General features: G+C 43.1%; 2 protein-coding genes and 2 non-coding genes across 5 annotated transcripts; all 4 read left to right on the forward strand.

The window, feature by feature from the left end:
• Positions 1-35,964: 35,964 nt before the first annotated feature.
• On the forward strand, positions 35,965-87,135 carry PXN (paxillin). Of its 2 annotated transcripts, XM_063454594.1 has the most exons (16): positions 35,965-36,078; positions 67,252-67,469; positions 71,929-72,005; positions 72,115-72,254; positions 72,799-73,000; positions 73,447-73,582; positions 77,354-78,139; positions 78,480-78,743; positions 80,070-80,483; positions 80,887-80,968; positions 81,290-81,408; positions 81,661-81,828; positions 81,905-82,078; positions 82,182-82,263; positions 82,746-82,894; positions 84,136-87,135. In XM_063454594.1, exons 1-16 carry the CDS (start codon positions 36,066-36,068, stop codon positions 84,400-84,402), a joined length of 3,291 nt encoding a protein of 1,096 aa, XP_063310664.1. In that variant the 5' UTR covers positions 35,965-36,065; the 3' UTR covers positions 84,403-87,135. The 2 variants fall into 2 exon arrangements, with proteins under 2 accessions (XP_063310664.1, XP_063310665.1); XM_063454595.1 differs by lacking the exons at positions 77,354-78,139; positions 78,480-78,743; positions 80,070-80,483; positions 80,887-80,968; positions 81,290-81,408 and having other exon boundaries at positions 35,970-36,078.
• Positions 87,136-98,639: 11,504 nt separating this feature from the next.
• RPLP0 (ribosomal protein lateral stalk subunit P0) lies at positions 98,640-103,505 on the forward strand. The gene is made up of 8 exons (XM_063454596.1): positions 98,640-98,732; positions 100,974-101,081; positions 101,484-101,659; positions 101,735-101,822; positions 101,903-102,049; positions 102,371-102,556; positions 102,666-102,806; positions 103,306-103,505. The coding sequence occupies exons 2-8, from the start codon at positions 101,028-101,030 to the stop codon at positions 103,456-103,458; spliced, it is 945 nt and encodes a 314-aa protein (XP_063310666.1). The 5' UTR covers positions 98,640-98,732; positions 100,974-101,027; the 3' UTR covers positions 103,459-103,505.
• A 375-nt stretch (positions 103,506-103,880) lies between these two features.
• On the forward strand, positions 103,881-104,009 carry LOC134613189 (small nucleolar RNA SNORA13). The gene has a single exon (XR_010091212.1). It is a non-coding gene; the product is annotated as a small nucleolar RNA SNORA13 (small nucleolar RNA).
• Positions 104,010-105,252: 1,243 nt separating this feature from the next.
• LOC134613188 (small nucleolar RNA SNORA13) lies at positions 105,253-105,389 on the forward strand. Its single transcript, XR_010091211.1, has one exon. It is a non-coding gene; the product is annotated as a small nucleolar RNA SNORA13 (small nucleolar RNA).
• Positions 105,390-128,076: the final 22,687 nt, after the last annotated feature.

Genomic DNA, 128,076 nt, shown 5'->3' on the forward strand with positions numbered 1-128,076 from the left:
TGCAACTAATTAACCCACAAGTGTTTAACTGTTGGATATCCTTTAACTGAGACCTGGAATTGAGTTGTTCTTTTAAATGAGCAGTGCTCAAAATGTAGATCCTCAGATGTTTTTGAACTACAACTACTATGAAGTTTTGCCAGTCTTTAGAACGAAAAAGCATCAGCACTAGAGTCGTAGTTCTAAAACATTTGGCTATTTACCTTTTGCGCACCCCTGCGTTTTATTCACAAATTGTTAGAAAAGTGTAATGTTTCCTTAGCTACTAATAAAGACAGAACTGACTTTATTATAATTACTAAGACACGTCTTCACACCTTTTACTCAAAGAGTGCACAGTGCAAAAAAAAAACACACACACCACAGAAAAACAAAACCCCCAAAACCCCACCCAACCCTGAAACAAAACAAGAAACAGAAAAAAAAAAAAAAGAATAATAAAAAAAAAAGGGAAATAACGGTGTACGAGGTTTGAGCATGATGTAATACATAACTCTTCCACACATCTTTTTCCGATTTAAAGAACAACGTTGATAAAGTGAAGCAGCAGTATATATATATTTATTTATTTTTTGTTTAGTTATCGTGATTTTTCCCAGTCTTGATTCCATCTGTTCAAATTACTTTTCGCCCACATGGTCTGCTTGATCTTATCAGAATGATAGCATATCTAAGAAGGATGTGGAAACAGGAACAAAGATGTATTTGGTGGCTGCCTTCATCACAAAGAACAATTTGCCAGCGTTCAAACTCAGAGTTACTGGATGACTGCAGGATCAAAGATTCAGACATATAAAAAAAAAAATGAAAATAAATGTTTTGTGATCAATATAGTAGTTTAGTAATACCATATGCAAACAATGAATTAGGAATGCTGTAGGAGAGACTATATGTTACTTAATATAACATCTCACTGAGGAATCTTTTCACGGACAGACCCAGCGCATCATTTTGGTAGCTTTGCAGTAGCAAGGCACAATGTTTCAGAATGCTTCTTTAGACAGAGAAACAGAATGTCTGATACATGTGGAGATAATTTTGTGATAGCTTGACTGATGCGCAATGCATACTATACATTGCACTGACAAAATAGGTGAGAAAGCACTCAGTACAATGTAGAAAAAATATAATAAGAATACAGAATCATAAAATCACAAAATGTAAACCAGAAAGCCATGTGGGAAGGAAAAACATGAGTCCTGGGGGGGGGCAGAGCCTAACCGCAGAACCGAGCGGTCGCCATTTTTGCTTGCTCCGGAGGCCACTAATCAAATCTGGCCAAAATCCTGAGCCCTGCAGAACATCTATAGGTGTGCGTACCACAAACTACCTACTGACACCTCAAAGACCCGATCCATAGCAATATTTCTCGGACCCGCAACGGAAGGGCTGAAATATAGGCTTGTGGCTGATGCCTTTCCTGTTCGGCCAAATAAGCTCGACGCATACCCGGGGCCAGCTCTACTCTACAGAACCTGGTCACCTCGCCACTGTGCTCTGGTCTGTTTCTTGAGAACCTGTCAATATATCAGATGGACACAGCACCAGGCTAGCAGTACCCACAAAATGGGCCGGGGAACACAGAAAACATCTGCAGGTATGAGCTGAGATACACAAGACATCGACACCATGCTAGTACGCCCTGCGGCACACAAGATCTCTGACATACCTGACTCTAAAGCGGGCTCCACATGCTCTGACATTCAGCAGGGAGAGTGCATGGACTCCCAAACACAAACAGCCACCTCAGTGGAGTCAGTAATCAGAGATGCTCAAGCACCTGCAACGAAGCAGGACTTTCAAGACATTTTACTTAACATGCAGCAAATGTTTACCCCAGCGCCCACACCCGCTCTCCATGCTTGGGACCCTGAGAGAATAGCACCCTTTGTTCCTAGGAGTAGAGAGCATAATCTGAACCCCTCAATACTGCCACGCATGCCATCTTATTGCATTTTGTTGTTAAAAATTTTGTGTAACGTTTTGTGTTATCTTTTTCTATCATTCAACACCAGGTTTTCCTCTAACCACGAGAGGGCTTAGTGCTCCCCTGAATAACCCCACCCCCCCTCCTTGACCCCCATAGGTTAGGGGTCAACATATTTAGCTAGCTCACACACCCCTAGTACCATACATACCGTGAGACACTCTAGTCTAGGCACTTCTCCAATCAACTTTAAAGTCACAGCACAGAGACTAACGTACAGGTACAGTTATCACAATTGCACATGTGACACCCACACCACACGGTCCCGACAACACGGACACATATTAGTACAGGGATTTAGCTTGATGTTAGAGTATTTTTTAACCTTATCTAGCTACACATGACATGTGCACAGACGTTATTCGGCATGTGCAAAATTATAAATAAAACACAGACACCGCTTATTCTGTTGGAGTACAACGTCCACAGCTTTATTAATTATAAAATATTTAAATTAACAATTTAGGGTCATTGTCAACAGTAATAACTCCGTTCCTCTCGATCCCAAATACCCCTGACAATGACCCTACCAAAACAATACAAACATAACAATTGATACATAACGAATAATACCTGGCCTACCAAAGAGGCCCCAACATTTGTTTACCTGCAGGGGTGTACCCAGACACTCCTACACCCCTAGGTTCGTCGCCACCTACGGGCTAGAACCTACCAAACACTTTAACTTCCGTCCTACTCCAGCCTAGAACTTGGCATAACACATTCATAACCCCCAAATAGCCAGTTTACCCAAGCCCTATTTCCCGCCGCTGTGACCAAACGGGAACTACCACAAAAACCTAACATAAAGGGAGGGTGGGAGGGACAATTCACAGGTAAGGGCAGCTCAGATTAAGATGGCCTCAACCTAAAATGGCCGCTATTTAAACTACCCCTCTCCTCCCCACACTAGCTAGGCCCACCCCCTGACCTCCAATTCACCTGCCAACTTTCTGGCCCTGTCAAGGCCCACTCCCCCCCTGCGTTGCTCCGTGGGCTACATGACATGTGCACAGACGTTATTCGGCATGTGCAAAATTATAAATAAAACACAGACACCGCTTATTCTGTTGGAGTACAACGTCCACAGCTTTATTAATTATAAAATATTTAAATTAACAATTTAGGATCATTGTCAACAGTAATAACTCCGTTCCTCTCGATCCCAAATACAATGACAATGACCCTACCAAAACAATACAAACATAACAATTGATACATAACGAATAATACCTGGCCTACCAAAGAGGCCCCAACATTTGTTTACCTGCAGGGGTGTACCCAGACACCCCTACACCCCTAGGTTCGTCGCCACCTACGGGCTAGAACCTACCAAACACTTTAACTTCCGTCCTACTCCAGCCTAGAACTTGGCATAACACATTCATAACCCCCAAATAGCCAGTTTACCCAAGCCCTATTTCCGCCACAGCACATGGCTTGACCCCTTAAGCTCCTGTGCGACCCCCACCACTCATAAATAGGGCCTGCGCAATCCCCTCTTGCAAGCCTAAGTTGAATAAGTCGCAACCTACATCAGAAAGGTGAACACCGTCCGACCTAAAGTAACCAGGTAACATCTCCTCCAGTTCCCTGTGTCGTACCACTACGCCCCCCACTCTCCGAACAAAACTAGCCATGATCTTATTGATCTTACCCCTGGATCGTGCGACCGCAGCCGTGTCCCTGGCGTGTCTCCACCTGCACCGAGGCACCATCTCCGACCACACCACTGTCACGCCAGGGACCAGGTCCCGCAGCCGATCCAAATCCCGCTTCATCTGCCTTACCAAGCCGCGCAGCGGCACCAAACCCAGGTCATTACCCCCGCCGTGGATCACCACCACGTCTGCCAATGCCCGTCCCGTCACCTTGCGAAAAAGTTCCCCACTGATGCTCCGCCAGTCAAAGCCCCGATAACCAAACCAGTATATCTCCACTTGCTCCAAAGGAAAGCCCAGCTGTATCCCATTCTTTCGAACTGCAGCTCTCTTCTGAGCCCAATAGACGTAAGAATGACCAATTATCCATGCCGTCCAACCTAGGAGAGACAAAAAACAAAGGTAAGCATCACCCCTGCAGCCCGGCTGCACCCCCACATTGTTATGTTCACACCAACCTGTCTGGGCGTACATACGAGCGAAACCGCATTGATTCCCAACGACCGATACGCTTGATCCGCTCGTTCCCCAAACCCAGCCGTGCGGCTTCCGTGGCCGCCCCAATGCGGAAGGAGTGCGTTCCGAATTGCAAGAGATCTAGCCCCATCCCCTTTAACCCCAACCGAAAAATCTTAGTAAATTGGAAGCGCGACAGCGCTGAACCATCCGCATGCACTAAGAAGCAACCCTTGACTTCCGGCCTTAACTCCAGGAACCTGGCCCCGCAGGCCACTGGGCACACACCCGATCCCGGCAACGCACCCAGCGTAACCGCACAACCTTTCCCAAAGACATCCGTCTTGGAACGGGCCAACCGTATCTGCACCCTGTCCGAACACACCGCTACGTCCTCCAATCTCAGTCCCCCATTACCTGCCTTGCTTGCGCTGACCAATTCCCCAATCCTAAAAGCCCCGAAAAAGGCCCACACAAACGCTGTTAAAAACAGAGCCACCTCGTGCCCAGAAGAACATATGTCTGGTAACCGCTCCACCAAACCCTGTAGAACCTGAAAGGAAACCGGCCTCCTCTCATCCCGAACCTTCTTACCTTTTCGAAAGCCCCGCACCGCCTGTCTTACCAGGAAATGTTTCGTCACATCCACCCAACCATTGAATTTAAAGAGAAACGCCAGGGCCGCGAGGTGCCTATCCACCATGGAGGGGGAGGAATGCTCAGCAAACAAACGGCACAGAATCCATAACAATACCTCCAACCGGCTAGATGCAGCGACATCCGAGCCTAACAGAAGCACAGTCTCATCCCAAACCCGCCAAACCTTAGCGTAAGAAGACCATGTGCCCGGGGCCAGCGAATGTTTTATGTACTCCCCAAGCAGGATGTCGCGAGCTGCCACATCTCCTCCGGGCAAGCGTGTCCCGTGTCCTGCGCCTCCGGTGCCGCCTCCCGAAAACGTTCCCACTGAAAACGAGACAACGCGTCAGCCACAACGTTTTCCAAACCCGGAATATGCTTAGCCCTGAACACAATGTTAAATGACATGCATAACAACACCAACTGTCTCAGCAATCGAACAACCGGCAACGAGGACGCAGACAAGCCATTAATGGCCTGCACCACTGCCATATTATCCGAGTAAAATACTACCTTCTTGTTAGAAAGGTCCCCACCCCACAATGTCACCGCAACTACCACCGGAAAGAACTCCAGGAATGCCAGGTTCCTAATCAGCGGGCTCGACCTCCAAGCCACCGGCCACTCCTCCGCGCACCACCGACCCGCGAAAAAGGCCCCAAACCCTACGCTACCCGAAGCGTCCGTGAACAGTCTCAAATCCTCCGAGGACCCCACCGGCACCCGGAAAAATACCCGACCATTAAAATCCCGCAGAAAGCGCGCCCACACCCTTAAGTCAGCCCTCATCTCTGCTGAAACTCTCACGTAGTGCGACGGCCGCTTCACCCCGCTCGTTGCGTGAGCCAGCAGCCGGCAAAAAACTCTCCCCATGGGAATCACCCGACAAGCGAAGTTAAGGCTCCCTATCAACGACTGCAAACCCCTCAACGTCACCTTCCTCGCCTTCGCCACCGCATCCACCGATTCCCGCATGGCGTGCAGTTTGTCAAGCGGCAACCTGCACTCCCCTCGCACTGAGTCAATTTCCAGCCCTAGGAAACTGAGGCACGTTACCGGCCCCACCGTTTTATCTGCCGCCAACGGCACCCCAAACTTATGTGCTACCCACTGGAACACTTTCAGTATCTGCCCACAACGCCCCGTCCCCGCCGGGCCGACACACAAGAAGTCGTCCAGGTAGTGTACCACCGCACCCCCGGCCGACTCCTTCCGGACCACCCACTCCAGGAACGTGCTGAACTTTTCAAAATATGCGCAAGATATAGCGCAACCCATAGGCAAACAGAGATCCACAAAGAACTCCCCGTCAAAGTAGCAACCAAGTAAATGATGACAATCCGGGTGAATGGGAAGCAATCTAAACGCCGCCTCCACATCCACCTTAGCCATCAATGCCCCGCGCCCCGCCCTCCGCACCAACTCGACAGCATTGTCAAATGATGTATAGGAGACTGAGCACAAGGTCGCGTCGATATCATCATTCACCGACGCCCCAGCCGGGTACGATAAGTGATGTATCAAACGGAACTTACCCACTTCCTTCTTAGGGACCACCCCTAGCGGTGACACCCGCAAACCCGGCATGGGCGAAGCCGCAAACGGGCCTGCCATCCTCCCCAAACTCACCCCCTTCTGCAATTTCTCCCTAACCACCCCCGGATGAGCCAGCACCGATTTGAGATTCCCGCAAAGCACACCCGGACCCCTGTCCTGGAACGGAATCATGAAACCGTTCGTGAACCCGTCCCTCAAAAAACTGGCTACTTACCGGTTAGCGTATTGCCTTAGCCACGGCAACATCGCGTCTACCTTCACTGGAGATGCCCCCCGCCGCAGAAACGGGGGCTGCCGCGCCAGTGCCCCCCCCTCCAGTGCCAGCTTTCCCTTTCTTGAAGCATCTGGAGAGGCCATGATTGCCGCCACAGCCGGAGCACTCATGTTTGAATTTACAGGACGCTCCCCACTTGCACTGCCCCTCATTGAAGAGCCAGCACAAACCCTTCTTCTGTCCCGCCGACGCGCCACCACTTGGGCCCGCACCGCCTGTCCCGAGAAAGGGAGCACTCTTTTGGGCCATCATCAACCTCATCCACAAAGGCAGGTCCATCTGGTCCCACCGCATGGCCGGATTCGCCGCTAGGCGCTGCCTAAACTGCTCATCATACCTCCACCAAGCGAGTCCCCCGTAGGTCCTGTATGCATCCCCAATGCCGTCCAGATAGCAAAAAAGCTGTGAGCATCGTTCCGGGTTCTTTTCCCCGATCACGCTCGCCAGTATGCAGAAGGCACGCAGCCAGTTACCGAATGTCTTAGGTATCTTACGATACTTACGCCTTTTCTCCTCTTCCTCCTTTTTTGCGTCCTTCTTGTCTTCCTCTTTCAAATCTAAAAACTCCTCTAAGGGAAGAAGAGAAAATATTTCGACAAATTCCCCCTTACCTATCCTCTCCTTAACTTCAGCCTTTAAGTGACAGCCCAATGGTCCTGCGAAGGACACGTGTACGTTCTGTCTAGCCGCCTCCGAAATATCACCGCGGTCCTCCAAAGCACCCGCACAGTCGACCTTCCCAGTATCCGCATCCGCGGCGCCCCCTCTCGCGCCCCCCGCCGGTGTCGCCACGGGACCCCCTCCTACACCTAAGTCGCTATCCGCTGCCCACACCTTCCCGAAGTGCCCAGGGGACCCAGCCTCCCCCGACCATGACCCCAAAAGTGATTGCAAGCATCCTAACAAGCTCCCAGAATGAGGTGTAGATGTCAACTCACCACCCACTCCCCGGACCTCGGATGGCCGCGGGGGTACCGTCCTTTCGACCGCCTCGACTGGCTCCGAAGCGTCCAGGGGACGTCGTTTCCTGCCCGCCCTGCTGCGATCCATTCTTGTAGGCGACACACTTCGTGACCTGTAATGAGAAGGTGACCTGGGTAGTCTGTTCATATTGAGCCTCACCCGTCCGTCACATTTGTCTCCTGTCCCGTCAAGACCAGACCCCGTCCCCCGCTTGGCCTGAGACCCACGGTCGCTCCTAGTCCCGCTCCGCCTTGAAACAACACTGTCTTTCGACCCTGACTCGCTGCGCCGGTACCTCCTCCATCCGTCCCTAGTGGTGGACCTCCTCCTCCTATCCCTACTCCTCGAAGGACTCCTGTCCTTGGACCTGCCTCGCTCCGAAGATCGTCCTGAGCTGCCATATCCATCCCTCCCACTGTCTGGCGTGGCTCTATCTGCCCACCTCGTGGGCCTGCCCTGCGCCGTTGAACCTGGGAGCGACCTGAGAAGGCCTCCCGCGCATCACACCCCCGGGGTTCCCCGTCTGCATGGCCCCTCCTCTGGCTCCGACTATCCCGCCTCGCGCTGTCCTTCCCGGTCACCAGCTCCCTTACTCTCCTTCCAACACTCCGCTCCTGGCTGTAGTCCCTCTGCACCTCTGACCTGCCGCTGGGCTGGGGCACACTCCCACTCCTCTGGCTCCCTTCATCCCCGGAATCCACTGCTGAGGACCTAACCCCTGACAGGGCTGACTTGCTTGTCGAGCTGCCCGCCTGGACCCCACCACCTCCATGTGAGCCCGCTGTCATGGTGCTCCCTGATCCCCTGACACCCCCCTGCCCCTCAGTGTTGCCCCCAGGGGGCGACTCACCGGGACGCTGGGACACCAGCACTGCTCCTCCTCCAATCCTCTGCTCAGCCTCCTTGCCCTGGGCTCCAGCAACAGCCAGGGGTGTCCTTTCTTCCGTCCGTCGGCAGAGGGCGCTCTGGGCTAGAGGCCCCTTCCCGGCCTTCCGTTGCACCTGACCGGCACCGTGACGACCCGGCAGCACCAGCCGCCGTTCCGAGCCTCCCCGGCTTCCAGACCCACCAGCCACCTCGTTCTCCATGACTGCAGGGCTCTTCTTCCTCCGCGCCGCCGGCACCGCACCCGGACTGAGCCGCTGGGGCGGTCTCGCCCGCCTGACAGGCCTCTTCTCCGCCGCACCGACGGGGGGAGCAGACGTGCTCGGAACCCCCAGCTGCTCCTGTAACCATCCGAAGCCTCTCTCCTGCACCAACGATCGGACTCCAGCCAGGATTTCTTCGGCGGACGCCATGACCTGCAGCAAAAGAAAGAAGAAGAGCTACTCTGACCTGTAACAATTCACAGGTAAGGGCAGCTCAGATTAAGATGGCCTCAACCTAAAATGGCCGCTATTTAAACTACCCCTCTCCTCCCCACACTAGCTAGGCCCACCCCCTGACCTCCAATTCACCTGCCAACTTTCTGGCCCTGTCAAGGCCCACTCCCCCCCTGCGTTGCTCCGTGGGCTACATACTAGACAAGGAGTGAACCACTTATTACTAAGCTACTCCACGACACATAGGTTCGAAAAGAGAAGCAAATCCTCGCGGCTATCTAGCTTATGTATACCTTTTTTTGCTCCATGATTTATACCAGCCTTATCCTTGTTTATCCCTTTACTCATTCTCTTGAATTGTTCCTGCTTACAAAAAAATGTTTTTTAAAAATAAGGCATGCCTTTTCTACTATGTCATGACGTACACAACTGTTGATTGTTGGTGCCTTTATATTATTGTATCGCTGCTACCAACATGCCTCGATAAAAAGAGAATTTAAAAACAAAAACATGAGTCCCACAAAGCTCAGTGCTCTACATCCAAATGGGATTAATTCAGGAGTTAAACTGCAGAGTTCGGGAAGGTGAACATAAAAGAATGTTAGAAATGTCAGAGTTACTTCCGACTGCTGTCATTTTAACAGTGTTGATTGGGTAAGGGGTCACATTTGGAGTTATAGGTTTGAGTGTACATGCTCTGGTATTCTCTGTTCGTGGAACAATGCATAATCTGATAAGATGACCAACTGTGTATGTATTCCCACCGTTAAGCACTCACCCCATTAGTACCCCATTTATGAAGCAACCTTTGCAACTTACTATTGTGACAAGCTCTGAGGGGAAAAAAAAGTTGTTCATACAACAGTAAATCAAAAGGTCTAGCGCAGGGGTAGGCAACCTACGGCACTAGTGCCATGCACGGCACTCGAGGTGCCTTTGCACGGCACTCAAGGCTGCTAGAGCCAAACAGACTCTGGCCTATCAGGAGTTCCAATAAAACTTCAGATTTCTGCTAATCCGAAAAGGTGGTGAAGGACAATCCTCAATTTATGCATTGCAGCACATAGAGGAAGTGATCTCAGATCACTTCCTCCCAGCACTTGTGAATGACAAAAGTAGAGCAGCACGCAGTTTCTGTTGCAGCTCTTGTCCTTGACATGTACCTGGCCGGCCTGGTCCCCACTGGAACCCAGGGAAGCCACCCACACTGCTAGATATACACAGAAATGCATAGTAACCGTTCCCTCATACAAATAATACGGACAGCCCACACACAAACGCAACACCACTAACAATCCACATGCATGCACACTACTCCACATGCAGCCTCTCACATACAATACCCCAAACAGCCCCACACACTACCAAACACACAATGTGACATATCCATCCACACACACAATTCCACAAGCAGCCCCCATACACAGCTTACATTCATAAGTATCATACACAATACCATAAACTACTCATGAACATATACAATATAATAGCTCATATACGCAGGGCTGTCTTTAACGCGGGGCAAACGGGGCAGATGCACCGTGAGCCCCGCTGGCCTCAACTATTTCTCATCCCCCGGCCAGTAATCCACACACTAAGGAGGCCCACTGGCTGGTGGTCTTCTGTCAGCAGGGGTCTGGTTGCGCGCTGAGGCGCTTTAACAGCGCGAGCGGGCCCCTTGCTTTTCTGCAGCAGGCTGGGAGGAAGGGACAACCGCGCATCACTTCCACCCACAAAGAGAGGAGCGCGCAGGAAAGAAGAGTAGGCAGAGTGGAGGGGGGGCTGGCCGAGAGAGCCAGACCCCAACTCCCAACACCTTCAGCCACCAGCAGGAAAGGTAGGAAACTGGAGGGTGGGCTTTAACCCCTTAAGGACCAAACTTCTGGAATAAAATGGAATCATGACATGTCACACATGCCATGTGTCCTTAAGGGGTTAAAGTGTAAATGTTGTGTGTGTTAGTATGTTTGTGTGTGTGTGTGTGTGTGTGTGTCATTATATCTGTGTGTGTCATTATATCTGTGTGTGTCAGTATATCTGTGTGTCAGTATGTCTGTGTGTGTGTGTGTGTGTCAGCATGTCTGCATATGTCAGTATGTCTGTGTCAGTATGTCTGTCTGTGTATGTGTGTCAGTATATGTGTGTCAGCATGTCTGTGTGTGTGTGTTAGTATGTATGTGTGTGTCAGCATGTCTGTGTGTGTCAGCGTTGGGGTGGAGGACGTGATTGCACGCCTGGGGAGGGGGGACAGGGTCCAGGGGGCCCCAAGCAAATGCTTTGCCCAGGGTCCAGTCAATATTAAAGACGGCCCTGCATATACGCACATATACAACGATACAAAGCAATTACAGTAAAAAAAATAGGACTGCACGCTACGGGACATCACAATCCTATATCGGCACAGTGCTGCTAAAAGGTTGCCTACCCCTGGTCTAGCGCATAACATAAAACAAAGCATGGAAAATTTGCAGGTCCATTTTCAAACAGTTCAATCCCAAAGGTTGCCTCAAGCGCTGGATCTCCCATTCCCCCAGTGTCATTAAACTTCTGAAATTGGCTTTGCATGGAATGTTGTCTGGCAGGGGCACTCCCAATTGGCTAGAGCAGACCACTATCGAGCCAAACAGTAGGTATCAATTCATAAAAAAAAAATAAAAAGTGTAGGGAGCTACTGATTGGCTTAAAGCATCAGCTGACCTCTCCAGCCAATCAGCAGCACCCCTGTTCGATGGCACTCTGAGGTTCCTGAAAGTAAATTTTAGAAGCCAAATGCAAATAGGGGAATTGGAAATCTGGTGCTTGAGGCAACCTTTGGGGTTGAACCGTTTCGAGAACAGTTTAACCACTTCAGATAAGAAAGAAAGTTTTTTGGTGTGCGATGTGTTACTCTAAGAAACAGCCATCATATTTTTTTTTCAAAGTTTTTCAAAATATCTTAATATTTATGTATTATATACATAAATCTCATTTTTATTTAATTCCTGTATATTGAATTTTTTCAAGAAATCACTTGATCATCTTTAAGCACCTTCAGTGGCATCTTTCGTTATGTGACCCAATACTCACTATTTCTTAACTGTAGTTATGATTATTATTATATTTATATAGCGCCAACAAATTCCGTAGCGCTTTACAATGGGTTGCTTTTCACTATCGCGTGATGTAATTTGCTGCAGGCAGAATTAACATAGGATTCTAAAAAGCAATAGAAAGTTGAACAATCGTGAAAATTGGGTGAGATAACTGGCAATCTGACCAAGAGTGCATAAAGATGACTGATAAAATTCCTTTATTTGAGGTTCATTTCACAAAAACAATGAGGCACCAGTGGGCAAGTGACACTACAAGCACCAGTGATGCTACGTTTTGTAGACAGGTAAAACTGCATGTTCAACCTCATTACTTCGCATGAAGCCACCACACTACCGTCAGCTATTATTTGCTGTGAATTGTGGGGAATTGACCATGGAATTAGAAAATTGTATGCAAAAAATCTCAGAATCTGCCATTTTCTGAACTGGATATATGTTGTCCTATAACTGGGAATGCCTTGATTAGTTATCAGTTTGATAACTTGGTTTATTATTTATTCCAGATAAAATATAGGTAGGCTGGTATACTAAAATCCTGGAGTCTGGAACACTGCCAATTAACTATATATCTATCTACTAAGAGTGACACAAAAACTACAATACATGCAAATTCCCGAGCTTAAACATTCTCATAGCAATGGAAATAGAGAAAGATTTAAATTGCAATCAACACCTTAAGTAGTCGGTGGGGATTGAATTGTTACTTTGAATATTAAACATATAAGCACAATTTAGAACAAGCATAGTGGGGAATATTTACCATAGAGATTTGTTCATAAATTTGCTAAAATGTTAAAGGGAGTTTACAATAAAATATGAATGCTGGCCCCACTGGTTTCTATTTGCTTTAGTAGTTTAGATTGTGAATTTATAGTACATAAGACTGCAAAAGCAGCTTAGACACTTAACAGTGACTGCTCTGCTGGCAGTGTGGTGGCCTCGGGGTACAGGAGAAGGTGTGTTTTACTTGTCTGAACTTACCCCTTGTGGCCGCCGCCATTTTCTTTCCGCCAGCCTTCTTTAGCTCCTAAAGCTTCAGCTGCCAGGAGCCGATGTCAGCATTGTACTCTTACGCATGAGCAAGATACAACACTGAGGTCTATGGAGGACCCAGTGAGACCATAATATCCTCCATAGACAGCCTTTTCCCCCTCAACCATCACTAGTGATGGCTTAAAAAAGGCTTGACAAAAGTTAGGTCCGCCTTTTGTCACCTTGTTGTAAGGGTCTTACCTGGAGGTGGGAGTCCGAAGTGATGAGTAAGGCACACCCTTGCAGTTTAACATGAACCGAGGAGACTCTAGGAAGAAATCTCCAAGGTTATGAAACAATAGAGTAGTCCAGTATGGATCCAATGGTCAGGGCAGGCGGAAATCAGGCAAATACGGTAAATTGTTCTAAAGGTCAAAGAAGGCATCAGATGAACTAAACAGTTTCCAAGACAGGTAACAAAATTATCTGACAAGGAGGACGTGGCAAGGCATGGCTTATGAAGGTAGCTAATAAGCTACTTAGTCAGGAACCACGTGCAGGTGAGATAGTAGTCCAGCCTTAGTGATGCAGATACCATAGCATGAGCAAATGAACAATAATAAACATGAGAAGGTTCAATCCCAGCCAGGCCCTGAGAAGTGATGTCCACGCCTGGCAGTCTGCTTGTCACCATGACACTTGTCAAGCATAGAAAAATACTAAGACAAAGTAGTTTCAGTGAAATTTCAACACTTTATCTTTATGAAATACTAATTCTGGTTAGGGGTGAGTGTGTGACAGTGCTGTTTTAATAAATCTTAGAATGCAACTTCAGACGAATTTCGGCATTTGAATGCTTCCGAAGTGCCGAATTTTGGAAGTGCAGAAGTGCTTCAGATTTCTGAAAAGTGGCAAACTTGGAGTAGGGTTAGTGGTAGGGGTAGGGGATGGGTTAGTAGTATGGGTAGGGTAACCCTAACCCTACACCTACACTTACCTGAAGTCCCGATCCGAACCTGAATTTCAGAATGCCGAACCAAAAATTCTTCCCATGCACATCCCTAATAAATCATATATCAAATATGTTCATTTGCCACATTTATTAACTTGACCTTTAGAATGTATTTAAAAATTTACTATACTGATTTAGAGAGTATTAAAATAAATTTTACGTAGTCTATATGAGCACAGAAGTGGCAAGCACAGACCGACAAAGTTAGTAAAAATTTTGTGTAGGTTTCTCTTTCAGTTTTCTGCACAAATTGTCTCTCTTTTAATGGAATCTTTAATTATTACCACAACTACACTCAATTTGCCATGACTTCGTCTGCATCTGTGGCCAGACAGTTAAAAGAAAGTGAGTTGTGGTGAGTTAACTATGATGTTGCAAGATTTTGTTCAAAATACTCAACTTTGGGAAAAAAATCCCACTCAGCTATTTTGGACTAAAAACTTTTCCAACTTGAGTGTTGTAACGGACCGTTTCAGCATAAAAGGGGAAAAATCCGTTTAGGCGATAATCCCCTTTTCTAGAGACAGGCACAGCTACTGCAGAACACCAAACTCCCGATCTGGATACGAAATAACACTCCGAACTGGAACAGCTGAACAAGAAAAGCATACAATCCGCTTACACTCTTGGCAGTCAGCTTACAATCCAATTCCCCCCAAGAACGAGACAACACTTCATTTTGAGGGTTAAACAGGAACTCTGGACTGGGACACCCAGTCTGGCTTTTATTTCCAACTCACACATACAGGCCACACCCAGGGGGAGGCATAAAAGAACCAATGACATAGATGTTACCTCCCACACATCCCCTCCCCTTAGTGTGACACATAATCCCATTATGCATACAGAGTAAAATATACTTTTACACAACTTTCATAACTTTAAAACCATACATCACATTCACATAAAAATACATATCCACAATCAATCCATTCAGGGGAACAACATATTAAAAAATGGCATGAATCCGACCAGGGGTTTAAAAGTTACTAAAAGTATCTTTTGGGCCCCGGCTTGCAGCATGGCACAATCTGGCCCAAACAGAAGTAAAACATCCCCCACAATGCATCCCGGCTTCCTCCCTTCTGCCCTGGAGTTAATTGGAGAAGTAATCCAATTATCTAGGACTAGAGTCAGACTCCATTAACCACATGGTTACAAAAAGACAGTAAAAGACATAAAATTACATACTGATACATTTAACACATAAAACAGTTTAACTGAACACATAAATACCTACATAATATTTAAGACAGTATTACTGTGATATGTTACAAAGTCTTAAAGGGACATTAGTCCCAAAAGTCCCAATATGTCCATCGCTGATTTTAAAGGGCCAGTAGCAGCAATATAAATTATTACATGCCCAAATATAGTGTTTATAGAGCAATATGTCCATGGGCCGTAGTCGCAGGGCAGGAGGCTAGCAGCCAGGCCTCTCCAGTTCACAGTGGCGAAGCTGGTTTCGCCACATTTCTCCCCTTTGCCAATTAGACTAACAGGGTACCTGACTTTCTGCCGGTCAGTGCCCTGGTTAGTCCAGCAACCCACCCACGAAACAGAAATAACAGAGCAGCCCACCCACACTAACCGGTTACTACATCTGGGTGAGGAAGGATTTTGTCCAAGTTCTGGTGTTTCACCACTGCTGGGTGGGAGACGGGTAGGCTGCCTTGGTGGGTTGCTGAGGGGGCAGAGACCAGCGGTACTCTGTCCTGTTGCCAGCACTACCACGGGAGTAGTCTGGTGGGCGCCTGGTTGCTGGAGACTGGCTGTCTCCCCTTTAGGTGCACAGCTCGACTGCCGGAGGGGGAGACCGACTGTCTCCCCTTTGGATCCATCACACTGAGGCTGGGGAACAGGACCGACCGTCCCTATCCCTTGTGCTGTAAGTGCAGAGACTACGGTCCCATCTGCACAGTTGTGGGGCTTAACATCTCCCCTTGGTGGGTTAGGTTGCCGTGGGAGAGAGGGTGTAACAAGTTCCTCTCTCTGGATGGCAAACTGCCGCTGGGGAGAAAGGATGGCACCTTCTGCTCCCTGGGGTACACACTGCCGCTGGGGAGGAAGGATTGCACCTTCTGCTCCCTGAGGTACACACTGCCGCTGGGGAGGGAGGACGCTGCTCTCCTCTCCCTTCACCTCACCCTGCCTTCCTGGCACATCACTTTGTTGCTGGGGGGCAGGAACAACAACCTCTGCCCCCTGTAACTCAGCCTGCCGCTGGGGAGGATGGACGACACCATCAGCTCCCGGAGACACACACTGCCGCTGGGGAGGAAGGACTGCACCTTCTGCTCCCTGGGGCACACACTGCCGCTGGGGAGGGAGGACGCTGCTCTCCTCTCCCTTCCCTTCACACTGCCTTCTTGGCATATCACTTTGCTGCTGGGGGGCAGGAACAACAACCTCTGCCCCCTGTAACTCAGCCTGCCGCTGGGGAGGATGGACGACACCATCAGCTCCCGGAGACACACACTGCCGCTGGGGAGGGAGGACGCTGCTCTCCTCTCCCTTTACTTCACACTGCCTTCCTGGCATATCACTTTTCTGCTGGGGGGCAGGAACAACAACCTCTGCCCCCTGTAACTCAGCCTGCCGCTGGGGAGGAAGGACAACACCTTCATCCCCCTGGGACACACACTGCCGCTGGGGAGGAAGGACGGCACCTTCAGCTCCCTGAGATACAATCTGCCGCTGGGGAGGAAGGACGACACCTTTAGCTCCCTGGGACTTACTCTGCCGCTGGGGAGGATGGACGACACCATCAGCTCCCTGGGTTACACACTGCCGCTGGGGATCTGGGCCGACTGCCCAGCATCCCTGTAGGGCCGGTAGAGAGACCTCGGTCCCATCTCTACCTGCCTGTTGTGGTTCCTCACAGGACCAATCTATGAGGACCCCTACTTCGGGTTCTTCCTGCCGCCTCGGGGGGGGGCGGCTAACCTCCTCGGATGCAGCCTCTACTCTGCTGCTGTACCACTCTTCCTGCTCATCATACTCTTCGTCCATCTTTGAGTTTTGCTCAGCCATGACCTGGTTCCAGATCCCCTGGAATGTGTCCATGGATATATAACCCCCATACTGGGCCACTTGCTGCCTCACCTTGGCCATAAAATCATCTTCCGCGTCAGAGCCTTCCATACTTGTCTGCTCCAAGTCGCTGGATACCTCTGCTGCCAGGGGCGCTGCACGAATGCTAACGTTGCCCTCAATTTGTAACTCCAAGGAATTGGTGTTCTGTAGCTGTCCTTCTGGCTGTGGGAACAATCCCGCAGCTTGTTGGTTCCTCTGCGTCGTTCGCAGCATGAGGTACGCCTGTACATCGTTGTAGACCCGGTCTGCCATCCGCTCCGCTCGGGCTGGTGAGAATAGAGCCATCCTGCTCCTATATTCCCTGGCAAACTCGGATTCCTCCTCCTCCCTCGGAGGTGCTGCAGCAGCTGCGACTCTGTCTCCTTCCATTTTCCTGATTTCCTTTGTAGATAGGGTCGCTGTACGGATACTAGCGTTGCCCTCAATTTGTAATCCAGAAATGGTGTTGTCTGTAGCTGTCCCTCTGGTTGTAGGAACGATCCCGCCGCTTGCCACCAATTGTAACGGACCGTTTCAGCATAAAAGGGGAAAAATCCGTTTAGGCGATAATCCCCTTTTCTAGAGACAGGCACAGCTACTGCAGAACACCAAACTCCCGATCTGGATACGAAATAACACTCCGAACTGGAACAGCTGAACAAGAAAAGCATACAATCCGCTTACACTCTTGGCAGTCAGCTTACAATCCAATTCCCCCCAAGAACGAGACAACACTTCATTTTGAGGGTTAAACAGGAACTCTGGACTGGGACACCCAGTCTGGCTTTTATTTCCAACTCACACATACAGGCCACACCCAGGGGGAGGCATAAAAGAACCAATGACATAGATGTTACCTCCCACACATCCCCTCCCCTTAGTGTGACACATAATCCCATTATGCATACAGAGTAAAATATACTTTTACACAACTTTCATAACTTTAAAACCATACATCACATTCACATAAAAATACATATCCACAATCAATCCATTCAGGGGAACAACATATTAAAAAATGGCATGAATCCGACCAGGGGTTTAAAAGTTACTAAAAGTATCTTTTGGGCCCCGGCTTGCAGCATGGCACAATCTGGCCCAAACAGAAGTAAAACATCCCCCACAATGCATCCCGGCTTCCTCCCTTCTGCCCTGGAGTTAATTGGAGAAGTAATCCAATTATCTAGGACTAGAGTCAGACTCCATTAACCACATGGTTACAAAAAGACAGTAAAAGACATAAAATTACATACTGATACATTTAACACATAAAACAGTTTAACTGAACACATAAATACCTACATAATATTTAAGACAGTATTACTGTGATATGTTACAAAGTCTTAAAGGGACATTAGTCCCAAAAGTCCCAATATGTCCATCGCTGATTTTAAAGGGCCAGTAGCAGCAATATAAATTATTACATGCCCAAATATAGTGTTTATAGAGCAATATGTCCATGGGCCGTAGTCGCAGGGCAGGAGGCTAGCAGCCAGGCCTCTCCAGTTCACAGTGGCGAAGCTGGTTTCGCCACAAGTGTTGACTCACCACATTCCACTGTGAATAAACCCTGTTTTCTGTCATTTTTCTGGAAATGCCTGTACTGAGAAAACCATTTAAAAACACATAACTTAAGGTAACATTTTACATGAGGCTCTGTTTTCTTTTTAGTTACATTAAAGATTTACCAATTCATCACATCAATTTTTGTCCAGGCACAGCCAGGGTACACAAAGAACTAAAATATGGTTTCTATTTTTCTGTAGCACTTATTATGGTATAGGAAGAATGCCACTGATATGCTAGAGCAGTCTGCTGCTACAGTAAGCCAGGGATCAGCAACCTATGGCACTTGTTCCATGGATGGCACTCGAGGTGCCTTTATACAGAAGTCAAGGCTGCCAGAGCAAAACATGCTCTAGCTTATCCAGAGTCCCAGTGAGGCTTCAGACATTTGCCACTGCAACCCAAGCAGTGAATGCAGGTGGTGAGGGACAATCCTCCATCTAGGCATTGCGAGACTTGTTAACAGGAATCCGCACTTAAGTAGAGCAGCCAGGAGCAGCTTTGTAACTTCTGTCCTTAAACTGTACCTGTTCAGCCAAGTCCCCACTGGAACCCAGGGAAGCCACCGATACTGCTAGATAAACACAAAGTTGTAGAAGAAGCCTCTTCCTCATACAAATAATACAAACAGCCCACACACAAAGTCCCCACAAACACAACACCGCTCACAATCCACATACAGTACACACATGCAACCCCCTCAAGCAGTCTCACACATGCAATACCACACCATACACACACCCAAACACACAATGTGACATATCATCCAGACACACAATTCCACATGAAGCCCATATACACAGCCCACTTTTATAGGTAAAACACACAATACCACAAACTCCTTATGAACATATACCATATAACAACCCACATACAAATCCAATGTTTATATAGCAACTGCAACATCCATAAATAACACAAGTACAATACGGCTACATGAACACCTCAATTTAAGGAAAAAAATAGGATTAGTACAGCAAGAGACTTCTTTTGGCACAGTACTAGTAAAAGGTTGCCTACCCCTGCTCTAAACCAATCACGCTTTTCAGTCTTTAAAAAAATCAAAAAAATTCCTGCAACACCCTTTTCTTATACATCACACAAACAAATTTTATGGCAGGACAGGAGGCTTCATATTTGCTTTACCTTCTTTACTGAAACCTCCAGCAGCAAAGAAACAGTTAACAGAACTTTTCAAAACAACCAATCAGAACAAAGCAACAGTAGTATAAAACACCTAAGCAGGCTCTTCCACTTCCTCTTTCTTTGCTGCTGCCTCCAGGTGAGCACTCACCAACTCAGAGTTGTCTCTGCTCTGGGTTGTTTTTTATCCTACATGCTGCTTGTTTATTTAAACAGTCTATTTAATCAGTCTATTTACTAGGTTTGCTTAGGCAGCTTAATTGCTGGATTTATTTAGGCAGGTTCTTGCTGGATTTGTTTTAACAGTTTGTCTGCTGTGTTTATCTAGGCAGTCTATTGCTGGGTTTATCTAAGCAGTCTATTGCTGGGTTTAGCTAGGCCATGGGTCGTCAACCTGGTCCCTACCGCCCACTAGTGGGCGTTTTAGGATTTCAGGTGGGCGGTAGGGATTTCCAGGTTTTGACGACCTGACGACCGGGCGGACGGGCGGGCGGGTGCGAGCCGGCGGTACCCCTGCGACTGGGTACCGCCGTGACAAATTGCGGCTCCGGCCCGCGCGGCAAACCGCCGGGGCTGCATATGGAGGGGTCCATCGGGTGGCCCATGCTGTCAGGGCCACCCGATGGATGTGGATTGTGAGGGGGCCCGGTCAGCGCTGGGCGCTTTAACAGCGCGACCGGGCCCCCTGTGATGACATCGCAGAGCTGGGAGGAAGTGACTGCACATCACTCCTCCCAGCTAACCCTGAGAGCCGCGCGGGAGGAAGACCAGGGAGTCAGAGTGGGAACTCTGACTCCCATCCACCTGAGCCACCACTGGACCCCAGGGAAAGTCACCCTCCTGAATCTAAAAGGTAGGAAACAGGAGGGTGACTTAAATATAATGTGTGTGTGTGTGTGTGTGTCTTTGTATGTATGTCTTGTGTGTGTGTGTGTGTGTGTATGTATGTGTGACTGTCTGTTGGTATGTGTGTCTTGTGTGTGTCTGTATGTATGTGTCTTGTGTGTATGTGTGTCTGTCTGTGTTCCTGTAAGTGTCGTGTGTGTCTTGTGTATGTGTATGTATGTGTGTCTGTGTGTCTGTGTGTGTGTATGTGTCGTGTGTGTCTGTATGTGTCGTGTGTGTGTGTATCTGTGTCTGTATTTGTGTCTGTATGTGTGTTGTGTGTGTGTGTGTATGTGTGTGTGTGTGTATGTATGTGTCGTGTGTGTGTATGTATGTATGTGTGTGTGTATGTATGTGTGTCGTGTGTGTGTGTCGTGTGTGTCTGTATGTGTTGTGTGTGTCTGTATGTGTCATGTGTGTCTGTATGTGTCGTGTATGTATGTGTCGTGTGTGTGTGTGTATGTATGTGTCGTGTGTGTGTGTGTATGTATGTGTCGTGTGTGTGTGTATCTATGTGTCTGTATTTGTGTATCTATGTGTCTGTATTTGTGTATCTATGTGTCTGTATTTGTGTATGTGTGTCTGTATGTGTGTCTGTATGTGTGTCTGTATGTGTGTTGTGTGTGTGTGTATGTATGTGTTGTGTGTGTGTGTGTATGTATGTCGTGTGTGTGTATGTATGTCGTGTGTGTGTATGTATGTCGTGTGTGTGTATGTATGTGTCGTGTGTGTGTATGTATGTGTCGTGTGTGTGTATGTATGTGTATGTGTGTGTATGTGTATGTGTGTGTGTATGTGTCGTGTGTGTGTGTGTATGTGTCGTGTGTGTGTGTGTGTGTATGTGTGTGTGTATTTGTCGTGTGTGTGTATGTGTCGTGTGTGTATGTATGTGTCGTGTGTGTGTATGTATGTGTGTCGTGTGTGTGTCTGTATGTGTGTCATGTGTGTGTCTGTATGTGTGTCTTGTACGTGTGTCTTGTACGTGTGTCTGTCTGTTATAGTAGACTATATAGTAAGTGGGCTACCTAGCTCAGCCTTCCTACTGGGCATTGCTACAAGGAAGGTTAAAAAATAGAAAAAAGGGGAAAAAAAAGGTGGGGAGGGGAATTGAGGAGGGAGAGGAGATGAGCTGACGCACAAGAAAAATCATAGAGAGATAATATGAGAAATCATATTATGCGCAAACAGAGAAGTCGTCTGAATATCACTGAAAGAGACCTTCGTTTGTTCCTTACGAAAATCGAACCAGATATCAAATATTTAGTCTCGCAGCATCAACCTCAAGGATCTCATTAATCACTAGTAAAGGTAATTTCAATTTACTTTATTGTTTTCTCATTACACTTTATAAAGTTAAAAACCTTATAAACCTGCATTAAGTAGAAATAAAAAGATAAATGTACGTACATTTATTTTTTGTAAAACACCCTCCTTTCTAAAAAATATTCTGCATTTGCGCGAAAACTGGTGGGCGGTAAGGAAATTTTTTCAACCAAAAAGTTGCATTAGTGGGCGGTAGGTAAAAAAAGGTTGACTACCACTGAGCTAGGCAGTCTATTGCTATGTTTATCTAGGCAGTCTATTGCTGGGTTTAGCTAGGCAGTTTATTCTGTGTTATTTCCTATACCACTTCATGCTATGTAGCTGCTGTATCTCTTGTTAACATCTGTTGCTGTATTTAGGCTATTTATCTGATAGATTCTGGATACTGCTCATTGATTTATTGTTATTCTGGGTTACTTTATGCAGTTTTTCTCACTCTGCTGTATGGGGAATGGGTGTCCCTGCTATGATGCTTTGGCTCTGCCTGTAATCTGTTTCCCCTCCTGGGGTTCCCCCCCTGGGCTCTGTCGCCCATACCCTTTCTCCCTTATTCCCCACCTGCTCCCCGCGGCCCCTGGCCGCTTGCTGAGCAGCTTTTTCAACCGCTAGTTTTTTGCGACCGCAGCGGCCATTTTGTTGGAGCCGCGGCGGCCATTTTTTGCGTGCGTTGCGAACAGCCCAGTCTCACCCACCGAGCTGCCCTGCTGGCCATGTGGCCAGCCTCCCCTCTGCCTACTTACTGTGCCTGTCTCATATGTAACAGATCCTGGATAGCAGGATCTGTCCAAGGCACTCTCTGTCAGGGTACCTGTGGTCTCTACCTCCAAAAGAGGTAGAGACTTAGCTGTTCCACCATCCAGACAGTCTGATGACTCCCTTCCCCGCGGTCTATCCGGTCATGCAAGGCCGGCCGCGAGGGAGTGACTGCCTTTTACACCATCTAGGCAGGAAGTCATCATCAGGACACTCCCCCGGATCGACCTGTCAGTCAATTGCTGCAGGACCAATCAGGACGTCTCGGAGGTGTGGTTACTGCTCTGAACAGGGTATTTAACAGAGCTTCCTTCATTAGCTCATTGCCCTGTCGTGGTTCTAGCTTGTTCTAGTCACTCAGTGCTTGTGTATTCTATTATCCCTTTTGGTTTTGACCCGGCTTGTTTACCTTACTCTGCTTATCTCTGTTACCCTTGATTCGGCTTGTCTCTCGCTTACCTGTCTTCTGTTACCCTCGACCTCGGCTTGTCTTTGACCATTCTATACGGTACTACTTACGTTAGTCCGGCCATTCTAAGGTCCGGTATACGTATCTGGCTACTGTTTGTACTCTGCGTGTTGGATCCCTGTCCCGATCCTGACATTACGACAGGGCCAATGGATCCTGCAAGTACAAACAGTCAGCTGGCTTCTCCTGATCCTAGGTTTGAAGCCATGGATCACAGAATGGATCAGATGGCGCTTGCGCTACAGGCTCTATTATCTCATGCCAATAACCCACCAGAGGAGATACGTAATACCCCTGTTTCTCCTGTCAGTTTAGGTCTAGAGGTAGCCACAGTGGGTGCTTTTTCTCGCATTACCCCCCCAGTACGCTATGGTGGGGCTCCTGAGAAGTGTCGTGGTTTTTTAAACCAAATTAGTATCCACTTTGAATTGCAACCCCACTCTTATCCTACAGATAGGGCAAAGGTAGGATTTATTATCACCCTACTTATTGAGAAAGCTCTGAGATGGGCCAACCCACTATGGGAGAACGATAACCCATTAGTGTATAACTATAACGCATTTGTAGCTGCTTTTAGAAGAACATTTGATCCTCCAGGTAGAAAGGTTAATGCAGCCAGATTACTGTTGCGCCTGAGACAGGAGAACCGAACACTGGTGGATTATGCACTAGAGTTCAGGTCTCTGGCGTCAGAAGTCAAGTGGAATGAGCAGGCGTATATGGATGTATTTTTGAATGGCCTATCTGAAGTAATCCTTGATGAGGTTGCTACCAGAGAACTCCCTGAGAATTTAGAAGATTTAATTTCGTTCATCTCTCGTATAGATGAACGTTTAAGAGAGAGACAGAACACTCGAGAGAGGAACCGGAGACCTTCTTTTAGGTTAGCCCCCGCTTTTCCAAGTCCTGACTCCACGGTATCTTTGCTTCCTGAACCTATGCAGATAAGTTATACCCGCCTCTCTGAGGAGGAAAGACAGTACAGGAGAAGAGAGGGTTTGTGTATGTATTGTGGAGCCAAGGGTCATTTACTCTCAAACTGTCCTAACCGTCCGGGAAACGCTCGCACCTAAGTCTCTCTAGAGGACAAGCCTTGGGTGTTTCTATTTTGTCCTCTACTCCTAATTATAAAGATCACAGGCTTCTGCTACCAGTTTCCTTAACTTGGGAGAAGGAAGTAGTAAGGGCTATGGCATTGATAGATTCCGGTGCTGCTGAGAATTTTATCGACCAAGCCTTTGCTATTAAGAACAATTTCCCATCCCAGCTAAGGGAGACACCCTTGGCCGTTGAGGCCATAGATGGTAGACCACTACTAGACCCTGTTATCTTTCGTGAAACCATACCCATTAGTTTAAATGTTGGTATCCTACACGTGGAGAATTTATCTCTTTTGCTCATTTCATCCCCTTCCGTTCCCATAGTTCTGGGGTACCCATGGTTGAAGAAACATAACCCTATTATCGATTGGGAGTTAGGGGAGATACTCTCGTGGGGCCAGGGTTGCCAGGATAGGTGTTTATGCAAGGTTTCTCCATTAGCTAATGTTAACATACCTGAGACTCCTATTCAGTCCACAGAAAGACAGATACCAGACCTTTACCTAGACTTAAAGGCAGTATTTGACAAGAAGAATGCCGATTCTTTGCCGCCACACAGGCCATTTGATTGTAAAATTAAGCTCCTACCTGGGACTATGCCTCCGAGGGGCCATGTATATCCTTTGTCTGTTCAGGAAAACTTGGTTCTAGAGGAGTATATTCGGGAGAACTTAGAAAAGGGATTCATTAGGAGGTCTTCTTCCCCGGCCGGGGCTGGGTTCTTTTTCGTTAAGAAAAAGGATGGCTCGCTGAGACCTTGTATCGATTACCGAGGCTTGAATAAAATAACTGTCAGAAATGCCTATCCTATTCCACTTATTACCGAGTTATTTGATCGTCTTAAGGGCTCCAAAATCTTCACCAAGTTAGATCTCAGAGGGGCATATAATTTGGTGAGAGTCCAGCAGGGACACGAGTGGATGACGGCGTTCAATACTCGGTACGGTCACTATGAATACACAGTTATGCCGTTTGGACTTTGCAATGCTCCTGCAGTATTTCAGGATCTGATTAATGAGGTACTTAGGGAGTTTCAACATGATTGTGTCATTGTCTACCTAGACGACATACTGATACACTCTAGGGAGATTGAAACTCACCATAGACAGGTCAGAGCGGTATTACAGAAACTTCTGCAACATGGTCTATACTGTAAATTGGAAAAATGCAGCTTTGATCAGTCTCAGATAGATTTTCTTGGTTACGTGATTTCTGGGGAAGGTTTTAAGATGGACCCTGACAAACTCCAGTCTATTTTAGATTGGCCATTACCTAAGGGACTCAAGGCTATTCAGAGGTTTATTGGTTTCTCCAATTATTATAGGCGCTTCATTAAGGGTTACTCGTCTATTATTGCGCCCATTACCAATATGACCAAACAGGGGGCAGAAACTAAGACGTGGTCTCCTGAAGCTCTCGCTGCTTTCAAGAGGCTCAAAGAACTTTTTGCTTCTGCTCCAATATTAGTCCATCCTGATACGACTTTGCCGTTTCTACTCGAGGTCGATGCCTCTGAGACAGGAGTAGGTGCGGTTCTGTCACAAAGATTAGCGGTAGATAAACCATTACACCCGTGTGGTTTTTTTTCCAGGAAACTTTCTGGGGCTGAGAGCAGATATGACATCGGAGACAGGGAACTGTTAGCAGTCATTAAAGCCTTAAAGGAGTGGAGACATTTGTTGGAGGGGACCCTACACCCTATTACGATTTTGACAGACCACAAAAACTTGTCATATATTGGGGAGGCTAAGCGCTTATCCTCTAGACAAGCTCGTTGGTCCTTATTCCTGACTCACTTCAATTATGTACTGACTTACAGACCTGGTTCTAAAAACTCTAAAGCCGATGCATTATCTCGCCAATATGAACCTTCTACTGTACCTGAACCAGTTCTTTCTTCTATAGTTCCGAAGTGCAATATCATTGCTAATACGAATCTCAGGATTCATTTTCCATTACTGGCCGAGATCATTAAGTTGCAACATCTCGCACCTAAACAGACCCCTGCGGGTCGTCATTTCGTTCCTCCTGCTTTTCAACTGGAACTTTTACAGTGTTTACAGAATAGCAAGATGGCGGGACATCCTGGTATTCGCAAAACTTACGCCTTGATCTCTAAGGACTTCTGGTGGTCTACTTTACGGAGGGATGTTGAGGAGTTCATCGCTGCATGTGAAGTTTGTACTAAAACCAAACAACCCCATACGCTTCCATGTGGACTCCTGCAACCCTTGGAGGTTCCAGAGAAACCATGGTCCTGTTTGGCCATGGACTTTATTGTCGATCTACCTATCTCTAAAAGACAGACTGTTATCCTCACCGTGGTTGACAGGTTTACTAGGATGGCACACTTCATTCCCCTGCCTAAACTTCCGTCTTCTCCCGAATTGGCAGAGATATTCGCCAAGGAGATTTTTCGCCTACATGGGATACCCTCTCAAATTGTATCGGACAGAGGCTCCCAATTTGTTTCCCGCTTTTGGAGGTCCTTCTGCTCTCAACTTGGTATTAAATTAAACTTTTCTTCTGCCTATCATCCTCAGTCTAACGGAGCTGCTGAACGTACCAACCAGAAAATTGAACAATATTTACGATGCTTTGTTTCTGAACACCAGGATGATTGGGTCGGTTTGATTCCTTGGGCGGAGTTTGCACACAACAATCTCGTTTGCGATTCTACTCATTCAAGCCCCTTCTTCATGAATTATGGTTTTCATCCGTCTATTCTTCCTTCGGATTCTCCTTCCCAGGGGGTGCCGTCGGTTGATGTTCGAATCTCCCGGGGGAGAGTACAATATCTGGTTGATTGGAAGGGATATGGTCCTGAGGAGAGGAGTTGGGTACCTCAGGAGGATGTTCATGCTCCCCGTCTCCGCAGGGCGTATCACTCTCGCTTCCCATCTCGTCCCGGTTCATTCCGCCCAGTGGGCGTATCTGAGAGGGGGGGTACTGTCAGGGTACCTGTGGTCTCTACCTCCAAAAGAGGTAGAGACTTAGCTGTTCCACCATCCAGACGGTCTGATGGCTCCCTTCCCCGCGGTCTATCCGGTCATGCAAGGCCGGCCGCGAGGGAGTGACTGCCTTTTACACCATCTAGGCAGGAAGTCATCATCAGGACACTCCCCCGGATCGACCTGTCAGTCAATTGCTGCAGGACCAATCAGGACGTCTCGGAGGTGTGGTTACTGCTCTGAACAGGGTATTTAACAGAGCTTCCTTCATTAGCTCATTGCCCTGTCGTGGTTCTAGCTTGTTCTAGTCACTCAGTGCTTGTGTATTCTATTATCCCTTTTGGTTTTGACCCGGCTTGTTTACCTTACTCTGCTTATCTCTGTTACCCTTGATTCGGCTTGTCTCTCGCTTACCTGTCTTGTGTTACCCTCGACCTCGGCTTGTCTTTGACCATTCTATACGGTACTACTTACGTTAGTCCGGCCATTCTAAGGTCCGGTATACGTATCTGGCTACTGTTTGTACTCTGCGTGTTGGATCCCTGTCCCGATCCTGACACTCTCACAGCTCTCACAGCTCACAACTGACGCTTACTATGATGTCTGATGCAATGTGACTATGTTCTCTATCTTAGCAGTAGACTTATCATGCTTTTTTACTAATTACATGTGAATCTCAGATTTAAAGGGGCATGTTACTGCTCAAATAAAAATCATTGTTTAGCAAGACTATGCCACATGTGATATATGCTAATCAAGTCTTTTTCTTAAGGTTCAGTCATTTCTCATAAAATTAAATTACCTGTTTTCAGCACCTAGCTCCCCTGCCTAGGATTTGCTGCCCTTCCTGCAAGGGACTTAAATTTTTTCACTATTCATACACTTGGAAAGTGTATCCTAATATAATACCTGAGTGGTCTGTAGATGTGAGTCAGCTTCTAGCTGTATGGACCCTTCTACCCCTCAGGGTGGCTAACCGGCCCCACATACAGCCCTGTTGTTACTGGGAGTGACCCCCGTCCATCTTTCTGGGGGTCTACTCGCTGACCCCCTCCCTCTGGCAACATGGCTACCAATGAGTACCCTGCTGGCTCTACTGTGTCCTGTAGGATTAATGCTGAGGGTGACCCCCTCCTGCTTCCTACACTAATGCTCTGGCAATGTCCTGTTATTATCATACCGAGGGGGAGCCCCTCCTACAGTCTGCACTGCTGGACCTGCAGCATCCGGGTATACCCGTAAAAGAGGGTACCCCTCCCACTGATTGAGCTACTGTTCTTACGGTGCCCTGCTATATGCAGATACTGAGGGTGACCCCCTCCTGTGGACTATTCTGCTGGACCTACAGGGTCCCGTTATAACCATTATGAGGGTGACCCCCTCTCGCTGACTGCACTACTGGGTGTACAGACCTCTATGATACCACACTGAGGGTGACCCCCTCTTGCCTACAGCACTGCTGGATCTGCAATGCCTGGTTATGGTTATATGAGGGTGACCCTCTCCTGCCGTCTGCACTGCTGGACCGGCAATGTCTGGCTACTTTTATTATACGGCTAACCACTACGGCACTACTGTACCTACAGTGTCCGATTATGTTCAGACTGAGGGTGACCCCCTCCGGTGCTGGCCTATACTGCATGGTATGCTTGTGCTTGTTGGGTGATCCCCTCTTGCACGCTGGGTGACCCCCAGCTGGCCGCACCAGGTATCACTCCGACAGTGTTACCTCTATGGCAGTTATGCAATCACGACTGAAGGACAAATCTCCCGTGCCCAGAAGGTCACTTGGCCTGTCCTCATGCCACCCCGCTGACCTCACTGCCAGAAACCATCGGTAGGTGGGGCACTCCACCGGCCATCCTAGACGCTACACCAAGCACCCCTGGTACTCGTTGGCTAACGGATGGATTCATCAAGAGGATCAGTCTTCATGACGGAGTCCGGAAAGGACCCCGCAAACACCTGATACAGGGTTTGCACTCTATCTGGGACTAACCACTGGATGTCGACGACACGCGGACACAGATGTTTCCTCGGGACAAATGGTGCGTTACAGCTTGGAAAGCGAAAAATACTAAATTCCCTTTGGGAATGGACCGATATGACTTATAGGTATCGCCTAGTTGGTTTCTACCTCTGAGAACCGCAAAACGGCCCTTGTCCGAGCTGGAAATCAAACTGACGGATTTGGCATCCAAGTGCTGGGTCTGCTCTCCGGAGTTGCCCTCACACGTCTCTATTTATAGGGTTCCCCTTAACTAGCCCCAGAGGTCTCTCGGACCGTGCCCGGACTCAGGATCAAGGTTGCAGAACCTTGGACCGTTCCATGAGCAATACGCATGACCAAAAGAGGCGTCCATTCCGACTCATTCCGAAGTTGCCATGCTGGGCGAAGGGTGCGGCAGAGTGGACTCCCGCCCCATCCCCACGCTACATGCTCCCAATGCATATGTCGCCTGTGGACACTTTGAGACGGAGGGCACTCATCCCGTCAGAGAGCTGCTCGGCGTGGACGATTGGTTCTCTCCCTCAACTGGACATGAGAGAAACCCGCATGGATTTTGCCATCAACATGGACATATTGAATCTGACTCACTCCCAGTCAACCCAGTTTCTGGTCTTTCATAGAATATTCGGTCCAGGCGGTGCTCCGTCTCCCGAGGACCAAGATGTCCGTCTTCAAGGAAAATGCCAGGCATATGTTCCGCAACCCGCGGGTCACACTTAGGGGCCCAACCCGGTCGATTGACCAGTTGTTATTCGCCATCGAGGCCATACCTCCAGGATCCGGTACTATCAGCCGCTCCAACATGACGCTTTCTCGGGTCTTCGGCCTGGTACGACCGAATCATGTGACCTTCGGACGAAGCTCATCTAAAACTTAATTGATGACTCTGACATAGGGGGACCTGGCCTACCTAGGAGTTTCGGACCCCAACCAACTTCAGCCTGGACTCTGGAGTCCGAAAGAGGTACCTCCTCACGCCAACTGCATGGAACTACCTGCAGGTTTGTTCAACATTCACAGCTTTCCCAGGGGAAGTAGCACTGCTTGCTACCTTTCGGCGTGGACTTATCACTGGTTGCCCACTACGGACTGCAGTCGGATCGCGCGTAGGATCGCTATCTATAGCGTCTGGACAAGTATTCTTCATTTGTGACAGAATGTCTGCGGGACGAGACACTCGTGTGGCGGACGGCTTCACCCGACAATGGAGAGACCCCAATGATTGGTTGCCTCACCCTCCGGGGTCTCGAGTACTGGCATAATTAAATTCGGTGCAAACTGCCATACGGAGCGGTTCTCCGGCTGGCTGCCGGACCCTCAGCAAGGTGAGGGACTCGTTTTCCAAGCTTGGTCTCCTTCGGGGCGTACGCATCCTGTTTACCTCCAGGATACTTCGGGCTTTGCTTCAGAACGAATTCCTGGGAGTGTCGTTTCGCCTGGCCACACCACTTCGGAGGAGTCCTCCGTGCTTTCCCCTTTTGCTGGAGTTTGCCATGGGAAGGCAATCTACGACTCCCTGTCGATCTTAATGTCCTGTGTGGGATCCACAGGGGTAACCTGCCATGACTGGTGTCTAGAGAGATGTTTGGGTCCCATTGGTGGTCCTTATCATGGCTGACCCCGTTGTCTGGCTGAGTTTCCCTCTCAGGGTAGGATCGTATGTGGCCATTTACGTCCTATGTCAGCTAGTGGACGACTCATGTGCGTTTTCTCAAGATTCTGGCATTGGTAAGGATATCTTGGTCTGCAGTCTACCAAGAGGAGTATACCTTACGGAAGCCCTAGCTCTCGCTATTCCTCAAGTCTAGTGGTATTGTGTGTTCTGTATTTCCTTGAGGAATAACCTGATGACAAGGACTTGCCTTGCGCCAGTTTTTCCGCTTACGGTTTTCCCCAGTACATCTTGTATTTCATGGCGTTCTGACGTCATGGTATCGACGTAGTGTCTTCTTCCTTCTTGCCGTTCAGTACATCGGTTTCTGCTCCACACATATTTAATTTCTATTCGTCCTCTGTGTTGTACCCCTATTCTCCGGATAGGCCACGGCTCTTTTGACAGGTTGTACACGACCATGTAGATCCAGTTCTTTCGTCCGTCTACTCATGGACAGCTGTTGATTTCTGCGTACAGCCGTTTTGGACTGTTTTTGCATCTTTGCTCGCCCATTGGATTTGGTGGATCCTCTCATTGGCTGACCTTGAGAGTTCCTCTGGGACACTTTTGGTTCAGGGTGCTGTCTTTTGAAGCCGTTGGGTCCCTTCTGCATTTTCTCTACACCGCTGCTTGGTTTAGGGAATGGGTTTTCCCATTCTCCTTTTATTTCAGTCCTCTATCTCATATTGCTTCTGGTTCTACTATTTGGGCGTTAAAATTGCAAATATGAAGCCTCCTGTCCTGCCATAAAATTAGGGATTATTATAGCCTCGGTGAGGGAATAATCTAAATTTTATTAAAGACAGGAGGCGAATATTTCCCCCCTTTTTTTACGTTCCCTCCCTGGATTGGGGTCTTATAATTAATTGGGGATATTGTTATGTTTTGTGAATGCATTGTTTTACATAATAAAGGTTATTTCTATTATTCAATGATCATTGTCTGTGTGCATTTTATTCATCATGTTTGTGTTGTAATTCTGTTTAGTTAAGGTACATACTAGATAGTAGGTCTTCATAAGATCTGTAGACTTTGTTTATTCATCAGGTATTATGATGTGCAAGTGATATTGTATGGATATGACATCTTGCCATGACTGTTTACTTTCACGATGTTTTCCTTTTTCTTGCAGTGTAATCTGTTTTCTCTGGATGTGTCTGCTACAAGGTGGATTCGTTGGTTTCCTTGCTCTCCTGCTCGACCTCATCAAAGAAAGAGGAAGTGGAAGAGCCTGCTTAGGGGTTTTATACTACTGTTGCTTTGTTCTGATTGGTTGTTTTGAAAAGTTCTGTTAAATGTTTCTTTGCTGCTGGAGGTTTTAGTAAAGAAGGTAAATCAAATATTCGCCTCCTGTCTTTAATAAAATTTTGATTATTCCCTCACCGAGGCTCGAATAATCCCTAATTATAACAAATACTACTGTCAATATATAGCAGCAGTCTGGCAGTGCTTGCTGTTTACTGAGCACTAGGCATGCAAACTGAAAAAAAGCTCTAAATAGCATCTGATCCTTGTAGCATTATACCTTTAGAAGTATTGCAATTTAAACAACATTACCAGATGTTCTCCTCTTTTTATTTTTTTATTATAACTTCCTAATTTAAGATAGTTTTTAGTTTTTACAGGAAAAGGAAGCCATACATCACACAACAGTTCACAGGTTTTAGTAGTGTTCGGTTGCAAGACCACTGGTAGTCTGTCGTAATTTTTTTTCTGCACCTTTGGATCATATTTTCTCTTCTAAAGACAGCACTCATGAAACAAAGCAAAATTATACTTATAATAAAATGTATTACTGCATTGTTTTCCCCTAGTACGTAATTTAAATGGGGAACATGAAAACTATATAGAGAACCATTTGTTCTTTTTTTTTTTTACAATAATTTGTAATAATTGTGTTATAAATGTATTTTAATGGGACACTATAGTCACCAAAACAACTTTAACTTAATGAAGTGTGTAGATCATGCCCCTACAGTCTCACTGCTCAATTCTCTGCCATTTAGGAGTTAAATCATTTTTGTTTCTGCTTATGCAGTTCAAGCCACACCTCCCCTGTCAGGGACTCATACAGCCTGAATGAAAAAAATGGTTTTACTTTCAATCGGATGTTAACTTACTTTAAACGTTTTGATCCCCTGCTCTGTAAATTGAACTTTAATCACTCAGGAGGCTCCTGTAGAGTTTAGCAAGCTATCAACAAAGCAGAACATAAGAAATTCTAAATTAAACATAATTTACACTAAAGAAAGTGTAAACATTAGATGACTCTTTACAGGAAGTGTTTCGGAAGGCTGTGTAAGTCACATGCAAAAAGATGTGACAATGGCTGTATAAACAAAGTGATTTAACTCCTAAATGGCAGAGAATTTACCAGCGAGATTGCAAGTGGTCTTTTGGTGAATATAGTGTCCCTTTAATCTAACTTTGTCTTCAACATAATCGTTTTCGGTGACATAAATTTCTTGCTGATCACTTCCTTAAAAAAATATATAAAGGGTGAAGGTAATATACATTAAAGGAATATGCAAGAATAGTTGTGCCTTTTCACGTAGCTTAGTATTGCCATGGGGAAGAGAACTATTTTGGGAAGATTGCCTCAATAGGGAGAAAATGTTTCTGTAACTTGTGCATTATGCCTTAGAATCTAAATGAAGGCAAACGAACAGATTTGCAGACTGTGTTTGTCCAGATTTTACTATTGAACAAGGATAAAATGAGTTGCAATGCACTAAGAGGATTAAGAACGACGAACAATTCTTGAGCAAAATAAAAAAAGTGGAGCAATCTCTCTAGACATTAATGGAATTTTCTTGCTAGAACTTAGCTCTTAGCTACATAGCTTAGTATGTTTGTTTAATTCTGGAAGTATATAGACCACAGAATATTATATCTAAGTAAAAATATATATTTGCCATATGAGTCCAATATACAAAATGCCAAAACTAATATTTAAAAGACACATTTTAAAGAGATGTCCTCTCTTTCTCAGGTCTGAGGCAATACTGATCCATATGGCAGACTTTAACACTTAAATCAACTGATGCTGTAAGAAATTGGGGCGTGGCTAGATTAACATAGGGGCTGATAGGCCCATTGAGTTTTAAAACAAAAAACATTTTTTTTTACTACTCTTCACATGCTCTTGCGTATGGAAACTTAAGAGGGATATAGGGGAACAAAACTTGGGTAAACTGGCTGACAGTGAAATTAGTTAACGTAAAGCTGACTTTGCGCACTATGCAAACACTCTTGCTACTTCAGTCTCTCTAACACTTTGGCATGTTCCCTTTCTTCTACACTCACTGCCCCACACTTTATACCAGGAGATTGCCTTCTAGTAAGAAGGTAAGGAAAGGAGTGAAAAAGTGAGTGCCAGGGGACAGTCCTTAGAAAACGGGAAGCAAGCGCATCATTAGACACATTTTCTTCTACACTCAACGCATACACCTTTTCTCTATCCCATACTATATACCAAGATATTCTGACTGCTAGTAAGAAGGTAAGGAGCGGACAAGTGAGGCACAGTCCTTAGAAAGCATGGAGCGAGCGCATCATTAGATGCATTTATGCCACGCTGTGGGTGCTGTCTACATAGTATGCCCTTAGCTGTCAAGCCTGATTAGCAGGCAGCTTGACATGCATTCACGCCAGGTCGACCATCTAATTCTTTGGGCAGATACTCCTTTTTGGGCATGTTCGCCCCTTTGGGGGTTCTGGTTATGTGATTCACGTCACCAGACGCCGAACGACATCCTGTTTCACCGGACACTGCTGTTTGGGGTTATGGATTTACGTGAAAGATAAAAGCAAGAGATTAGCATAGGGCAGGCATAGGCAATCTTTGGCACTCCAGATGTTTTGGACTACACCTCCTATGATGCTTTGCCAGCATTATGGGTGTAAGAGCATTATTGGGGATGTAGTCCACAACATCTGGAGTGCCGAAGGTTGCCTACCCCTGGCATAGGGTATGTGTTTTTGTATAGCTATATTCTGTGAGTTTCCCTCCAGCACCACCTCTACTAGATACATGAGGCTTTGGAGGTATAACTGTTTTAGTGTTTTCCGTCGATAAGATTCACCAATTAGACCCATCATATATGTCAGCACCAGGCCCAATGGGCTCTTAATCTGGCTCTGAATTGGTAGTGTCCTAAATAACAGAGAGAGAGAGGCCAGAAAGGTTCATACATATCTGCTATTTACGACATTGCACTCACTTCCCCATCTCTAACCGCAGTTGCTTTCAGCGTTAAACTCCGTCATATTGATCAGTATTATTTCAGACATGAGGAAGAGAAAAAACTCTCAACTTTTTTAAGTATGTTAGCCCTGTAAAAAAGTACTATGGTTGCTTTGGCAATATATATATATATTTATAGTTTAGCTTGGATTAGCCATATTAGTCCAGTAGACAAAAAGGTATCATTGCTTACTACATTACTCTGATAATTTGGCATCTTATATATATTGTAGTGTGCTCTGTGTTATATAATACTGAACACTATAGCAGGGTTACAGACAAGTTGTTGTTTAACAGACTTTACATAAAGGTTTACCATCACATACACCTAGCTACACACTGATAGTAAAGGAGCAAGGGCCCTGCTGTACTGAGAGCAGAATAAGTTGTGATATATGGCAGTGTTTTAGCAGCCCTAGCCTGCAGCTACACATACTTCCCCTGGGTTTGTACAGCACACACTATAGCCTTGAGTAACACACTCCCCACCACTCCCTGCATAGCACTTCAAGCATGAACCGGGCAAGCCAACGTGTGCAAACACATAGGTTTAACATTTATTATTAAAAAATAAACTAAATCTATACTATAGGAGCACTATGATCACTATATTTCATGAAGGCTGCGATGATTATACTGTGTGCACGAACTATGATCCTCGGTAAACAAGTTTAGGATGTGGTCACTCTCGTTAACTAACACACACACACACGGTTCGGCCACTCCAGCACTCGCTCCTAGGAATGCGCGCCACCGCCGTGTCCGACCCATCCCCGAGCGGCTGCGGTGAGGAGGGAGCGCTGAGTGTTGCCAGGCATGATGACGTAGTGGGTGGGGTGCGGCTGCGCGCGTTGCACACCGGGTGCGTGCACGCAGGGGGCGGACGCGCGTTCGTGTAGTGTGCTCTGAAAGTTAGGTCCGACTCCAGGGGAGCGCTGCGTGCCGACAGGCAACATGGACGATCTGGGTATGTGATGGTTAAAGCGGGCTGATCTCCTGTCCCAGCATGGCCCCCCGCTCTCCCCAGGCTGGGTAACACGATGTGTGTCCCAGGGGTAATTAGTGCTCAGCCTGGCCCCCCATGGTTTACTATTCTTTGTTGGCTAGTTCTATGGGTGTATGGGTGCATAGCATTACACTGGCCTGGGGGCTGCCTCCATGTCTTACAATGGCTCCCTGCACCCCTGGCCAGCACTTTACCCACTATTCATTGACTATTCAATGCTAGCCATGGCCACTGCTGATTGACAGCAATACCATTAACCACTTGTTTGCCGGGGGGGGGGGGTGAGCCATGTCAAGGCAATGTTCAGCCTCTTATCCTTAAAGGGTTAAATAACATTTTGCCCCAGTGGCAGTCTGTGTTTAGAATGACCTGTGTTGGGCTGCTTTCATAAACATGCATTGTGTTGCACTAAGTTAGCCTCAGTGGCAGAAACCTCTGATATTTGTCACAGCCCAGAGTTTGCAAAGTATATAACTTGCATGTGATTAGAGGAGGATGCATCTTGCTCTGATTATCAGCTCTTATTTTATCTGTCCTGCTCATTCTCTCAGCATCCAGTTGGTAAACATACCAGCATTAAAGCATAACATATGTTTTCATCACAATGCATGTTGCAAAGACTTGCAGTGGAGAATGTTGATCCTGCTTTTGCTGTAATCCTTGTTTCTCGTGTGTGTGTTTTGACCCCAAAACTGAATGTGCTGTTTAGATTTGATCTTTGTGTCTTGATTTTTATTTCTTTTTCAGTAACTCTTTTTTTTTTATGTATGTGCATACATAGTATATCTTTTGTATTTGAGAGATTTCCATCTTGATCTCATCTGTGATCACAAAATGATTTTTGTATTATATTCAGTTAAAAGAACCTAAATCAGTAAATCAATCTATTCAAATCCGTGCTAACTGAAGAGACATTTCCACCAAGAATCTTTACACAAAATGTATTGAGCCACAAACTGCTACTAATAATGAAATAGTTCTAAAATATATTTACCTGCTATCTAGTTTTCTTGCATGTTTAACTCCTTAAGGACCAAACTTCTGGAATAAAAGGGAATCATGACATGCCACACATGGCATGTGTCCTTAAGGTGTTAAAGCTTTAATGTAGTGACTTTTTGCATCTTTAGATACATATTTTGTACGTACTTTTTACATTGTAGTTCGCTTTAATTCCAGGCAATGCATAGGCCTAATTATTATCGTCATTAAGTTGAAATCAAGTCCGTTGGGAGTTTTTTTTCCTGTAGTACCAATTCCTAAGCCTAAAAATGTCAGAGCAGAAACTATCTAAATGAAAACTAAGATAAGCCGAGTATAAATTGATATGAGATACTGTAATACTTTTGTGTTGAGAAGACAATTCTGTGATTGGACAAAGATGCTAACTGAAACAGATTTTGGGTGAAGCAAACATTGTGGTAAAGCCTTGTAATTATTGACTGCATGCTAATAACACCCTCTGAGTGCTAACGTTGAGTGCAGCGCTTAGCCATGTGTTGCTCATGTTTCATCCAAAAAGGCATACAAAACCTGTCAAGTTAAAAATGGTGTGTGTGTATATATATATATATATATATATATCTTGCATACACACGTTAGAACTGTGAAGAAGTTGAGGTAAGACATGTTAACTGTAGCCCTTGAATAGGTTACTGTTTAAGGTGTGTTTTTATTTAATCAAGGCACATTGTGCACTATGAATACATTACCTTCTTTAGACAGTGGAGGAAATACATGCATATAGGGCCCAGCATCTGATTTCATGGCAAAGGGTTGCATTTGTAATCCCTCGATTCTGAGTATGTAGAAGTGTGGGAGGAACGGTGCTATTTCTGGGGACAGTTTGTGTGCCTCTTGGACTCCAGTATTTGATTTAATTAAGCGTAATGTGGGCTTTCAGTCTTGGCAGGATACGTTTGCTGTTGCCATGTGTGTGGTGTAGACTGCTGTGACTCAGTCTGTGCCGTTCCTCCTGGCCCTGGAATCCTACAGCTCGTGTTCATATAACACCCTACGACAAATCGGGATACGTGCTATTCTATTTCATTTTTTTCCTAGTATTATTTATCAGTTCCAGCTATAATATCTGGTTCATGGAAGTTCTTTCTTTATATAGCATTCATAGATTATTTTTTTGTACTAAATCCTAAAAGAACTGTAGTGACGTTTTTGTTTGATCAGCACAAGGTTTCTTTGAAGCATATCTTTGTTTTTGCTCCACTCAAACTTGTTTTTTACAGGCACTTTCGTCTTTAGAGTGTGAGCTTGTATGTAGAGTATTAACATTTTGAAATGTGTTGTTACATTAAAAATTAATGACATGCAATACAGTAACTCAGAACATCCATACATTGGTGCTTTATAGCTCTGTAGAGATTACCGCAGCTACCTCCACAGTTTCTTTCAGCCCTCTGTAAGCTTTTGGCCCATCTTGCGTCTTTCACCTTAGCCTCTTTCACCTTAGCCTATCAGTTGTCTTTCAGCTGTTTTTACCACATCTCTTCACCCACCCTCACTTATTCTACTTTACTCCTGCACTTCTAAAAAAATCAACATGCTTGGGTCTTTTACATCAAGCGTCTTCACCGCACACTTCCCCTACACTTTATCCTAGTGGAATACGTTTGCTGAGATTTAGTAGAGATTTGTGCTTGTTTCTGTCTCCTGTCAGCAAGATAGTACATTGCACAATCGGGATAATGGAGGGGTGCTTGCTTACATGCGTAATGAGGGGGAGGGCGGCATTTGCAGTTACTACCCCAAAAACTACAACCAACCGTTTGCTTCAAGCAGCATTCTCTGTTGAGTTTTTTTTAGTTAATGGTGAGTGGGAATAACCTCACCTATGCATTTTATTTGCATTCATTGGAAACTCGGTGCACTCAATGCTGGTTACATTTTGTTGTGTTTGGCGGCTTTTTAAAAAAAAAAAAAAAAAAAAACTTTTTAGTTTTTGTTTTTTTACATGCCCTGCCCAATTTTACTGTTTCCCTGTCTGCTTAAAACCACTGCTGTACATAATGAACTGACGTAGATTTCTACAAGTGGTGATCAGCTATTCCACAATACAAAATAACAATATGAACTCCATGTGCTGTGTACTACAATGCACATCCAGCTCACCAGGTATATTGTTTTCATATCCATTGCAAAAGTATTGAAGGGTAATTAAACCTACATTTCAGTATGGGTTGCTTATCATTTTAGGTTAATTAGGGGTAGCTATCATATATTCTATATGTGCTATGTGTATTTTAGTAGCATTGAAGTGTTACTGATTGGAGTCATTCACGAACGGAACGTCTGACTGAATGTAGATGGATTTCAGCCTGTTTGGAGCAACTGAAAAACTGAAATGCAGAGCTGAAGTATAGAAATACGCAGCCCAATGCAACAGTTAGGACCATTCTGATAGTTAAAGGAACACTATAGTCACCAAAACAACTTTAGATTAATTAAGACGTTTTGGTGTATAGAGCATGCCTCTGCAGTCTCACTGCTCAATTCTCTGCCATTTAGGAGTTAAATCACATTGTTTATGCACCCTAGTCATACCTCCCTGCATGTGACTTGAACAGCCATCCTAAACACTTCCTGTAAAGTGTCATCTAATATTTACCCTTCCTTTATTACAAATTCTGTTTAATTTAGATTTTCTTATCTCCTACTCTAATAGCTTGCTAGACCTAGAAGGAGCCTCTTGTATGTAATTAACCCCTTAAAGGATCACTATAGGGTCAGGAACACAAACATGTATTCCTGACCCTATAGTGTTAAAGCCACCATCTAGCCCCTCCTGGGCCCCTCATGCCTCCATAAATATAGCAAAATCTTAGTGTATTCAAGCCTGAAGCTGTAACTCTGCATGCTGTTTGTGTCAGAATAACAAGCAGTCTGCTGACATCATCAGAAGTGGTAGTCTGATCCAATCACAGTGCTTCTCCATAGGATTGGCTGAGACTGACAAGGAGGCAGATCAGGTGCAGAGCCAGCATGATTTAAGCACAACCCTGGCCAATCAGCATCTCCTCATAGAAGAATTGAATTAATTAATCTCTATGAGGAAAGTTCAGTGTCTGCATGCAGAGTGAGGAGACACTGAATGTTTGGATGCATTTTAGGCAGCCATGACCCAGGAAGGATCTCTAACAGCCACCTGAGGAGTGGCCAGTGAAGTTATCACTAGGCTGTAATGTAAACACTGCATTTTCTCTGAAAAGACGGTGTTTACAGCAAAAAGCCTGAAGGTAATGATTCTACTCACCAGAACAAAATCAATAAGCTGTAGTTGTTCTGGTGACTATAGTGTCCCTTTAACCCCTTAAGGACACATGACATGTGTGACATGTCATGATTCCCTTTTATTCCAGAAGTTTGGTCCTTAAGGGGTTAAAGACTGAGCCAAATGTACACGTTTTGATCAAAACAAAACTTGGAATTTGACTGTTTGTTAACAGTTCACCTCTTTCATGTTTTGGGAAGTTATATGGTCAAATATAGCATGTTACGTTTTCAGGGGTTTTTTCACATTGAAATTCACCAGATTGGTTATGTTGCCTTTGAGACCGTATGGTAGCCCAGGAATGAGAATTACCCCATGATGGCATACCATTTGCAATAGTAGACAACCCAAGGTATTGCAAATGGAGTATGTCCAGTCTTTTTTAGTAGCCTCACAAGCACTGACCTAAGTTAGCGTTAATATTTATTTGTGTGTGAAAAATGCAAAAAAACGAATTAAACAGCAATTTTGGGCAGTGTTTGTAAATAAGTGGCTACTAAAAAAGACGGGACATACCCCATTTGGTATGCCATCATGGGGGTAATTCTCATTCCTGGGCAACCTAACCAATCTGGCGAATTTCAATGTGAAAAAACTAAAACACAAGCCTTATATTTGACTCTGTAACTTTTGAAAATACCATAAAACCTGTACACGAGGGGTACTGTTGTACTCAGGAGACTTTGCTAAACACAAATATTAGTGTTTCAAAACCGTAAAACCTATCACAAGAATTATATCATCAGTGTAAGTGCCATTTGTGTGTGAAAAATGCAAAAAACATCACTTTCGCTAATGATCTCATCCTTGTAATACATTTTACTGTTTTGAAAAAGGTAAATCACTGGTAACTAAGGCAGTAAATAATAATGTGTGCAGCTACATACAAATACAAGCATTTTGAAGAAGAAAAAACTCAAAATATTTAAAATAGTATGTGCGCTCCTAAACACTGAGGTGTTCTGGTGGCAGTTCTTAGTTTTACTATCAAAGCATTATTGGCAGCTACAGTACGTTGTGATTGTGGTATTTTACATCTGCCTATCTATAATTATCAGGACTCTCTGGTATATGAGAATTGCTTCTTGAATATAAATTGAGTGTTATTTAAGAGAGGTGTAAGGATTTCAGGAATATTTTGTGATTTCTTGATTTTATTTTGTATTAAAGAATTATCAGTTTTCTCTATTTTTGCTTTGTACACTGTTTCTTTTTGCTTTGTACATTGTTTAGGAGCGCACTTACTGTTTTGAAACACTAATATTTGTGTTCAGCCAAGTCTCCCAAGTAAAACAGTACCCCCTATGTACAGGTTTTATGGTGTCTTGGAAAGTTACACGGTTAAATATAGTGATAGCAAATTAAATTCTATGGACTTTCTGCCTGGGTTATCAGGTAGGTCCCGCAAATTGTAATGAATAAAATGACTTAATTATGTAAAAATATTACATAAATATATATGTAGAATTCAAATAAATATATATATATATATATATATATATATATATATATATATATATATATATATATATTCGTTCTAAGTGTATTTTGATATCAAAATCCAATTAGAAAGAAATTACACATTTATATTTATTAATTTTTTTTATTTTTAACGTATTTATATATTTTATATAATATATATTTATAATATAATTCTACGTGTATTTTGATATTTATATATAATTTAGATTAAAATACACTTAGACAGTGTGTGTGTGTGTGTATAGATATGTATAGATTTTAATTTTACACTTTTTAAAAACTTTATTTTAATTCAGGCAGCAGGGGGACAGGCACTCCTGGTACAGTTATGGACGGCTATTCCGTCCATGTGATCGTGAGGTCCTCACGATCACATGGCCCAGGAGGGCCGGATTGGCAGCAGGGGGACTCCCCGGGATGCCAGGTAAGTCCGTTCCTCCCCCTCTCCCATCACAATCTCTGGCATGGAATCGCCGGTGAGCAGGTAAGTCCCCTGGACAGCGTGGACATGCTATGCTGCCCACCGGCGTTTAGAGCAGGGTCCCAAGGACAACATAGCATGCACGCTGTCCTTAAGGGGTTACAGTTCAATTTACAGAGCAGGAGATAAAATCTATTAAGTTAAGTTACATCTGATTTGAAAGTGAAACAATTTTTTTTTTTCCCATGCAAGTTGTCAGTCAGAGCCGGGGGAGGGTGTGGCAAGGGCTGCATAAACAGAAACAAAGTGTTTTAACCCATAAATGGCAGTGAATTAAGCAGTGAAAATGCAGAGGCATAATCCATACACTAAAACTGCTTTATTAAGCTAAATTTGTTTTGGTGACTATAGTGTTCCTTTAACTGCAAGGAAGGGTCCAATATACCCCAATAATTTAATTCATATTTTTTTTAACAATATAAACACTTTTGTATTCCACCCCTCTCACCATCAAGTTCATATTTTGAATTACTATTTTAAGTGCCTGCTACTGGCTGTTTGAGCATGCAGTGGACTAATACTGCAGATTTTGGTAGGTTATGCAGTGCAAATAGTAAGTAAAGTGTGTGAATTTGCTTTTTTTTATTAGGTTTATTCTGAGTGGATCCTTTTTGAAATTCAGTGATAAATATGTGAACCTATATGTTAGGAATTGCATGTGAAAATTATTTATTATAAAGCAGACCTGAAGGTAAATGACGAGATGTATACTCTTTCAGTTGAAATAACACAATTGCAAGAAAACTTGTATTTAGTAAATATGAATATTGCAATTTGGTCATTTTAACCATATTTTGCTAAACCAGACCGTATTTCAAACTTTTGTGAGTTGGTTTTCATTTTGAAGTGATGGGACAATTTAAAAAAAAAATATATATTTGTTTAAAATGTAAATTTTAAATTTTTTTTTTTAATATCCTTTTTTTTTTTTCTTCATTTCCTTTCTTGGTGCAATGAGGTATTTTTTTTTTTTAAATTCTTTATTTATAGCGTGCAGGGAATTACAATCATGCATGGTGTGCCACGATAGCACGAACAAGAATAAGCAGTATAAATTTTCATGGCTGTTTTAAACAAGACTGCACATTTTTTTTTTTTAATTATTTATTTTATTTGTGCATGTGAGAAAAAACATATAGCATGTCATGCCACAACAGCTTGAGCATGCGAGGTCACACAAGACTTTGCGTTAATTAGGCAGTGGATAAAACTGTGCACATTTTTTGAAGATTATGATCGTTTGACACAAATGTACATATACAAGCTTAATATGAGTAGAGTGAACATAAGCGATTTTCGACTGCATTGCCTTAGGTTACTGTATATTCATAAATGGCTAAGCTATCATGTCAGCTAGAAAGGTTCAGCAGTATGTCGAAACAAGAGTTATAGGCTTAAACTAGGAGTTATAATATGTTGCGCGCGTATTGATTATGAGCTGTTTCATTAAGATTAATAGCCTTAGTAACGGGGTTGTAACATAAACAAGGTAGGTTAACTATGCAGCTGTGGTGCTATAAGGTATGTAAAGTAACTGTGGCTAAGACATATCTTAGTACTAGGCAGCAGTAGCTGAGTGAGTGCTAGGGGAGATGTTGACAGGGTTACACATGGCTGCGCTAGAATGATAGTCAGGCCTCTGGTAGCATACAAATGAGCAGTAATTGAGGCAAATAAAACAAACGGAAAAAATAAGCATAAAGGAAGAACCAAACGTTGTAATAGAGGGTCGTGTGGGTCCATTAGAGGCACATGAGGCTAGGTTACAGCAAATACTATGCCTGGAATTGAGTCCAAGTCCCTGTTGGGTCAGCCGATGCCGTGTTGGGGCTGAGTGCGTGCCACCTGTATTGGTCGGTGCACTCTATCCCCTGTGGGACGCTGGGGGGAACTCCGCTTGAGTGCAGGCTGCCGTGCAGGCTTTGGTACAGGGCGTCGTGCAGGCTTGGGTGCAGGCTTGGGTGCAGGCTGCTGTGCAGGCCACTCTGCCGGGCGCTGTGCATGCTTGGAACTCCGCTTGAGTGCAGGCTTGGGTACAGGGCTTTGTGCAGGCCGCTGTGCAGGCCGCTGTGCAGGCCGCTGTGCAGGCCGCTGTGCAGGCTTGGGTACAGGGCTTTGTGCAGGTTGCTGTGCAGGCTTGGGTGCAGGCCGCTGTGCAGGCTTGGGTGCAGGCCGCTGTGCAGGCTTGGGTGCAGGCCGCTGTGCAGGCCTGGGTGCAGGCCGCTGTGCAGGCTTGGGTGCAGGCCGCTGTGCAGGCTTGGGTGCAGGCCGCTGTGCAGGCTTGGGTGCAGGCCGCTGTGCAGGCTTGGGTGCAGGCCGCTGTGCAGGCTTGGGTGCAGGCCGCTGTGCAGGCTTGGGTGCAGGCCGCTGTGCAGGCTTGGGTGCAGGCCGCCGTGCAGGCTTGGGTGCAGGCCGCCGTGCAGGCTTGGGTGCAGGCCGCCGTGCAGGCTTGGGTGCAGGCCGCCGTGCAGGCTTGGGTGCAGGCCGCCGTGCAGGCTTGGGTGCAGGCCGCCGTGCAGGCTTGGGTGCAGGCCGCCGTGCAGGCTTGGGTGCAGGCCGCCGTGCAGGCCGCCGTGCAGGCCGCCGTGCAGGCTTGGGTGCAGGCCGCTGCGCAGGCTTGGGTGCCGGCTGCTGTGCAGGCCTTTGTGTAGAGTGTTGTACATGCTTTGGTGCAGACCTCTGTGTGGGTTTTAGTGCAGGCCTGTGACTCTGTGCAGGTGTTGCGGTGAACTGTCGGGAAGCATCTATCCCCATATGTTTCTGCGTCCGCGCTGCAAGCTTGGCCCAGAACCTTGCCCAGAAGCGCTCAAAGGCCCGTGCGATTTGATCCTCATGGGGGGCCACTACCTCATGTGTCCTCACGGCCGCCATCTTTGCCATGCGTTCTGTGCCTCCTACCTCCTCGCCCCAGATCGGCGAGATGCTAGCCACAGAATTTTACTCAGCTAAAGTAATGCAGGGGTCGATAGGCTAACAGAGTTACTTAACAGACAGTAGACTCGTACCCTTAGCTATATTTTAGTGCTTCATACTAGTTTAAGTAAGCATTATGAGAGTGACTCCGTCTAGATTATGAGCAAGGAGTTAGAGCAGAGATTATTTGCTTACAGTGTGGGAGCTTGCGACTAGTGAGACATGGAGTGGTGTGCTTGAACACATTTATGCTGTTGAAAATAATGTCGCTATGGGTTAATCATGCGGAGTACTAATCATATATAAAGAAAAACATTAACTTGTAAGCTTTGGTATAGGTAAAGCATAACTGACGAGCTCTGCTGACCATGTGATTAGGGTATAGTATAAGAAGCACAGAGTCCTTTTAGTGAGATGTTTCGAGACGATCTAAGAGGATCGGAGGCTGCGGGCCTACAAACCAGTCTGTCAGCCCATGCCGGTTCGTGGCAGGTTGTCGTCCTGGGCGGGATGGCTCAAGGTTTCGGAGCAGCAAGGGGTGAGGATCCCCTCCAGCCCCAGGCCTGTATAGAGGGTGGCATCTTCTTGCCACTGGCTCGAGAGCTCGGCGAGTTCGAGGCAGACCCTTTGTGTTCCGTCGCCGCCCGCGGCGGGCTGTCTTCCCGTAGGGTGGCGGATGCTTCGGAGGCTCTCTCCGTGTGGCCCTCAGCCTGGGCGGGCAACGTGTGTGTGTGGTCAGCTTGGGGTTAGTCGTTCTGCCCGGAGTAGGGTGCCTCTTCCCCCCGACCACAGCCCCAGACTTGTGTGCTAGCGGTGGAGTCCCATTTAGCTTACTTTGTTCTCCGGTTGGCCTGCCCTGATATGGCAGGGTCTGCAGGTCTGCCGCAGGCGCCCGCAACCTTCTCCATAGCTTGCGCCAGAATCGGGCAAAGGTGGCTTCTAGACGTTGCTGGATGTTGCAGGAGTCCTCCAGCGCAGGCAGGAGTCTTACGTTGCTTGTTGCATCTGTAGCCGCCATTTTAGACACTCCATGTGCTCTGCTGCCTTGGGTTTGCCAGTCACCCGGCTGTAAGTGCCGCTCGTATTTGTTACCCCAGTAGCTTAGACCGAGATGACCCCCATCGGTCCAGAGGGGGGGGGGGGGGGGTAGGAGATGAGAGCTCCGAGGAATCCATATCCAGGGTCGTTAGCTCGGGGAGCGGCCGTCTCCCCATCACTCAACTCCCGTTAGGCCTCAGGGTGTGATGTGGGGTTCCCCAGGGGTTGCATGCTCGTTCTGGGTATCTATGTGATCCTCCCGGTGTCCCTTTCATCATAGCTCCACTCCAGGGAGTAGGTGCGCCGTTCTGTAGGGGGATTATCCCCAATGAGGTATTTTTATAATAATAATAAAAAAAAGTGTTCAGTCTCCATGTGTGGCATATTTTAGAGGTTTCCCTCTTTTCCTGTATCTTTGTGGCAGGGTAGTTGAGTTTTTATTTAATGCTATACTTTAACTCTATGTATATCAGATGGTTTCTGTCTGCCTATTTCAGTTCTGACTTTTGGTGTATGGAGCTGAATGACACAAAATGGAGGTGGAATTGCAAGGGGGGGGCATTCTTGGCTCCAGATAGAGGGGTGTGGGAGGAAGGGACTGCTTCCTTCCATTTCTGAGCTTTGTTTCCTTCCATTCCTAAATGTTTGTGTACATGTTGAAATGTGGATGGTTAGTTACCTCACTGGTAAAGAATCTAATTCATGCCTAGTTCAGGATGGAAGCAATTGCCCATGTTCTGAACCCAAAAAAACACCTTGAATTTGATCTATAGGTTTGATAAAAACTTTTAAATTACAAAGTGCCCCACTACATATTATATATAGTCTTTTAAAGGACAGAAAATGCTTTCATCTAATATCCTAACACAACAATACATGTGAATAAAATGTTAAAAATTGAGGACATTAAATGTTTTCCCACCTTTTTGCTTATGATTAAAAAGGGCTCAAAATAGATTCTTATATCAGTCCTAATTGTTAAATTCCTAATATGTCTAAAGGATATAAACTAATAGTTAATGCTAGCCCTATACTGTACAAACTAACAATATACCAACCATACCCCTTACCATTGAATCTAACCAAATGCCTACTCTAATCTTGCTCTTAATCCTACTCTTTCTTTACCCCTTATCATTACCTTACTGCTAACTCTACTCTTACCTCTAAATTTAATCCTACTCTTACCCCACCTCTGTTCCCAACATTAACCCAATTGCTAATGTTAATTTTGATATTAGAAAAGGGTTTTACTATTTAATATAGTGGATGATGGTATGTTGCCACAGTTTACTAGCCTTTTTTAGAATTACATTTGGTATAATTTTAAGTGAGGCTGGTTCCAAGCGTATACAGTGTATGAAATCATACCCGGCGGATGCGCAGCAGGACGCAGAGGGGCAGTCTGTCTGCAGAGCACGCCTGTCACTCCTCCTTACCTCCTGCTTGAAGTGCAAGAAAAGCATCTAGCCTGCTTGAGCAGAAAAGAGCAGGGCTGCAACTGGAGCACAGGTGGCTCATCTTAAGGCAGGGGAAGACGGGAGGGAGGGAGCAGTGTATTGCATTTAAGACAGTGTATTAGATTGGGTCTGAATGGAGGCGCTGAACGCTCCCCATGGAGATGCTAATTGGCCGCGCAGCGTTTTGCCACACATCCAAAATAGCCTCCCAATGCTTTCCAGTGGAAGGCATTGGATTGGCAGAGATCATCAAGTTTGAGCCAAAATGAAGAACATACTCATAGAAATCAGCAAGATAACGCCATTTGTTTTTTTTTACAGCTGTCTAACAGCATACAGTCACGATTTCAGTCCCATTACCAAACTTTTCTTAATATGTCAAGGTAGTTGGACTGAAACAGTGGTTATATTGAAATGCACATCTCCTTAAAATAAATTTGCTCTTTTGTTTACTTTGAAGCCCTACAAGTGTGAGGTAGTCCAGTGTCAGGTAACTTTTTTTTTACTGGACTCTTCTAAATAAGCCTACGTTTATATGAAAACTGAAGTTTATTTTTTGCTGCACACATGAACGTAAACCTTGTTTATTTGGCCTGTGTTAGCTTTTGCCTTTAACATGCTTGCTCTACATTTTCTTACAGGCATATTTTGCTTTGTGTTTGCTGCAACTCAAGGCAAGATGAAGGATTGAGAATTCTTTCTTTAATAAATACATCCAGAGAACAGTGGGATTTTAAGTTTAATTTCTCTTCCCTGTTTGATAGCAGGGTATGACTGTTTTCATTCAGAAGTGTCTGAAATTTCAGGTCTTGTTCCAGCCTGGTATCTGGATGTTATGCCTTTGACAAGTTTTGAATTGAAAGTGCAATCCAGAATATTTCCTCTATATCAGAGAACATTAAATTCTGTTTTGATCAAAATGTGTTTATAATTTCCAGATTGTGTCTTTGTTTTAAAGGGACACTCCAGGCACCCAGACCACTTCTGCACATTGGAGTGGTCTTGGTGCCAACTCACACTACTCTTAACCCTGCAAGTGTAATTATTGCTGTTTTTTATAAACTGCAATAATTACCTTGCAGGGTTAACTCCACCTCTAGTGGCTGTCTATTAGATGGCATTTCCTTGTCCCTAGCACAGGAAACCTGTGCTAGAGCATCGCTGGACGTCCTCACGCTGTGTGAGGACCTCCAGCGTTGCTCATTTCCCTATAGGAAAGCATTTTCAATGCTTTCCTATGGGAAGCTCTAATGCCGCGCATGCGCATTAGGTCTCCCCGGCCGGTGGGCGGGATCAGTCTCGCCCACCGGCCGACGCAATCACTGGGAGGAGCGAAGGAAGAGCAACTGGTGATTGGGGGGTGGGAGGGAGAGGGGACCTGCAGTGCCAGGAAAACTTATTGTTTTCCTGGCACTGGAGTTTCCCTTTAAGGTGGTTCTCATCTAGTCTATTTTATTTGTCTCCATAGCAAGACAGGTGTCTCATTTCTTACAGGAGTTTGTCTTGTATTAGTCTAGACTTGTTCCTTTTTATAGATTTGGTTATCACAACCTTAATTCCTACCTGACACACGATTTCTCCAAGAAATTCCCTATATTTGAATACCATGGGGCTGCTAACCAGCAGGCCCTGGGGTACAATGACTTGTCTCAGCAGATATTATGACAGTATCCTATTGAATTCATGTTTGGCTTTTGATAAGGCCTATTAGGTTTTTGCTGCTCAATAATGTTTTTTATAACTCTTAGCTGTATTTGAACTCTGTCTCTCACCATATATACATATATTACCCATAAGTAAATGCTGCCGTGTATGATCAGGAATAAGGAAAGTTGTTTTTCATACTTACCATAACTTTATTTTCCTGATCATTATACATAGCAGCATTAAAGCGGCACTGTCATGCCGAACTTACCTTTCCTCAATCTCTTCCTCTTCTCCCCCTCTATTCTTTTCTTCCTGTCTTCTTTAGTTTTCTTTAAAATCATAAGACAAAGTAGGGACTCTTTGTCTTATGGAGGATTCCTCCGCTTGACCAGCGGAGGAGCAAAGTGTGCTTCATTTCCGCTGGTCAGAGCAATTTTCCCATAATCCTTACCTTTCCTCTGTGTTCCCGCGATGCTTCCTGTCATTTTAGACGAAACTGCCGAATTGCGTTCTAACTGAATGAGAACAGTATGTTCGTTTGTTTTAGAACGCAATTCGGCACTTTGTTCGGATCGGAATTTCATTCGAATGAATGAAACTCCGATCCTATTCATTGCCGCGGCTGCATCTTGCAGCCGCTTAGTAGATAACTCCCTAATTCCCACGGTATCAGGGAGCTATCTACTAAAAGGCTGAAAGACCTAAATTGGTCTTTCAGCCAAGTTTACTAACACTAAGTAAAAATGACTTAGTATTAGTAAATAATATGCCCCTACTCGCTATACCGCGAGTAGGGGCATGTCTAATAAGCAGTGAGCAGCCTGCTCACTGTAAAAAAAAAAAACCTATTGGCCCCCACCCCTAAACAACGGGTGGGGGCCCTAAAGTAAAATGAGGGAGGGAGACCTATTGTCCCCCCCCCTGCCCCCACCCCTGCGCGGCGGGTGGCCATAATGAGAATGGGGGGGGGACCACCTGGGCGGCGGGTGGGGGCACTAAGTCAATTCCCCCCCCCCCCCCCATCAAGGTGACTAGGGGTCCCCAAGCCCCTAGTCACCCACCCCCCACCCAAATAAAAATGCCCCTACCTACCCCCCTCACCCTAAAAAATTGCTTGTAAAATGACACAGAGCACTGTGATTGGATGGCTTGAAATCCATCCAATCACAGTGCTCTGTGTCATTTTACACAGCGTGGGAAAGTTCTTTGGAATTTTCCCACGCTGTGTAAAATGACAAAGAGCACTCTGATTGGCTTAAACCCACCAATCAGAGTGTTCTTAGCCTAATTACAGGGCGGGGCAAGGCTTTATAAGCCTTCCCCCGCCCGGCGGAGCACAGTCTGCGCAAAGCCCTCCATGGGTGAAGATGGATTATTTTTCGTCGGGATTTTTTTTTGCGCTCAGGTTTTTTTATTTTATTTTTAGTTCGACGGGTATGATGGTTTTTTATTTGGCCTTTTTTGGGGCTGAAAAATGAAGATTTTAGAAAAAAGACGTTGAATGGTAAGTTTAATTTTACTTTACAAGTTAGCAATTTTATTCCCCCCTCACAATTTTTTTAGGGTGAGGGGGGTAGGTAGGGGCATTTTTATTTGGGTGGGGGGTGGGTGACTAGGGGCTTGGGGACCCCTAGTCACCTTGATGGGTGGGGGGGGGGATTGACTTAGTGCCCCCACCCGCCGCCCAGGGGTGGGGGCGGGGGGAGGACAGTAGGTCCCCCCCCATTATCATTATGGCCCCCACCCGCCGCCCAGGGGTAGGGGCCGGGGGGGGAGGACAGTAGGTCATCCCCCCCCTTATTACCATTATGGCCCCCACCGGCCGCCGGGGGGGGGGGAAGGACAGTAAGTGCCCCCCATTACCATTATGGCCCCCGCTGGCCAGGGGGGGGGGAGGACAGTCGGTCCCCCCCCTCATTACCATTATGGCCCCCACCCGCCGCCCAGGGGTGGGGGCCGGGGGAGGAGGACAGTAGGTCCCCGTCCCCCCCCTCATTACCATTATGGCCCCCACCGGCTGCCCAGGGGTGGGGGCTGGGGGGGGAAGGACAGTAGGTCCCTCCCCCTCCCCCCCCTTATTACCATTTTTTTTTTTTACAGTGAGCAGCCACAGGCTACTCACTGTTTAGTGGACATGCTGTATAGCGAGTAGGGGCATTCGGGAGATTTTAATCTCCCTTATGCTATTATGGAGGTCATATTGACCCCCATAGAGTGAGGGGGGGACCCGGGGGGCTTATGAAGTGGTGTGGAGCACAGCTCTCTGCCGCTTCTGTCTTTACATATTACAAGGAGGGAGCTGCACGCCGGCAGCTCCCTCCTTGTAATAAACAGAACGAGCAAACAAACACTGATATTCGGTGATTGTTTGTTCGTTTGATTTTTTCTATTCATTCATTCGTCTGTCTGATGAATGAATGAATAGGTGAAATTCCCGTTCGCATGTCCAGGTGTTTCACTGGGCATGTGCGGGAATCTCACAGTCTGTCTAGTGTGGGCAGATGACGTGTCCCACAGGGACTTCATCTACCCACACAAAGATGGCGGCGCCCTGAATAAAGATTGTGGCAGAAAATAAAGAATAAAAAATAGGTAATGTGGGGAGCTTAGGGGCATTTGGGGGTGACTAAGGGGTCAATTGGATGTAGTGGAGGCGGGGGGGGGGGGTTAAAAAAAAAACGGGATTCGGCATGACAGTGCCGCTTTAAGTTCCTACCCATCTACTTTGAGAGTTTTGAAGCTAGTTACAAAGACTGCCTGTTGGAAATGGGGTGCATCTATTTATACCAATTTCAGAGTTCCATTTCATGTCCTTTCTAGTAAATGCTGCCATGTATAATGATCAGGAAAAGAACATTATGGTAAGAATTAAACGGTTTTCCTTATTAAAGAGCTACTTGTAGCACTGGCTTCCTACACTGCAAGCAACTCAACAAAAAGTCAGGGGCCAGTAAAAATGCCTCCTGCAATCAGAGGCATCCCCGGCTATTGATACCTGGGGCTTCCTGGTGTGAGCAAGGATTTAACCCCACAAACACAAAATTTGCAGGGCGTTATCTGCCCCCCAAAAGGCTTTTAATTCCCCTTTATGTAGGACCCAAATTTGCCTCCAGCGGTGATGTCCACTCCCCCCCAGGCAGCAACCAGCATCCGAATAGTCACTTTCAGGAAGCGCAGAGTGCTGACTGGCAGGAGCACCGCTGGTTGGCTGAAGGCAGTCAGCTGACACTCAGCCAATCAGTGACTCTCCATTTACTAAACTGGCCTGGAAAGAAATTTAGGTAAGAGTGCCTCCTGGCACCATAACTTAATGGTTGTTTTTCTACTAGGTGTCCCTTTAATGAGGAAGTGGTAGCTTGAGCAGCAGTGGGATTGGTGATTGGGTGAGAGTTTCCGTTGATAGTTTTCAGCCTATTACAGTTGCCCATAATGGTAGCATGAATTGGTGTGGCGAATAAAGAGTGTAATCCTTCCTTAGCTTTACCTCCAATAGAGACTGGGTGGTGGGAGGCTAGGGACCCTTATTCAGTGTTAAAGTATTTTAAAATGGTGTAACAATGGTAGGGACTCCAGCCACCATAACAAATTCAATGAGATATAATGGTTATAGGGACTAGTGTCCCTTTAATGTTTTGTGCCTGTGTGTTACATGCCCCTTTTAGTGTTTATTGCTATTGTAACTAACTTGTTTCTTTGAAGGAAATCATACATCTATATATAGACACATCAAACAGGGAACCATTCTATACTTTTCAGCTGTGCATGTACTGACACTACCTATTGTATGGTAAATTATTTGGGAACCTTTTTCATATGTTGCTGGGATTGTCTCCCTCTGCTGCTTGGAAATGATCAGATCCTTTTAGTGATTAGTTACCTCTAATGTGATTTGGATCATATGCTTTATAGTTATTTTGATTTTACAATGGCAGGATGGCTACATGTTAGCCAAGCCTAAACTAGGATGATCCAATTAATCAGATCATCATTTTAGTTGAAGAAATGGCATTTTTTTTTTTTTAAATTCTTTATTTTATTTGTGCATCAGATAACAGTAGTCATGCAGAGCCACGACAGCATCTGCAGGCATTTGCATAGTTTGACATATACGTGGCAGCGTAAACGGCACATTTTTTTTTTTTTGAATGACATACAAGAAACAAATTCGTGTAACTAGAGTGTATAAGCTTACAGTGCTCGATAGGTACATAGACTTAAAACAGTGTCAAAAGTAAAGATCGCGCTCAGACGCTTTATATGCTTAAAGTTGCTTAAAGAATATGCCTAAGATACGCTTTGAAATTTGCCTGGCATATAGTAATATAGTGAAGATCGCGCCTCAGCGCTTGTTATGCTTAAAGTCGCTTAAAATATGCTTGGAATACGCCTTGAAGTTTGCCTGGCATATAGTGATTTAGTAAAGATCGCGTTTGACATAAAAGTGTAGGATTAACTCCAAACCAAGAAAAACAGTAAACGCTTCATACGTTAAGAGGCTTCAATGCGAGAAAATAGACTGCACTTCTATGTTGTTGGTTTACGCCTTTCTGCGTCTAGGTGAAGTGTATGCGAAATATAACTGCTTATTTATAAGTAGAAGCTTATGGAAAAACAACATATAAAATGATTTCGCTTTAAATGACAGGCACAGGGTTAACTACGTGGCTAAACAGGAGAAACTGTGGTATTAGTCAAAGGCTAGTAGAACAAGTATGCCAGATTGTGTAACCACCTCAATCTACCCCAGTGTTGGCGTTGCATAGCCTTAATTATAAAAGAAGAGGTGCATAGTAAAATTAACATCAAAGTGAACAGTAGCGGTAGAAGAAATGGCATTTATCTGTAAAAAGCACTACTTCTGAGGAAGTGTGCACATCTCATGAAATGTGTTAGATGAGACTTGGCAGCCCGAGATCATTACCACATGTTGGCTGTTTTAAAAGGGAAGTAAAAATGGATAATGGAAACAAAAACATAAGGGCTTTTCCATTGTTGGCCGATGTCTCATGTAGATGCTAATATTAACCCCAAGATGCATTTTCAGTGATTCAGACTAGTTGCATTCTTGCTTTACATAACCTCCATTTTCTGGGTTAGTACTGTAAAAATACTGGCAAAACGTGTATATTTTTTTTTTGCATTTTGTAATGCTTGCCCTTTTAACTCTTATGTGATGGTCCGCCTGGCACTCTGACAGAGTGCTTCCACCAATTGATGCTCCTAGTGCTAACCAAGGACCACCAGCACCGCACCAGACACCATAAGCACTGCAGACCTCACAACCGTCGCAGCTTGGTTGGGGTCTCTCCGTCTCCTACCCACCTTGGACCTCCTAGTGATTATCCAAGGGAGTATGATGATCATAGCAATCCCTTGTAGTGATATAGCAGTTCCCTACAACACGAGGCTGTGAGTTGAAGGTAAGAAGGTCTGAAGGTTTATTGGTACAGGTTGAATTTATATACAAACGAAAAAATAAAGTATATACACTAAGAGAAAACACGTATACTGAGATAGTTCCAGGTGAACTTCACAACCACCTGTGGAAATATGTTACAAAAAGACAAAAGTGGAGACCACCCAGAATACGTATAATGAATGAAATACAAAGGGACAACCTGATAAGGGTCCAATTCCCTAGAATGGGATCTGTGTGAAAATGAAAAACACTTTCATAGCGTAAAAAAGTAAATATAAATGGTGTTTAAAGTGAGATTAGAAATGCACTCACAAACAAACGATTATTCAGGCCTTTCACCCTCTCAGGGGTAATAAGATGAGCACAGAAGGTCCTCCAACACGGTATATGTGGATATAAAAAATGCAATAATAGTGAAGAATGTTTGGAAATATATAAATTCACATTTATTTATTGCACTTACAAATTTTCAGCATAAAAAAGGCATCTCTCCATAAACATATGGAACTCCTGGTGATGATAATCGAGTATCCACAGTCCAGAGTCAGGAAGAAGATACAGCATACAAATAAAATAAATAAAAACAATAGTACATAAGTAAATGAGAAGTGTAGTGATGTCCAACGCGTTTCGTCCTATTCAATAACGGACTTCTTCAGGGATAAAGATAGAACCACTTCTGAGGGTTTATGTACCCTTCAACATCATTATTTTCATCCGGTACAGCTGCTTACGGACATGCGGTTCACTGTGAAACGCAAAAATCCGGCGCGAATACAGGAGGCTTCTCCAACAGTTCCGGGTAGTAGTGCGCATGCACGTAATGTCCGCGCATGCGTCTATTGAAAGGACCACTGCCTGTGAGGGACAAAAAGCATAGAAAGGCGAAAAACGCCTGAGAACCAAACCGAACCCCTATTGTTACAGCTTCTAATGAAGTGAAGGTGTTTACCGAAATTATTACATCATACAGATTAATTATATATATTGAATATATCTCTCCTAACAAAGTATATGTATACAAATGTACATGTAGACACAGAATAAATTATATAATATGGATTGTACATATATATGTATACAGCCATATGTAAATATAAATTAATATAAATTAATACATGAAATTGAATTCAAATCCAATTGATATAAACTTACTTGGGGGGACATATAACCCCATAATGAATTAATTAGTATACACCATACTGGATGTGATTATTATTATAGAATTATTATGTGAAAAATAGAGAGTAAAACTCAATTAAAGGGCCATGTATACCCATCATATATTGTTGATATATAAAGAAAAAGTATAGATTAAATTGATTGAAGCTTGAATTAGTTTAAGAGCTTCTTTATACGTGAATTAAGGAATGTGTTATTATTTCATTCATAGTGAGGAATAAATATACTTAAAGAATATAGAAGTATATTCTATATATTTACATATAGGCTAATATATACATATAGACATATCAACAACGAAAATAGATTTTCGTTGTTGATATGTCTATATGTATATATTAGCCTATATGTAAATATATAGAATATACTTTTATATTCTTTAAGTATATTTATTCCTCACTATGAATGAAATAATAACACATTCCTTAATTCACGTATAAAGAAGCTCTTAAACTAATTCAAGCTTCAATCAATTTAATCTATACTTTTTCTTTATATATCAACAATATATGATGGGTATACATGGCCCTTTAATTGAGTTTTACTCTCTATTTTTCACATAATAATTCTATAATAATAATCACATCCAGTATGGTGTATACTAATTAATTCATTATGGGGTTATATGTCCCCCCAAGTAAGTTTATATCAATTGGATTTGAATTCAATTTCATGTATTAATTTATATTAATTTATATTTACATATGGCTGTATACATATATATGTACAATCCATATTATATAATTTATTCTGTGTCTACATGTACATTTGTATACATATACTTTGTTAGGAGAGATATATTCAATATATATAATTAATCTGTATGATGTAATAATTTCGGTAAACACCTTCACTTCATTAGAAGCTGTAACAATAGGGGTTCGGTTTGGTTCTCAGGCGTTTTTCGCCTTTCTATGCTTTTTGTCCCTCACAGGCAGTGGTCCTTTCAATAGACGCATGCGCGGACATTACGCGCATGCGCACTACTACCCGGAACTGTTGGAGAAGCCTCCTGTATTCGCGCCGGATTTTTGCGTTTCACAGTGAACCGCATGTCCGTAAGCAGCTGTACCGGATGAAAATAATGATGTTGAAGGGTACATAAACCCTCAGAAGTGGTTCTATCTTTATCCCTGAAGAAGTCCGTTATTGAATAGGACGAAACGCGTTGGACATCACTACACTTCTCATTTACTTATGTACTATTGTTTTTATTTATTTTATTTGTATGCTGTATCTTCTTCCTGACTCTGGACTGTGGATACTCGATTATCATCACCAGGAGTTCCATATGTTTATGGAGAGATGCCTTTTTTATGCTGAAAATTTGTAAGTGCAATAAATAAATGTGAATTTATATATTTCCAAACATTCTTCACTATTATTGCATTTTTTATATCCACATATACCGTGTTGGAGGACCTTCTGTGCTCATCTTATTACCCCTGAGAGGGTGAAAGGCCTGAATAATCGTTTGTTTGTGAGTGCATTTCTAATCTCACTTTAAACACCATTTATATTTACTTTTTTACGCTATGAAAGTGTTTTTCATTTTCACACAGATCCCATTCTAGGGAATTGGACCCTTATCAGGTTGTCCCTTTGTATTTCATTCATTATACGTATTCTGGGTGGTCTCCACTTTTGTCTTTTAGTGAATTTATATACAATTCCCTGGGCCAGAGGAACACCCTCTGGACCTGATGGGGCACCGGATTACATAATGTACAGACCAATAAAAGCAATGTAACTGTGAACGACACTCCCACATACAGTACACAATCCCTCACCTCTGCCTGTGATATAATTAAGGCAGATAATGCATTAAATTATCCCCAGGCAGAAAAAAAAACATATTTTTATAAAGTACCATAAGTACCCCAAAACACAACGTATCCCCATGTTACAGAAAACAAGGGGAAGAGGAGAATTCCTAGTGCGGTCATTGTACATTGGGATTGACCGCACTAGGGGTTCTCCTCTTCCCCTTGTTTTCTCTCTCTCTCATATGTATGCATAAGGATCTCCAGACGCCTAGAGGACCGATTGGGTACTGTGTCACCATAAGCACACGCAGGCCATTGAGATCTGAGCCTATCCTATAGGGCTCTGCTTCATGTGAGTGAGACCATATAGAATATTCCCTCACTGCACTTATTGAAAACGTTATCTGCACTATTTCTTGCATTTACATTTGTTTCAGATTATCGCTATGAGTCACGTTTTCCATACATATGTATGTTAACCCATATGGGTGAGTCAACAAATTTGTAAGCGCTCCACTTGCACACCAGTGGTGGTTTTTATTATTAATTTCCAATACCGAGTGTGCACTTCATCTTTTTTGACGTCACTAATGTACCTGTATGCTGCCGCATGCTTTGCAATACAGCAGGATGCTCCATATGTAGATAAAACCAATGCCCTCCCTTAGTTACTTGTGAGGGCTGGGGGGATTGACACTTCTAGACAGTGGGCAAAGCTACAGTCGTGTTGAAGAGTCAGGCATACGAAATATGTAGAGATAAAGTAGTCCCTACTTTGTCTGATTATATCTCTTGACTGGATTGGAATTTCAGTGAGAATGAATGAATATTTCACAAAGATTCAATCTTTATGAAATACTTATGGCGGGTGGACACACAAACAGTGCTGCTGTACAGGAACACTATAGTGTTAGGAATACAAACCTGTATTACTAACTCTTTAGGGTTGTACTCCCCTTGCAATGTGTCATATAAAAATAATTTAGAATTTTTTTGTTTTTAGGCATGTCCTCCCCTGATGTGGTCCCATCAAATGCTCCTTATAGAGAAGCATTGGGGACTGAAAAGTATGCGCAGCAGTGCCGAGCCACAGAGCCAAATTCAAGCTTCCCATAGGAAAGCATTATTTCAATTCCTTTGGGGGCTTTTGCGTCGCATGACTAGGTTTTACTCGGTCAGTAGCTGTCATTGTAACAGCCTTTGGAGGTGTCTATAAGCCTTCAAGGTAAAAAAAAATGTTTCTGTAAAACTGCAATGTTTTTTCCTTAAAGGGTTAACTTGACAGGACCAATTCACTGAGATGAAGGGACCTGTGAGGGGTTTTAGTGGTCCTTTAATTCAATCTTTTTTTTTATATACATGGTGTAATTCCCATGCAGGTTATTGAAGATCATTATCTGCAATAATTTGCTTCCAAGAATGGCTAGGACTTCATCCATCTCCATGGAAGCATCTTGTGATCCACACACTGATTAGCTCCTGGTGATTTGTGTAGTGGGATTTCAGAGAACTGTCTTCTATTTGGATTCACTTGGGATATTATCCAGTCCCTCTGAGACTAATATATGCACAATGAAGCTTGAGAGACTGTTTTGTTGTAAGCTGGCCTTGCTGTACTTGGCTTCCCATTCCTGAGCAGTTACTCACTTTGTGAGTGGATGAGGTTACAGAATATTAGGTTACAGCTTATAGTGGTGCGTAATGAGATTTCTGAGCATGAAGACACTGGGGCTCTGTTTCACTTTTAGCGGCTGGATCTGTGCTGCTCAGTACAGCTGTTTGAAGAATTGGAGTGAGTTGCAGACATTCCCTTTTATAAACGGCTTCATGTACCCTTAGTGAACTTGTGAATGATAACTCTTATGAAGCGGCTAGGCTCCTTGTTTAGCAAGGAATGAGTTCATTCTGGGGGGATGCAAACTTGTTTCTCAGGGAGGTTTTTTGTTTTTATTTTGCAGAAATGAGCAATGTCTATTCTGGCTGGTTTATAGAGGGCCCTGTGTGGTGCTAGTGTCAAGATGCAGCGAGTGCCAACATGTAGGGAATGTTAAGACTTTTCTGTCTTGGACTTGGCAGGCTTCACATCATTTCTCCTGCGATAGGAACAGACCCTGAGGGCTGTATTACACTGAAAGCCGTGGAATTTGATCCTACAATAACTACCTTCTAACCCATTCTTTGAGAATTCTACTAACATTCCGTTAATTTTCTCTGCATGTAATATCTCCATGTCAGTGTTGTGGGAGGCCACAGGTTAATCATGGAATTTCAGATTCATCTTTTACAGTGAAAGTATTCTTCATGGTATGGTTATGCTTTCTTTTGACCCATACCAGTTATTTTTGTAAACTAGCTGCGACCAAGCTTCAGAAAGCAGTTGAATTTATGCTTTAAGAGACACAGCTCAGAAGTACAGTTAAATAGCTTTTTGTATTTTATTTTATTTTTGGTTATAGCCTATTAATTGTTAAGATGCATTTTAGTTGTTTATTGGGTCACATTGTAAAGAACATATCTATACAGCAGTTGATTCATATGCATTATAAAAATATTAAAGGAAATAAGTAAAAGTTACTTTCCTTTAAAGCTGGGGTGCCCTATAGGTAGATCCCCAGATGTTTTAAAAATACAGCTTCAATTATGCTTTTGTCATTCTAAAAGCATTCCAAAGATAAGCAAAGCATCAAGGGAGTTGTAGTTCTATAACATCTACCTTTTGGGCACAATGAATTGGTTTTGAGGCCTGGAGATTCTGGACACCATCTTACGTTATGGGGTCAAACTGTTTTTAATTGGTGTAACCTAAATGTCTCCTGACGGCACCCATCCATTTGGACCTGCCACTAGTGGGGAATGTTCCCTTGGGTGCTGGTGATCTTGGCCGATAACTGGCTAGCCAAAAAGAGAAATGCTTTGGAAAGGTACATTCAAAACACCTGGAATGATGATGCCGTGCACTGATAATTGATGTGATCGAGAAGCTTTTCTGTGGGAAACATTCAATTAGCGGAGCCAAAACTTCACTACAAAAGCAACAGGTTACAAAAAAAATCATGCATGTTTGAGCACAGTCAGCCCTATAATTGACTTTGTCCTTCTAATTGGCCTGTCTCAGCAAGCCAATTATCTTGGAGCATCTAGAATTGTTTTCAATTCTTTTACGTATATGTTAGGCAATAAAAGATACAGTTCTAAGATTGATTACACAATTTTTCTTATGGGTGTAAAATTAAAGCATTCATACTTGCATTCTGTACATTCTTAACTGTTAACAGAAGTACCTCCTTAAGCTGCCTAGAAAATATCCCAAAATGTTGCATTTCAGTAGTAAGCTTTTTAGGAACTCTGGGTGGATGAGTCAATATGAGTTCTGCATAAGTAGCTTGTGGTGAAATAGATGGTATGCGTGGTGAGATTAGCACGCCGCTACCAGGTCATGGTACCAGATCATCTATTGAAGACTGTGTGATGATGAGTAGAAGGTGTGATTTCTGGGAAGAAGTGACAGAACTGGGCGTCAGAGAAATGTATCCTGTTGCACAACATTTCATATTTACTGAATGTTTCCGTTGAATAAACAGATTGGGAAAGAACCATATTAATCATGTGTTGCTTAATATTTTAGTTGTTAGAAGTTATAGCTTAAAGGCATGATTTGCAAACCAAGATTGCCAAGAATGCAGATATATTGCTTAGGCACAACTGAGAGTTGTTTAAGGCTGAATTTGCAGCTCCAGTAGTGCTTTCTTATGAAATGCAAGAATGATACCTGGATTTAATGGGAAAGAAATTCAGTGCAGGTATTACAGAATTAATCTAAGGCAAACTGAGTTGTAGAAGATATCAATGTAATAACACCGTTGTATGTGTAATATACAACAGGCTTGTTTATCTGTGATAATGAGGATGCCAGGATTGGGTTGCACCTTTTCTGTGTCTCCTGTCTCCCTTTGCACCAATAGAGGGTAACACACACTGTCCTACCCCATTACAATATGGATCCATTTTGAAATCCTATTGGTTTTAGGGTAAAGATTACTAATACAGGTTGTCTTGCTGAGATTCCTAGGACCACCTATTACCCTTGCACAATTTTCTTACTCCCAGTTACCTCTCACTTCATGTGCTATAGGATAGATCTTAAAGCGTCTCTGTAACCTCACACGTGCCTTTCCTCAATCGATTCTTATTCTCTCTCTGAATCCGTTCAACTTTATCTCCCTCCTCACCCCCTTCTTAAAATACACAAGGCAAAATACAAACTACTTTGTCAAACGGAGTTAAAATACATAAGTTAAAGGGCAGAGTTTAAGGTTAGCTCCACTTTTTTGTCAAGACTCATCTTGTGAGTCTCCCATGACCATTGGAGTAGAAGGAGTTTATAGAAACATAGAATGTGACGGCAGATAAGAACCATTCGGCCCATCTAGTCTGCCTAATTTTCTAAATACTTTCATGAGCATGCATAAATTGGGTGCTGCTGGGGCCAATTTATCAAAACCTTGATAAAAGTTTGAATAGACTGAAACGTCGACTTACATTGTGTGTATCACTGTATTTGCTCAATAAAGCAACAGTTTGGAATTCATTATAAAGACTCCAGAGTGCTCTCTGCTTGGATATATATATAATATGTGTGTGTCAAAAATACAGTAAGTCTGGCACTCTACCTCAAAAATCCACAATATGAAAAATATACTATGGTGCTGATCAGCGCTGAAGCTATATTCCCATAAAAGAGATGAACGCAATCACTGGATTCCAAATAAATTGTGCTTTATAAGTTTCAAAAAAAGTCAACGTTTTAACCTTTACGGTCTTGATCAAGATGACCGTAAGGTCGAAACGTTGAACTTTTTATGCAACTTATAAATCACAATTTATTTGGAATCCAGTTAGTGCGTTCATCTCTTTTATTCGCATGTCCGTCTGTCATATATAGTTATTGGGTAATATAGGAGATTCATCATTAGAAAAGTAGAAAGTGGGTGTTCATATCACCATCTGTGATGTGAGAAATAGGGCTTCTTTTGAGCCTCTGCACACAATACCAGCAGTGCTGGTGGTACTTTCTTGCAATTAGAGGGTCCATTGAGTCTCACAGGATTTTTCAGTGTGTTTTGTTTAAGAGGGCTCCAGTAGATTTTCTTTAAAGCGCCACTGTCCCTGTCTGGCGAATTTGCAAAGTCCCCCAATGATGGGTGCCGCAATCTTTGTCATGCTGCTCCTCTTCAATTCATGGCTCTTCAGCACCAGGATCCAACGTCACTACTGTACTCTCACGCATTTGCAAGAATACAACATTGAGGTCTATGGAGGATTCCGCAAGACCACAAGATCCTTCATAGACAAAGCCAATTCTTGGCAGCTGTTGGGATTGACCCTTGAGTCTAAGAAAGTCAGACGGAGGCGGAATACAGAGGCAAAGTAGTCCCTACTTGTGCTGTTTTAACTGTGTCCCTAAAAGTATGTAGCACGCATCAGTCCTCTTTATGGCTCTAGATATTGTAAACTTGTTTCAGCAGGGTTCTCCTTAACCTCTTGTCTCTTCTTCACATTTGTAATAGTTTGCAGAGGTTTGCTGTTTTTTTATTCCTCCTTTGTAAAATCGTTGAGTGCTGCACAATATGTTAGTGTTCTAAGAATGCTGATAATCCACACTATTGTTTCTATTGTACTCCATAGTCACATCTATGTCACACAGATTACATAGAACAAGCATCAGTCACCATCATTTTTCCCAGATCACTAACCGTATCCTTTGTCACAATCTCTCACACACAGTACAGAACATCCAGCAATAACCCTGGTCATGCTAACATCACACACTAACCAAGTGGGCAGAGACAACGCATTTTTCCCCATGTCTGTAAATTATATACACTCCTACCCACAGAGTATTGCTGTAAGTCAAATAAACAGAAGTATGCAATTGACTTTAATTCACTCCATATGATCACAAACATACCACAACAAGAGGACATTCTTAAATTAGAGGTGCAAAGGTTTAAAAATAATTTCAGGAAGTATTACTTTACTGAGGTGGTAGTTGATGCATCGAATAGCATTCCAGCAGAAGTGGTTGAGGTTATCACATTAAAGGAGTTTCGGCATGCGTGGGATAGGCATAAGGCTAACTACAAGATTAGGCCAGGGACTAATAAAAGTATTTAGAAAATTGAGTAGACCAGATGGGCCGAATGGTTCTTATCTGCCGTCACATTCTATGTTTCTATGAATTAAGCTATTGTATGCCTTTGTATTGTTCTGGACAGTAGTTTAAGTACAAATTGATTGTATCACAGGCACTGTTCTCTTGACTGCCTTATTCTGAACCAAATCATTTGTCAGCAAATCTCCTGCTTGGACACACATATGCGCAAACATGGTCATGCACATTCACAGAATACTGTGTAAAACTGAAATTAGGCCCAGGCTTTTTAATAGAGCATATGACTTGGGCATGTTTCGGTCATGATCTGTAAACTTTATTTATGATTTGGTAAAGATCACAGTAATTAGTGACCAAAACATTGCCTGGGTGATGTGCTCCAATTCCAATAGGAAGGCTGTTTATGTGTAGTGCTTGGACATAATTTGTTATGCATAGTATTAGTTAGCGGTTGGGGGGGGGGGGGGGGGGTGGCTCACCTCCGCTGTGTGGAGAACTACAGCTTTGATGTATAGAACATGCCCGTGCAGTCTCACTGCTCAATTCTCTACCATTTAGGAGTTAAATCACTTTGTTTATGAACCCTAGTCACACCTCCCTGCATGTGACTTGCACAACTTTCCTAAACACTTCCTGTAAAGAGTCATCTAAAGTTTATCCTTTCTTTATTGCAAGTTCTGTTTAATTTAGATTCTTATCCCTTGCTATGTTAATAGCTTGCTAGACCCTGCAAGAGCCTCCTTTATGTGATTTAAAGTAAAATTTACAGAGCAAGAGATACAATTGTTTAAGGTAAATTACATCTAATTGAAAGTGAAACCAGTTTTTTCTTTCTTTTTTTTCCATGCAGGCTGTATAAGCCAGGGGAGGTGTGGCAAGGGCTGCATTATGGAGGCATGAGGGGCCCAGGGGAGCTAGATGGTGATTTTAACACTATGTGGTCAAGAATACATGTGTGTGTTCCTGACCCTATAGTGATCCTTTCAGATAGTTATTTAGGTGGCTATAGTGTTCCTTTAATGCGATTTTCTGCATTGAACATATTATTTGATTGCAGTCCCCTGCATTGACTATTGTATTTAATGCACACTCCCTTTTGGTAAATAAAGCAGGGACGTTTCCGTCTTTCTTCTCTGCAGATAGTTTACAGGCAGTAGGTGTTAGCATATCACTATGCACTTGCTACCTGTGGTTTGAGGTTCGATTAAGCACACAGTTTTGAGAAGAAGCAGCCACTAGTTTAAAAACAAAAAAAAGTAATAATAAAAATACTGCCACCCTGTATCTAGTTGGCCCTGTTTCAACTCAATCCATTACGCTATTTCTCACTTTCTTACCATTCCATATGATTTGTCCTATTTCCCTTCTTTCAGTCTCCCAGTAGGTAATGTCACTATTTACTCACACCCATTCCATATATGAATGTTTTCCTCACACACTCTCCGTAACCTTTTTTCTGTACTTCATTGAAATATTTTTGTCTGTCTCCATAGCAATTCTCTTTACCAAACAGCGTAATACTTCCTCGCCATTCCATACCAATCCTATTTCCACGTCAGTCCCCTCTGCGCTTTTCTGTCATTAGAATTCCTTCACATCCTACTATTTCACATCAGCTCCCATTGTTCCTTCTTTAATTATAAGCTTGTTTGGGCACTGCCCTCTTCTTCACTTACTGATCCCGCATTTCATACAAGTTGTGTAAGAATTAAATGTTTGTCTTGTTAAGTTTTGTACAGCGCTGCAGAATATGTTGGCGCTATAATAAATCATTTCAATTCAACACTGGCTGCGCCCCTCATGATCTGTCACAATAAACGTTCTTTTTCCATGTCAGGTTCTTCCTTCTTTCTGCTTTGGTAAAGTATCATATCATCATGCCTCTAAGACCTGGAAATAGCACTTGTGTCCTAGGTTTTCCATTCCAGCTGCATGATCTCTATCTCTGTGCTCTCTCTCTCGCTGCTGACCATTTAGGTTTCTATATTACTGTATATTTCATTTTATGTTTTTCTTATGAAGCATACACGGTTTGGTTGTCTAGTTTTAGTTATGTATGTTACACTTAATTGTTCTATTTTTACCACTAGGAATAGTTCAGTGCTATTTTTGCATATATTATGTCCACTGGAAGCACCTGGTACCATTGCAATATTTTGCTTGATGTTCTACCGTGCAAGTTTTATCCCTTTGTGAAGCTGTATATGTTATTTAACAGTTCTCAGAATTCTAAATTATATTATTCCTTGCTTCCCCAAATAGCAGGTTCTAGTAGGGTGAGGTTATTTAAGGTGCACCTCAGTCTCCTCTGGTTATACTCTGCTCTGTCATAAGTAAATGCTAGCACAGTGTAGAAAGAATGTATAGGCTCAAACCACATTGTAAACGTATATGCATTACATTTTTACTAGTCATCATTTAAGTCCTTACTTGATTATAAAAATAAGCTGTTTATTAGATTATTTATAAACATGCATTACATTTTCCCCCCTCTTCTAGATTGATAATCAGTTTATTGCAGAACATGTAGATCGCTCTCTTGCCATGGCGGGTCCTACTTCCATGACTGAGATTATTTGTTTTAATGATCTCAGCCAATCAAATGCTTTCCCATTCGAAAGCATTGGGAGGCCATTCCATTGTGCATGCGCAGGGAAATGCCAATCTTAATCTCCTCACAGAGATGTGCTTAATCAGTGCTTCTCTTTTGGGAATTAAGCGCCTCCATGCAGAGCGTGGAGACGCTGAACACTAGTGCTGCAAACTTTGCAGGATTGACAGAAATAGCACCTCTAATGGCCCTCGGAGTGACTGCCACTAGAGGGGTTACTAGGCAGCAATGCAAACACTGCCTATTCTTCATATTCAGGGACATTCTAGCGCTGAGGTGGTGTTTTAAAGTTTTGGAATTGTAGACTGACACGGAGGTTTTTATTTTTATTTATTTTTTTTTTGCTGTTGACTGATTCTTGTGCTTTTTTTCTCATTATTTTCTACTTTCTTACTTTAAACATATTATATTATATTCACTTTGCACACTTATCTATTAATTATTCTCATGGCTATCCTGGAATGAAAACATGCTTTTGTTGACACTGACATTTTTTTTTATTTCATATTTGTAAATGTAAAACAAAATAGTGCAAAAAGGAATGAAACCTGGGTTCTAAAATAAGTAGGTCAGCAGATACAAACAAACTTTGAGTAATGATTAAATATAGTGACGGCAAAATTTCCACCATTCTGTTTGGACTTTGCTCTTATTTATTTATTTATTTTCTTGCTGCAGATGCTTTATTGGCCGATCTGGAATCCACTACATCTCATATTTCCAAGTGCCCTGTGTTTTTGTCCGAAGAAACCCCATATTCCTTTCCCAGTGGTGGTTATAATACATATCAGGAAATCTCTGTGTCGGCTGCTCCAGCCAGCGAGGCTCTCAATGGCACAGTCAGTGATTCATTGGATTCCTGGAAAGGCAGCTCATCTAAATACATCCAGCAGCAGGTACATTACCTTTACATTACATTGCAAAGTGATTTCAGGAATCTCTTTCCTTTCTTTTCAGCCATGTATGTTGTATGGAAGTGGCAAGCTTAAGGATGTTTCCAGAATTGAATCCAGCCTTTTCTGATGAATTTCCCTTAATGGGTCACTCTAAGAATCATAACCAGCTCATATTAGTGGTTACTGAGCACTTTGCTTCCGTCTCCTACAGCCAATCCTTTGCTTGTACCTCATTCATTGTGGAAGTGAAAGTCTGCTTTGTTCTGTCTACTGTTGAGGTAACAGTAATGGAAGAGGTACCAAAATATTAGGTGTCCAAGTAACACCACTGTACCACATTCTTGACAGGTCCTATCCTAGCAGCCTAATGCCTACTCCCTAGTTTTGGACCAATCCCTGTCACAGGTGTCTCATTCCAGGACCCTATTTAAAGGAACACTATAGGATCAGGAACACCAGTGTGTATTCCTGACCCTATAGTGTTAAAACACTATTTAGGTTGCAGCCCCCCTCTCCTCCCCCTTGCACCCTTAACCCCTTAAGGACACATGACGTGTGACATGTCACGATTCCTTTTTATTCCAGAAGTTTGGTCCTTAAGGGGTTAAAGCTGTAAAACTAACCTTTACTTCTATGGTAAAGTATTGGATTGGCTGATATTGTCAATTCTGATGATCTCAGGTGGGGGGCGGAGCCAATTGCTGCACTAGTAAATCAGTATCTCCTCATCCTCATAGACACATTGAATCAATGCATTTCAATGAGGTATGTTCAGCATCTCCATGCAGAGACGCTGAACATCCGTGTTGCACGTGTACTGACACAGGAAGCACCTCTAGTGGCCGTCTGAGTGACTGCCACTAGAGATGCCCCTAGGCAGCAAGGTAAACACAGCCTTTTCAACTACATGTAATTTTCTGGTGACTATAGTGTCCCTTTAACCTTTTCCATGTAAATGGATTAATCTAAGGGGTTAAGGTTAGGTTAAGTTGCTGAGATAGGATCTGCCAAGAAAGGGGTACATTGAAGTTGTGGCAGGGCAGGCATACGCAATGTATGATCATATACTGTAACTTAACCCTAATGATATTTGCCTAGTTTTGGTGTTTAAAAAAGAAAAAAAAATTAAACATTGCGTTCAGTGAGCACTGGAGGTGAGGAGGTGGACTTGGGCAGAACAGGCAGTGTTTACTCTGGTGACCATGAATGGCCAAGATCCACTACATCGAGCTGTAGTACTTCTGGTGACTAGTGTTCCTTTGAGGTTTCATAATAGATATATAGAAGTTGGCGATTATGTTTTCTGCAGACAATCCGTTACAGAAGATCCGTGACGGTAATAGCAGAATTAGTTTGTTGAATATATTACTTTAAAATCAAACCCATTGGGAAGCAGAAATTACTGGAATAAATTGTAGCAAGCAAGAACTTCAGTTGTCCTCGGTAAAAGTTATAGAGGAATTGTTTTTCACAAAGCAGTTTAGGGATATAACCCTTAATTTGCACTTCTGAACTTAGGATCACTCCGTTTATTTCTATTTTTGTAACTATACGTTAGATATACTCCTAAAGAAAACATCCAAAGTACTAGAAGAGTTCAGAGTCCTGGTAAAAAAAACAATTTATCTTAGGTAGTCCATGTAATAAGTTTGAGGGTAAATAAAAATAGGACACATCCTTCTCACAAGAGACAAAAAGGTGGAAGTTGAAGCTACGGTTTGGCCACCAAGAAAATAGTTGTGGTGTAGAGGAATTGGAGGGTGTTTAACACAGCCGTTGGTATGAATCATGTGATATCAAGGTAGCAAGAAACACAATATAAAAAAGTTTTAAGCCCGTAGTCATAAAGAGGGACTCGGTCTGAAGTGGGGTACAGAGATCAGTACTACTAGGCATGTGCATGGGGAAAATTTTCGGCTCGGCATTCCGCAGTTCGGGACTTCTCTTGCAGCTGCTTAGTAGATAACTCCCTAATTCCCACGGTATTAGGGAGTTATCTACCAAAAGGCTGAAACACCTAAATTAAAGATTACTTAGTATTCGTAAATTTTGCCCCTACTCACTATACCGCGAGTAGGGGCATGTCTTCTAAACAGTGCACTGTTTAAAAAAAACAAAAAAACGGGTCCCCCCTCCCGAGCCCCCACCCACATCGCATTGTCCTAAAGTAAAATAATGGGGAGGGGGAGGACATTAGGTCCACCCCCCTTATTCTAATTTAGGGCCACCACCCACCGTTTAGGGGTGGGTTAGGTCGTCCCCGTCCCCCCCCCCCCCCATTCTAATTTAGGGCCCCCATCCGCCGCTGGGGAGGGGGGGGGGGGGAAGGACGACAATAGGTCATCGTCCCCCCCCCCCATCCCAATTATTTTACTTTTGGGCCCCCACCCGCCGCACAGGTGTGGGGGCCGGAGGAGAGGACAAAACGTCCCACGTCGCGCGCCCCCCCCCCATTCTAATTTAGGGCCCCCACCCACCGCTCATGGGAGGGGGCCGGGGGGAGGACAATAGGTGGTGTGTGTCCCCCTTTATTTGACTGTAGGGCCCCCTCCCGCTGTTCGGGTGGCGGGGGGTGCAATAGGTCCCTTCAGGTTAGAAGTCTCCACTCGCGCGGCACAGGCTGCTCACTGTTTAATAGACATGCCCCTACTCGCGGTATAGTGAGTAGGGGCATAATTTACTAATATTAAGTACCGTAATCTTTACTTAGTATTGGTAAATTTGGCTGAAAGACCAATTTAGGTCTTTCAGCCTTTTAGTAGATAGATCCCTGATACCGTGGGAATTAGGGAGTTATCTACTTATTCATTCCTGTCATTACATTGACTGGCCAAGTAACTTACATTTTAAATGAATGTATGTTACTTGATTGTTGTAAGTGTTGCACATGCTTACAGCTGAATTCTGGCTATGTTTTTATACTTTTTATTTAAAATTGTGTACAGTGTAACATTCTTCATTCTTCCACTGGGTAAGTTTATTAGTTCTTAGGCAATACTGTGCTTCGGAACCTCGGCATTTCGGAAATTTGGTGACTCATTCACATTCGGACCGAAACGAATTGCACATGTCTAAGTACTACAAAGATGGTGACTAGTCTGGATGTTCCCAGGAGTGGCTCAAAGACGAATTTGCTGGGAGAGAAAATAGAACACACAAACACAACCTCAATATGAACACTAATTCCAGAGTGTAACATTTCAAAATGTGAAAATGCCCACGTGGTGTTTCCTTTCTTTGTGAATACTTAGCACATAACTTATCTGTTTGTCATTTAATTTTTTTTATGAACTTTTCATTTGGGAAAATATTTTTCTAATCTGTCTGGCATACACAATAGAAACTAGGGACAAATGTGAAACACAATATTTGTGTTTTAGCCACATACATGAAATCTGCTGTAATTACATGGAATGATGGTTATAAATAGATATATCATTTTTACTACTGCCATCTCTGCTGGTCAGAAGATGTGGCTTTTAAGATCTCCTCACCAAAACGTAAGATGCCTTATGTGGTTACTTTGTTTAGGTGAAAGGTAGCAATGTTAAATATTCTATTGATAAACAACTTGGTGCCATGTCCAGAAGTAAATGGGGGGACGGACGGACTAGGGGGCAGGGGAAGGGGGGCATGGGGTGTATTTACCAATGCGGTACTGGCGACTTACGGGAAAATTCAGGATGCTTCTACCCACACTCAGAATTTTCTTCAACAGATCCCTACACACCCCAGTCTGTGCATAGGGCACTAAAAAGTACAGCACAGCAAATACAATAGCTAACTTTTAGTTAGCGATTTATTTATTTTATTTCACATTTTTTATTCTTTTTATGTGCATATAGTTTTACAACATCGACATGCAATTGGTACATAAAGTCAAAATTTGACCAAGTGTAAATCTGGAAACATATATTTAGTTAGCGATTTGGTTGTGCTAAACATTTAGGAAGGGATAGTTACTCCAGACAAAAAAAAAAAAAAAGGTTCTCTCTCCACAATGTACTGTTTCCCTAACATATATAATCTTAATGAAATACTGATTAAGTCTGTTCTTTGTCTTATGGTAAAGGCTGATGTTGACATGAGTCAGAGCTGTACTGTCAACTTTTGTCCAATCCATGCAGATGTCACAAATGACAGCTGTGGAATTCTGGCTCTCTATGGAGGATTCCATGGGATCTCAGTGTTGCATGTGTGAGAGTACAGCACTGACGGAGCTACTGGCAACTGAAGCATTAGAAGTAAAAATGGACATGCAGCATATAAGATGGGGCCATGAGGGACAAGACTTAACTTAAAAGCTGAATATAATGCAGAGTTCAGACATGTTCTGGTAGTTATTTTCAGGTGAAAGTGACTGCATGGCACACATTTTTGGGGGGGCAGTTGTAACCGTCTTAGTGTTGGCTGCCTGTGTTGTTTTGCCATGTGACAGTCTTCTTTTGCTGTGTTTCAGACACCCCTGTACAGCTCCTCAGCCTCCAAGGAGGCTGTGGGATCTCCCAGCACCGGAGAAGAGGAACATGTGTACAGGTATGTTGCAACACCTCAGCATAACCACTTCCTCTCTAAACTGCAACTGAAGAGTATATATTTAGTACCACTTCCTTCCACCGATCTCATATTTCTTTGTCTGCTGTAGTTTCCCCAACAAGCAGAGATCTGCAGAGCCATCGCCCACCGTCATGAGCTCATCTCTCGGCAACAACTTGTCTGAGCTGGACCGTCTTCTCCTGGAACTAAATGCTGTGCAGCAAACCCCATCCAGCAGCCTGTCTGCAGGTTAGTAATGACTACACAATTCGTCAATTTAACTGTAAAAACTATTCCTTGTTTTCTGATAGTGGTAAATGTGTTTGATATCTATCTGTGTGTTGCATTTTTTGATAATTGTGGTACATTTCACCCACATTTTATAGTCTTTCAGCCTTACATTTTCAGATTTAAATAGCCCTTCCAAGGGGGAGGCTTTGCTACCAATGTGGAAACCTATATTACAGATAAGGCAAGGTGCTTCATAATTTAAAAAAATTCAGGGATGCGTGTCTAGTTTCTTTCATGCACCGCTGTCATTCATCTGTCAGTAGGAGCCTGTCACATAAAAAAATAATCTTCAGGTAGCTAGATATAGTATGGTATATAGAGGTCAAGCACACAGGTATTTAAAGTTACACTGCTATATTGTGGGTTGTACAGGACTGAATTCTCTAATGTAAACTCCCCAAAGGGAGTGTGTCTCTTTGCACATGTCTCTTTGCATTTATTTTTATTCTAACAGGTGCAGTAAGTCCAGCATATTTTTATAATCTAGTTTTCTTCCTCACAGATGATCTGAGCAGAACCCTAGCTGAACCCACAGTGCCTGCAACTCTCTATAGTGCCTCAGACAGCTCAGTGTCTGCAAGTATGAAGAATGTGCCAGCCACAAAAGAAAAGCCTAAACGTAATGGTGCCCGTGGGATCGAGGATGTCCGTCCTAGTGTGGAGTCTCTTCTAGATGAGTTAGAAAGCTCTGTGCCCAGTCCAGTGTAGGTTTCTCCTTGCTTAGTCTCAGTATTGTTACACTTGGGGGTTTGCCCCATGGCTGCTGTTTACATACATTCACAATATAGTGAATCTGTCTATGTGCTGCTCCTAGAACCATTTATATTGCGCATGCACCATGCACAATCCACACAGACAAAATTGGAAAGATCACCCAGAACTAAGTGGTCCAGGCTGCCTGATTGATAGTCCCGTTGGGAGTTCTTGTAGTGGCATAGTGTCAATGGTGTTGTTTTTTTATTTGTTGTTTTTAAACACACAAATTCCTAGCGCTATAAACCACTCTCAGAACTGAGAGTGGACTCAGGAAATTCTAACCACCATATACTTTGCAGTAACGCAAATATGTTATGATGCTTATACTGACCTTTTAACTGTGAGCACATTAGGTCACAGCTGTTTAATCCTGCTTATTATGTCTGTCCTGCAGTCCATCGATAACCGTGCCGCTGGGTGAGATGAACAACCCGCAGCGAGTCACTTCTAGTCAGCAGCAAACCCGGATCTCTGCTTCCTCTGCTACACGTGAGCTTGATGAGCTGATGGCCTCTCTGTCTGATTTCAAGGTAGATCATATTGACAATATGCAATACTCTGTCTTAACACACTTCTTAAGTGTTTCTTTCCCACAAGCATCCCATATGTATAAAATTTTTGTTTATGTTCCAAAGCTCTTGTTCCATGAACATCTTTCACATCCAGAAAAAAATATGCACACACCCATCTATGATGGTATGTCTCCTGTGAACCTTGGGTCTTACATTTCCTGGAGATATGACAGACAAGCAGAATCAGAGAATTGCACTCTGAAAGCCAAGCCTACTAATAAAGTGACAGGTATTGGAGACAGGAGTGTGTGAGGCACAAGTAAATTTAGTGTATTCGAAGAGTGAAGGCTGGCCACATGGAATCTTAATTAGTCTCTGCTCATTATTACCAGCATTCTGTGTAAGGTTCCCTTTGTCTACTTTTTTGTTACTCTGTTACAGTTTTTAGAACTGGACTTTGCAACATAAATTAGTATGTGTGTTCCTACACAGGAGACTCTCTATATTTTTCCATATGTCCATGCGGCAGTCATCACAAATTGTTAGTTGCCCTTTCCTCTCAAAGAGCAGGTAGAGTTGAAAAGGTTAATAAACTGAAAATGCACACTCCAGTCCCATTTTCCTCCATTCCTAGAAACGGTTTTCTGTAAGTCACATGTTTTATTATTAATTTCTTAAGATATGCTGTGATTCATTTCACCCATCCCGTAGAAGAGCACTTTGAGGGGTAATGAGACCATATTGGAATGAAATTTATGCAATACATTAAGCATTCATATAACGAAAACTTTGTACAGCATAATATACAGAAATTAGCAATAAAAGAAAACAAGCACATTTAACACTGTTAATGACTAATAAATCCAAATATACAATATGCTTTACTTTTTTCTTTCAAACGGAGATGGGGTGCTTTTGTTTCATATTCAGGATAACAACATGGTTTTATATTAACCAACTCTAAATGTTGAAAAAATTATAATTAGGTCAAGTCTGTTATGTTCCTGCAACATTATAAAATCACACATGGGTTAAAGAAAAACAGTGTTAAGAGTGCAGGAGTTGTATATATCCTGTCACATATTACCTGTACTTGAACATACTATCCCACTTTTCCATTTACAAAGCCTTGCAGAAACAAAAATTGAGCAATACATATCCTTTTATGTTTATATATAATAGCAATACTAATCTACAACATATACAATTTAAATATTAAAATCCCAATACGAGTAAAAGTTGCAGTGTATGTATCTTCTATAATATGAATCAAAGTGTATAGATATGTAAAAACAAAACTAATAAATTAGCAGTATATACAATGTATGTTTAAAAGTCACAATATAAGTGAGAATTATAAGTGCATGGATAGTCTATATGGGTGAACAAAATCACAGTACAATATGAGCCAAAGTGTACCTATATTCAAAGAAAAATAGCCCCAAAAATAGTAATTGAAGAATGTAGTAAATATGTTTGACTTAACAGTGATACTGTAGTGGATGGTGCAGAAGGAAACATTCTAAAGGAAAAAAAAATAAAAAATACACACTCACTCACTCACTCACTCTATAAATCCAGTACATTCATGGAATGAGGAGAGATGTCACTCAATATAATTGAATTAATTGAGGTTTTTTTTTTAATTAGATACTTTAAAATTAAATCTGCAAAAAATCCACATAAAAGGGAATACATTTCACTAATCAGAGGGTTCGGAAGTGCGGATTCAAGCCACTCCTCCAAACCCTTTTGGTTGAGAGACGGGAATCTTGCTTCCTGACTATGGTGACATCACTCGCACATGCACAGTGCCGTCATGGTCTTCCACGGAGAATTATTGCATTCAGTGATTCAATGGCAGAATCGTAGGTGCATCGCGGTGAGCGCAGTGCCTGCTTCTAAGGTCTCTAATGCTCCTCTGAGGAGCAATGGATGATCCGTCATCCTTGAGGCACACACCCAGGATGACGGAGAGGAGTTTGTGGCAGTGCTGAGGGAGACTTGGTGCTGTTGAAAAGGTGAGTAATTTGTTTGATTTGAATTATTTAGGTTGATTTTTATTTTTTTAATTGAAAAGGGTCATCAGGGCTGTAGTGTTAGGAATCCATGTGTATTACTAACGCTACAGTGTTCCTTTATGGCTATGGTAGCCGAACTGAAAACATAGCTAACTTTTTTTCAGCTTGGCTATTTTGGCCTTAAGTGTGAAATTCACTTTGAATTCCTGACAATTTTCACTTTAGTGAATACAAGAATCACTCTGTGTGTATGTTTTGTTACAACCTTCTCCTCTAAACTGTTGCACTATTTTGGTCCATGTAAGTGTTCCTCTACTGTGCCTGAACCTGTGGTGTCAGTGTGAGTGACTGGAACTGATTAATACAAATGCTGCATACCATAGATGTTTACCAGTTTGTCTCATTTTACATGAGTAGGCTGCTGCCCTGTTTTGTTGGAAAACTGAATCTTTGTGCTATATGACATACCATACCATGTCTGACACTGGACAATTGTGTGTGTACATTGTTCATGGATTCACTGAGACCGTTGCTTCTTGTGAGTTTTATCTAAAAGTATTGAATTAATGGAACACTATAGTGTTATGAATAAAACATGTATTCTTAATGCTACAGTGTTCCACTATTTATTTAGGTGATCACCCTCATGTGTTGTAGTAAAAAAAGCATTTTTGCTTTTAGCTTTCACCATGCCAGCATTCAGAAAGCATTGGGAGGCATGTGTGCATACACGGCAAATTGTTTTGTTAAATCAATCAGCATCTCAGAATAGAGATGCATTGATTCCATTCTGAATGTCGTTTTTGCAATCTTTGACCCAAGTAAGTCCCACTAATGACTGTCTGAGGGACTTGGCCAGCAGTGTAAGGAATTCTCGCTACTAACCCTGCAGGGACCAGCTATAAGGCCCAGAACCAGTATATTAAAGGAACACAAACATGTATCCTGACCCTATAGTGTTAAAACCACCATCTAGCCATCAGATCAGGGGCAGAGCCAGCACAATTGAAACCCTGGCCAGTCAGCATCTCCTCATAGAGATGTATTGAATCAATGAATCTCTATGAGGAAAGTTCAGTGTCTGGATGCAGAGGGAGGAGACACTGAATGTTTGAATGCATTTTAGGCAGCCATGACCCAGGAAGGATCTCTAGCAGCCATCTGAGGAGTGGCCAGTGAAGTTATCACTAGGCTGTAATGTAAACACTGCATTTACTCTGAAAAAGGTGTTTACAGCAAATTCAATAAACTGTCGTTGTTCTGGTGACTCTAGTGTCCCTTTAAGCTGTAATGGTTATGGAAACTATTGTGTCCTTTTAAGTCAGATACAAGAGATGGAAATCTTACAAGAAAAATTAAATAGGTGGAAACTTGTCTGCATTCTTAGGTTGGGAATCTTGGTTTACTTTTTGCAATGTTTTTTTTTTGTTTATTTTTCTATTCATCTCAATTCTCTTTTTAGTTTATAAAGCCTTATATGAACAGCTGATACCAGCTGTACCTGTTCTTTTGCATTAATGAACCATCTGCCACTTATAAATCAAGCACTAGACAAGGAGGCTTCCTAAATAGCATTATGCTGAGAGTCTTGTTCTTTCTTAGAACGACTTGGCAATGGAACAAACATTCATTGTGCATAGCAGTAACTGATGGGGGGGGGGGGGGGGGGGGGGTGAGAATACATGTGTTTAGCCTGAACTCTTAAAACAGTTACAATGATATAATGATGTTCTATCTTTGACTTTCCTTTCTATCACCTCTCATGCAGACTTGCCACACCTTTTCTGAGCCAATTTATGACGTTTGTAAAGGCAATCCTAACATGCCTACTGCCCAAAGCTCATTGTGTACAACACCTTTGTGCACAATGTTGTGCAATGGAAATGATCTCCCACCAAGCTGCAGTCCTTCAGTCCTCCTGCGTATAGATGAGGAAGAGAGTTCTGCTTTAGTGGCTCCTCTAGACAAAGAGCCTGTCTCACTTGTTTGTAGAACAGGAGTAAAGGATGCAGGATTTGTACCTGGCAGTGACCAAACTGTAAGTAGCCCTTGCAGCCCCATATACTCAAATTTTCACACGCCTTTAGCAAGCTACAGGGGTGTTCCTGGTCTCAGGAAAGAAGACCATAATGATTTTCATTTGGCATATTCACAAGAAAAGCCTACAGTTCATTCTGATCGAGTACATGATAAATATCCGTGGCAACTGCAAACTACGTTACCTGAACATGCTAACTCTGAATTTGTAAAACGTAAAGAGAATATGAGTTTGGATCTGAATAGTCTCACATCAAATGCGAAAGAATTACAGTATTCAGTTCTGGAAACTCCAGATGCTTATAAAATGAATCAAGATCAAGAGAATTTTAATTCTGAAATGGAATTACTAAGTATGCAGGAAGAGGTCAGTAACTCTAATGGGGACTGTGGACATTGCAGGAGTGAAAATCCTCTACTGCATACCAATACGTTTGAATCGTCTTGGACAGAGGAGACACAACAAATTCCGATTCCCGAGATGTCTTCGCGGGAAAGGATCTCTGCTTCACGACAGGCAAGCACGAAGTTTGGTTGACATCCTTCGCATGACACCAAATGCATGTCTAAATTTTACTTCTGTTTCGGTCAGGTGCATGATATGTTACGGGAAATAATATAATCCCTTGGATAGTTTTTTGGAAGTCCTTGACCTTTAACACATCCTACTGTGTTTTCTGTAAATCTTATAGGAAGTAATACCTGTGGCATGATCGTTCAGTGTACACATTAGGTTTTTCTGTTGAAAATAGGGAAAAGTGTCCGTGTCGCTGCATTCAATTGTTTGCTGTGGATTTTGCAGTTTTTCGGCTTTCTCCTGTGAGCCCATATCCTTAATGTTATGCCTTGTTGTTCAGATGAAATCTGTTATTAAAAGGACAAAAGAAACTCCCAATGTACACCCCATGTCCCGTGATTTGTCCCCTCGGAGAAAATATGGCCCAGCCATATACAACAAAAGCCACACTCAGGACCGTCTGATTGAAGAGCTGCATGGACGCTTTGGAATAGACAAACAAGAGACTTGCAAGAGCCCAGAGGATAACTGGCTGACAGAAGGAGTGATCATCACATCTCGGCCATCTAAAAATATGGAGCAGCCAGAACAGAGGATTGAGAAGGTAGAGCAGGAAAAAAAAATGTAGGCAGGTGATGTGGTGTGTTTTATGATTTGTTGTGCAAAGACTTGCCTGGAAGGTTTTGGAGCCTGTGTGTCTTGGAAGATAAGTGGGATCACTGAAGGGTATAAAATGTACGGATGCCCAAGATGCTTAAAGGAAATAATCTCACAATGCTAAGCTGTATTTTGTCAAATATAATAGAACGCTTAAAGCAAACTAACATTTTTTAATAGGAATCAATCACACACAAAGTAAATTCACACCTTAATGGTTGGTTTCCTACTGCACTCCTAGTATTGGTGTGATTTACATAATTCTGAGATGCAGTTGGTATGTCCTCATGCAACTTGTATGAGTAATTACGTGGATCTGTAATAGTTTCGATGATTTCCTATTGTGATACAAGTAAAAAGTGACTTCCTCCCTGCTTAAATTAATTTTTTAACTTGTGTCCAAGTTTTCAAGGAACACTCCAAGCACTATAACTGCTACAGAGTGCCTTGGCACCCTCCCAAATAGAGTAATCAAACCATTATAGAACAGTTTTACTTCATACCTGGCATCCACCTCCACTACAGCCAACAGGGAGCCCGAAACTCTGTTGAAGCTAAACCCAGTGTTTCAATGTTTAGCTCATTGACTTGAAGTAACCAGCTGGCACTATCAGCCAATGAGCTAGAACCATGCAACTAACGCGCCCCTCCCAGAATGTTGAGTACAACCATTGTTTACAGATTTTAATTTCACCCATTAAAGAGTTGCATATAGAACAAAGTACTGGACACTAAACACAAGTTAGGAGTAAATATGGATGTGCCATTTAAAACCTCTATACATTTTATTCCAGTATTAATGCCCTAGATATGCTGGAGCTTGTGTAAACCATTGTGAGTAGCTAGTCATATTTTCTTTAAACTTCATAAGTTTTCTCTGCTGTGTATTCAAGTGGCAAACTACCTTGGATCCAGATGTACTTGGATTACGCTGATGTACTACATGGGTGTAAGGTAGACTTGGCGCGTAGACTATGCCTTTTGCGAAAGAAGGGATGGATACAAAAAGTCCTGACAGGCCCACTTTAACTTTGAACATTTTGTGTCTACATCCCTAGAGGAGCTAGACTACTCTTCATCCAGTTCTTAAGCCGCAATATCATTCCACAATTTAGGTATTTCCTAGTTCTGTATCTTTAAGACTGGGTTGGGAAACACTGTCTTATAATTTAGTGTTTTGGGAAAGCATTAGCATGTGTTCATTTTTAAGGAGGTAATTTTTTTTTTTTTCCCCTTTTACGTTCCTACCATTTTTTTCCCCTTTTCCATTTAGATAATTATACCTCCAGATTCTCCACAGCTTATGAGAAAAATATTTCCAGGCACATCTTCTGTTGGCTCAGTTGTTGGAACCAGATTAGTATCTAAGTCGACATCTCCAGCACAGCCACCTTCTTTCCTCCCTCCTCCAGCACCTCCATTGCCCCCTCTATCAACTCCATTCCGTTCCCATGCCTTTAGTACATTTCCCCCTCAGCCCTGGACCTCCAGGAAAAGATATAGTGATGATTACCAGGATTTGTCTCAGACTGTCCCAGCTCAGGAAGACCACGTACAACCTCCTCATGAACAGATTCCCGCTGGCTGGTTCTATACTACCTCTTCTGTGAGATCTTTGCCTCACCGCAAAACCTGTGTCTCTGTTGGCTGCCAGACTGACGATAATCCACTATTTCCACCAATTCAGGCATGGAACTTGTTAATTGTTCAGTCCTTTGTACAACATAAATATGTTAACATTTTAGAATGGTGTTTATAACCATTACTATGCTTGATAGTCGTCGGTGGTGTATGTAATGTTTTGATGAGTAAGAAAGCCAATCTAGTCTTTTAAAGGCATTTCCTTTACATACTGTAGAATGTGTCCTCTTTGAAATTCACGTTGTTAATTGCTTGCATTAAAAATTAGCATGTTGGACTTTAAGCAGTAGATTAATGTTGCGGATTGAGAGGTAAAATATGTTCCTGGACTGACAAGTCCTTCTTAGTATGCCATGTACCTTATTTTGATAGTTCGAATGCGTCACTTTCCTACCAAACATCTGTTTTAAACCTCTTCTGTTTTCTGATCTGTATTCATTTCCTTCCAGATGAATTCAGCTCTCACCTCTAGCGATTCTTCATTACTTGCCACTCGCCCTCCTCCAAGTCCCTCAGTCTCTGACAAGGCAGGTTTCCCAAACAGTGGATGCTGATTGGGTTGTGCTTGTTGTGCTTACATTGCCCCCTAGTGCCTGCATCTATATATTAAACCACATTTTTTAATGTTTTTTCCCCACAATGTTTTGGTTTTGATTCAGTTGTCAACCATAACACTTGTAGAGATTCTAGTGGTTTCTAAAAAGAAATGTCCTGTTTGCAGTCGTGTGATACTGCAATTGTTTGTTTTGTTGTGAAATAACTTTGCATGCTGTCTTTTCAGCATGTTTATATATTTATTTCATACTGCTCCTTCTAAATAATTTATTTCTCTTTATTGTGGTCTCCAGTTAGTTGTCTCCTTCTGTTCAAGTCTCCCTGGGCCAATGTCTGAAAACAGAAACTTGATACCTAATGGTGATGCCATCGATGGATCTTCCATATCTTTTGTTTTAAACACTGAATCACCCTCGGTATTTAAAAATGTTAAGAACACCTTTTTGAGTGCTCATATTTGTCTGGATCTGAAGTAGATGCCTCTCGGGGATGATGTCTGTATCAAAAAAATAATAAAAAATATATCTATCTATCTATCTATATATATATATATATATATATATATCTATATATATCTATCTCACCCAAAATAATAATAATAATTATTTTCTTGGTAAATTTGTTTTTCATTGTATTTTACATTGTGACAATTCTTGAATATTTTTCAGTTCATGGCAGGGAAGTCTGTAAGCAGTTCCCCTCCCTCCAACACACCCAAGCCTGGCAGCCAGCTGGATAACATGCTGGGTAGTCTGCAGTCTGACCTCAATAAGCTGGGGGTTGCAACAGTGGCCAAAGGAGTGTGTGGTGCATGCAAGAAGCCGATCGCTGGTCAGGTAAAGTATAATTTGCTACTGTTGGGAAAAGCCCTTGAAGCCATCCATGCCATTTATTAAAACCGTTTCTCTGCAGGTTGTCACAGCGATGGGAAAGACTTGGCACCCTGAACACTTTGTGTGCACACACTGCCAGGAAGAGATTGGGTCCCGCAACTTCTTTGAGAGAGACGGACAACCCTACTGTGAGAAGGATTATCACAATCTCTTCTCCCCACGCTGTTTCTACTGCAATGGGCCCATCCTGGATGTAAGTTCTAATGCTTAAACGATTGTAAAATATGTGAAGATTAATAATTGTGTGTGTATATATTTTGTGTGGTAGAAATGGTTTACTTTTTTTTTTTTAACAGAAAGTAGTGACTGCTTTGGATCGGACATGGCATCCAGAGCATTTCTTCTGTGCACAGTGTGGAGCATTTTTTGGGCCAGAAGGTAAGTATCCTTGACAGGCCGGGCCGTAATTGTTGGTACCAGATGGAGATCCATATTGAATATATGTACATTCTATAAAGCATCGGTTCACTCTGTCTTCTAGTTGTACTCACATGTGGGTGGACTTTTTTGGGTTTCCTGTGCTCTAGTTCTAATGCATTAGAAAGCACAGAAGGGATACTGTAGCACAATCAAAGAAAGGGAAATTTGCAAATGTGCAAATATGATGTGCGTGTTCCAACCATGGAGACCCGTTGAAAATATAGTGGGCAAGTCCTTTTTGGGTTCTGTCCAAGAGTTAAGTATTGATTTTTCACGTGCAGTCCTTTTAAAATCAATAGGCAGTAGGTTTTTGTTTTTGTTTTAATTAAAAAATAATGTTCTTGTAATTAAAGTGCTACTGAACATGTAGGCCATATGTACTACATTTTCCTTTTTCTCACCACCTCCCCCCACCCCCCTCCTCTTCCCCCCCCCTATAGGTTTCCATGAGAGGGATGGAAAAGCTTACTGCCGCAAGGACTACTTTGATATGTTTGCTCCTAAGTGTGGTGGATGCACTCATGCTATCCTTGAGAACTACATCTCTGCCTTAAATACACTCTGGCACCCAGAGTGCTTTGTCTGCCGGGTATGGATCTTTTATTCAAAGCTTTATTTTTTATTTTTTTTTCTCCTTTCCCAACAATGTTTACATTTTTTTCGCTAGTCCCCTGTTGTTATTTTTTTACCTGTTTTAAACATAGAAACTTGCTGCTATGCTTCTTCTCACATTGTATACCGTGCACCTTGCTGCTATGCAGGCTTTTTATTTTATGCTATATGTGTTGTGAGTGTCCGCATAGTATACAGTGACTCTCGTTGCTACACTGACCCTCAAGTGCTATATACCGTGCATCTGATTGCTACGCATACTGTCTCACCATGTAGAATGTGCACCTTGCTGCTACTGCTTGCCAGTTCTCTCATATAGTATTCAAGGGAGATATTAAGGCTCCGGCTAAGTAAGTGTTAGGCATCACAGTTCTGACATTCAGAGGCAAATGCAGTTAATATAAGACTTCTAAAGCAGTTAAATAACACAGTTCCTGCCCTCAAGCAAACTAGATCATTTTAAAGGCATACTATATTCACCAGAACAACTACAGCTTAATGTATTCTGTTGAATATAACATTCCCTGCAGAGAAAAGGCAGTGTTTACATTGCCCCCATAAGGATACCTCCAGTGGCACCATAGCTGCTTCATCTCATTAAAGTGATTATAGTGTCATTTTTTTTTAAATGCTTTAATACTAAATCCTAGCAACCAATTCACTCTGTACTATTTGGGCTAAAGAGGAAGCATTAGCCTTAGCAACTATGTCTGACTGTGATTGACTAAGACTACCGCCAATGCTGGTGTGAATCCGTATGGCTATGAGGAAGTGTGTCATCTCTGCCTTAGCCACATCTGGTGGGCTATGGATAGCTAGGGACTCTAATTCAGTAGTGCTAAACATCTCAAAAACACTAAATGGAACAGTGCTATGGGTCCCCAGGCACTATTACCAGTTCAATGACATTAAATAATTATAGTGCCTACTCTGTGTCCATTTTATATTTTAAATATTTAACTAGCTAATATAGTACCACTACTAATACAGACTGGTATAATAGTGTTTAACCAAGACTCTTCTTCAATCAGATATACATTGTTATATTGTGCGTTGTACAAATACGGTGTTGTTTGGTCTCTAGCTTCGGTATAAACAACCTACAATAAGGAAAAGAAATGCATAGCATGATGTTTTTTTTTTTTTACCTATACCCTACAATTCTTTTCTTTTTAACTTTTAAGGTGTAACATTTTTTTTAAATCCCTTTCCACTCAGGAATGTTTTACCCCTTTCATCAATGGGAGTTTCTTTGAACATGATGGGCAGCCATACTGTGAAGTGCATTACCACGAGCGTCGGGGTTCTCTCTGCTCCGGCTGCCAGAAGCCCATCACTGGCCGCTGCATCACCGCTATGGGAAAGAAGTTCCATCCAGAGCACTTTGTCTGTGCGTTTTGCCTGAAGCAGCTCAATAAAGGGACATTCAAGGAGCAGAACGACAAGCCCTATTGCCAGAACTGCTTTGTCAAGCTATTCTGTTAAGAGATCAATGCACTGTATCCATACATTTCATTCACCTGGGTGGGTGTGAGCAGCTCTTTTTCTGGAAGCGGGTCAACCAGGGTGATCTGGAACACTGGTGGGGAGGGAGCTTCAGTTTGTTTTTCTTTAGTGAAGAGAAAGGTTCTTCACTTATTCAATATTAATCTCTTATTAGGTGCTTCTGTAAGGGTGGCACTGCACCTGGCCTACTCCGTGCAATTAAAGGAACATCTCACATTGCCGGCACGAGACCCTTCATTAAAAAAAGAAACCTTGAACTTCTCTCTCTTTTTTTGTTGGGTATACAATCCTGCTACTGACATGACGGCACATGCTGATGGCTATTATATACCTACTAGTGAGAGAGAATTTTTTTTTTACTATGCAGCACATGAAGGGTCTCATGTAGACACTCCAATGCACGAGTATTTTAGTAGATTGGAAAGGAGTATGTATTAAGCCCAACCTTGCATTTAGAAAGAAGCAAGAATGGAAATTGCACCTTTTGAGCTTTAATTATATGGAAAGACGTTGCTGGTATAGATAGATATGTTTGGGAATTGCAGCAATAACCTTTTTTTTTTTTTTACTGACAGTTACTGGTAACTTGTCTCCTAGCTGGTGAGCATGTGATTTCTCACAGCTGACCTATTTTTTCTTTTCTTTCTTTTTTTTTCTCTTCGCATTTCTTGCCTTTCAAATAGAAGAGCAGGATTTCTTAAAGTTTAATTAACTAATTTCATCCAATTTAATGACAAAATAAGAGATTTGTTTTATATAAATGACATATATGCATATATTACATATAAAGCCAATTATTCCAGTGGGACTGGATTTAAATTTTCTTTCTGATTAGTGCTTTGATTAAACCTAGCTAACATTGCAGTATTTTTAGTGTGAAATTACTGTATTAACACATTTTGAACATTTGTGAATTTTGAAAACTGTATTGCAAATTTCAGTCACATGTGGATGTTTATGCCAAAATACGGTGGTGTGTTTCTACTGACCACTCGGTCTGTAAACGGTTTTCTGTCCTTACTCCAGTTACCCGTGGTAATCTGGGAAGGCCATTTTGTATTAATGCAGTTTAATGGCAATTAGATTGGGTTCTATATTCAAACCAAAATTCTTAAGGGGAAATTATCATGGAGAAAACACAATGCCAGGTAAGCAATAGATGCTTTTATTCATTGGTGCTGCAAAAGAGCACATGAATTCATGATGAATTAGCAGCAATCACATCTAGACTGGGTTCTGTTTGCTGGCCTGCGTGCATTCTGTTTTCATAGGATTATGTAAGGAATTACTGGGCTCTTTGTAATTTTTTATGGATGGCTAAATCTCTCATCTTTGGTTAAATATAAAAGTAAAGAATTCAGTAAATAACCTAAACCACATTTTGTATTTCATTACCATAACTTGCAATAAGGTGATAATTTCCCTTTAAGGTTTGGTATTAAGGTTTTATGTTTGAGGGGGATGTATTTTATTTTTTATTTTTTCCCTTGGGTTTTCTGCATGCACTGTTCATACAAGAAAAACAACCAACATGACATTTTCATTGCTGGTTGAAATGCCAAAGATAATGCAAAAAGATAATGTGTCCAAGCTGCCTTTATCCAGGAACACTTTGCTTGGCACATAACTTATTGTATGGTTATTACTCAAATAAAAAAATGTAAAAAAAAAAAAACTATATATACACAATATGTATTATAGGCGCCCCTTCTATACTGTTGTGCATTACAGTCCCTGAAGTTAAACTTTACTAACATACTAATAATTTTACATTAAAGGGACACTTTACAGCAGAAACTGTAATTCAAAGCTGTATGGTAAAGTGAAAAGGCCTTCTAAGAACCAACAAACCAGCCTTCAAAGGTCCTTTAGCAAAATGCAATATCCCTCTGATTTTATGAATACAGGGCTATATAGAGCTGTAAATGCAAAACAAGGAGGGCAGTCAGTTAGCAGAGTCTTTAGGGACTAGATTGCAATCCATAAGGAGTTAAAGTTGTATTGGAACATAATTTTTGGTTGTCTGTAAAGTATGTGATTGGGTTCTAAAGTTCCTTGTGCATGGGATACAGCACACTCCCACTTGGTGCGTCACCTATTGCTCACTATCAAGTGGTTTTATTATAATTAGTCTTACAACATGGACTTTACATTTGCCAAATTTCGCTTGCAAAACCTCTGATTAAGCTGTACCTTACAGGGAATTAAGTTTGTTTGGGGACACTTTATCTATTTGTCCATCAATAACCAACTGTTCAGTCTGTATAGTGTGGGGAGCTATGCACGTGTCCAAGTGTCATTGAAGTTATTTTAATTTTTAGTATTGCAGCAGGAAATCCAGCAATACAACATTGTATATATTGAAAGAAACACAAAACAACTTTTTCACTTTTATATCAATGTCCTTTATGGAAATTTCACAGGGGTAAGTGTTCCTTTAATGGGATTAGTGCACATCCATGCTTTGTTACTGGGTCAAAGAGTTCAGCTAACCATTTTATTGTGTATTCATAATAAATTTGTATCTTAATTACCTCATTTTCTTTTAAGTCTGTAGTTTAATTCAACATTTTCTTCTGTCATGCAAAGTAACCTGATGTTATGGTCTCAGAATAAGTTATCTGGTTTCTAGACTCACCAGCATTTGAAATCAAATTTGGAAATGCATAAATTGCTTAAGAATAAAATAAACTAAATAGTATTTTTGCTGAATGGCTTTTCGTTTGATAGATGTCAATTATTTTTTTTTTTTTTTTTTGCATCTATGAAAAAAATGTACTGCAAATAAAGTGGGTTATTTTAGTAATATGTCCAATTTTCTTATTAAAAAGCCCACCCCATTCCAGTAAATATTACATTGTACTTTCAAATTTGCCATCAGATATATAAACCAAATGAAACAGAGTCAAATACTAGGAGGCCGGTTGCAATAACACAAAATCATACCTCTTAGGATTTCAAATGGACAAAGATTAATTTTAGGGATATGAATGAAGGTGTGACCAAGGGCAGAACTGTACTGAGAAATTTTAGGTGATTTCTTAACAATTTATACAACTAAAATGTAATTTAAAACCAGAACAATGTATCTTATTTACAAAGACCGAGTTGGGAATGATGACCTTGTCAGTGAGATCACTTGACGGGCTCCTACAATATGTGAGGGAGTGGGCTTGTTCCAAAGTGCACACTAAGCATCCCGGCCACCATACCCCTCTCCACAGTTACAATAACCACTTGTAGGGGCTCTTGGGACAAGTCATTGCCTGTGGGTAGGAGGCTGGCCTTCGAGGTTCTCCAAAGGTCTGTGGCACAGAAGCTTCTGTCACATATGCTTTAAAGGAAACTTCTCTGATTTTTGTAGTGGTTGTTTGTTTCCTACAGTGCACTTTCTCTGTACCATGGTTTAACCCCTTAAGGACACATGACATGTGTGACATGTCATGATTCCCTTTTATTCCAGAAGTTTGGTCCTTAAGGGGTTAATGGCAAATATTTATTGAGGCTATCCTCACCTTGGTACCATTCATAATATGGAATTTACACATTTTGGGTTAACATTATTCCGTTTTATCCCATCTGAATAGCTGTAATTTGCTGAAGAGTGCTGGGGCAGTTTAGCTCAATCCTGCATATGTGCACATTCTGGTGAGTGATTGCTCACAGTATTAATAGAACAAGTAAGGTAGTAATATGTAAGGACAAATAACTGTCCAATAATACCTCTGAGACCATACATATCATCATCTCCTACAACAAGCAGTTATCAGTCACTTTAATGCTTCATTTTTTATATATAGATATTTAGAGAAAGAGAGAGACACGAGGAAGAACAAAATAAAACAGTCACTGCCATTCTCATGTGGAAGGCATGGCTTGACCAAAATAATTCTCAATCTCACTTAATATTCTGGAAGCTGTCTTGCCAGCCCTGGGTACCTGAGCATGTGGTGATTTCTCTGTATATGCCACTTAGAGACCACTTTCTACAGAGGAAAAGCCAAAAATAATCAAGATTTACTTAGTTATTGTTACTTTAATTCAAGTCAATATTGTTACACTTTTTTTTACCCTCAGTGGTGTGGTCCCACAAACTAAAACTAGTTACTGCTTTTAATCCTTGGTTCCCCTAATTCTGCTAATATCGCTGGGATTAGATAAAGGTTTTAGAGAAAATGTTAATGGCTCAGATTGACACTTATATACAAAGTACTTCCACCACAAGTGTACAATAGATGTGGTGATAACAAAAAATGAGTATACTTATCTATAGATATAACAGCTTCCCTCAGATTACCTCCCAGGTGGTAATGTTAATAGCAAAAATGTATACACATAGAAAGAGGGATACAGCTGATAGAACCTAGAAAAATCAGAATACCTGGAATATAGTGTGATACAACAAAATAAAAATTCTTAGCTCTTAATTGGATGCACTCACAGAATTTAGGTGAAAAGCATGTTTCAAAGGTGCCTTCCCCAGGTAAAGATAGGGGGCTCCAAAATCCCTTCTTGGGTCGGTTTGTATCGCCCTCAATCAGGACTCAGAGTGGCAGGTATATCAAAAGCAGCTTTATTCACATAGATACAGCCAATATAAAATAATTGATAAAAAGAAATGGGTCCTACGCGTTTCCTCAGGGACCTTAAATTTAATAACAATGCTGGAAAAAAGTCTAACAACCTCCACTCCCAAGTCCCTTTATATAGGGCTAATCCCCAAGTTCATTGGTGGTTCCGTGGGCGTCTTCTTACTCTCTGGGTCCAATTGGTCGAAGTTTTCATTAGCTCACCTATTCTCCCATCGCCGTCATTTCATCCTTCTTTCAGGTGTTATGAATTCTCCTGGCTTATGTAGAAAGCGGAAGTGTGTTCCACTGAGCACTTTCGTGTGTTCTACTGATAACTTCCGGGTTCGTTATAAACCAAAGATGGCCGTGCGTTCCACCCTGGTCCTGTTACCTAGCAATCCCCCCATGGTGGTCGCTATGGACAATGCATTCAAGAGACTTGATAATTGAGTCATCCACTGTAGTAAACTCAATTATCTCCAGGCACAGAAAACATCAATTTAAAAAAAAATACATTTAAACACCCAAAATACCCACAAAGGTTACATCCACTGAAAGCCCCGATCAGGGTGACCAACATATCCAAAAATCACCCAGATCGGTTCAGGAATTTCCTGGAAGTCCTATTTTGACCGACCGCACGCGTGGTCCCATGCCCAAAACCGTTCCAGAGAATCAGGGCTTGCGGTCGGTCTAGTTTGGTAGTTCACAATATAACAAATACGAATGCAGCCAGTGCATATGTATACTTAATCTGTGTCTCTTGTTCGGGAGTGTGTTTCCACCGAAACGGCGCTCTTCTCAAGTGAATCCAGTCGAACGTACGAAGAGATGGAAGTCCCAGCGGTGTTCGCGCCATCGAGTGTCCGATTATAGTTCCATGCACTCGACGACCAAACACCGCTATATATATAGAGAGAGAGAGAGAGAGAGAGAGAGAGAGAGAGAGGTGTTTGGTATATATATTTATATATAATCGCGGCTAAAGATGGCCGCCGCCACGTGTTCACACATACGAACGACGGACACCCAGTTAACCACTTAGTAGGTTGCGGTTAAACATAAGTTAAGGAGGTTAATGGGCTGCACACTCCTGTTCTGGGTGGTTCAACTGTTCGGTAACCGAACAGAAGAAGTACAGTCCTTTTGATAAGCCCCATATGCCGAACCATAAAAGGGAAAAAGGCATGAACAAAACCTTTCCACAGTCCTGAAAAAAGGTCTAATACATGGGACATAGTATTAGACCTAGTACACTCAAATGTCAGAGGAAGTACCAATTTTAGAGCAATATAAAGGGTACTTATGAATATTCCTTGCTCAAAATACAGACTGGTCCTATAGACCTATATTGACCCTTAAGAAAATGAATCAACATTGAATAAATCTTTTCACATGTAGTCAATTATTTCAACAACTCAGATCCTGCAACAAGGTGATTGGACGGTTGCATTAGACATAAGACGCCTATCTACACATTTTACATCAAGTCTATCAAGCTTGAAGTTCTGCATTCTTTACCAATATCTTTACTTTCAGTTAAGGGTCTACCATTTATCCTGTCTTTAGCTTCCATTATATTCATGAATGCTCTAGTTGTGGAGGCCCTCTAGAGCAGTGTTTCCCAACCCAGTCCTCAAGGCACACCTACCAGTCCAGGATTTAGGGGTGACCAAGTTGTGTCTAAGGTGTTTTTTTTTTCTTTTCTTTTTTTTTTTCTAAAAACACCTTAGCCACTGCTATGTAATCCCTAAATCCTGGACTGGTAGGTGTGCCTTGAGGACTGGGTTGGGAAACACTGCTCTAGAGAAGAGATTTATTGTCCTATATTTGGATCATAAAAGCATCCTCAAAAAAACTGCTGTGGAAGGATTATCAACACTACGATTTTCTATTTACAAAATTGCAGCTGGATTATCATTTTGGCAGTAGGGGTATTGCAAAATAGAATTAATTTACATACATTTAAAGGGTTACTGCAATCCTTTTGAGGGGCTTCTATATAAAATACCCTAATGGGCACCACTAATTAGACCCCTCCCCCCTGCATTTTATAGTATTACCTGCAAAAACCAGTTGCCTTTTATGTCCCATTCTGATGTCATCAAAGTGACTCATACAGTCCAATCATAGACTTCTCATAGAACAGAGAAGCAAATTGCGTCCGTTGTCAGTGTGCTGTGCTTGCTGATGATACTTATTGCTTATTATAAGCACAAAATTGACACAAAACAGTTCCTTGCTGCCTTGTTCACCTGTGCTGAAGTGGTGTCTATCCTTGTGGGCAGTTTTGAGTAGAATTATTGTATCTACAGACTCCTCCCACCATGATCACTTCAAATCACTGACGGTCTACATACATACATAAATACATACACACACACACACACACACACACACACATAACACAACAGGCAGCCCATATAGATAAACATAACAACGCAGACAGCGTACCCAAACACAGCAGACAGCCCACAATTTTATTAAGACACGGAGGCTCCTATTATGCTGCACTCTTTCTTTATTTCCCTCAGCAGCAAAGAAAAAAACTTTATAATTATAACAGTAGTAACATTAACAGTCTTAGGTGTATTCTTCCTAGTAACAGGAACAGCCAATCAGGAACAGCCAATCAGGTTCCACTTCTCCAGCATAATAGGCTCTGTCAGCCAATCCTGTTCCTCTTTCTTTGCTGCTCCCTCAGTTAAGTATACCTGATCCCTCAGCTCCTTAACTGTGGGATTATTATATCATTATTATATCATTATTATTATTATCATTTTATTATTAATTATTATTATTTATTACTATTATTCTTATTACTACTATTAGTATTATACCGTTATTGTATTTTACTGTTATTTGAATTCATTGATTGATTCATTCTAATTTCGCTATATTTTCTTGCCTTTAATCCTTTCCGCGGTCCAGCCCGTTCCCAGAGCCTAATTTAACGAGCGGCTCGGGGACGCCGGCTGGAACCGCATTCGGCGCTTCGCGCCCCTCCCTGTCATTACTGGCGCCGCGAGTGGCCGCCATCCGCGGAGCTCACAGAGCTCAAATGCCGGTTCCCTGCTCGGCGCTGGAGTGTGTACACTTTATAGTGATCACACATACGCCGCGAGCACAACTTACCGGCTAAATCCCCCTATTTTTTCCATTTCTGCCGCCCGCGGCGGCCATTTTCTTTGCCTTCCCGCGCTCACACACAGCTCCACCCCCAACGTCCGGACCTCGGAGTTGGGTTAAAGCTGTAGTGGCGGTCGGACGGCTCTTTGCTCCCTCCTTGCTATTTCCTACTTATTACCTGTGAATCTTCTATTTGGTCAAACAGTTTAAAGTTTATGTGAGTAATTCATTTTTTGTTCTTAGAGGTATATTGTTTCCTTTGGGTTAATCAACCCATTTTAGTTTCAGCTCTAGATATTATTAGTACTACCAGTGTCATACTAAGCATGCCTGGTGAGAAAGATTTACCCACCCCTTCTGGGTCCCTTGTCACCAAACCAGGGAGTGTTACAACACCCTCAGGGGTATCTGAAATTGGAGCGGCTAACCCCGCTGATTTTACTCCCACTGCTGATATGCAGTCTATGATTGACGACACTATGTCTCACGTTATGACTAAGGCCCTCACATCGGCCATGGGATTGATGTCTGAATCTTTCTCGCAGACTCTTACGCAGGCTCTGCTTGAGGCACAGAAATCGGCTCAGCCGACCGTTACCCAGGCCTTGCCAGTAGTGGTCCCTTCACACCCTCACACTGGCCGTAAGGCCACTGCAAAAACCAAACACTCTTCAATCTCACAGATGGACAGCTACAAACCTGTCACAGATGGCGCGCCTAATATACCACCGCGCAAAAGAGCCACTAGCCGGGCAAAATCGGCTAGGTTATGGAAACGGGCAAAAGCCCAACTAGATTCTGAGTCAGATCTCAGCGAGATTGAAGAGGAAAACTGCATGGATACTGAGGATCTATCAGATCCCGAATCCGATATGGTCGAGGACCATGGCCTCAGAGAGCATAATACGCCTCCATCTGAATCGTTTGACATGGAGCTTAAGGTCCCAGACGATGCAAACAAATTAGTTGACCCCTATGGGGAACCCCTGTTCGACCCCGATGACCTACGTCATCCAAGGTCAGCAGACTGGTCCCCTTCGGCCCATGTGGCCAAATACGTTGCATCAAGGACTCGCAAGCCTTTAAATAAGGCAACACGCAATAAGCTAAGGGCAGAATGCCCACGCCCTACTGTCCCGGACGAGGCCTGCAGAACACCTGCAGTAGACCCAAAAATCGTCCAATTCCTGGGCAAGACTGGCTGGAAGCCTAATAAGGGCCTGGATTTCTCCCTGCGCAATTGCCAGGATAAATTACTGGATATATTGGGCCCAGCAACCAAAATTTTTGATATGGTCGAAAACGACCAAGACTTAGATCGTACCGCCATAAGTGGTTGGATTCAAAGAGTAATATGCCTGATCGGCAATGCCAACTGTGCGATAGCCACAGAGCGTCGCAAGGCGATCTTATTAAAGATAGAGCCAAAATTGGTAAATATGGCTATTACCGAGCCGGGCACCCAGGCCCGTGGTCTCCTGTTCGGAGACAATTTTGTCAAGGAGCTTGGCTCCTTTGTACATACTTTTACTGCCCTAGACAAGGCGCAATCAAACATGCGCAGAGTTTTCCACCCTAAGGTTTTTGGTGGGGCCGGAAGAGCCAGGAGCCGTCTGTCCGGCCGTGTTAACAGGGGTTCATTCCGACAGAACCGAGGCTCCTACACTGGACAAACCTCCTTCACGGAGCACCGCAACACCCCGGCCTTCTTCCCACAACGTGGGCGGCCATGGGTTGCTCGTGGATCACGTGGCACCAGACCAAGCAGACGACCTTATGGTAAGTCATCTCCTACTTCCTTCTTCCCTAGGGGCAGTGGGGGGCAGACTCCGACATTTTTCCCATGTATGGTCACACATTTCTTCAGATGCCTGGGTATTGAACACAGTAAGAGGGTATTCCTTAGAGTTCCTGTCACTCCCAGTACAAATCTCCCCGCCACGGGGAATGTTATTCTCCCAACAAGACGCCTCTCTTGTTTCCAAGGAGGTCTCAGAATTGGCACACAAACAAGCCATCTTAGAGATCCCTATGACTACCCCAGGCTATGTGAGCAACCTATTCTTAGTTGCCAAGAAAGGCGGCGGCGTCCGCCCAGTGATAAACTTGAAACAGCTCAACACTTTTATTGCCTACAACCATTTCAAAATGGAAGGCATACACTGCCTCCGAGATCTCCTCCAACCATCAGACTGGATGGTCAAGTTAGACCTACAGGACGCCTACCTCACTATACCAATCGCACGTCAACACCAAAACTTCCTCCAATTCATATGGCAAGGAAGAAAATGGAGATTCGCCTGCCTCCCATTCGGTCTATCCTCAGCCCCATGGTGCTTCACAAAGCTCCTGAAACCAGTGGTGGCTCTACTTCGAAGTCGAGGGGTTCGTCTAATAATCTACTTAGACGACATCCTCATCATGGGTCAATCCAACCACATTATCAAGACCCATCTGACGTGGACTCAGAATCTCTTGCAGAACCTGGGTTTCCTTATCAATGGGAAAAAGTCCATCCTGTCCCCTACACAACGCATAGAGTTCTTGGGCCTCGTAGTGGACTCTACTCTACAGACACTACACTTGCCGACTGCGAAACTGGCCACCATAAAGAAAGAAATCAGACGCACTCTGAAGATTCCCCTGATCTCCCTAAAACAATTGGCGAGAGTGATTGGTCTCTTGGCGGCCTCCATCCAGGCCATCTTCCCGGGCCCTCTACACTATCGAGCGCTACAGCGCCTACAAGCCTCTCATCTGAGAGACGGGTCCTCTTACGCGGACATGATCTCTCTGGACACAGAGGCAAAAACAGAACTCAGATGGTGGCTCTCCCATATGGAAGCATGGAATGGCCGGGCCATTTTCGGCACCACACCAGACATAGTAATAGAATCCGATGCGAGCTTGCACGGTTGGGGTGCGCGCTGTGGCAATATCTCTACAGGTGGCAGATGGTCCGAAATGGAATCTACGCTTCACATCAATTGCCTGGAACTCCTGGCCGGTTCTTTTGCAATCCGCAGTTTCTCACCGACTCAAGCCCGATGTGCCATCTTATTGAAAATGGACAACATATCGGCAGTCCGTTATATCAATCACTTGGGCGGGACGAAATCCAAGGTCCTGGCGAATCTGGCACGAGACTTTTGGCAGTTCTGCCTGGCACAGGGCATCTCGGTCACAGCGGAGTACATCCCGGGCCTCTGCAACACAACGGCGGATTGGTACTCAAGACACCTCAGGGATTCCAGCGATTGGCAATTGGATCCCAGGGTCTTTCAAGACATCCAATCCCTATGGGGCCCTCTGGACAAGGACTTGTTCGCCTCCCGTTTGAACAAACAACTCCCCAGATTTTTCAGTTGGAAACCAGACCCAGAAGCACTGGCAACAGATGCATTTACCCAAGACTGGTCCTACACAAGGAACTACGCGTTTCCTCCCTTTGCGTTGATCCCCCGATGCCTAATACACCTACGGCAACAGATGGGAACGACAGTGCTCGTGGCACCATTATGGCCGTCTCAACCATGGTTTCCTTCTCTGTTGGAAATGGCGGTAGACATACCCCGCACGCTCCCACACTTCAACTATCTTCTCCAAGACCCGGACGGGTCCCCTCACCCCCTGATTCAACAGGAACTACTGCATCTCACGGCATGGCTGGTTTCCGGGAACCCTACTCAATCGACGGGGTTTCGGAATCAACTCTCCAACTTCTCGAGAGCGCATGGGCACCTGGCACGAGACAAGCTTATAAATCTGCTTGGAGCAAATGGCACAATTGGAGCATGGAACGGAACCTGGATCCCATATCGGCTCCTCTGAATTCGATCCTGCAGTTCTTAACTGCATTATTTGAAAACGGCAAAGCATACCGTACGGTGAACCTCTACAGATCGGCCATTTCGGCCGCACACCAGGGCATCAATGGCGCACCGATAGGACGCCACCCATTGGTATGCCGTCTCATACGCGGCATCAGATTTGCACGACCCCCGCTACCACGCTATTCAGTGCTATGGGACGTCTCCACTATCCTCCTTTTCCTCGAATCTTGGCCGGATAATGCATCACTATCGTTGAAACAACTGTCGGCAAAACTGGTCATGCTCCTATGCCTCATATCCTGCAAAAGGGTCTCAGATGTTAGAGCGTTAGACATCACCGCACGGTCCTACACGCCAGAAGGGGTCACTTTTGATATATCACGGAGAACAAAAAGCTCGACAAAGAGAGTGACATACCCAGCCTTTCCTGACAAGCCTCTCTTATGCCCGGTTAAATGCCTACAACTCTACGAAATGCGCACCATGACGTTGCGGGACCCAAATAAACATGAACTCTTCATCTCTTTCCAAAAACCACACCTACCGGTGTCTACCACAACCCTGGCCCGCTGGGTCAAATGGATCATGACTACAGCAGGAATTGACACCTCCATATTTTCTCCTCACTCCATAAGAGGAGCAATGGCTTCCAAGGCCTCTTCCATGGGTTGTCGCCTGGAAGACATTTTGAAAGCGGCCGACTGGTCCTCAGAAACCACCTTCCGTGATTTCTACTTCAAACCAATACAACACTTCGCAGGAACGGTAGTTTCTCAGCTTTAAACCAGCATAATAGGAGCCTCCGTGTCTTAATAAAATTCAAGGATTTTACTATTACCATGACGTAAAGTCATGATTTTATTAATGACACGGAGGCGAGTATTATCCCTCCCTCCCACCCGGCGACGGTGGAAAGGTAGACGGGAGTTGGGTAAGTTGACCTACGGTAAGTCATTTTAACAGACTATTAATCACAGTTATACTTGCAACCAGATGAATCTTCACTATGATAGTCTTTGTCTATACATTCACCAGTAGGTACAGATTAAATAATATCCCCTTGGACTAACATTGACCAAACACTAGCCCAAATACCTATGATTATGCATACACCCAGTTTGATGCTAAGGTATTACCATATTTCTCCTCTTTTACAGCCTAATCTAATCTACATCGAAAGGGACAACTCCTTCCTGTATAGTTTCATGGTCGGTTGGACACTTTACTACTTCGGGACTGCAAATAAAGAGGAACAGGATTGGCTGACAGAGCCTATTATGCTGGAGAAGTGGAACCTGATTGGCTGTTCCTGATTGGCTGTTCCTGATTGGCTGTTCCTGTTACTAGGAAGAATACACCTAAGACTGTTAATGTTACTACTGTTATATTTATAAAGTTTTTTTCTTTGCTGCTGAGGGAAATAAAGAAAGAGTGCAGCATAATACTCGCCTCCGTGTCATTAATAAAATCATGACTTTACGTCATGGTAATAGTAAAATCCTTGAATTACACACAAACCACAAACATTCCAAACACACATGCAATGATGTGTAGACTATCTTGCAATGTTGAGAAGTATGTAATAGGGATAGAAGTTGGAAGGACTGGAAAGGGAGAATGCCATTTACCAGTAATGCCCGTCAGTGTACCCAATAATGCCACCCAGCCAAGGCTACTATGTTCACAGAGATGTGAAAGCGCTCTCTTGAGAGCATAAGAGCCATGTACTGGACTAGCATTGAAATGTTTACTGACTTTTCCCTGGTATCAGGACGACACTGACAGGAATCCTAAAGTAGGATGATCCCACCAAGATGGAGTCTAATTGGATGTCTAATCTGGTATATTGACCACAGACTTTTCTAGTGATTCTATTGCCTGCAGCCCACGCTGACCGTTGACTTTTTTTTTTACATTTATTCTTTCCCAAACTTGAGCCATGTTCTTTAATAAGTGTCTGTAGATTCCCCAGTCCTACTTGTAAACATATGACAATGTTGTAATAACAAAGGATATTATAACGATGGGGAAATTATTATTATTGCCATTTATATGGCACCAACAGATTCCGTAGCGCTTTACAATATTTTGAGAGTGGGGATTTAACTATAAATAGGACAATTATAAGAAAACGTACAGGAACGATGGGTTGAAGAGGACCCTGCTCAAACGAGCTTACATTCTATAACAGGGACACGATAAAGCATGGGTGCTAGTGAAGAAGTTGGCAAAATATTGTCTAATCTTTTCTACATGTACATTGTTAGCTTTAAAGTGGTCTCATTTTGTACTTGTACAATTTCTCTTGAGCATAAAATAACGTTTAAAGGGTTATTCACTAAAGTGAAAATTGTTAGGACTTCAAAGTGAATTTTACATTTATAGTCAAAAAAGGTGAACTGGAAGCATGGTTGGTTTCGAGATTTGATCCAGTTCTTCCATTTTGACCTTAAAGTTGAAATTTACTTTGAATTCTCTACAATTCTCACTATGTTAATTTTGTACACACGAGATTCACATGCAATACATATTTCTGCCCATGGTGGCGCTGTCCATATTTCCTTATATTGCTGCTCAGGCTTGCCGCGCGGCCTCGTTTTCCTTTAAAAGGCGAGGACAGCTAGCCTAACTAGTAGCGTTCACGAGCTTCAACTGCATCGCCCAATCAGCGCCGTCTTCAGAATTCGCCGTGCGCTCTGATTGGTCGTGCTCCCCTGATATAAAAACCGTTCTTGCCGTGCGCGCTCCCTTTCACCTCCCGGAGCCCTAGTGTGAGGTACGTGACATCGTGGCTGTGGGCCCGGCTCTCGGTTTACCGGGATGCCAGTTCCGGGTCCTCTATCAGCGCCCCACCGGTGATGACAGCACCTACAGCTGCATTATTCCGGAGCACGCGGGCCCAGAGCGCCATCTTCTCCCTCACTGTCCAGCGGGCCGTGTCTGGGGGCCCTCCCCCAGTGTGTTCCTTATAACTGGTGGTGGCTACCAAACGCCACACGTGGGCAAGCTGGCCTCCTTACTGTGGGTGCTCTTAATAAAGGCTGAATGTAACCAGGGGGTTACAGAGTGGGTGCATGGCTGAGGGGGTCTCCCCTGGTGATATGGGGACAGACTTAGTCTGCACTCACGGCTTTGGGTGGATTTAAAGCTCCATCACTGCCATGTTCCTCTGTATGTAGAGAGTAATGTGTTTACACAGTGACTGGCACTCATACATTCTTCAGGTTACACAGTTTGACACATGTTTGATTACTCAGGAGGGGTCAGTTTGGTAGTGTTTTCATGCTGAGTCTCATCCTATATTGTGCCTTTGTCCTCTACATAGCTTGATAGCATTTATCATGTACACCTCAGTTTACGTCCATATATTGGCCTGGCAAATGGAAAGTGTAAGCTTGAATTCTGGCTTATGTTCTGGTAGTACTTAGTGCGGCACTGTCACAGTCTGAGAACTTTTCAGAATTCAGACACCTGGATGAGACCTTTCCGCAGGGGGAGGGTGGGCAGGTAAAGGTGTACTTACCTGAACTTGTCCCTCGCGGATACTGCCATCTTCCTCCTGTGTGTCCTCTTTAGCTTCTGGCTTGAGCCAACGTCGCCGAGAGTACAGCATTGAGATCTATGGAGGATCCTGTGTGACCCTCAATAGACAAAGCCATTCCCTGCATCCCTCACTGATGACTGCTGTTGGCATTGACACTAGCGCTGCCCTGTCTATAAGTCAGGCTGACTAAATAAATATAGAGACAAAGTAGTCCTTGCTTTCTCTATATCTATTGACTGGGTTGGAATTTCAGTGAGATGACAACAGTCCAAATGAATATTTCATAAAGGTTCTATGTTTATGAAATGCTATTTTTTTTGTGTGGGAGAGTGTAACCGTGACAATTTAATTTCTGATGTACAAAGACACTTAAGTTACATAGATCATTTAATTTAGCACAATAAATTGTGTTAAAAAAAAAAAAAGTAAGGACTGTAACATAAACATATCTTTTAGATCACTGGTCATCACGATTAATTCTTGGTCAATATAATAGATCATAAAGACCTATTATAAGCATAACCGCTACTGCCAAATGTAGCGGTTGTATTGCCAGGGGTTCCCTGGCCTGGTTCCCCAGTAATGGGGCGAACGACTTCGTAACAGTTTACCTCTTACCTGGGCCCCTAGTGTTGCAGTGATGTGCTTCTGGTTTATATATACTAAATGCAGTTCTGTAGAACAAACGTTTCTAAGAATTGACAATAGCTGATGATTCCTCAAGGATACTGCTGGATTACATATTTGACAGCACAGGGGTGAAGTATTAGGGCTTTACGTAGCCTTAGAGAGGTCTGTAGAGTTTGTGCAGTATTCCTAGTTTATACCAGGGGAATTGGAACAACTGAGTGAAGACATTTTGGAGGTTTGTGATTAGTTGAATCACCCATATTAGATGGACAGTCTGCTGACTTAGATAACTGAGCTGCAGTTGAATGAACGTGCAGATTTGTTTAAAAGAACTAAAGTTGCCTGTTAAAGAAGTTAGACACCAAAGCTTAAAAAAAACTTCATCTTAATGAAATAGTTGGGTTGCTTAGACCCTGTCCTGGCACGCTAGCAATGTAAAACATTGCTCTTTCAGAAAAGATTTGTAGATTGTCTAAGGCCAGAAGTATCCTGGCACTGTTCCACAGTAGTAATAACCACTTTTAGTAATTTTTGACCGCTTACCAGGGTCCCACAGAGCACCTGTGGCCACAGCTCGTGCTTACTGTATATTTAGCAGGAGCATCGGTTGAGTCAGTGCTGTTCTGGATTGGCAGTCTGTAGTTCTATGTAGACATCCAGCTTCTCCTTCACGAGAAGACCAATTGTGGTGCTGGTGTCACCATGACTACATACTATGAGATGATGCCACTCAAAATACTATAACACACTGCAGAAGGCTAAACGCACTGCTTAAAGTATTCATTTTATACAGATTTGTCATTGTGCTAACATAACATGTCAACAAATTATTTATCTTTTCAGGTTATACCTTGTCTTTAAACCCTTTTTGTGGCAATCCTTGGAAGCACTGACAAGATGCCCAGGGAAGACAGGGCTACGTGGAAGTCCAACTATTTTCTTAAAATAATTGTAAGTATTTTTTCAACTCCTAATATATGGTGTATGTGACTGAAAATGTTCAAGATAATTGCATATATTTTGCCTAGAATTTGGTTTGTTATACTTCATTTTGAAGCGTAGATTTACCAGATTAGTGGATTTACAATTGATGTTTGGCAGATATACTTTTCTACAGGTTATTTTTTATCACTTGAAAAAGAAATGCAAGTGATGGGAGATATACTACAAAATCTAGTTTGGAATTGTCTAATCTGTTTCAGGAATAAATACTGACAAAGCTGACCACTTTAACAGCAGATAAGCCAATTGGTTCACTTTGCTTACTGCTTTTAAAGGCAATTGTATAGGATTTTAAAGTTATCTCCAAACTAAGTCTATTTCCTTAGCAATCTTTTTTTTTTTTTGTTCTAGCAATTGCTTGATGATTTTCCAAAATGCTTCATCGTGGGGGCGGACAATGTTGGTTCAAAACAAATGCAACAGATCCGTATGTCCCTGCGAGGGAAAGCTGTAGTTTTGATGGGAAAGAACACAATGATGCGCAAAGCTATTCGTGGACACCTGGAAAATAACTCTGCTCTGGAGAAGTGAGTGAGGTTTAGTCCTGATGATGGATATTATTTGACGGTTCCATATGACTTATTGATTTTTGTCCTTTTCAGGCTGCTGCCTCACATCAAGGGTAATGTGGGCTTTGTTTTCACCAAGGAGGATCTTGCAGAAGTTAGAGACCTGCTGTTGGCCAACAAGGTAGGGAAAAGTGTAGTGTTAAAATTATCAAACATTTGTAAAGTAGAACTACTTTGTAATCTGTTGATTTTGTTCCTTAGGTGCCAGCCTCTGCTCGTGCAGGAGCAATTGCTCCATGTGGGGTCACCGTTCCTGCACAGAACACTGGTTTGGGCCCTGAGAAGACCTCCTTCTTCCAGGCTTTGGGTATTACCACCAAAATTTCCAGAGGAACAATTGAAATCTTGGTGAGTGCAATCTTAAACAATTTCTGATATTGTGTTTGTGGTTCTGTAGTAGTATGTTAATACTTCTTTTTGCATTGCAGATATGTTTAAGTGGTGTGTATTTTTCATACAATTTGTGAAGAATTGATGTTTATGTGAAACTGTGTATAGCTACTGCCATATATCATGTTGCATGGTTTGCAACAAAAAAGTTTTGTGCTATAGAAAGGGTATGTTTCTTTATATCGGTTTTGTACTAGGGAAATATTTTTGTCACTATAGTGCTTTTAATTTGATATAACTTTTTTAAAGTTTTCTAATTGATTTTTGGTCTCTTTCCAGAGCGACGTGCAACTGATTAAGACTGGAGACAAAGTGGGTGCCAGCGAAGCCACACTCCTGAACATGTTGAACATCTCACCCTTCTCTTTCGGTTTAATTATTCAGCAAGTTTATGACCATGGCAGTGTGTATAATCCAGAGGTACTGGACATTACAGAAGAAGCTCTTCATGCCCGCTTCCTTGAGGTAAGGTCTATCATGTGATTTATTCAAAATATCTGGAGCTTTTGATAATGAATTGTAAAAGAGCATTGGTAAAACTAGAGAACAAATTTATGTAATTTTTTTTCTTAAGGGTGTTCGCAATGTGGCCAGTGTTTGTCTTCAGATTGGATATCCCACCATTGCTTCAGTGCCTCACTCAATCGTCAATGGGTATAAGAGAGTTCTTGCTGTTGCTGTGGAAACGGATTACAGCTTCCCATTGGCTGACAAGGTGAGAATATGGTCAGAATTGGCTGTGTGCTGGAAATGCAATTGTCAATGCACAAGCAACTTTCTCTTAACTGTATACTGAAATAGGCTACACTGCATTTGAGGATGGATGTAATTGAATAGTACCATGCAGAATACAATTTTCTTAAATTCCTACACATTGAGCACTTAAGAGCATGTTTAGAGTCATATCTCGTCATCTTTCTAACATGGTGCGTCAAAATCATGACAAGCCTGCATTTTAAAGTGAGGTCAATTAAGAAAAAGTTCGCTAACCTACAAGTAAAGGACGTGCATTGCCTGTTGGTGATCCATGGACACCTTTGTAGGGAACCTCTTCAGTATAGGAATGTAGTTATGGGAACATAGTCCTACGGAGATGGCAAACAAATTCTTGGTAATCTACCAAAGCCTTTAATCATGGGTTAAGGTTGGTTTTCAAGTTTTGCTGTTGTGGTTTTAAGTTTAAATGGATATCCTCTTCATTTTTATCTTCCCAGGTCAAGGCATTCCTGGCAGATCCATCTGCTTTTGTTGTAGCTGCCCCAGCTGCTGAGACAGCTGCAGCACCTGCTGCTGCCCCGGCTAAAGAGGAAAAGCAGGAAGAATCAGAAGAATCTGATGATGATATGGGCTTTGGGCTCTTTGACTAATTCTAACTGTGGTTTATGCCATCATAAATAAAGAACTCTACAGCTGACTTTTTGTGTCTGTGGTTTATAGAAATGGCATAGTGTGACTGTTGAAAGATGGATTGGATTTGGTTTTATTCAGTAACTTTATAGCTTAAATTCTTCATTAAAGGTTAGTATTGGTTATTATCCATGCAGAATCTTATTTTTTTCATTTGTGCTACAATGTCTCTTCCAATTTTTCTTTTCCCTTAGGGACGGGAAGGCCATTAATCATATGAATACTGCACACTAGCTTACTTCAATTGGTACCTATGATGGAAGAGATGCGTTACACCCTTCATCATGTGACACTGATGAGGCTCTTTGAAGATGACAGGTAATATTTCAAGTGAATGGAATAAGAGAAAAGTGTGCATGTTGTTCCCAGTGTTGCTGAAATCTGCCTTTTGTGTTGCTCATTCATCTTTCCATGTAGTGAATGTGGTGTCTCTTAAGGCATACATAAATTCCACATGTGGCCTAATAAAGATTAAAATGGTATTCTTTAGCTGGCTGCTTATGGAACAGTTTTATTCTTTACAAAAGCATGTGTAACCGCTTTTATGCTTGACACGTCTGAATTAGTTCATATTCAATTCAGCACAATACAAACTGTCCTTTATCATGAGTTTTTTGTTTTTTTTCTATAAAGAACCTAATAACCTCCACTTTTAAATAGATGTGACATGCTATGCACATGGAAATGTGAAGGCTAGAGTATAAACTGGTAATCATGTAATCCCAAACAATGATTTATATTGAGCTTGCCAAATTAATACACAGATATAGTATTGGGTGTGTTCAATTTTTTTTTTTCTCACTTGTTTTAGCTGCCTTCTTGTTCTATGCAAGCCTTAACTGCATTTAATATAAGATGCTTTCAATACTCCCACTGAGTGCATTATAATAGTGTGTAAACAAAAACAGATTGTAGGATAGGTCTTACAAGCTATCTTAAATTTTACTCTTTAGAGAGCGGTCTACAAGCATTATCGGATTGACCCATTTCCAAAGCCACCTTTATGAAGTTTACTCTTCCTAACTGATATAACACGCTTTAATGAGTTTATATACAAAACCCATACTTAGTATTATTTTTTTTTTAATTTTGCAAGCATTTTAATAACACATTGTTTTATTTTAAACAGATGATACCAGAAACTACAATAAAGTAAAATCTTCTGTAATACAAAGTAAGTAAAGTTTAAGTTTACAGGAATGTTAACATTTAAAGGAAACATCAAAAAGCAAATCAACTCTTTAATTGCATTAAAGGAACACTGTAGCATTATTCAATTAGATATGAGTTGGGACGTAAGATTCCTAGCTCTCATCCCCAGAGGGCTTGGAGGCATATTATTTTATCATTTATATAGCGCCATCAAATTCCATAGCGCTGTACAATGGGATATCTTAAAGCCACGCTTCCAAGCCTTCGGATTAGTTTATTTTTGGGGTTGGACAGGGTGGTCAGACCTTGAAGGCACTGTAACAACTTCAATGAGCTGAAATTGTTAAAGTGCCTACGGTGTTCCTTTAAACTCATCTTGATTGGACTAAATGTGCAATGTATCGTTGTATAGTGTACAAGCTGTGGTCATTTCTCATTAAACTTTACCAATGTCAGAGTTGCACATCAGAGCTATGTGTTATATAATTACTTGTACTTCATAGACGGTTGTAAATTGTAACGAGAGACACACACACTTTGCTTTAATTGAATGCATACTGGATGAAAAGAAAATATTAAATTTCTTATTGTATATTTGCAGCTGCCCTTGTGTTACCCATTCATTTTTTTAAGTGATGAATGAGGCGTCAAACAGGGCAAAAATTAAAATCCTCCATGCTTTCCAAGGTGCCCTTGGACTTGTCTAATGTCCAGGGCACAGGTATGCATAGAGACATTACCACTGTTTGGAAAGGCAGTGTATATTTAGAGTTTATTAGACATTTTAAAAATCAAATGACTTTCTGTATATGGCAGTGAAAGGCCAATACTGTTAAGTGACCCTTTTCCTATGTAGTGATTCATAGAGAGGGAAGTAAATAAAGCACCAGAACACTGGCGTTATGAAACACATTTATTATGCTAGTTACTATACATGTATCTAGCAGATGTGTAGATTTTTGTAATGAGTGCCTTCTTTGCATTTATTGTAATCTCTTCATAATGTACAAGAGTAGGCTTCGAGAGCTGTGATGGCGTTGCAGGAAAACTTATATACAGTGTTGGTTCTAGATCATATTTTTACTTTAGAATTTTAGTTGTTAAGCATGACTTGTAATCTTTGGTTTTATTTTATTTTTTTCAGCAAGAACTGCATGAAGGACAGCCTGCTCTGGATGTTCACTTTTTTTTTTGCTCTCCCCACTGTCATTTGCTGTGAGACGAACGTGCAGTAATTGTGGTTGTCTTATTAAACAAGCTAGTCCATTTTACGGTTTATATAACAAAGGCAGGGGGCTGGTATTCTAAACCTACAGTAAAGTATAGTTAAAGGGTTAAGCCACTGTCTAAAGATCCTTTCTATTTATTCCCTACTGGGTGCTATTAAGTCTCCTCCCCATTTTCCTTAAAACGTGGGTGCAGAAACACACACTATTTACTTTGAAATGTATTCACTGTTATTAGTTTGGTTGTAAAAATGAATTTCATATTTAATTCAAAAGTTGCTGAACTTGACTCTTTGCTCATTTAGAGAAGACTTCCAGTTTGCCTTTATGGTAATAACATTGAAATCCTGTTTCAAATTGATAACTCACTTTTGTTGGTTTATGGATCTGGCAGATATAGCATTTCGATAGTGTTGTGGAAAGTATTCAGCAGTAGCTGTTCATCTACTATACACTTAACATTCCTATACTATTTCATTCTAAATTGGAAACTTATCCTATCAAATGACTCATATTTTTGACATTCTTTATTTTTCCAGTTGAAAGCTATAAGCTTCAGGAGACACAATAACAAGAGTAGACAATAGTAGTTGACAAGGTTTTTCTGACGGTCATACAGAAATTAACTTTTTATATTTTCTTTTATTCTATATGTTGAATTAACAAGAGCAACTTCATGTCTGAAAGCATGAAGTGTTTGAGACCAAATCCTGGTGGAAATTGAGAGGCTAAGGCCATAGCCAGACTGCACAATACATATGAACAGGCTGGTAGATTGTTATATGTGTGCACACCTATGAGGCCCTGTAGTGGCCTTGTTTCAGTCTAGATTTAATTGAGCAATTAAAATTGTGAACTTGCTTAAACAATGCCAAACAGGAAAGGAATAGAAAAGCAAAGCAGTGGGTGCTGACCTGCAGCTTGAGACAATATGCCCACCAAGGATGTCTGTCTTACTGGAATCTTGGTAACCCTCTCCTCTTGAGATAATGCTGGGGTGATGACCCTTGCAGGTAAAGGTTGAGTACCCGTGGCACTGATAATCCCTCCAGTGTTGACGCGGTTATGAAATGTCCCATGTTACCCAGACCCAGAGGTTGGCTGGGTGCAGCCCTTTCTTTTAGGCTGTATAATGGATTCTGTTACTGTTGAAATTTCTTAGTGGCAACTGCTGAGGTATTCAGTTTGTCGGCTTTTGGTGCTTAGGAGAGATCATTCGCTTCTGAGGCTTTTCCCAGAAGTCTGTGAAAATGCGGTATAATTTAGTGAGGATGGGAGCTCTGTCGTCACAGGGATCTGATGACCACAGGGCATCTTCCATTGGGGTGGTATGCTGTGAACACATCTCCAGTAATGTGTTGCAGGGTAAGTAGGTTGGGATCGCCCCCCAACAGTTCAGAAGAGAAAAGGATAGCAAGAGGGTTCACAATGGGCCGGACGGCTGCACATCGGAAGAGCAACCATCTCTCCAATCTCGTATGAGCATTAGGCCTCACTATGTCCTCCGGGGATTGTGAGGCAAGGACGCTTGGCAAACGTTTGCGGATAGACCTTGCCTGGCAGGATTAGCCAAGTCTCAAATGTGGTAACTGAAGCTTCAGAGTAGCAGTAAACAGGAGAATCTGGCTAAGAGAGGAGCTCTCAGAACAGGTTTAGTCGTCGTGAAGGTAATGACCTCCCCCCATATACATTTCAAATTCCAGTAATAAGAGAGCTTCCACTAGGGCTTACTTGTCAATAAGACACATTTCGCTGCATTAATGAGATTAATAAAAACTCACTTCTGCACTTCAACTCTGTTCACATTGAACCTGGATAAACAGGGAAAGCTATTCTAACCCACCCCTTGTGATTTTTAGCAGTTGTAAGTCCGATAACACGAGGAGTTTTTGCAAAAAATGGTGGATTGGGACTGTTTAATAACAATTGCTAAAATTCCCCACCCCACACTTTTCATATAGCAATTTTATCACTAATGGTTGTCAAAACTTGGCTGTTATGTTTCTCAATGCATCATCACACACTTTAACTATCATAATGGTAATGTGGGAGAATACAGATAAAGCCTCCCATTGCTTCTGTTACATCCAGTACAAAATAAAAACAAATTGCAGTGGGTGTGTAATAAGAGACTGATTTCTTTCAAACAAATTCGAACATTGGATTACAATTTTCAGAGTTATTCTGTGAATCGAGAATTGTCCAGAATTCAAAATGAATATTTTTGGTGCCAGCAGGCTTAGTGTTCTGGCATCAGGTGCTTATTTTGCACAGAATTGTCGTTAGCAAGCCTGAAACTTTGTGCTGGGCTGGCAAGTGCTGCTGCCAAATGTAGAGTTACACCTCCTGCAGTAAAGGGGTTAATCTTTGTATGTGCAGTATTTCACAGACTCCAGGCACTAAATTCACTGAAGTATTTATGGTGTTTGGAGTAACCCTTCAAAGTGATACAAAGCATCTAAACTAATATGTTAAAGGTACACTATAGTCACCAGAACAACTACTGCTTATTGAATTTGTTCTGGTGAGTAGAATCATTACCTTCAGGCCTTTTGCTGTAAACACCGTCTTTTCAGAGAAAATGCACTGTGTTCATTACAGCCTCGGGATAACTTCACTGGCCACTCCTCAGATGGCTGTTAGAGATCCTTCCTGCGTCATGGATGCCTAAAATGCATCCAAACATTCAGTGTCTCCTCCCTCTGCATCGAGACACTGAACTTTCCTCATAGAGATTCATTGATTCAATCATCTCTGAGGAGATGCTGATTGGCCAGGGCTGTGTTTGAATTGTGCTGACTCTGCCCCTGATCTGCCTTCTTGTCAGTCTCAGCCAATCTTACGGGGAAGCATTGTGATTGGATCAGGCTACCACTTCTGATATCAGCACACTGCTTGTTTTTCTGTGTCTAACAGCATGCAGATTTACAGCTTCAGGCTTGAATACAGTAAGATTTTGCTTTATTTATGGAGGCCCAGGGGGGCTAGATGGTGGTATTCACACTACAGAGTTAGGAATACATGTGTGTGATCCTTTAATTAAGTTGTTTTGGTGCATAGACCCTGTGTCCAAGCAGGGCTGGCTTTAGACGCCCTTTGTGAAAAAAAAATTACAGCGCTCATCTGTGTAGTGTGTGTGTATAGGGGTGTGGAGCTTGTAGAGGGGCAAATATTAATTCAGTTTTTCTGTTACCTTGCAGGGAGGGGCACATATTAATCTCTGGTGGTCCAGTGTTCTGGGAATCTGATCTGTGTCTGCCTCTGTATGTGATATTTATATGGGTGTATTGACTGTTTGACTTAAATATCTTCACAAATATAAAATAAAAAATGCATGTAGGCCCATGTGTGTATTTTAGCAGTGTCACATGCACACAGTTTTACACATATACTGTCAAAAACAGCCACTTGCATACAGTCACATACACACAGTTACAGGCAGCCAGTCTCACACACACACAATTACAGGCAGAGAATCACTGTCACATACACTTAACTCTTTCCATTATGTAGACTGGTAGAGGAGTATAGGCTCTGCAGCTCCTGATGTGTAGTAGTTGGGGAAGCAGGTACTGCTTCTCCTTCGTGTGTAGCAGTAATCGGGCAGTGGGTTCAGATGGCATTTAGCTCTGCCCCACATATAGTTAAATTTGCGCCCAGCTTTTGAACCTTTCCAAAGCATTGCCGGCCTCTGCGAATGCGAGCTATGTCGGCTTCCAGCACAACTGCTGTCATGGTCCTGTGTGCCGCACAACTCGCACACCCCAAGACCGCCCCTGCAGTTATGCCATATTTACGTTTGCCAAACAGCCACTGGTGGCACTTCCTAGTGAAGATGTTAAACAAACATTTTTATAATCCTCCCGCCAGGAATGAGAATGCATAGGAAAGCATCAGATTGTTGTGGAAATTACCACATTTGCGCACAGTAGGGCTGAAATGCTTCACAGGATCATCATCATTCCCCAAACAGGAGGGCTTTTAGAGTAACACTCTGTTGTATCAGGTTTATTAATAATGTTCAAGTGTTCATTTAATGCAATTAAATTGGATCTTTTCGGACAAAGGCCAAAAACCTACATCATCTGAGTTTAATGTACTTTTTAAAAAAAATGTATTTATAAATACAGATTTACTTAAAGCCTATCCCTGCAGAGATTGAGCATAACCAAGTTGAGTGTACGTTTATTATCGGTAGTCAAGCTTAGGTATTATGTCGTTATTTGAACAGGCTAGATAGGTAATTCTAGGTAGAGGTGTTATGGGCAAATACAAATATTACAAGTTTTAGAGGGAAAAAATGTATTTCTTAAACTGTAGTTTGTCTATCAGAGATATTGCAAACTGACAAGGTGTTGGAAATGGAACATTGTTTTTCATTCATGTTTCTTAAAGCAATAGCCTCTAACCTACTTTCACTGCATAATATGTTTACGCTAATTTGCCTTGGCTTAACCCCTTAAGGACACATGACGTGTCTGACACATCATGATTCCCTTTTATTCCAGAAGTTTGGTCCTTAAGGGGTTAATACAAAAACAAGTAATGCAATAACATATTCAAGGATATGCTATGTCATCAGACTTTAGGAAGCCATCTTGTTCCAAGTCAGGGAATTTCCCATGACGTGTGCGCTTACGTTTTAGTTATGGCCTTGTATCATTGCCAAGTTAAGGGAGGTTCTAAAATGAACATCTAAGATATTATTTTATTATATAGCGCCATCAAATTCTGTAGTGCTGTACAATGGGTGGACTAACATACATGTAATTGTAACCAGACAACTGAGTTGTTACAAGAGATGTTGACATGTTCAAGAGGGTTTGTTATTCTATTTTAATGATATTGCAAGCATATAGTTTAATCTTATAAACTCTGCTATAAATTATTGTAATGGATTTTATGTCTATATTTATATTTTTATATAATAAATATCTAAAAAGACAAAACTTTTTATTGCTTCCAAGACCATCCTTATTTTATATTGTATTCTCAATTATTTATATATTTTAAGTAGAGGATCTCTTACGGACTATATAAAATTATGGCTAACATATCTGTATGGTTAGCCCTGCTATAGTGGTAAATAGGGGAACCAGCTGCGGTTACAGAGGTGTAAGTAGAATTTTCATAAGTTTTTCCATAAGAGTACAGATGCTATCTAGTGCCTATAGTGAGAGTTAGCAGAAAGCATAATGTGACACATACAACGCAATAAACAAGAGACGCTTAGACTATGAAAGAAAACCAAGCAGCCCCCCCCGGGTGCACCTCTTTGAGACTGCTGGTAAGGTCATGCAGGCAAGCCTACTGGGCTCTCTGGACTCTGCTCCTTCAGACTGGGGTGTAGTGCTTGTGAAGTCCCGACATGTAGGCAGGTCTGGTGAGTGACACACCGCCAGCCCCATGCTGTGCATGAGCCTACCAACCGTGCCCCCGGTTCTGGCTCTTCGAGGATCCGACGGAGATCCTGGCTTGGATGTTTCACCTAGGAGTGGGGTTGTAGTTTGAGGGGTGTCCTTTGGGGGCCCTAGGCCCAGGAACGCAGTAGTGGGGACCAGGCCTGTTCGCTATGCACAAAGGCTGGGTCAACCGAAATGTTCCCGCTGATCTTCAGTGCAGGCGTGGGAGCTCTATTCAGCAGAAGCCATTGCTGGTAGGGCATCCTGCGAATAGGTGATGCAGCCTTGCCTAGTGTGAGTCACAAGGCCGCCTTGTTAACATCGAGGAGTGGAACCAACTTGGCAGGGGGTTTTGGGGCAGTAGTGTTATGGTACTTTTTAGCAGTAAACCAAAATGTTTAAATGTCTATCTGTTCCTGTCCAAATTAATAAAATTGAATTGCGTATATACGCTGAAGTAATTAAGTCTGACACACAAGGTTCAGGTTAAAATAACTTCGAGAAAATTTATTGGCAAGTGATTAAAAAGCGGGCGCGCAGGCCCTTTTAAGAGGCATTTTACGTCATCATTGATTATTAGAATATCAGTAAATAAACATCATTAATTGGATTAATTGTTAAGTGTCGGGATTAGTGTCCACCTATCAATATTATTAATTGGCTCAAAAACTAAGTGGTTAGTCCCGTGCCCACCCACCAAGAGGTGGGATTGTTCTGGACACGGGTGGGGACAAGGGGGTCTTGAGCGTCATTTTACACGGTCGGTGATCTCAGGCCTCGTGGCCAGGTGCAAGGTCTCTTATGAATAGAACATTTCATTACTACTGTGTTCTCATGGCCTTCAAGTTATACTATGTTGCAAGTTAAGGGAAAGTCAGCAATTTCTGTGTTAATCATGTCTTTATACTAAATACAGTCTTTGTCTATTGTATTAGATGTGCTGGGAAATTCTGTCATGTAAGGTAGTTTTAAAATGAACAAGTTAGGTTATGAGGACAAAATGGAGGATTCACAGTATGAGGTTAAAATGGAGTTAGTGCAGTAATTGAATACAAGTACAATAAGGATTTTTAAATAATCCCACATCAGTCCCCCCTATGAAATGTTAGATTCTAAGAGATAAAACTTTATTAAGTTAGTACCAGGAAGACGTGTTAACCCAAAGGCACAGAAACCCTGTGGCCGCTAGCTAGGTGTTAATGCAAAGTGCAAGACTGTCCCTAGATCTGACCCTGATAGGCTAACTCATCCGTCAGCATGGCTCTCGAACACTTCACACCCATGGGTGTCCCATGGCAGCTAACCCACCACTTCTCCACACGGGGCCTTTACCATTCACTGACAGATGCTGTCCCTAAGTTAGTCCCTTCCTAGAATTCCTGCACTTTATCAACAAAAGGGATTGTTTGTAGCGGCAAACAGGGTGAGTTGATATCTTGGAAATCTTGGTCATCAACTTCGAGATGGGTAAAAGTGGGTGCCGCTTGGTCAACAGTCTTCATGAGGGATTTTCTCAGACATGGGAGGATACAACAAAAGAGAAGAGCAAAGATAAAAAGAAAAATTAGTATAGCCATACCAATATGCATTAAAGCCTTTTGCCATCCTGTCATCCAACCAAACCATCTTTCCCAGGGATCTTTTATCCCAGAATTCCTTTTTAACTCTTCAGACAGGTCATTTAATTTTTCTATGGCTAATGTAACTTTACCATTAGGGCCTGTGTTTTCTGGGATGTAGGTACAACATGTCATGGTGTCGGGCAAAATTTTACAAACCCCTCCTTTTTCGGCTAAGATCATATCTAAGGCCATTCTATTCTGGAAAGCCATTTGGGATGTGGCCTGCAACTGTTCGGCCAACCCCTGGAGGGCATCTCTGGTATAATTAACAAAACGTTGTTGATTATAATAAATGTAATTTATCCAATTTAAATTCTTGTTTGTGGTAACTATGGCAAAAAGTGATTCAAATCCTGCAGCAACTTCATCTCTTGCTTTAAACTCATTGGGCACCCCCCTAGGCACTCCAATGGCATCAATATAAACATGAGGATCAAAACTTCCTTTCACTGGGGCGTCACGCTTAACCTTAGTGTGCCTGGACTCATGGGTGACGAGGTGTGTGTCAGAGATGATATGTATAGGCATAATGGCTTTAGCCAGAGTACACTCCCCCCACCACTCTTTGTCCATTCTGGATCTTAGCTGTAAATCCCCACACAACCAGTAAATATCCCCTAATGACCTGGTGTGAAACTGCAACAAGTTCATAGAGACATTTCTGTAGGTAGCACAATACCCCTTAGAGAAGTTACCCAAGAATTTACCAATTCCATCATAATTAGCATAACAAGTGTAATTACCTTTATACACGGTAATACCATCTGGGGGTTTGACATCCTTGGTTAGGAGAGGATACTCCTTTGTCCATGCTATACATATGGACCTGTTAAAATCATAGTGATAGGCAAAAAGGCTTAAAACACATTCTTCTATATCTACTGGCAGGATTAAAGGCACAGTACCCAGGTGAGGCCGGGCACCGCCACATACATAGCATGCAGTCTTATTATGCTTATTAGCATTATATTTCATCCACTCTAACCATAAATTTACATCATTAAAACCTGTTTCAGCGGCCATGGTATCTTCAAAGGTGGGGTTAGCAATGGCCATCATGTCTTGAAAGGTCTGGATATGAGGTTTTAATGGGTTAGGGACCATATGGGTGGCCCCTTGCCACTCAGAAGAGTTGCACATATCTTTGAGGTAGAAATGCCCTAATTTACGGTAGGAACCCTTTTTCCAATACATTCCCATCACATACTGGTCTGCATCCGTGGGGCTGGGATGCTCAATGTTAAGGATTAATTTCATTGGTGTACCCCCCCCAGGCTTTCTCAAAGTCATTCTCTGGAGAAGGGATCTACCATGATCATCTACTTTAGATAAGGCACTTTTTGGTTTGTAACCCCAGGCAGGCCCGGCATTCCGTCCCGCCGCCCCCCAATGGTCACAATTGTGCCCCCATTGCTTGTCAACTACACAAACATATGGGTCCTTTGAATGAGGGATATCTCTATAGATACTCTGGATTTGTGACGTGGGAAATGGGCATTCTACAATATCACAGTAATCAAAGGTATAAGTAGCCACATGGGTGCATGATGAATTGTACCAGAAGGTATACCCACTAATATCTTTGGTGATGGCTACTTGCTGGGACTTTATGAGGCTAATTAAGGAGAAGGTGCGGTATCTGCTGGGGACTTCAGGGGACTTCTTGCAGTGGGAAGCGTGGATCCAATTTGGCCAACCGGCCAGTTTGACGGAGGTTGCGGTAATCAGGAGAACTTGGAATGGACCGTCAAATCTTGGTTCCAGGGTATTTTTCCGCACAAACTTCTTGACCAGAACCCAATCTCCGGGAAGCAGGTTATGGGTACCTGTATCCAAATCGGGATCTGGAATTGAAGAGAAAACTTGGGCATGTATTTTGTTTAAGGCACTTGCAAGTTCAGTTACATAGTCTACTAAAACATCTGATTGGAGCTGTAACTGCTGCGGATAATAACAACCTAGTCTGGGTGCTGTCCCAAATAGAATCTCATATGGGGACAGTGAATGCTTCCCTCTAGGTGTGTGCCTAACACTAAATAAAGCTATTGACAGGCTTTCTGGCCAGGGCATTTTTGTTTCTTGTGACATTTTTAACATTCTGGTTTTTAGAGTGCCAAATTTCTTTAGTCACTGTTGCTGTAAAAGCTGGGCCTTGATCACTTTCAATGACTTCTGGGAGTCCGAACCTACATACTATCTCCGTAAGTAGGCGTCTTGCGGTTGTCTTTGCAGTGATATTGGCCACTGGGTAGGCTTCTGGCCAGCCTGAGAACATGTCCACTATGACTAGTGCATATTCATGGGGGCCACTTTTGGGCATTTGGATGTGGTCAATTTGAATTCTCTGAAAGGGGTACATGGGCTTCGCCAGGTGTTTTGCAGGCACCTTGATTGGTTTTCCTGGATTGCATTTTGCACAAATGACACAGGCCTTGCAGAAGCTATTGATCAATGTTGTAATTCCAGGTGCTTCATAATACTTCTGTATGAGGGCGGCCATCAATTCTTTTGACAGGTGTGCAGGCCCATGTGCCCATTGGACCACTGCTGGATATAATTTTCTGGGAAGACAAAATTTGAAGTTGTTGTAATATACTCCGTCCTTTTGGACAGCTCCTTTCTTTTTCCATTTCTGGATTTCTTCAGGAGTGACTGCAGCTTGCTGTTCTCGCAAAATTCGCAAATCAGTAGGAAGAGTTTGCAGAGCAAAAATAGGAACTTCTTCTTCTTGTCCGGACACTTCTTCATCCACTTCCTGCAGATCCCTGGCCGCTAGCTTAGCAGCCTGATCAGCTAAATGGTTGCCCTTTGCTTCATCTGTATCCAATTTCCCATGGGCCTTGACTTTCAAAACGGCCACTTCTTGAGGGAGTAGGAGGGCATCCATTAGCTCCTTGATTGCAGTGCTGTGTTTGACTGGTGTACCGGTGGTGGTAAGAAATCCTCTTGTCTTCCAAATTAGGCCGAAGTCATGTGCTACACCCAGAGCATATCTTGAATCTGTATAGATGTTGGCACGTTTTCCTTCGGAAATTTTGCATGCTGAAGTCAGGGCCTGTAATTCAGCTTCTTGCGCAGACATTGCTGGTGGTAAGGATGATGATTTGATAATTTCTTCTGTCGTGGTTACGGCATATCCTGTATGGTATCTTCCTTCTTCATCAGCATATCTTGAACCGTCCACAAACAGGGTAAAATCTGGATCTGGTAATGGATTCTCATGTACAGTTGGTAAGTGTACTGTTTCCATTTTCATCTGTTCGAAACAGTCATGAGGTGTTTCTGGGTCATAATCATTCTTTATGACCAGATCTTGAAATTCCTTTTCCAGGAAATGGCGTGGCCATGCTTCTAGGAGGTCAGTTGTTGGGTATTTGGCAATACCATTCTCCTGTAGCTGTTCTTCATCCATGGTGGCCCATAACTTTGCCATGGGCCCAAGATCATTCCATGACCTTGTTTTTAACTTGGTAACAGGAATATGTGGGATAGCAGTATCCCAATGGCGGTAGAGGTAGTTAAGTTGTTGAGGTAGTTGGACCAAGACCATGCTATTGCCTTCAGAATCACAATAGAAATCTTGAGCAGTGAGCTTCACATCAGTCCAGTGGTAAAGCTCATCTTCATAGCAAGGTTCAGGAGTAATGTTTGGTTTGTACCACATGGTACAGAAGGCGTAATCCGGGCCTTCACAGAGAGGATTCTCATCTTCTTGAAATGTCAAATGTGGATGCATGGTCTTCTTGATACATCCACAGAGCAGGTAAATGTAGGTCTCATCCGTGATGAATCCATAGTAGATACCCCCCTCAGGGAGTGGAAGAAGAGTGGATGGGTTAAGCACTTGACATCTCTGGATGGAAATGTTGTCAGGCAGAAGAAGATGACACTGTAGGCGTAGGTGTCTGGCTGGAGACACGTGCTTGAGCTGGACTTGGTTGATGATGGCAGAAATGTCATGAGGGGCCAAAACAACCAGAGGGTGGCCAAGGACCAGGTCTGAGGTTCTTTCTATGAGCTCTCTTGCAGCAAAAACAGCCCTGAGACAGGAAGGAGTCCCTCTGGCCACAATGTCCAGTTGACATGAGAAATATCCAATAGGCCTCTGGCGGCCTCTTAAGTCATTAGTTTGGGTGAGAACTCCTGTTGCATGGCCTTGTCTTTCGGAGACAAATAATTTGAAAGGTTTGGTGTAATCAGGTAGGCCCAGGGCAGGAGCAGAAGCAATGACACGTTTGAGAGCATTGAAATTGTCCAGAGCTTCATTGGTCAAACAGAATGGGTCAGACTTAAGTGCATCATAGAGAGGTTGCATAAGCAGAGAGGCTTCTGGGATCCATGCTCTGCAATAGGAAATGAGGCCTAGGAAGGCATGAAGAGACTTTGAAGTCCTTGGAGGTGGAATGTCCAGTACGGCTCTTACCCGGTCCCGAGTAAGATGTCTGGTGCCTTGAGATAGACAATGTCCAAGGAAAATCACTGAAGATTGGCAGAATTGCAGCTTGATGAGTGAAGCTTTGCATCCTTGTTCTGCCAAATAGGAAAGAAGACTAATTGAACACTTTTCAGTAGTGGGTATATCATCTCCACAGAGCAGTAAATCATCCACATACTGAAGCAAAACAACTTCTGGGTGCTCAGCTTGCCATGGGTCAAGGATGGTACCCATGGCCTTTGCAAATTGACTTGGAGAATTTTGTGCCCCTTGGGGCATGACAGTCCAGGTATACTGTTGCATCTCATGAGTGAAAGCAAACAGGTATTGACAGGAAGGGTCCAGTGGGACACTGAAAAAGGCATTGGCCAGGTCAATGACTGTGAAAATTTTTGCAGATGGTGGGACTCCAGAGAGCAGAGTATGGGGATTTGGTACAAGAGGGGTGTCCAGGACGGTAGCTTCATTGACAGCATGGAGATCCTGAACCATCCTGTACTTCTCTGGCTCACCTTTTGGAGTTTTCTTTTTCACAGGAAATAGTGGGGTGTTGCATTCAGATTTACATTTTACCAGGGCACCCTTCTCCAGGAGTGCCTTGATGTGGATAGAAATGGCAGCAGCCTGTGCTGGTTTTAATGGATATTGTGGCTTTCTTGGTAACTTAGCTCCTGGAATAAGCTTTACCACCACAGGGGGAACATTTAGGTGACCTATGTCCTCTGGGCCTGAGGACCATAACTTGGCGGGCACCTGTGTTTTTAATACCTCTGGGAAATTGGACCTTAATTCTGCTGCTTCCTCACGGGGCTTTTCTAAATGCAGCATCAGAGGCAAGGAGCACAAGGCTGAGGTGTCTGATTCAGATAGAGGTGTAGACATTTCTACCTGCCCATCTGGGGTGAAGGTGATGGATGCTTGCAGGCGTGAGAGAACATCAGCGCCTAACAGGTTAATTGGGCATGTGGAGGATACCACAAAGCGAGCAAGCAGGCTAGAGCCAACTCGTAGTGGAGTTGTTAAAGGGCTATGTCTTGGCTGGCCATCCACTCCAACACAAGAGACATCAATATTTGACAGGAAGGATGGGTCTGGCAGGTCTTGTTCTCGCAGAACACTACGGGCTGCACCTGTGTCAACTAGAAATGTAGTGGGGTGGCCTTCAATGGGCAAAGTCACTGTGGCAAGTGGCCCCCCCTTATCCCCTGTAGACACTGCCATGACAGGGGTTACGGACACAGGCTTGCCAATCTCCTATTCATCGGGTTCCTCAATTATTGGAACCTGTTTCTCGGCCTTGGTGGCCGGGGCAGGCCTGGATGGCTTTCTCGGCTCTCTCTTGGGTTCCGGGCAATCACTTTTAAAATGCCCTTTAGCCTTGCAATTAAAACAAATACCATCCTCTGGTCTGGTGCCCTTGGGAATGGGGGTAGTGCGTGACACCATAAGAGGAGCAGAGCTTGGCCTTCTGGGGGTCTGGGCAGACTCTAGGCCCCTAGCAACTAGGAGTAAAGTATCCAGGGGAACAACCTTATATTCAGGGCGGGCAGCGATAATTCCCTTGCGTATTGGGTCTTTAACACCTTGGACAAAAGCACCGGACAGCATTTGTGAATGAATCTTGTCAGTAAGATCAAACCCCAAATCTGTGAACATTTGATACAGTCTTGCATGAAACCTCTCCACTGATTCTCCTTTATCTTGTATAACATCAGTGAGGCCAGCAGCTTGATCTGCAAGTTTGTCCTTAGCCCATTCTCTTAATTGGTTGCAAAAGGTTACCCCGGAGGGGTAATCAACATCACTGGAAAGCAGATCTGTACTGAGGTGACGGGCCATGCTTGGCCAATATGCATCCCCTGCTTTAATAGCACAAATGCTCAGTAGATCACGCCATGCGGCGGAATAAGTCTTTTGAATCTGAACTATCCCTCGGTAAAAAGGCATAGGCTGTTTTTCTGGGTCGGGGAGCGATTTCATTAATGCACTAGCTTGAGTGGGGTTAAAAGCAACATACTTGGGAGGGGCCCGTTCTCCCCGACCCTTGTGTCCAAATGGATCATCGATAGAACGATGAGCTGAGGCTGCGGCTCCCGCAGCCTCCAATGAGTCCTGGGATATCCCATCCTCCTCTTCCTCATCTATCTCTACGAGCTGGGCTCTCCTGCGTGCAGGGCCCGGGTGAGGTGACAGGACCGGGGGATGAGAGGGGGTCCCAGATGCAGGGGTGGCTAGCGGGTCATGACCAGATAGGTAGTCACCGGGAATTACTGGCATCAGGGCTGTACTGGGGGCCGCCATATTGGTGGCCGGAAAAGGAACTGCATTAGGATTAAGGGAAGAAGTGGCGGCCATGTTGGATGTGGGCACATCCGGGGCAGACTGAGCCGGACTGGGCATGACCGGAACCTGGGGAGTGGCTTGGGGAAGGGGTTGTGGGTAGCCGGGATAGGGCAGGGCCATGGGATATGGGAAGGGGTAGGGCCAGGCTGGGGAGGGGAGGAGAGTAGGGTGGGTATTTACATTCAAGGAGGTGGGGTATTGGACTGGGGTGGAGATGGGAGGGGACGGAGAGGGATTGGTAGAGGTGGGTGCAGAAGGAGGAGCCGGAGCAAGGGTGGAGGAAGTAGTTAGTTGGGCGGATGAAGAGGGGAGGGGATTATTAACGGAGAGAGAATGCAGGGAGGAAATGGCAGCTGAAATGTTAGGATTAGGTACGGAAGGTAGCGTAGGGATGGATGGGGATGATGGGAAGGTTAGAGACGGGGAAGGGGTAAAGAAAGATCCATCAGAATTCAGGACCGGGCAGACAGGGGAGGTGATGGGATGGGATCCGGGAGGATTGGGAGTGGGGAGCATAGTCAGCTGGTTATCACCTATTGCTGACTGAACCTTGGGGATAGACATCCCCTGGGCGCCATTTTGGGGCGCTGGCTGAGGGTAAACCCCAGCAACACAATTATTATGATACACAAACAATCTCACACCTTTGTGATTTATTTCTTCCTCAACCCAACCTTCTAACTGAATAGCCTTTGCTACTCTATACCATGCTTCAGCAGTCTTTAATAAATCATTATCTGTAAGCTTGCCTTTCATTTCTGTCAGTAACTTGCGCCAACTTTCTGGTTGCAATCTTCCACATGTCGGTACAGCAATTTTACATACTTTTGCAATCTTTTCAACACCTTTAACCATCTCCTCACCCTCTCTGTTTTCTACCAAATCACATGCTAACCAGCCCTTACTGGGCTTACCTAAATCCTGTCCCATAGTCCTCTTACCCCTATACCAGCGTCCCAGATATAGAGAGAGAGAGAGAAAATTGAACAGGAACGTCTACAATGCTCGACTGCCACCCGAGAACCGTGGGACTTTCACGGGTGCGTCTTCCCAAAACGTAGACTAGTCACTGAATCCGCCTACCCGGGGTGGTAGACACGGATTGGAGCGAGGTGAGAAGTGTGTGACCAATCACTTCTCTTTTAAGAGAAATGGGAGTGGATAGTATAATAATATAGGAAGTGTAGAAAAGATGAAAGGCAAGGAAAATCCTTAGAGACAGACACAGGAGTTCATGAGACTCCTAATTAGACAACAAGACAACAATACAATTGAAATACAGTGCATACATCATAGTTCAAATAAAATCAACAGTGGTCCCTTTCCTTTACTCGTGTGCTTACTCCAAAGTCACCTCCCTCAACCTCGTAGCGTCCCCGCTCGGAGAACGACTTTCATAAGTCTCACTACCAGCGGCCACGGAAAACAACTGACACCGGTCCGAGTTCCGTCCGCCTCCCTCTGCACAGTAGCTCACAAGAATGTGGCCACCTCTATCCCCACTCCCGTAGTGCCCCTATAAAACCCACTTATAGGTCTCACTACCACGTGATGCGGAAAACAAGCAATGCCTACTTGAATTCCCCCAGGAAACAGAGTCCCCTGCCACAAGACTAAGTCCCCCTCACAAATACACAGAAAACTGGAATTCCCCCAACCCCAGCGCTCAGGGTTGTAGTTACCAAAAGAAAACTGGAATCTCCCCAGCTGAAGCTGCGGTTTACCAAAACCGGAATCCCCCCAGCCGAAGCTGTGGGTTACCAAAACCGGAATCCCCCCAGCCGAAGCTGTGGGTTACCAAAACCGGAATCCCCCCAGCCGAAGCTGTGGGTTACCAAAACCGGAATCCCCCCAGCCGAAGCTGTGGGTTACCAAAACCGGAATCCCCCCAGCCGAAGCTGTGGGTTACCAAAACCGGAATCCCCCCAGCCGAAACTGTGGGTTACCACGTGCACGAAGAAGCTAGCTAGGCTGTAAAACAGGCAACAGAAGACCCAGGCAAATCCCCTGCAGGTCCACCCCCCTTTATCTCAAAATGGGGAAACAGGTAAACAATTCAAACACACCCAGGCAACAGATAGACTAAAATGCAGGTAAACAAGTGAGTAACGAGGCACCGGGCAAGATATTACCTGTCTTTGATGTCCTCCCGGGAAGCAGTCACAGACACGTGGACGGGTCAATCAAAGGGGCCGGAACATACCGGTGGCTCTGCAGAAGTCTCTACCGTGTACCTGGAGGTGATCAGTCTCCTTTCCTTCCCCCCGGATTCCTCCGTCCACCCTTGTCTTCCTTAGGACGGCTCACCGGCCGGACATAGCCCGATGCCCCACGTTGGGCGCCAAGTTGTTATGGTACTTTTTAGCAGTAAACCAAAATGTTTAAATGTCTATCTGTTCCTGTCCAAATTAATAAAATTGAATTGCGTATATACGCTGAAGTAATTAAGTCTGACACACAAGGTTCAGGTTAAAATAACTTCGAGAAAATTTATTGGCAAGTGATTAAAAAGCGGGCGCGCAGGCCCTTTTAAGAGGCATTTTACGTCATCATTGATTATTAGAATATCAGTAAATAAACATCATTAATTGGATTAATTGTTAAGTGTCGGGATTAGTGTCCACCTATCAATATTATTAATTGGCTCAAAAACTAAGTGGTTAGTCCCGTGCCCACCCACCAAGAGGTGGGATTGTTCTGGACACGGGTGGGGACAAGGGGGTCTTGAGCGTCATTTTACACGGTCGGTGATCTCAGGCCTCGTGGCCAGGTGCAAGGTCTCTTATGAATAGAACATTTCATTACTACTGTGTTCTCATGGCCTTCAAGTTATACTATGTTGCAAGTTAAGGGAAAGTCAGCAATTTCTGTGTTAATCATGTCTTTATACTAAATACAGTCTTTGTCTATTGTATTAGATGTGCTGGGAAATTCTGTCATGTAAGGTAGTTTTAAAATGAACAAGTTAGGTTATGAGGACAAAATGGAGGAAGGAAGAAGTCAGGTTAGGAGGACAAAATGGAGGATTCACAGTATGAGGTTAAAATGGAGTTAGTGCAGTAATTGAATACAAGTACAATAAGGATTTTTAAATAATCCCACATCAGTAGTGTCTGCATCTTTGCAAGCACCTGGATGCAGGAGTCCCAAACAGCAGATATTACTTGGCAAATAGTTCTCCCGTTTTCATGTGCCTGCGCCATGCTGTCTTGTGGCCATCTTAAAGGGTGGGCCGGCATGTCGTGGTGTAGCAGCCCAAGATCAGCAGTGCGGTAGTCTCCTCAGTGGGGACCGGCATAACCCCCGCCAGTTCAAAGGGGGTGAACAGGACCAGGAAGGTGTCAGGTAAGTTGCTGTTGTGCATTAGCCGGGGTGGAAAGTGAGGCAGCAGCCGTCCGCCATACTCCCCTCCTAGGCCTCAGTCTTCAAGCCTCACAGTCTCTCTCCAGGACCCAGAATCACCCGATATCAGGCACTCCAGAGCCTTGTACCATGGTCTTCCAGTGTATTACAAGCTGAGTGAAACCGGTATTTTGCAGAAAACAGCTTGATTCCTCAGGAGCCATAGTGACTTGCAGCCTGCTAGCATGGCCGCCCCATGACGACAGATTTAAAGTATGCACATAATTGACATTAGGCTGCCAATGTCACTTGTTGGGGTGCAACTAGCCCCCAGCACATAGTAATGTATCTCCTGTAGGTGCAGTGTTTCAAGCAGAAACACTGCACATATATACTCCTATCACCATGACCACTTCAAATCACTGAACTGGTCATGGTGGTGGGAGTAACCCTTTAACCCCTTAAGGACACATGACATGTGTGACATGTCATGATTCCCTTTTATTCCGGAAGTTTGGTCCTTAAGGGGTTAAAGAAACTCTCCAGGCATATGCCCTTTGGCATGTAAGCTCATTGAGCAAGGCCCTCTGTTCCTGCGTGTCCAACTTGTCTGGTTACAATTATGTGTCTGTTAGTCTACCCATTGTACAGTGCTACAGAACTTGCTGGTGCTATATAAATAATAAAATAATATAAAGCACTTTGGCTTCCTGAAGTTATTTGTGGTTGTTTTTCCAAAAGTTTATAAATAGTCTATTCCCCAACACAGACTGAAAGCCTGTGTCTGGGCAAGGGAGGAGGGCTTGCAAAGGCAGCTGCTAACACGCTTTATTATTATTATTATTATTATTATTATTATTATTGCCATTTATATAGCGCCAACAGATTCCGTAGCGCTTTACAATATTTTGAGAGGGGGGGGGATGTAACAATAAATAAGACAATTACAAGAAAACTTACAGGAATAATAGGTTGAAGAGGACCCTGCTCAAATGAGCTTACAGTCTATAGGAAGTGGGGTATTAGAAACATTAGGATAGGAAATATCAAGTAGGAGTGAAGCAGAGCTGGAGGAGAGAGCAAAGCACTATCCCATAGGGACAGGTATGTAAGGGAGAGATTACTCTGGGAGGCCATACGCTTTCCTGAAGAGATGGGATTTAAGGCCCTTCTTAAATGATTGAAGACTAGGGGAGAGTCTGATGGCAGTAGGCAAGTTATTCCATAGGAGAGGAGCCGCCCGTGAGAAGTCCTGCAAGCGTGAGTTGGCCGTACGGGTGCGAGCAGCGGTCAGGAGGTGGTCGCGGGCAGAGCGGAGGGTACGAGGAGGGGCATACCTCTGGATCAGTGAAGAGATATAAGAGGGGCTGGAATTGTTCAGTGCTTTAAATGTATGGGTTAGCACTTTGAATTGACTCCTATAGGATACAGGGAGCCAATGTAAGGACTGGCAGAGGGGTGAGGTGTGAGAGGACCGACTGGATAGGAAAATCAGTCTAGCTGCAGCATTCATTACAGACTGTAGCGGGGCAGTACGGCTTTTGGGGAGACCAATCAGGAGAGGGTTACAGTAATCCATGCGGGAAATTACTAGAGCATGGACAAGCTCCTTGGTAGCATCTTGCGTAAGAAAGGGGCGGATGCGGGCTATGTTTTTGAGTTGGAACCTACAGGACTGGAACACTCCATTGATTTCAAAAATAGATTTATTTATTTTTACAAAAAATTAAACAAAATACAGTTTCTACCAATAGTCCTTAACCCGCATATCTAATTTTAACTCCCCAAGTTACCAGACCCCCAATGCTGCAACATTATCCCTTTGAATCCTCACACTTACTACTGCAACCGATTTCTCACCCTTGTTGCTGTCTATTTCACAACATGATGATCTAGGTTGCTGTAATATTAATTTATTTTTCCACTGTCCACCTAAATAGTGTTTGCTATTTCCCTCTGTACTCTCTCAGCCCATCATTCACAAGCTATCAATGAAAGTTCTGTAAATACTGGATTTCCTCTATGCATTCTATTGTTAAAATAGTGCATGGATTATACTGCTTTACCCTGTTGGTTTGAGCATGTGACAAGCTCTGCACGTTTGTGTTTTTGGCATTGTATATATCTACCACTTGTGCATTCAGTATAACACTATTCAAATTCCTCTGTGTTTGGATTTAATTCCATATGGTACATAAGACTTGCCATTCAGCGAAGTTTACATCAAGTGTTGGCTTGCACTGCACTTTCACAAGAAATACATTACATCCCTGTGTGGATCTTGCACTCTGCATACTGTCAATTGTGAGCAACATGTTGGAAACTCCACACTTGTGAGTGTTTTTTTTTTTTAATTCATTTTTCACTTTTATAGCACCTTTTAAGAATGTGAGAATTACTACACTTTTAGTGCTCTCTTGCTTTATAACTCTTAGGGTGACACATTTAGGACAATTATCCTTAGAGGGGATTGTACTGCTATACACTGCCCATACTAGAGCTTATATAAAGCTCTTTTATATGTGAGTGACTACTTTTACATTGCCTTTTTCTATTGAATTATTGAATTTCTCTTTGTTTTATATGATACATCTGAGAAATATTGAAATGATCTAGACACATATAAAGAATTTTACTTTTTTTCTAGAGCCATTTTGTGGTTTAATATATATATTAATGTCATATCATGTCATATTCTATATTTTTTTTCACAACCTGTGTTTTTATTAAATCTTTGTGTTTCCATACTAGGGCTTGGAGATAACCTTAAAGGGGCACTACAGGCACCCAGACCAATCAAGCTCATTGAAGTGGTCTGGATGCAGTGGCCCTGTCCCCTTAATCCTGCATTGTTAATTATTGCAATTTTTAATCAGATGGCCACTAAAGGCACTTCCTGCTTGCTAGGCGACTTTTTGTTGCCTGACGCTGAACGTACTCATGTTCTACGCAAGGACATCCAGCGTCAGTAAAATCTCCATAGGAAAGCATTGCAGCAATGCATTCCTATAGGGAGGTTCTGATGTGCTTGAGGCACTCACCAAGCAGGCGTATTAGTGCACCCTGTCTGGTGACATTGGAAAAGACAAACCACCCATCCAGTGCCGAGGGAGAACAATGCTGGAATCCGATAAGTACAGTAAGGGTTTATTCCTGGCTAATCATGGCAGCATCACTTATGGGTAGCTCCGCCCCAATCAGGAACAGGACAGGAAAAAAATAAATTACTCTGGACCAGACTGGGGTACAAAAGGTCCCTCCTCCTTCCATCCCACAGTCTTTTTTCCTGTCCTTTCAAGACAAACAGGATAAAAAAAAAATTTGGGCCACCTTCCCATGTGTACCATGGGCTTCCAGATGAAGTTCAGCCTCTCTTCATCGGAAGAACTCAGTAAACAGCCTGCACAGGCAGGACTAACTGAGTTTGGTACAGATTAGCATCTGTACTATTTTATGGGAGAAATTAAAAATAAAAATGATGTGGGGTCGGCTGTTGCCTTAAAAATTCCCCTTGTGGCATGAAACCCCCCTGATATGAGGGCAGAGATTTTGGAGAAGCTAGGGTAAGTCTTCTGACTTATTGTTGTTATAATTATTATTGGTTATCTTATCCCTTATAACTAATTAGGGTATTGCATGTTAGCTCTTTGTTTTTTCTATACCTGTGCCGATCTTCTTCTTTTGTGACATGCTTGGTGTAAGAAGCACAATTTTCGTCCGATCCTGGGCTCAGTAGCGGTGGCGTCCGAGGGCCAATCTGCGCATGCACAAATTAGTTTCGCGCTTAAAGGTATATCGCGCCTAAAATAAAAAATTCTAAATTTCAATCGGTATTGATGTTAGCTACTTACCTGGTCATCTGGTAACAAGAAAAGCTGCCTTTTGCATCCAGATTCTGTCTTAAAGGTAAATATTTTATTTAATCTTGGTTTTTTTTTTTTTTCCTCTCTCTTTTATTCTCTTAAAGTTTTCAGTATTAAGTAGCAATTATTTATTCTAGATGGCTTCTCCCCCTGCCTCAAGATCTCGCTCTAGAAGACATAGGTGAACCTCCTAATTTTCTTTCATAAATTATTATAAAGGGGGGAAAAGAGTGCCATGACAGGCCTATACTATATTATATATTAGCCTCTGTTTCAGCCCAGAAAGATCTCAAGAGAATTCTCCCAGAAAATATAGAGAAAAATCTAATAGATGTGAAAAAACTGCAACCAAGTGGCTCCTCCTGGGAATAATTTGTGCAGAGCTTGCCTGGCGGAAGCAGCGAATGAATGGGAAAAGAAAAGTTTCCCACAGGCTGACTTTAAAAAATGGATATCAGAAGCAATTGCAGAAGGCTTCAAAACTTCAAATAAAATGACTTCTTCTAAGCGTCCTAGAGTGAAAAGTTATGTAGAATCTGAGGAAGACTCTGACTTAATGGAAGAATTTTCAGAGGAAGAAGATGATGATAGTGCCTCAAAATCCCTGGATTCCAGGGCTGTGGATAAATTGGTTTATCTTATCAGAGAAATCTTAAGAATACCTGAAGAGAGTTGGAAAGGAAGGAGTCTGACAGATATTTTGAAGATCTGAAGTCTAACAGACCCACTTTTCCGGTTCACACTGCTATTAAGGAAGTCATCCATGAAGAATGGAATAGACCAGAGAGAAAGGTTACTTTAAAAAGTAAAACTCCCAGATTATATCCGTATGCGCATGAGGACTGCAAATCGTGGATTTCTGTTCCTAAAATTGATGCGGCAGTCATCCATATGGCAAGAAGTCGCACTGAACAACATTATTTCCCAACTTCTGCAGAACCAGGTTATAGAGAAAGTGCCTTACAGAGAGCATTACAGAGGCCACTATTCTACTATTTTTCTGGCCACAAAACCACAGGGAAAATGGCGTCTAATTCTGGATCTAAAAGGTCTGAATACAAAATTGATGACAAGAACGTTCAAGATGGAGTCTATTACTACAATCCTGACCAATATAAAGCCGGGGAACTGGATGACATCTATCGATCTCAAAGACGCCTACTATCATATACCTATTCACAACAGTCATTGCC

This window comes from Pelobates fuscus, chromosome 5 (genome assembly GCF_036172605.1).
Source record: "Pelobates fuscus isolate aPelFus1 chromosome 5, aPelFus1.pri, whole genome shotgun sequence".
Taxonomy (NCBI): Eukaryota; Metazoa; Chordata; class Amphibia; order Anura; family Pelobatidae; genus Pelobates; species Pelobates fuscus.

Excerpts from the sequence above, each read along its gene's own strand:
- RPLP0 (XM_063454596.1), top strand. The coding sequence starts at position 101,028 with ATGCCCAGGGAAGACAGGGCTACGTGGAAGTCCAACTATTTTCTTAAA. Across the intron at positions 101,660-101,734 it reads AATAACTCTGCTCTGGAGAA|GCTGCTGCCTCACATCAAGG; the intron begins GTGAGTGAGGTT and ends TGTCCTTTTCAG. Across the intron at positions 102,050-102,370 it reads GAGGAACAATTGAAATCTTG|AGCGACGTGCAACTGATTAA; the intron begins GTGAGTGCAATC and ends GTCTCTTTCCAG.
- PXN (XM_063454594.1), top strand. Across the intron at positions 73,001-73,446 it reads AGCTCTGTGCCCAGTCCAGT|TCCATCGATAACCGTGCCGC; the intron begins GTAGGTTTCTCC and ends TCTGTCCTGCAG. Across the intron at positions 82,895-84,135 it reads CAGAGTGCTTTGTCTGCCGG|GAATGTTTTACCCCTTTCAT; the intron begins GTATGGATCTTT and ends CTTTCCACTCAG.